The following is a 144,179-nucleotide window of genomic DNA, read 5'->3' on the forward strand; positions in this document are numbered from 1 at the left end:
TTATTCAACATTATACAACTTACTTTCTACATCCCTGGGTTTTGGTTAAAATGTTTATATTGTAATTCTTAAAAACACAGTAAAAGAGGTGAACCCCAACAAGCACTGTTTGTCAATTCCACAGAACAAGGATGCAAGGGTGGCCTATGTTAATTTTTTTTTTTTTTCAACAAGTCGGCCGTCTCCCACCGAGGCAGGGTGACCCAAAAAAGAAAGAAAATCCCCAAAAAGAAAATACTTTCATCATCATTCAACACTTTCACCACACTCGCACACTATGTTAAATATAGTATTAAAATACTGGAGTGGTTAGTTAGCAATACAGCGACAACAAGTATGGTAAAGAGATACAGTAGGCAGAGCTAGTCTTTACTCTGATGTTTAGCTCAGTGTTGAGCTTTATCATTATGCTAATATAGCTTCAAGACTTTATAAAGCTCAATAATGAGCTATACATTATCAGAGTAAAGAGTTACTCCAAATGCTGTCTTTCTTGATCATGCAATGAAAAAATAATGATTTTCCTAAAACCTGGTAGCTCCCAAAACACACAAGTTCTGTCTATCATAATACAGTAGGAAACTGTACAGTGTGTAACATTAAGCTGCAAAGAAAATGATAATGAAGCACTCACTAGAAGTAGGTGAGCATCCTTCATTAACTTGACTTGAACTGTGTCAAGTGAAAAGTGGCATTTGCTGCAGCTTAGTTGACGAATCCTGCTTCCCTCCCTTATGCACAAACATAATGCTGTATAACATCCAATTTTATGTCCAAAATGTTGTTTTCTGTTAGCCTTTGAACAAGGCTTTTTAAAGTTAATCAGGAATGTGATGGAATGACAGCTGTGATAATATATTCGCAGAAATTTTCTAGTAAATGACTGCCATGGTCACCATAGAACTTGTGTGCATGAAGAAGGGGTTGGCTGACAAAAGATAGTTTTCTTGCCAATTTCAGTTACACCTGACACTTGCTGCTGTATGTACCTAACATCTTCCATTACTTTAAGGAAAATAGAATAGTACACATCTTATGGTGTTGAAATTTGTGGACTGCTCTGATTGCCAGGGCATCTGTATATCAAACTGCTGTACCATCTTCCTTATCTAACTAGTAAAACTCATTTATATTGCATACTTTTAGTAAATAGGTTCCTTCTTTAATTATGTCCAGTGAAATGGAATGCTGCATGTTTTCATTTTGTATAAAAATATCATAACTCATGGAAGGTCATGACACTGCAAGCACTGGCTGTGCTATACCAGACCATTCTGTGTAAACTAACTCTCCCAACATGTAGGAAAACAATCCAGTCTTATCTACAGTGAATAATCATATTATTTAGCAAACTTCTCCATTACCTTCCAGCAAAAGAAAATGCTGCATTTGTTCATTTAATGAATAAATATTGTAGATGGGCAAGAGAAATCTTATCATTGCCTTGCAATGCGTTTCTTGTAAAAATTATCTAAATATCCATTAATTATGAGAAGAAACCAAAGTGAGGGGTGGGATTAAATTATGGGGAATTCAATACAAAATGGGAAGTGACACAGTTACTTTTTGCTGATGATACTGTGCTTATGGGAGATTCTAAAGAAAAATTGCAAAGGTTAGTGTACGAATCTGGGAGTGAGTAAAGGTAGAAAGTTGAAAGTGAACATAGAAAAGAGTAAGGTGATGAGGGTATCAAATGATTTAGATAAAGAAAAATTGTATATCAAATTGGGGAGGAGGAGTATGGAAGAAGTGAATGTTTTCAGATATTTGGGAGTTGACGTGTCAGCGGATGGATTCATGAAGGATGAGGTTAATCATAGAATTGATGAAGGAAAAAAGGTGAGTGGTGCATTGAGGTATATGTGGAGGCAAAAAATGTTATCTATGGAGGCAAAGAAAGGAATGTATGAAAGTATAGTAGTACCAACACTCTTATATGGGTGTGAAGCTTGGGTTGTATATGCTGCAGCGAGGAGGCGGTTGGAGGCAGTGGAGATGTCCTGTCTAAGGGCAATGTTTGGTGTAAATATTATGCAGAAAATTCGGAGTGTGGAAATTAGGAGAAGGTGTGGAGTTAATAAAAGTGTATTAGTCAGAGGGCTGAAGAGGATTTGTTGAGGTGGTTTGGTCATTTAGAGAAAATGGATCAAAGTAGAATGACATGGAGAGCGTATAAATCTGTAGGGGAAGGAAGGCGGGGTAGGGGTCGTCCTTGAAAAGGTTGGAGGGAGGGGGTAAAGGTGGTGTTGTGGGTGAGGGGTTTGGACTTTCAGCGTGCGTGAGCGTGTTAGATAGGAGTGAATGGAGACTAATGGTATTTGGGACCTGACGATCTGTTAGAATGTGAGCAGGGTAATATTTAGCGAAGGGATTCAGGGAAACCGGTTATTTTATATAACCGGACTTGAGTCCTGGAAATGGGAAGTACAATGCCTGCACTCTAAAGGAGGGGTTTGTGATATTGGCAGTTTGGAGGGATATATTGTGTATTTTTATATGTATATACGTACAGTACTTCTAAACTGTTGTATTCTGGGCACCTCTGCAAAAACAGTGATTATGTGTGAGTGAGGTGAAAGTGTTGAATGATGATGAAAGTATTTTCTTTTTGGGTCACCCTGCCTCGGTGGGAGATGGCCGACTTGTTAAAAAAAAAAAAAATTCTGTAAACTGAATTCTTATTGTTATTAAGAATCTTACCTTGAACAATTACATCAGAATCAAGGTAAATAAATCTCCCATCCAAATCTGGGAAGATTGACTGAAGATATATTTTGGCAAAGTGTGGCTTTCCTTTAGGCATCTGAGGATCATGTGGACGTATGGTGTAGTTGACCCTGTGCAACTTTGTCTGTAGCACCCATTTCCTTTAATGAAGTAGGAGTTTTGTAATTAGAATGGTAATAGGTTTCTTTAAATAAAATATAGTATGTCATAGAAAAAGAGAGAGAGAGACTACTTCAAGAGAACTCATCCCTGGAATAGCATGCAATATAGGTAGTGTGGCATACACACTTGTAACTAAAAAATTAAACCATGTGCTGTACAAGTGTACATGTATACCATAATAACTAATATAATTTACATGCATGAAAATGAAAAGGTACTGTAACATTTCTAGAGGTTACAGAAAAGAACTAAAACTGTAGAAAAAAAAAGGTAAAATTTATGTTAATAATAATTCTTCAACTAACCTGAAATCTGGGATGACAATCTTTGGCAATGTTATATAAAAACGGACAGATGATTTTGTGTTTGACACAACACTGTTCATGGCTGAAGTAACTCCAATAAGTGTATCAGCATTTCCAGAGATCACAATTTTCACAGTTTTACCTGAAATCAAATGAGGGCTGGTTTAAAAATACTGCTCGGAATGCAAGTATAATACAGTACACCCTTGTATTACACGGTAGTTATGTTCCTGAAAATGCTGTTAAATAAATCTGTGTTATATAAACTTTAGAGCTTATGGGAAAAATAGGGTTATGTTCCTGGGACCCCCCAAAAGCCAAACAACCTTTTTCAGACATCCAGATCTTACAAAAATAAAAATGATAATGTTTTTGTTGCTTAAGATTGAAAATGCAACAGAAATAATGTTATTTACCTTAAATTGTGGTCGCTGGTGTGTGTTAGTGATTGTGAAGAGAGTGGAGATGCATGGTGTGGCCCTACTGGGCCGAGGTGGATGGTTGTTGGTTGTCGGCAGAAGTGGATGGTTGAGGTTCTGATACTGAAGTCAATGGTTGTATTGGAGTGTGCATAAATTCTGTAATGGATCTCTGGCTTCTTTTACCTTGCAGTACATTATACATTATTCCAGAAGCTTGGTACTGCCAAGTTGGAATCAAAGTCCAGTGATACAACTAGTTTTTTTCGTCATTTTTCTTGTGTAGTTACACTTGAATGACTTAACTCCCTGATCCAGTGGTTGTATTAAAGATGTATTTGGAGGTAAAACACAACTTTTACATGTGAGGTCACATCCCACAATGCTTTGGGATGAGTATGGGTATTATCAAGAATGAAGAGAGCCTTGAATGCAAGGTTCTTGCTGTACAGGTAAAACTTGACTTCAGGAATAAAGTGATGCTTAAACCAGTCAATAAATATTTCCTCTGACATCCATGCTGACTGTTCTGACCAAATTACTGGTAAGGTGTCTTTATCTACACTTTTCAAAGCATGAGGATTCTTAGAGTGGTAAATAACCATGGGCTTACACTTGAAATCACCTATGTATTACTGTAAAGGAGCAAGGTGAAGCAATCCTTTGCTGCCTTGAAGCCCGGTGCAGCCCTGTGGAGACAGTGGTCTCACCCACAGCCAGGCAGTGGCCTGAGCTAGGGAAATATCCCATGGGTGACACTCCAAATTTTTTCCCCTCCTGCAAACTGAACTGTGTTAAAGTTAATTTTACAAAGTGTTGTATAAATTTATGCAGCAATTTTTCAACAGTGTAATAATCAAAAGTGTGCAAAATAAATCAGTGTAATACGAGGGTCTACTTCTGTATTACAAATTTTAACATAATTTTATTAAAAAACTATGAATCAGATTACAGAATAAAAGCAGTGCCTAAACTCTGAAGGTGAGGTAGGGATGTTGCAACTTCTAGAAAAACAGAAATTGAATGAATTATGGTGAATGTGTTTTCTTCTTTGGGTCACCCTGCCTTGGAGGGAGACAGCCACTGAGATGAAATAAAAAAACATTAATTTTTTTTAATTTATTGCTTAACCCTTTCACTGTTGGAAGCTCCAAAATTAAAAGTGCTCACAATGTCGGCATTTAAAAAAAAAAAAAAGTTGAATTATTTCCATTTCTTTTTCTTAGGTACCTTTATAACATGATGCTGACAACAGCTGGCTAACTTCTAGGTACGTATCTATTTACTGCTAGGTAAGAGAGGCAGCATGTGTTAGGAGACTTGCCCATATATTCACCTCCTAGCAGTGAGGGGAATCTCATGGAAAGGCAAATCAGATATTTTTTTTCTTTTGGTCCCCTTCTCTAAATGTAATACAGTACATAAAAATCCTAACACTAACCTGAGTTTTGTGTGCTGCTAACATTGCTAGTAACTGATGACAATGTATTAACTTTGGACTGATTTCCACTGTTCATCTTGGCTGCTTCAATGAGTTCACCAAGCAACACCTTCAGAAAAAAGACCATACTGTATTTTATTTTCAGTAAAATGTATTTGCAAGTAAAATGCTCTATAAACCCAAAACTACTGTATTCAAGCAAATCTTCCATTTTATTTGAAGAACAGTATCATATTTTTTGAAAGATAGATATTTTTTTGTGGCATACATATACTCTAATTAAGCACACAGTGTTCAACATGTGAAATAATACTGTACAGTACTGAGCACTCCTCAAGCACCTACATGACTTTTGGCTGCCCTAGCCAAAGGAACATTGTCTGCTAGACTGGTATGTGCAGACCTCCGCTGAGTATCAGTAATGTCTCCAGGCTGCCATTTTAGGGAAGACATAACATACACAAGCAGTACGGTCCAACCAACCCCAGTCACCACCACACCTGAAATGTTTTAGATAATCATTAACAAACCTGAGTATATGTAATTCATGTTTCCTTTTATTTTCCATTATTTGTATGTATGTATGTAGGATATATATATATATATATATATATATATATATATATATATATATATATATATATATATATATATATATATATATATACATTGGACCCTCTTTTTCATAATTAATCCATTCCAGAGTGTGACTAATGGCAAAATTTACGATCTGCGAAACTATTTTCCCCATAAGAAATAATGTAAATCCAATTAATCCGTTCCAGACACCCAAAAGCATTAAAACAAAATAATTTTTTTACATGAATGATAGATGTACATACACAGAAAACAATGAGACATGAAGAATAAAACAATAATAACATGACACTTACCTTTATTGAAGATTCTTCTTAGTTTATGGAAGATGGAAGGAGGGAAGAGGATGGAGAAATTACTGTTTGGAAGGGGAATCCCCTTCCATAAAGACTTTAGGTACCAAGTCCTTTTCCGGGGTTACTTCCCTTCTTTGTTTTTTAATGCCACTAGGACCAGCTTGGGAGTCACTGCACACCTGAGGCACTAAATATCTGTCTAGAGAGCTCTGTTTCTGGCATCTCTTTAAAATTTCCCTAAAATGGGACAAGACATTGTCATTGTACATGTTGCTGACACGGCTTGCAACAGCTTTGTTGGGTGATGTTCCTCCACAAATCTTTCCATCCTACTCCACATTGCACAAATCTCCATTACTACCTGACTTTACCACCATCATTACCACCCTCTACCACCATCACTACCACCCTCTACCACCATCACTACTACCCTCTACCACCATCACAACCACTACCACCCTCTACCATCATCACAACCACTACCACCATCACAACCACTTCCAACCTCTACCATCATCACTACCACTACCACCCTCTACCACCATCACTACCACCCTCTACCACCAGCACAACCACTACCACTATCACTACCACCACCACTTTTGTATATTTCTACAATCTTTTTCTTTAATTTCATTGTGTTTGTCACCGTCTTTACCTAAGCACTGGCACTAGCTTTCTTTGGGCCCGTGGTGGCTTATTTAGCAGATGTAAGCACTAAAACGAATGGAATATTACAAAATATATCTTATGAATGCGTGGGATCGTGCTAACTCATTGATAAACAATGGCACACTGACTGTGGCTGCGTCGGGGCTGCTCGAACGCATCTGGGACAAATGACTATTTGTGAGTCAAACGACGATTCACGAGTCAATATTTTGACAAAAAACATTACGATTTGCAAAAATTGCAACTTCCGGTGCTTACGAAAAACGAGGGTCCACTGTATATATACATGTATATATAGATATACAGTGGACCCCTGAGTTTCGGCAGCCTCGACTTTCGCGAAATTCGACCTTCGTTGAGTTTTTTTTGGAAAAATTTGGCCTCAAGTTTCGTGAAAAAACTCGTGTTTCGGCGACTGTCCGGTACCCGTCTGCCCGTCACTGCGCACACAAAGATAGTCTCCCATGCCATTCACGCTCAGTGTGCCATTGTTTACCAACACGTGACCATCACCCCGCAGGTTCATACAATACATTTCATAATAATCCATTGTTTTTTGTGTTTGCAACTGCTAAATAAGTCATCATGGACCCAAGGAAAGCTAGTGCAAGCCCTTTGGTAAATAAAGTGAGTGACAGGGATGTGGAAGAGTTGGTGGAGGACCACAGGGAAGAGCTAACCACTGACGAACTGCAAGAGCTTCAACTGGAACAGCATCAGACCACAGCCGAGGAACTTGCTTCAGAGGAGGAGGAAGAGGGAGTGGATGAAGTGCCTTTTACAGTGATTAAGGACATGTGTGGAATGTGAAATGAGTTGCAAAGTTTTGTTGAAAAGTATCACCCTGACCAAGCTGAAACAAGCCATATCTGCAACATGTACAATGACAATATTGTGTCCCACTTCAGGGAAATCTTAAAGAAACGCCAGAAAAAGACCTCTCTGGACAGATATTTTGTGCGCCAGGGGTCCAGTGACTTTCAAGTTGTTCCCAGAGGCATTAAAATAAGAAGGGAAGTAACCCCAGATAAGGACTTGCTACCTAAAGTCCTAATGGAAGGAGATTCTCCCTCCAAACAATAGTGTACACCTTCCTCCTATCACCTCCTCCTATCTTCCATCCACCCAGAAGTCTTCAGTAAAGGTAAGTGTAATGTTATTATTATTTATTTTAAATGCATGTACTTGATTTCTGATTGTTTTCATTATGTAAATCTTTATTTAATTTGAAAAAAATATTTTATTTTAATATTTTTGGGTGTCTGGAACGGATTAATTTTATTTCCATTATTTCTTATGGGGAAAACAGTTTCAAGTTTCGTGAATTTCGACCTTCGGCGGGATCTCTGGAACAGATTAATCATGAAACTCGGGGGTCCATTGTATATATATATACACAGTATATACATACGTATGCGTATATATATGTATATACCCCACGTCAGCTAACTACATGAAAACCGCCTATTCTCTTGTATCATACACACACAAAAAACAACCTAGACCTCCCCTCGATATCTGCGATTCCCCACAATTCGCACTTACGCTCAGCCAATTGACTATAAACATAGAAATACGTAGTATAACTATTACCTAATGAATCTTAACTAGTCATAAGTTTGCCTGTGACACTCCAATATAGGAGCTTCAATAGAAACAATGTGTTGTACCAAAACAAAACCATTCACATTGCTAAATTTACAAACTGTTATGCAGTTACTTAGTCTTAATACTAATATGTTCCATAATTTGTACCAATATAGAGTTTTGAATTAATCTTAGTCTGCCTGAAATGCCTAGTCATGCTAGGTATGATAGTGGTCCTCTCTGTAATTAGTACTACAGTATTTTATAATATGTAAACCACACAATATCCTATAATATGTAAACCCTGCATTGTAATCTTTATAGAGAATAAACTTGATTTCATATATACAGTGTGTGTGTGTGTGTGTGTATATATATACATATATATATATATATATATATATATATATATATATATATATATATATATATATATATACACACACATATATATATATATATATACACACACATATATATATATATATACACACACACACATATATATATATATACACACATATATATATATATATATATATATATATATATATATATATATATACAGTGGACCCCCGGTTAACGATATTTTTTCATTCCAGAAGTATGTTCAGGTCCCAGTACTGACCAAATTTGTTCCCATAAGGAATATTGTGAAGTAGATTATTCCATTTCAGACCCCCAAACATACACGTACAAATGCACTTACATAAACACACTTACATAATTGGTCACATTGGGAGGTGATCGTTAAGCGGGGGTCCACTGTATATATATATATATATATATCTCAAAACATATATATCATATATATATATATCATATATATATTTATATATATATATATATATATATATATATATATATATATATATATATATATATATATATATATATATATATATATATATCAAAACATCTAGCATTGGCTGGATGCCAAGGTATTGGTCCAGTGTGGTACGGTGGTTAGAGCACTGCGTACCTTGTCCCAAGGTTGGCAGGTTCGAGTCTCTCTTGACCAGAGATTAGTGTTTGTGAATATTTCGCCTGTTCTGCGAATTCTAAACATTGTAAAAATCTCTCGTCGGTCGATGCATGCAGTGGACGAGATGAAATAGCTGATGCCACCTGCCTAAATGCTGGCTACCTTGGATCAAAATGTCTAACGTTGGCTGGACGCCAAGGTTTTAGTCCAGTGTGGTACGGTGGTTAGAGCACTGCATACCTTGTCCCAAGGTTCATAGGTTTGCGTCTCCTTTGACCAGAGATTGGTATTTGTGAATATTTCGCCTGTTCTGCGAATACTAAACATACATACATATATGTCATTCAAAATACAGTGGTAACTATTGACAAAATAAAATAATGTCCAGTATTACATAGGTTCACCGGAAGTGTAATTCATGCACTAAACAAAAGTACCATTTATAGAAGGAGGGGAAAGGAAGAGGAAAGAGGGGAAGAATAAATGAAGAAAAGGTTCTGTCATTTAGGGTTTGGAATAAGATAAGATTGTTTTCGAATTTTTAACCCTGTAGGGTTAGCCATTCAGGATAACCCAAGAAAGGCAGTGCATCCTTGAGGGACTGTCTGTCTTATTTCCACTGGGGTCCTCAATCTTGTCCCCCAGGATGTGACCCATACCATCACCTACTTGCTAGGTGAACAGGACAACATGTGTAAGGAAACGTGTCGAATGTTTCCAACCTCTGCTGGGAATCAAGCCCAGACCTTCAGCGTGTGAAGGGAGAGTTTTGCCAGTTGGGCCATGGGGCCCCGTAAAATAATAAAACAGGGATCCAATTGTTCTTAAGAATGAATACTAAATAATTTGACATATAAATGTACATATTCATATTTTGTCATTCTGATGACAATTACGTGTATTATGGTATGTCCTGCTGATACTGGAATACTAGGCCTTAAACCTTTAAATTGGTGCCCAGTGGCCCGGTGACAAAAGCTCTCGCTTCACATGGTGAGGGTCCAGGTTCGATTCCTGGCAAAGGGGTGGAAACATTGGATGTGTTTCCTTACACTGGTTGTCTATGCTCACCCATCAGTAAAATGGGTTCCTAGGCATTAGTTGACTGGTGTGGGTCGCATCCTGGGACAAAACTGACCTAATTTTCCCGAAATGCTCAGGATAACAAGAGGCTTTCTATATAGTAGTATGTCACTGATGTCAGCTAGGCCTGTATATCTTGTACATGTACTGGTAGTAAATAGATATATTATAATGTATAATACAGTACTGTACCGACATGTAAGCAATTGGGTATGATGTGCATATATGTATGCATAATTAATAAAGGTTGAAATGAAGTACTACATAATAAAATTTATATCATTAAAGTTTTATAAACTCAACCAACAGGCTCAGAGGTCAAATCCTGTGCAAGACATGAGGGCCGAGTCTTCTAACACCTGATGTACATTACCTAGCACTAGATACCCAGGAGTTAGTAGACTGCCATAGCTGTCATTCTAGGCAAAGAGCTAAAGATTCTAATGGAAGCTACACTGCTTGGCTATCTTAGGGCATCTTGGGTTACTAACCCTCCAGTTATTACTAATCCGAAAAAAAAACCTAGATTGTATTGTTTCTCTATAAATTGATGTAGGATAACTTAAGGTTCAGATCACTTTTTAATTTGCTGTGTCATTTCAATGTCTTCCCTGGCGGCAGCAACATAATATTTTGGAGTTATTATGCACTGTCATGGTTGACATCTTCCAATATGTGCTCAAATGACAGTGACTTTGAATTAGCCATCATAAGATCACCGGGTAAGGTTCTGCCGAGGCTTCATTCATATTTTTCGTCTTCTTTTCCTTTTCTTCTCTTCTTTTACTTCTTCTACTTTATCTTCAGGATACGTGCAGATGCATAATTTCAAATTTTTATAATGATTTTATATAGTAAATTACACAGAATTGAACCTAGGATATATTCTAATATATTTTGAGCTTCTTTCTACACAATCTTCCTCTCACAGACAAAACTTAAAGGAAATCTACTCACAGACTTTCAGCTTCGTGTGCGCCATAGTTTGTAGCGTTAATTATTAATAATTACTGGTAGCAGTAACACTTGATGGCACTGAGGCGGCCACATGTAACTCGTTCGAGTGTGCGGCTGACCCTGACCTCGCCTTCCTCTTGACCATCTACTATAAGCCTTGGCTACCATATAGAGAAAAAGTCAGTTTACAATCTGAATACAATCCTTTCTCTAATCGATGAGTTGGCTCGTAGCTTGGTTAGTAGCGTCCTCAGCTCACACGCTGAAGTCCGGGATCAATCCCAGGCACGGGTGACATGTTTCCTTACATTTGCTGTCTCTGTTCACCTAGCACTAAGTAGGCACCTGGGTGTTAGTCATCTTACACTTGCTGCCCATGTTTACCTAGCAGTAAGAAGGTACCTGGATGTTAGGCAAGACACATATGCAACAGTTAGGTATCTATTTTGTAACGTTTCGCCTACACAGTAGGCTTCTTCAGTCGAGTACAGAAAAATTAGACACATGTGCAACTCTTGGGTATCTTTATTGAGGAAACGTTTCGCCACACAGTGGCTTCATCAGTCCATACGTAGGAGAAACTTGAAGAACAGGAGGAGAATGAGGTAATCAGTCCCTCAACCTTGAGTCGATGTGTTCAGTCCATCAATCTTGAGTGATGAACTGACGACTGATGAAGCCACTGTGTGGCGAAACGTTTCCTCAATAAAGATACCCAAGAGTTGCACATGTGTCTAATTTATCAACATGTCGGTTCTCTGAACCATTCATCTACAGATCTGTAATAATTGTACATATTATGTACTTGTAGAAATAAAAATTATTAATATATTAAGGACACGTGTTAACAATGTTATTACCGCTAGGAAAAGCTACTTCCCTTTGCCATGCAAAATTTACATACACACACACACACACACACACACACATATATATATATATATATATATATAAATATATATATATATATATATATATATATATATATATATATATATATATATATATATATATATATATTTATATATATATATATATATATATATATATATATATATATATATATATATATATATATAAATATATACATATATATATATATATATATATATATATATATATATATATATATATATATATATATATATATATATATATATATATATATATAAATATATATAGATATATATATATATATATATATATATATATATATATATATATATATATATATATATATATATATATATATATATATATATATATATATATATATATATATATATATATATATATATATATATATATATATATATATATATATGCCAAGCTTTTATTGGTAATGGTTAAGGGCTAAAATTAGTGTAAGAGCAATTGGTCGAAGCCAACGCCATTGAAAATCGAACAGTTATTTGATGTAAACAACAGTCAGTGACGGTGTGTCGAGGGTCAGTCTTTTTATTTTTTAGGTTCGTAAAGGACACTGACAGCTTACACGGAATCGAGCCCAGCCTCCCGATGTGCGGAGAAGAGATATTGCCCAAAGCTGGGCCATGAAAGAAAAGGGAACACAAATCCCTTTGTAAATGAAAACAGAAGCTAGAAGTTCCCAAATAGTACAGGTGGACCATTTCTTGCAAAGCTCCAGTAAAGCGGAATTCCCACACCCTCACCCAAGTTTAATAACCGGCTTCCCATCAAAACCGTTAAAGAATTATCCACAAAGTGGAAAAATGGAGCTGGTTAAAATTAAGCCGATGACAGGTACCAATAACTTATTACAGTTGTGACCGGGTGTGGAAGTGTGAATTGCTCATTACACTATAATTTGTTCATGATTGTAGCCATGTATAAACGTAAGTAACCATTCTTACAGAATTCATTACCTTTGTAACTTGTGAACTCATTACCTTTGTACCTAGTTCAGCTATCAAAACTTTGGGGGTAAGATAAGATAAGATAAGATTTCGTTCGGATTTTTAACCCCGGAGGATTAGCCACCCAGGATAACCCAAGAAAGTCAGTGCGTCATCGAGGACTGTCTAACTTATTTCCATTGGGGTCCTTAATCTTGTCCCCCAGGATGCGACCCACACCAGTCGACTAACACCCAGGTACCTATTTGCTGCTAGGTGAACAGGACAACAGGTGTAAGGAAACGTGTCGAATGTTTCCACCCGCCGGGAATCGAACCCGGGCCCTCCGTGTGTGAAGCGGGAGCTTTAGCCACCAGGCCACCGGGCCCATTACGTACCTATGTAATCTGTAAATACCTTTGTAACTTGTCATGATTGTGACCAGACCTACCTGGAGTTCATTACCTTTGTAAATTGTGAGTTCATTACCTCTGTAACTTGCTCAGCTATCAAAACTTGGAGTCCAGTCCCTGGACCAATTATGTACCTCTGTAATCTTTTGACTACCGCCCACAGGATGGGTATGGGGTGCATAATAAACATATTAAACTAACTAACTGACAGGTACCCCTCCTGTAACTTGCCCAGAGGGGAAAGTAAGATGAAGACGAACGTTCAAGAGGGGACGGAGTCACGAGGAAAATTTGTTAAAGCTGCTCAGGCGAGAGCTAGACGTCCACACTCGTATATTTGGGCCTAGCTTCATGCACAAGCATGCTACAGTCAGGTGTCAGCTTATTTAGAGTAAGAGAGTCAATTACAATTAAATCGTGTACGGCCGTAGTTTGCTCAAGTATGACAAACAGCTCAGTCTGTAAGGTGGAAGCCCAGTCATTATTATTATTATTATTATTATTATTATTATTATTATTATTATTATTATTATTATTATTATTATTATTATTATTATTATTATTATTATTATATTAAAGTACCATCAGACTGGATTATGATAGCAACACTCTGCCCTCCCACTGTCAAAGGATGAAGATTAAGATTTTATTTCTTTGCATTGTTACAATGTGTATTTAAAATTTCGAGTTGTTAAGTACAAAGAAAGCCATTATTATGCCGGGGCATTTCAGGCAGGTAAAGGTAAATTAAGGAAGCCATCAGCGTATATAGTGTGTGTGATAGTATTCTTTGTCCGAAGGATTGTGTGGAAAATTGCATTTACTTGGATGTATAATTATATACATAACAGTAAATGAACAATGATAACTATTATTTATGAGTTAGACAAGTAGGAATTTGGGACACTTAGGTCGCAAAAATGTCCCCCTTCGATACATAACACTGTAATATCCACAAGTTGCTCTGGACCTATTAATTAAATGAAATATACATACACCAGGAATACTGGTAAATATATAAATTTGTGGACTGTATATTAAAAATAATAAATGGTTATATATATATATATATATATATATATATATATATATATATATATATATATATATATATATATATATATATATACACAATTACATAACAGAAGGAAAATATATCTTAATATCACTCACCAATTTGACAGGAGATTAATGTGTATCATACTCAGAAAACCTCACTCTAACTAAATCTATGAAAATAACGCTGGCCAGAATTACACACAAATCTAGAGAGCTTATCTGAGGTTCCTGGAGCTGTCTTGTCCAGTCGTCTGAAATCTCAAGTTATGCAGGAATGCACATCCATCAATTTCACCTCCTATTTGAGAGGTGTCAACACAATTTTAACCTCTAGAGCACGAAAAATTCTTCCCATTACACCAACGTTTGTACAAAATTCAAAACCAAGATGGTGAGTCCTGTCTGCGCAGGCGCAGGTCCAGTTTCCCGTTTTCCATAATATAATTCTTTTAAATACAGTATGGCCATCTATTTACATATAACTACTGTATTTCTGGAAAATATATACAGTATTTTCCACAGATTGTGTATTACCTGGAGTTTACCTGGAGAGAGTTCTGGGGGTCAATGCCCCCGTGGCCCAGTCTGTGACCAGGCCTCCTGGTGAATCAGAGCCTGATCAACCAGGCTGTTACTGCTGGCTGCACGCAAACCAACGTACGAGCCACAGCCCGGCTGGTCAGGAACCGACTTTAGGTGCTTGTCCAGTGTCAGCTTGAAGACTGCCAGGGGTCTGTTGGTAATCCCCCTTATGTATGCTGGGAGGCAGTTGAACAGTCTCGGGGACCCTGACACTTATTGTATGGTCTCTTAACGTGCTAGTGACACCCCTGCTTTTCATTGGGGGGATGTTGCATCATCTGCCAAGTCTTTTGCTTTCGTAGTGAGTGATTTTTGTGTGCAAGTTCGGTACTAGTCCCTCTAGGATTTTCCAGGTGTATATAATCATGTATCTCTCCCGCCTGCGTTCCAGGGAATACAGGTTCAGGAACCTCAAGCACTCCCAGTAATTGAGGTGTTTTATCTCCGTTATGCGCGCTGTGAAGGTTCTCTGTACATTTTCTAGGTCAGCAATTTCACCTGCCTTGAAAGGTGCTGTTAGTGTGCAGCAATATTCCAGCCTAGATAGAACAAGTGACCTGAAGAGTGTCATCATGGGCTTGGCATCCCTAGTTTTGAAGGTTCTCATTATCCATCCTGTCATTTTTCTAGCAGATGCGATTGATACAATGTTATGGTCTTTGATGGTGAAAAGCTCTGTTCCACAAGGCACAGTACTAGCTCCCATCTTGTTCCTCATCCTCATATCCGACATAGACAAGGATGTCAGCCACAGCACCGTGTCTTCCTTTGCAGATGACACCCGAATCTGCATGACAGTGTCTTCCATTGCAGACACTGCAAGGCTCCAGGCGGACATCATCCAAATCTTTCAGTGGGCTGCAGAAAACAATATGAAGTTCAACGATGAGAAATTTCAATTACTCAGATATGGTAAACATGAGGAAATTAAATCTTCATCAGAGTACAAAACAAATTCTGGCCACAAAATAGAGCGAAACACCAACGTCAAAGACCTGGGAGTGATTATGTCGGAGGATCTCACCTTCAAGGACCATAACATTGTATCAATCGCATCTGCTAGAAAAATGACAGGATGGATAATGAGAACCTTCAAAACTAGGGAGGCCAAGCCCATGATGACACTCTTCAGGTCACTTGTTCTATCTAGGCTGGAATATTGCTGCACTCTAACAGCACCTTTCAAGGCAGGTGAAATTGCCGACCTAGAAAATGTACAGAGAACTTTCACGGCGCGCATAACGGAGATAAAACACCTCAATTACTGGGAGCGCTTGAGGTTTCTAAACCTGTATTCCCTGGAACGCAGGAGGGAGAGATACATGATTATATACACCTGGAAAATCCTAGAGGGACTAGTACCGAACTTGCACACGAAAATCACTCACTACGAAAGCAAAAGACTTGGCAGACGATGCACCATCCCCCCAATGAAAAGCAGGGGTGTCACTAGCACGTTAAGAGACCATACAATGGGTGTCAGGGGCCCGAGACTGTTCAACTGCCTCCCAGCACACATAAGGGGGATTACCAACAGACCCCTGGCAGTCTTCAAGCTGGCACTGGACAAGCACCTAAAGTCAGTTCCTGATCAGCCGGGCTGTGGCTCGTACGTTGGTTTGCGTGCAGCCAGCAGCAACAGCCTGGTAGATCAGGCGCTGATCCACCAGGAGGCCTGGTCACAGACCGGGCCGCGGGGGCGTTGACCCCCGAAACTCTCTCCAGGTAAACTCCAGGTAAACATGATTACTCCCAGGTCTTTGACGTTGGTGTTTCGCTCTATTTTGTGGCCAGAAATTGTTTTGTACTCTGATGAAGATTTAATTTCCTCGTGTTTACCATATCTGAGTAATTGAAATTTCTCATCATTGAACTTCATATAGTTTTCTGCAGCCCACTGAAAGATTTGGTTGATGTCTGCTTGGAGCCTTGCAGTGTCTGCAATGGAAGACACTGTCATGCAGATTCGGGTGTCATCTGCAAAGGAAGACACGGTGCTGTGGCTGACATCCTTGTCTATGTCAGATATGAGGATGAGGAACAAGATGGGAGCGAGTTTACCTGGAGTTTACCTGGAGAGAGTTCCAGGGGTCAACGCCCCCGCGGCCCGGTCTGTGACCAGGCCTCCTGGTGGATCAGAGCCTGATCAACCAGGTTGTTGCTGTTGGCTGCACGCAAACCAACGTACGAGCCACAGCCCGGCTGATCCGGAACTGACTTTAGGTGCTTGTCCAGTGCCAGCTTGAAGACTGCCAGGGGTCTGTTGGTAATCCCCCTTATGTGTGCTGGGAGGCAGTTGAACAGTCTCGGGCCCCTGACACTTATTGTATGGTCTCTTAACGTGCTAGTGACACCCCTGCTTTTCATTGGGGGGATGGTGCATCGTCTGCCAAGTCTTTTGCTTTCGTAGTTTACCTGGAGTTTACCTGGAGAGAGTTTCGGGGGTCAACGCCCCCGCGGCCCGGTCTGTGACCAGGCCTCCTGGTGGATCAGCGCCTGATCAACCAGGCTGTTGCTGCTGGCTGCACGCAAACCAACGTACGAGCCACAGCCCGGCTGATCAGGAACTGACTTTAGGTGCTTGTCCAGTGCCAGCTTGAAGACTGCCAGGGGTCTGTTGGTAATCCCCCTTATGTGTGCTGGGAGGCAGTTGAACAGTCTCGGGCCCCTGACACTTATTGTATGGTCTCTTAACGTGCTAGTGACACCCCTGCTTTTCATTGGGGGGATGGTGCATCGTCTGCCAAGTCTTTTGCTTTCGTAGTGAGTGATTTTCGTGTGCAAGTTAGGTACTAGTCCCTCTAGGATTTTCCAGGTGTATATAATCATGTATCTCTCCCTCCTGCGTTCCAGGGAATACAGGTTTAGGAACCTCAAGCGCTCCCAATAATTGAGGTGTTTTATCTCCATTATGCGCGCCGTGAAAGTTCTCTGTACATTTTCTAGGTCGGCAATTTCACCTGCCTTGAAAGGTGCTGTTAGAGTGCAGCAATATTCCAGCCTAGATAGAACAAGTGACCTGAAGAGTGTCATCATGGGCTTGGCCTCCCTAGTTTTGAAGGTTCTCATTATCCATCCTGTCATTTTTCTAGCAGATGCGATTGATACAATGTTATGGTCCTTGAAGGTGAGATCCTCCGACATGATCACTCCCAGGTCTTTGACGTTGGTGTTTCGCTCTATTTTGTGGCCAGAATTTGTTTTGTACTCTGATGAAGATTTAATTTCCTCATGTTTACAATATCTGAGTAATTGAAATTTCTCATCCTTGAACTTCATATTGTTTTCTGCAGCCCACTGAAAGATTTGGTTGATGTCCGCCTGGAGCTTTGCAGTGTCTGCAATGGAAGACACTGTCATGCAGATTCGGGTGTCATCTGCAAAGGAAGACACGGTGCTGTGGCTGACATCCTTGTCTATGTCGGATATGAGGATGAGGAACAAGATGGGAGCGAGTACTGTGCCTTGTGGAACAGAGCTTTTCACCGTAGCTGCCTCGGACTTTACTCTGTTGACGACTACTCTCTGTGTTCTGTTAGTGAGGAAATTATAGATCCATCGACCGATTTTTCCTGTTATTCCTTTAGCACGCATTTTGTGCGCTATTACGCCATGGTCACACTTGTCGAAGGCTTTTGCAAAGTCTGTATATATTACATCTGCATTCTTTTTGTCTTCTAGTGCATTTAGGACCTTGTCGTAGTGATCCAATAGTTGAGACAGACAGGAGCGACCTGTTCTAAACCCATGTTGCCCTGGGTTGTGTAACTGATGGGTTTCTAGATGGGTGGTGATCTTGCTTCTTAGGACCCTTTCAAAGATTTTTATGATATGGGATGTTAGTGCTATTGGTCTGTAGTTCTTTGCTGTTGCTTTACTGCCCCCTTTGTGGAGTGGGGCTATGTCTGTTGTTTGTAGTAACTGTGGGACGACCCCCGTGTCCATGCTCCCTCTCCATAGGATGGAAAAGGCTCGTGATAGGGGCTTCTTGCAGTTCTTGATGAACACAGAGTTCCATGAGTCTGGCCCTGGGGCAGAGTGCATGGGCATGTCATTTATCGCCTGTTCGAAGTCATTTGGAGTCAGGATAACATCGGATAGGCTTGTGTTAATCAAATTTTGTGGCTCTCTCATAAAAAATTCATTTTGATCTTCGACTCTCAGTCTGGTTAGCGGCTTGCTAAAAACTGAGTCATATTGGGACTTGAGTAGCTCACTCATTTCCTTGCTGTCATCTGTGTAGGACCCATCTTGTTTAAGTAGGGGCCCAATACTGGACGTTGTTCTCGATTTTGATTTGGCATAGGAGAAGAAATACTTTGGGTTTCTTTCGATTTCATTTATGGCTTTTAGTTTTTCCCGCGATTCCTGACTCCTAAAGGATTCTTTTAGCTTAAGTTCGATGCTTGCTATTTCTCTGACCAGTGTCTCCCTACGCATTTCAGATATATTGACCTCTTTTAGCCACTCTGTTATTCTTTTCCGTCGCCTGTAAAGGGAGCGCCTGTCTCTTTCTGTTTTACATCTACTCCTCCTTTTTCTTAGAGGAATAAGCCTTGTGCATACATCGAGTGCCACCGAGTTAATCTGTTCTAGGCATAAGTTGGGGTCTGTGTTGCTTAGTATATCTTCCTAGCTTATATCGGTTAAGACTTGGTTTACTTGGTCCCACTTTATGTTTTTGTTATTGAAGTTGAATTTGGTGAATGCTCCCTCGTGATTAATCTCATTATGTCAGTCTGGGGCTCCGCACATACATGTCTGAACCTCAATTATGTTGTGATCTGAGTATATTGTTTTTGATATGGTGACATTTCTTATCAGATCATCATTATTAGTGAAGATGAGGTCTAGTGTATTCTCCAGTCTAGTAGGCTCTATTATTTGCTGGTTTAAATTGAATTTTGTGCAGAGATTTAAAAGCTCGAGTGAGTGTTAGTTTTCATCAGAGCTGCCTCCTGGTGTTATTACTGCAACAATATTATTTGCTATATTCCTCCATTTTAAGTGCCTTAAGTTGAAATCCCTCAGGAGCAAGATGTTGGGTGCAGGAGCTGGAAGATTTTCCAGACAGTGGTCAATTTTTAACAGCTGTTCCTGGAATTGCTGGGATGTTGCACCCGGAGGCTTGTAGACTACCACAATGACTAGGTTTAGGTTCTCGACCTTTACTGCTAAAACTTCCACTACATCATTTGAGGCATTAAGCAGTTCTGTGCAAACAAGTGACTCTGCAATGTACAGGCCAACCCCCCCCCCCCTTTTGCCTGTTCACTCTGTCACATCTGTATAGGTTGTAACCTGGGATCCATATTTCGTTGTCCAAGTGATCCTTTATGTGGGTCTCAGTGAAAGCCGCGAACATTACATTTGCCTCTGCAAGCAGTCCATGGATGAAAGGTATTTTGTTGTTTGTTGCTGGCTTTAGACCCTGTATATTTGCAAAGAAGAATGTCATCGGACTGGTGGTATTGTTGGTACTGGGGGGGGGGATTTTTTTTCCGGCATTAGTATCTGTATCTGTTGGTTTGGAGTGGAGGCCATCGACTGTGGTTCCACTCCAGGAATGACTGGATTTGGTGTACGATTTCTGCCATTTCCTGCCAGTTTTTTTTCCTTCCTGGCACTAAAAAACCTCTCCCTTTTTAGTGGCTGTGGCTACCCAGGTTTTCCCATGGCCTGGATGTTTTGTATCTTTTTGTCCCCTTTAGATGGTGTGCTGGCAGTTTAAGTTACAGCACAGTCTTTCCTGTACTGAAGAGGTACACATTTCAGGGTGAAAAAGCTTACAGGAAGGGAGTTTGCATTTTCCTGTTGTCATATGGGCACGGCATTTTCTAGGGTGGTCATAGTTGCAGGTCCCATCTGTTTTTCCAGATTTCCCATGCCTGCAGATACCAAGTGCATAGTATGTGCACAGGCTTGGTTTCCGTTTGCCTTGGGTTTCTGTGACTGTATTCCCTGTTGGTGCATGTTGACCTGTCTTATTCCTATCCTCCCTAGCACCAACAATGGAGCTCCCACCAGTTGTTTTTGGCAATATATCCTCACTATTGCTAGTGGAGTCCTCTTGTTTGCTATTTCTTGTGGTATTTTTAGTTTACAGTATAATTAGTTTTTTGGGATAATAGGTGAGCATAGTGATACCAGAAGCTGTTAACTGCCAGGATGGCGGGAAATGCTGTTGTTTCCTACCATGATATGATTCATGTGGTCCAAACATTTTAATGTATATGTCTGCTATTCGAATCCATTGTGATTCACTTGTCCCATGAATTATATGTTTTAATAATTATATAAAAAAAATTTGATCACGTAGCATTTTCAGTGTTTATCATGACAGTATTCATGTCACGTGTTCTATCAGTAATACTAAGTATACCTAATTCTTTCCTCATATTAAGTATTTTGATGGTTATAGGATAGCCAAGAAAAAGAGTGTTTTATTTTATTTTTCTAAGTCTTCCAGTTGTCCTGCTGTGTTGCAGGACTATTGATATGTGTCCTGTAAATATCTAGGTATTATTGTTCTTTGTATATTAACATCTGTGAATGAAATTAAACAGCAATGTAAAGACAAACTTAAAGCTTTCAGAACTGTTCTAGGGTGCAGTCCTATGATGGGAATGTTAGACCTGCCAGAGAAGTGGTAGGGACAGAATCCATACATAGTTTTAAGAATAGGTATGACAGAGTTCACGCTGTCATGTAGGGGGGTAATGATTAGGGGAATATGGGGGGTAAGAGGAGGGAGTCAGTAGGCAGGGGACAGGCAGGCGAAGTGGTAGGAGAGATGATTAGCAGAGGTTGGTAGGTAATGTGAGGTCACTGGTGACTACAACTTCACCTCTCATTACTCTACCCACCACTCCACACTACTCACCCTCTCACTACTTTAACTAAACATAAATAAATGGAGAAAATAACGGGGACAGTGAATATTACTACTCTACTCAAACACAGTTTATTATTAAGTCCTTGTACAATAATATATTTGGGAACAGGAGAACATTATTGTGGTTTAGATAAATGGGATGGTATGTATAAGCAGTGAGACAGGGAGTACAATCAACTTGACCAAAATGAATGTAACTTACAATATAGTTCAGAGGGCAGTTCATCACAGGAACTAAGCCACAGGTCCCAAGACCTACACTGTACGAGTACTGCACCAAGCCAGTACTCTGCCCAATGCCTCCAACAGTCTCCTCCAGAGACTTCAGCAGCCTTCTCCCGAGCCCTGCACCCCAGCAGCAGCTCCGTTCGAAGTCTCTGCTCAGGAGCTCTGCACCCCAGCAGCAGCTCTGCTCGAATCTCCTCTGCTCAGCTGTTCCTTGGGCTTATATCGTGGTCCAAGCACCCTCCACAACCACGTGTACGACCTGACGCCTAGGTCTGATGCTGTCAAGAACAAAAGACCTCAGACGTGGGCGTGGCTACAGACGTTTGCCAAGGCAAGGTGTGACCATATAATTGGTTAAATTAGGTCTCCCCAGAGACCTCACAAGCCCAGCTGAACTACATCACAACGCAGCCAAGAGAAAGTGAACCCAAAAGCGGCTATCAGAGAGAAGGGGCCCAGGAACTGAGAATCGATCCCTACAACCATAATTAGGCGAGTGCAATTAGTTGAACACACACACACACACACACACACACACACTAGTAGCGACCAGCGAAGAGGCGGGACCAGGAGCTGTGAATCGACCCCTGCAACTATAATTAGGTGAGTACAATTACGTGTGAGTACAAATAAGGCTCAAGGGTCAGGGAGAGAGTGGACCTAGTAGTGACCAGTAAAGAGGAGGGGCCAAGAGCTATGAATCGACCCCCCCTCAAGGAAGGTTCCTTGATGTTGGTGAGGGGCTCTTGATTTAGGGAATTGGATCTGTGCTCCAGTTCCCCGCATTTAAGCCTGAATGCCTTCCACACTCCCCCCCAGGCGCTGATTATAATAATAATATGAATCGACCCCTTCAACCACAATTAGGTGAGTAAAATTACATGAATACACACACACACACATATCCAAAGGTGTAAGGAGGCAAAAACTAGGTGCACTAGAGAATGGAAAAGGTACAGAAGACAAAGGACCCGGGAAAATAAAGAGATCAGCCGAAGAGCCAGAAACGAATATGCACAGATAAGAAGGGAGGCTCAGCCACAATATGAAAATGACATAGCATCGAAAGTCAAGTCCGACCAGAAGCTGTTGTATAGCCACATCAGGAGGAAAACAAGTCAAGGACCAGGTAATCAGGCTGAGGAAGGATGGTGGGGAGTTCACAAGAAATGACCAAGAGGTATGTGAGGAGCTCAACATGAGATATAAAGAAGTATTTACAGTGGAAACAGGTAGGACTCCAGGAATTCAGAACAGGGGGGTACACCAACAAGTGCTGGATGAGGTACACATAACCGAGGAAGAGGTGAAGAAGCTGCTATGTGAACTTGATACCTCAAAGGTGGTGGGACCAGACAACATCTCTCCGTGGGTCCTTAGAGAGGGAGCAGAGATGCTGTGTGTGCCACTAACAAAGATCTTCAACACATCCACTGAAACTGGACAACTACCTGAGGTATGGAAGATGGCAAATGTAGTCCCAATTTTTAAAAAAAGAGACAGACACGAGGCATTAAACTACAGACCTGTCTCACTAATATGTATAGTATGCAAAGCCGTGGAGAAGATCATCAGGAGGAGAGTGGTGGAGCACCTGGAAAGAAAAAAAGTGTATAATCGACAACCAGCATGGTTTCAGGGAAGGAAAATCCTGTGTTACAAACCTACTGGAGTTTTATGACAAGATGACAGAAGTAAAACAAAAGGGTGGATAGACTACACTTTCTTGGACTGCAAGAAGGCCTTCGACACAGTTCCTCACAAGAGGTTAATGCAAAAGCTAGAGGATCAGGCACACATAACAGGAAAGGCACTGCAATGGATCAGAGAATATCTGACAGGGAGGCAACAACGAGTCAAGGTACGTGACGAGGTGTCAGAGTGGGCGCCTGTGACAAGTGGGGTTCCACAGGGGTCAGTCCTAGGAACTGTGCTGTTTTTGGTATATGTAAATGACATAACGGAAGGGATAGACTCAGAAGTGTCCTTGTTTACAGATGATGCGAAGTTAATGAGGAGAATTAAATCGGTCGAGGATCAGGCAGAACTACAAAGAGACCTGGACAAGCTACAAGCCTGGTCCAGCAGCTGGCTCCTTGAATTTAACCCTGCCAAATGCAGTCATGAAGATCGGGGAAGGGCAAAGAAGACTGCGGACAGAGGATAGTCTAGGTGGCCAAAGACTGCAAACTTCACTCAAGAAAAGAGATCTTGGGGTGAGTATAATACCGAGCACATCGAAGGTGCACTTCAGATAACTGCTGCAGCATGTGGGCGTCTGGCAAACCTAAGAATAACGTTCCGATATTTCAGTAAGGAATCGTTCAAGACGATGTACACCATATACGTCAGGCCCATGTTGGAGTATGAAGCACCAGTTTGGAATCCACACCTGGTCAAGAACGTCAAGAAATTAAAGAAAGTGCAAAGATTTGCACCGAGACTAGTCCCAGAGCTAAGGGGACTGTCCTACGAAGAAAGGTTAAGGGAAATCGGCCTGACGACACTGGAGGGTTAGGGGAGACAAGAAAACAACATACAAAATACTGCGCGGAATGGACAAAGTGGACAGAGATAGGATGTTCCAGAGAGGGGACACAGAAACCAGGGGTCACACTTGGAAATTGAAGACCCAGATGAGTCAAAGGGATGTTAGGAAGTATTTCTTCAGTCATAGAGTAGTCAGGAAGTGGAATAGCCTAGCAAGTGAGGTAGTGGAGGCAGGAACCATACATAGCTTTAAGATGAGCTATGATAAAGGAGAGGACCTAGTAGCACTCAGTGAAGAAGTGGGGCCAGGAGCTGAGTCTCGACCACTGCAACCACAATTAGGTGAGTACACACACACACAGGGCCAAGAGCTGTGAGTCGACCCCTTGAGCCAAATATAGGGGAGTACACACACACACAAACGTTCTCGCTACACAAATTCACCCAACACCCAACTCTGTGTTTGTACATTTTCAATATATCGCTTAACAGATGGGATAAGCCAAAATTCTACCGTAACTTTTTTTTATCATTCTTCATTTTGAGGTTAATATAATCAACTAAATCCAAGTTGTTGTAAAAAGAACTTCTTTGTTAAGTTGGCATAAAATGATTTTTCACATTTTCTCGGTGAGTGAGTACGGGAGGGTGGTGTTATGTATAGCAGCTCAGAGTAGCGCCCTGCTAGTGGTTGTAGTGAGTATGGTCCTCGGCCTGTTACAAGATGGCTTCGACGAGCATGTCATCAATCTGCTGGTAAATTAAACACTACTGGAAGACAAGCCTTCCCGCAGCACTTGGGTCTTCAACATCATGTTCAACAACTCTAGGCTGGGTATGCGCGTGTGTCTGGGAGTGCTTGCCTTGATACACTTCGTCGCCTACTTTTTCTTTCGGAATTTTGGGAATTATTTTCGTCGATCGAGGGTTTATTGGTAAATTTGTATGATGCGGGCAATGATGTTTGCGGACCTCTTGCTAATTTTATTACTCTCAGTTCTTTGGGTCAATTTTTCACAGTGGTCCGCAGACGAACTAATCCCCTCAGTGCATAAATAATGGATTGTCAAGTCGGACCTCTACTTATTTTCTTAGGATATCAACAGTGTTATAAATGATATCCAGTACAAGTTAAACTGCTGTGGCCACAGCAGTGGCTATCGCGACTGGAAACAACCCAATGAGACGAAACAGAACATCCCTTATTCATGTTGCAGTACCAGTGCACTCATCCCTTGTCCCGTCAACACAGTCACAGAGTTCGAAAAGTTGACGTATACAGCATGGGACGTGACGGTGGTGCCTGGCTTGATAGACCAGGCTCTGGGCATGAATGTCTCTTGTGTAACTGCTGTCGTCCAACACATCACTTAGATACACCATAAATATTTCAGAGAGCTTATATTGATTTTGCTCTAGTTTTACTTTATCGGGAATCTGGCCTTGTCCAGCGTGCACAATTCGACGAAAACCAGAGATCCTTTGGCTGTGACCCCCGCTAAAGCATTCTTCTTCAACTGGTCTTCTAAACGCCTGTATATACCAAAGGCTTAGCAGCACCACTTAAGAGTGCCTACCTTCAAGCCCTTCTTCTGAGGCTCTAGTATCATTAATAACCTCAATGGTGGTAGATAAGACACATAGGCAACATTTAGGCAACTTTATTTCAGAACGTTTCGCCTACACAGTAGGTTTCTTCAGTCGAGTACAGAAAGTAGGCGGGAGCAGTAGAGATGTGAAGACGATGTAATCAGTCCATCACCCTTGAAGTCGTAGATTTGAGGTTATCAGTCCCTCAGCCTGGAGAAGTTCTGCTCCAAAGTCTGGAACTAACTGAAGATCAAGCGACAGTGTGAGAATTAAATACTGTCGGAAGGAGAGGTGCAGAGTAGTAGTAGTGAGAATGTAGCCACTGAGAGGTCATGTCCCTCTCAGATCAAACAGTTCTCACTTGAAAAAGTTGTCCAAGGTGTTTTCTCTTCTGTACCAAGATGCCATTGTGTTGCAGTGTCTGACAGAGTGATTATCAAATGGTATACAATACCGACAGGTTGGTAGATAAGACACATAGGCAACATTTAGGCAACTTTATTTCGAAACGTTTCGCCTACACAGTAGGCTTGTTCAGTCGAGTACAGAAAGTAGGTGGGAGCAGTAGAGATGTGAAGACGATGTGAAGAGATGTGAAGGAGCTCCCTTTACAGGCGACGGAAAAGAATAACAGAGCGGCTAAAAGAGGTCAATATATCTGATCCCCAAGCACAAATAGCATAGGTGAGGTATGGATAAATAAGTGAGTGGTATAGTGTGAGAAGGGCATTTTGCGGCACGTAGTATCGTATCTTGGAGAGGATCCCAACCGTTTTGGATACTTTTTTGGTTATATGCTGGATATGGGTGCTGAAATTCAGGTTGTTGCCTAGGAATTTGCCCCCATTATTTCTGGTAATTAGAGTGTTGTCAATCTTTATGTTAATTTGTGCATCTCCTGCTCTGCTACCAAACATAATATAGGGGAGGGGAAGGGCGTGTGTAGTAAACAGTGACCCTCTCATAACGCCTTGCCCCTGCCCGTCTCCCCCGCCTCACCCACCCAACTCCCAGCGCCACCCCATCTATAGAGGGTACTTCTCCCCTAACCCACGATGTCAGCGATGACACTGCAGGGAGTGCCGGGCTCACAGGAACTTCCACTACAGGGACAGCATCGTGGAGTTCGACTGCGAGGCAGCTGTCAGGTGTGCCACAGGCAGTGTGTACTCAGTTCCTCAAGCTTCAACATCCGTGCACACGAGGGCCTGGGATCTTCAGTCAACTTGGCGTCCAGCAGGACGTTGCCATGTCCCTTGGACAGCTCTCCATCGGGCTGCTAACGGAGCCACTGGCTTCTTGGACCTCTTGGGGAGGGTCGATGGTGCTCGTGCAAGTAGCAGATCCCAGGGCAACTTGCTGCTGTTTGCAATGGCTGTCTGCCGAGGAGAGACAGGCACCTAGCAACATCTGTTGTTGGGGCAATGGATGAATTCCCTGCTATGTTTGTTAACTGCTCATTACTCTGTAATTTGTCTATGATTGTAATCATGTGATAACGTGTTGATCATTCATTACCTTTGAAACTTGTCATGATCTTGACCAGCTCTACCTGGAGCTCATTACCTTTGTAAATTCTCATGATTAATGTGTTTATGATTCATTACCTTTGCAATTATTCATGAGTGTGACCAGCTCTACCTGGAGCTCATTACCTTTGTAACTTGGTCATGATTATGACCAGATCTAGTTCATTACCTTTGTAACTTGCTCAGCTATCAAAACTTTGGAGTCCAGTCCCTGGACCAATTATGTACCTCTGTAATCTTTTGACTACCGCCCACAGGATGGGTATGGGGTGCATAATAAACATATTAAACTGAAACTGAAACTCAGTGTTAAGCGTAAGTTTATTGGCTGTCATCCAAGTCGATATTTTAATCAGCTCCTCATTCACAATGGTGTTGAGGGTGGCAAGATTAGGGTGAGAGATGACATAAGTCGTGTCATCAGCAAAGAGAATGGGTTTCAGGTGTTGGGATACGTTTGGAAGGTCATTGATGTATGTGAGGAAGAGCAGGGGACCAAGGACACTTCCCTGCGGAACTCCAGTATCAAGTGGCCGTGTTGCTGATGCTGTGTCTTTAATGGTGACGTACTGATACCTATTAGTAATGTAAGATTTGAAATAAGCAAGCGCATGGCCTCTTATACCATAATGGTCAAGTTTGTGGAGTAGGATGTCGTGGTCTACTGTGTCAAAAGCTTTTCTTAGGTCAATAAAAATTCCTAGTGGATATTCCTTATTTTCCAATGCTGTGTAAAGCAGATCTAGCATTTTTATGATTGCATCATTGGTGCTTTTATTTTTCCTGAATCCAAATTGGCAGGGGTTGAGTATGTTTTGAGCCGTTATAAATGAATACAGTCTCCTGTGCACGAGTTTCTCAAAGATTTTGGATAGCAATGGTAAGTTAGATATTGGCCTATAGTTGTTTAAGTCTGTAGGGTCACCACCTTTATGTACTGGTGTAACCCTTGCCATCTTGAGTAGTTTCGGGAAGGTGCTAGTCTCTAGTGACTTGTTAAAAAGTAATGAAATAGCATGCGAAAGGACATGGGCCGCTCGCTTGTACAGTAGTGGTGGGACATGAGACAGATTCCCCGAGTTATTTTTAAGTGACTTTATAATCTCAGTGACTTCCGTGGGCTCAGTTGGTGCAAGATAGAAGGAATTAGGGAAATTCCCATCTAGGTAGTCCCCGGCATGGGCATTGGTATGTGGGATTTTACTGGCGAGATTAGATCCTATGGTTGAGAAAAAGTCGTTTATCTTGTTAGCTGTGTCAGTGGGATGTAGTGGTGTTTCATTAGGTTTAGTTAGGACAATATTCTTGGTTTTTCTCAGTTTGTCGGTCCCTAGAATCTGAGAGAGTGTTTTCCAGGTCTTTTTTTATATCTCCTCTAGTGTCTGTGAATCTGCTGGAGTAGTATAGTTGTTTGGCTTTCTTTATTACTTTGGTGAGAGCTGATGAATAGTGTTTAAGAATATCTTTGTGTATTAAGCCCTGTCTATATTGCTTTTCATATTGGTGTTTCTTGTCAATGGATTTCAGAATGGTGCTGGTTAGCCATGGGCAACCAAGCCGTTTGTTTGTGATCTGTTTTGTTTTTATAGGACAATGTTTGTTGTATAGTCTAAGTAATTTGTTAAGAAAAATGTCTGTCCAGTCATCAATAACATTGGCCTTGGAGAATTCTGTAGGCCAATCAACAGTCTCTAGGTCAGCTGTGAACTTCCTTACTGAGGCCTCGTCATGGAGTCTAAATGAGACTTTGTTGTATTCAAGTGGTGGTTTACTAATGTTTGTCAGGAGGAAGGTAGGGTAGTGGTCTGTAGTGCTATCTGTGATTATCCCTGATTTAAGGGGGGCTAGTATATTTACCTGGAGTTTACCTGGAGAGAGTTTCGGGGGTCAACGCCCCCGCGGCCCGGTCTGTGACCAGGCCTCCTGGTGGATCAGCGCCTGATCAACCAGGCTGTTGCTGCTGGCTGCACGCAAACCAACGTACGAGCCACAGCCCGGCTGATCAGGAACTGACTTTAGGTGCTTGTCCAGTGCCAGCTTGAAGACTGCCAGGGGTCTGTTGGTAATCCCACTTATGTGTGCTGGGAGGCAGTTGAACAGTCTCGGGCCCCTGACACTTATTGTATGGTCTCTTAACGTGCTAGTGACACCCCTGCTTTTCATTGGGGGGATGGTGCATCGTCTGCCAAGTCTTTTGCTTTCGTAATGAGTGATTTTCGTGTGCAAGTTCGGTACTAGTCCCTCTAGGATTTTCCAGGTGTATATAATCATGTATCTCTCCCTCCTGCGTTCCAGGGAATACAGGTTTAGAAACCTCAAGCGCTCCCAGTAATTGAGGTGTTTTATCTCCGTTATGCGCGCCGTGAAAGTTCTCTGTACATTTTCTAGGTCGGCAATTTCACCTGCCTTGAAAGGTGCTGTTAGAGTGCAGCAATATTCCAGCCTAGATAGAACAAGTGACCTGAAGAGTGTCATCATGGGCTTGGCCTCCCTAGTTTTGAAGGTTCTCATTATCCATCCTGTCATTTTTCTAGCAGATGCGATTGATACAATGTTATGGTCCTTGAAGGTGAGATCCTCCGACATAATCACTCCCAGGTCTTTGACGTTGGTGTTTCGCTCTATTTCGTGGCCAGAATTTGTTTTGTACTCTGATGAAGATTTAATTTCCTCATGTTTACCATATCTGAGTAATTGAAATTTCTCATCGTTGAACTTCATATTGTTTTCTGCAGCCCACTGAAAGATTTGGTTGATGTCCGCCTGGAGCCTTGCAGTGTCTGCAATGGAAGACACTGTCATGCAGATTCGGGTGTCATCTGCAAAGGAAGACACGGTGCATATGTGGTCCATATGTGGTCTATTATGGTTGCACTTGTCTCAGTGAGCCTGGTTGGTTTAGTTATTGTTGGTATGAGAAGTGTGTTGTTCATATTGTTGATGAAATCAGTTACAGGTTGATCATCTAGTAAGCCAAGGTTGATGTTGAAGTCTCCAGCTAAGAGAAGGTGGTGCTTATTCAGTGAAGAGGCGGGGCCAGGAGCTGAGTCTCGACCCCTGCAACCATAATTAGGTGAGTACAATTAGGTGAGTACACAGTGTGTGTGTGTGTGTGTGTGTAATAGTGAAGCTAAAGATTTTATAAGAAATATTAACCAAATGGCTTAATAACCCAGGATAGTGACCAGGAAGGCTAGTAACCTAGGGTAGTAAAAAAGGTCAAGAGGGTTAGTAACTCAGGAAGGTGAGAAAGACCAGGAGGTTGGTAACCCAGGAGAGTGAGAAAGACCAGGAGGTTTGTAACCTAGAAGAGTGAGAAAGACCACGAGGTTTGTAACCCAGGAGAATGAGAAAGACCAGGAGGTTGGTAACCCAGGAGAGTGAGAAAGACCAGGAGGTTTGTAACCCAGAAGAGTGAGAAAGACCAAGAGGTTTGTAACCCAGAAGAGTGAGAAAGACCAAGAGGTTTGTAACCCAGGAGAGTGAGAAAGACCAAAAGGTTTGTAACCCAGGAGAGTGAGAAAGACGAGGAGGTTTGTAACCCAGGAGAGTGAGAAAGACCAAGAGGTTTGTAACCCAGGAGAGTGAGAAAGACCAAGAGGTTTGTAACCCAGGAGAGTGAGAAAGACGAGGAGGTTTGTAACCCAGGAGAGTGAGAAAGATCAGGAGGTTTGTAACCCAGGAGAGTGAGAAAGACCAGGAGGTTTGAAACCCAGGAGAGTGAGAAAGACCAGGAGGTTTGTAACCCAGGAGAGTGAGAAAGACCAGGAGGTTTGTAACCCAGGAGAGTGAGAAAGACCAGGAGGTTTGTAACCCAGGAGAGTGAGAAAGACCAGGAGGTTTGTAACCCAGGAGAGTGAGAAAGACCAGGAGGTTTGTAACCCAGGAGAGTGAGAAACACACTTATGTATGTAGTAAAACTATTATTACGACATTTCGTTCAGGATTGAACTTTATGAAATACTATACAAAAACATTGATACAGATACAGATACTAATGCCGGAAAAAAAATATCCCCCCCCCAGTACCAACAATACCACCAGTCCGATGACATTCTTCTTTGCAAATATACAGGGTCTAAAGCCAGCAACAAACAACAAAATACCTTTCATCCGTGGACTGCTTGCAGAGGCAAAGGCAATGTTCGCGGCTTTCACTGAGACCCAGATAAAGGATCACTTGGACAACGAAATATGGATCCCAGGTTACAACCTATACAGATGTGACAGAGTGAACAGGCAAAAAAAAAGGGGGGGGGGGGATTGGCCTGTACATTGCAGAGTCACTTGTTTGCACAGAACTGCTTAATGCCTCAAATGATGTAGTGGAAGTTTTAGCAGTAAAGGTCGAGAACCAAAACCTAGTCATTGTGGTAGTCTACAAGCCTCCGGATGCAACATCCCAGCAATTCCAGGAACAGCTGTTAAAAATTGACCACTGTCTGGAAAATCTTCCAGCTCCTGCACCCAACATCTTGCTCCTGGGGGATTTCAACTTAAGGCACTTAAAATGGAGGAATATAGCAAATAATATTGTTGCAGTAATAACACCAGGAGGCAGCTCTGATGAAAACTCACACTCACACGAGCTTTTAAATCTCTGCACAAAATTCAATTTAAACCAGCAAATAATAGAGCCTACTAGACTGGAGAATACACTAGACCTCATCTTCACTAACAATGATGATCTGATAAGAAATGTCACCACATAAAAAACAATATACTCAGATCACAACATAATTGAGGTTCAGACATGTATGCGTGGAGCCCCAGACCGACATAATGAGACTAGTCACGAGGGAGCATTCACCAAATTCAACTTCAATAACAAAAACATAAAGTGGGACCAAGTAAACCAAGTCTTAACCGATATAAGCTGGGAAGATATACTAAGCAACACAGACCCCAACTTATGCCTAGAACAGATTAACTTGGTGGCACTCGATGTATGCACAAGGCTTATTCCTCTAAGAAAAAGGAGAAGATGTAAAATAGAAAGAGACAGGCGCTCCCTTTGCAGGCGACGGAAAAGAATAACAGAGCGGCTAAAAGAGGTCAATATATCTGAAATGCGTAGGGAGATACTGGTCAGAGAAATAGCAAGCATTGAACTTAAGCTAAAGGAATCTTATAGGAGTCAGGAATCGCGGGAAGAACTAAAAACCATAAATGAAATCGAAAGAAACCCAAAGTATTTCTTCTCCTATGCCAAATCAGAGTCGAGAACAACGTCCAGTATTGGGTCCCTACTTAAACAAGATGGGTCCTACACAGATGACAGCAAGGAAATGAGTGAGCTACTCAAGTCCCAATATGACTCAGTTTTTAGCAAGCCGCTAACCAGACTGAGAGTCGAAGATGAAAATGAATTTTTTATGAGAGAGCCACAAAATTTGTTTAACGCAAGCCTATCAGATGTTATCCTGACGCCAAATGACTTCGAACAGGCGATAAATGACATGCCCATGCACTCTGCTCCAGGGCCAGACTCATGGAACTCTGTGTTCATCAAGAACTGCAAGAAGCCCCTATCACGAGCCTTTTTCATCCTATGGAGAGGGAGCATGGACACGTGGGTCGTCCCACAGTTACTAAAAACAACAGACATAGCCCCACTCCACAAAGGGGGCAGTACAGCAACAGCAAAGAACTACGGACCAATAGCACTAACATCCCATATCATAAAAATCTTTGAAAGGGTCCTAAGAAGCAAGATCACCACCCATCTAGAAACCCATCAGTTACACAACCCAGGGCAACATGGGTTTAGAACAGGTCGCTCCTGTCTGTCTCAACTATTGGATCACTACAACAAAGTCCTAAATGCACTAGAAGACAAAAAGAATGCAGATGTAATATATACAGACTTTGCAAAAGCCTTCGACAAGTGTGACCATGGCGTAATAGCGCACAAAATGCGTGCTAAAGGAATAACAGGAAAAGTCGGTCGATGGATCTATAATTTCCTCACTAACAGAACACAGAGAGTAGTCGTCAACAGAGTAAAGTCCGAGGCAGCTACGGTGAAAAGCTCTGTTCCACAAGGCACAGTACTCGCTCCCATCTTGTTCCTCATCCTCATATCCGACATAGACAAGGATGTCAGCCACAGCACCGTGTCTTCCTTTGCAGATGACACCCGAATCTGCATGACAGTGTCTTCCATTGCAGACACTGCAAGGCTCCAGGCGGACATCAACCAAATCTTTCAGTGGGCTGCAGAAAACAATATGAAGTTCAACGATGAGAAATTTCAATTACTCAGATATGGTAAACACGAGTAAATTAAATCTTCATCAGAGTACAAAACAAATTCTGGCCACAAAATAGAGCGAAACACCAACGTCAAAGACCTGGGAGTGATCATGTCGGAGGATCTCGCCTTCAAGGACCATAACATTGTATCAATCGCATCTGCTAGAAAAATGACAGGATGGATAATGAGAACCTTCAAAACGAGGGATGCCAAGCCCATGATGACACTCTTCAGGTCACTTGTTCTATCTAGGCTGGAATATTGCTGCACACTAACAGCACCTTTCAAGGCAGGTGAAATTGCTGACCTAGAAAGTGTACAGAGAACCTTCACGGCGCGCATAACGGAGATAAAACACCTCAATTACTGGGAGCGCTTGAGGTTCCTAAACCTGTATTCCCTGGAACGCAGGCGGCAGAGATACATGATTATATACACCTGGAAAATCCTAGAGGGACTAGTACCGAACTTGCACACGAAAATCAATCACTACGAAAGCAAAAGACTTGGCAGACGATGCAACATCCCCCCAATGAAAAGCAGGGGTGTCACTAGCACGTTAAGAGACCATACAATAAGTGTCAGGGGCCCGAGACTGTTCAACTGCCTCCCAGCATACATAAGGGGGATTACCAACAGACCCCTGGCAGTCTTCAAGCTGGCACTGGACAAGCACCTAAAATCGGTTCCTGACCAGCCGGGCTGTGGCTCGTACGTTGGTTTGTGTGCAGCCAGCAGCAACAGCCTGGTTGATCAGGCTCTGATCCACCAGGAGGCCTGGTCACAGACCGGGCCGCGGGGGCGTTGACCCCCGGAACTCTCTCCAGGTAACTCCAGGTATACAGTACCGACAAGTTGATGCCGTGGTGAATAACATACATTTGCAACACTTGGTTATCTTCATTTCCCAAGTGTCTTCTTCACTATATCTCCCTGATACACCCCGTCGACTAACTACACGAATACCACCTGGTGGTTCACACTTACACTCACTCACCCATTTACACAAATAACCCGCACATAAAAGACAGAAGCTTACGACGACGTTTCGGTCCGACTTGGACCATTGACAAAGTCACACTAACAGAGGAGGAGCAGGACGGCTATATATAGGCAGGAAGAGGTGGAGGTAGTAGTAGTGGTAGTAGTAGTAGTAGTAGTAGTACAAGAATTGTATATAATACCGACAGGATGAAATGACACATGCACAACACCCGGGCATCCCCACCATTTGTGTATCGTTCCAGTCACGGTATTGTGCCTTTTTGTTATTCACTCACCCATTTGACCATAAACAGAAATATTAATCTCAATCTTAAAATAATGAATCCTGTGATACTCCAATACTGAAACTATGTACTGTGCGAAAACAAAAACATTCACATTGCTAAACTCACAAACTAGTATTTAGTCACTTAGCCATAATACCAACTTACCTCATAATTTGTAATATTTTAAAATTTAGAATTAAACTAAGTCTGCCCGAAATGCCTAGCCATGCTAGGTGTTCTAGTGGTATACTCTGTAATCATTATTTTACTACATGTAAACCACACAATAACCAAATTCTGTAAACTCAGCATTGTAATCCTTATAGAGAATAAACTTTGAATTGAATTGAATATACAAAAACACAGAATCTGACTTCGGAGAGGTCAGGCACTCGTGCAGAGACCGAACTCAGGTCCCTCAGATGCAAGAAGACGCCATTCACCCCAGTGTATGTTCACAGAGTTGTTTTTCCGGGGTTAGGGACGAAACATAGCTCCTGTGTTTGCTGTCATGTTTCCTGGTTGGTTGGTACATTGGTGTAAGACTGATACTCTAATTATGCATGGCTTAGAGCTGCAATTCAACCTGTAACAGTAACATCGAGAATCCTTTAATGTCTAAACCAGAAATTAAAATAATCTATAAGCGATTATACGCGTAAGGTATATACATCTCTTTTTTTCTTTATTCAGTCACACGGTATAAAACTCTCTCAATGTATTTTTCTGTGTGTATCATACACTCACACCTGGGCAAGCACGTCAAGAAATTAGAGAAAGTACAAAGGTTTGCAACAAGGCCAGTTTCGGAGCTCAGGGGAATGTCCTACGAAAAAAAGTTTAGGGAAATCAGACTGACGACACTGGAGGACAGGAGGGTCAGGGGAGACATGATAACGACATACATAATACTGCGTGGAATAGATGAGGTGGACAGAGACAGGATGTTCCAGAGAGGGGACACAGAAACAAGAGGTCACAACTGGAAGCTGAAGACTCAGACGAGTCAGGAATGTTAGGAAGTATTTCTTCAGTCATAGAGTCGTCAGGAAGTGGAAGCGCTTAGCGAGAGATGTAGTGGAGGCAGGAACCATACATAGCTTTAAGACGAGGTATGACAAAGCTCAGGAAGCAGAGAGAGAGAGAGAGAGAGAGAGAGAGAGAGAGAGAGAGAGAGAGGAGAGAGAGGAGAGAGAGGAGAGAGAGAGAGAGAGAGAGAGAGAGAGAGAGAGAGAGAGAGAGAGAGAGAGAGAGAGAGAGAGAGAGAGAGAGAGAGAGAGAGAGAGAGAGAGAGAGAGAGGACCTAGTAGCGATCAGTGAAAAGGCGGGGCCAGGAGCTGAGTATCGACCCCTGCAACCACAATTAGGCGAGTACAATTAGGTGAGTACTCAGTGTATACACATGGGGAGAGTGTCGCTGGAGGTCGTCTGCTGCCCAGTAGCGCTTCAAGGTCATCGAGGTTACATGTACGGAATACAATCAAAACTTACCTCTAAATTCATACGATAAAACGCTACTCACGGTTACACTTTTAAGTAATAATTTAAAAAATAGTCGGTAAAAAGTCCAAGATTTAGCAATAGCCATTTGTAAAGGGTATTTTTTATATTTTTGTTTCTCCATGGTAGGTGTTCTCTCTGGCAGTGTAAACAAGAGCTATGGCTACCCGCAGGAGGACCTACTCTTCTGGCTCTGATGCTTCAGATCGATTTATATCCATTAATGAGCGACCTGTAGACGATATATCCGTGGAGTTCTTCTATAAACCGCATAGCATTACGTTGCTTATATTTATTATTTCTGGATTGATCTATTTCGTTTTTACTAGGTAAGTTTCGTCATTTTCAAATATTTCATAAGAGGTCCAGCAAAATGATTATTATGTTCACGTTCCTGTAATGGTTGAATTTTTGTAACGTGAAGCATGAATAGTAAATTATATGTATTTGTATTAAATTGTAGTAAATTATGTATATATTAAAGCACATGTTTTTCGAGTCTTCATGTTTTCCTATTTATATACATTACCTTTTTTTGTAACTTATTGAGATAATACCAGTTTGTAGGAAAGATTGGGCGTAAACCTCATATCTTGGCATGTATATGTTAGGATTTTATCAATAAAACTTACCTATTTCCAACGGTGCTTAGCTTAAGCTAAATGACACATACACTCAGTTGTTAATTATACAACTTACTCATGTGGAGGATAAGATAGATATCGAGAAGAATGCTGACTTCTTAGTATTGTACATGAGGAGTTCTGATGAGGCTACAGTGCCAAGAATAAAGTGGGTTTATAATAAGAGCTGTGAACACTGAGGTGGTAGTGACTGTAGTTTAATGGCCTCATTATGCATTCATACTTATCCAAAAGATTACAAAAGCACATGATGAGTCTAGGGACCAGGTACCCCATGTAGTAGTAGTAGTAACTAAGCGTGTTATTGTGGTAATGAACTAGTAGTAACTAAGCATGTTATCGTGCTAATGAACTAGTATGTAATGAACTAAGCATGTTATTGTGATAATGAACTAGTAGTAACTAAGCATGTTATTGTGATAATGAACTAGTAGTAACTAAGCGTGTTATTGTGATAATGAACTAGTAGTAACTAAGCGTGTTATTGTGATAATGAACTAGTAGTAACTAAGCATGTTATTGTGATAATGAACTAGTAGTAACTAAGCGTGTTATTGTGATAATGAACTAGTAGTAACTAAGCATGTTACTGTGGTAATGAACTAGTAGTAACTAAGCATGTTATTGTGATAATGAACTAGTATGTAATGAACTAAGCATGTTATTGTGATAATGAACTAGTAGTAACTAAGCATGTTACTTTGGTAATGAACTAGCAGTAACTAAGCGTGTTATTGTGATAATGAACTAGTAGTAACTAAGCATGTTATTGTGATAATGAACTAGTATGTAATGAACTAAGCATGTTATTGTGATAATGAACTAGTAGTAACTAAGCATGTTATCGTGCTAATGAACTAGTATGTAATGAACTAAGCATGTTATTGTGATAATGAACTAGTAGTAACTAAGCATGTTATTGTGATAATGAACTAGTAGTAACTAAGCATGTTATCGTGCTAATGAACTAGTATGTAATGAACTAAGCATGTTATTGTGATAATGAACTAGTAGTAACTAAGCATGTTATTGTGATAATGAACTAGTAGTAACTAAGCATGTTATTGTGATAATGAACTAGTAACTAAGCATGTTATTGTGATAATGAACTAGTAGTAACTAAGCATGTTATTGTGATAATGAACTAGTAACTAAGCATGTTATTATGATAATGAACTAGTAACTAAGCATGTTATTGTAATAATGAACTAGTAGTAACTAAGCATGTTACTGTGCTAATGTAATGCTAAGGTATGTAATGAACTAAGAAAGTTATTGTGATAATGAACCAGTAGTAACTAAGCATGTTACTGTGCTAATGAACTAGTAGTAACTAAGCATGTTACTTTGGTAATGAACTAGCAGTAACTAAGCATGTTATTGTGATAATGAACTAGTAGTAACTAAGCATGTTATTGTGATAATGAACTAGTAGTAACTAAGCATGTTACTTTGGTAATGAACTAGCAGTAACTAAGCATGTTATTGTGATAATGAACTAGTAGTAACTAAGCATGTTATTGTGATAATGAACTAGTAGTAACTAAGCATGTTATTGTGATAATGAACTAGTAGTAACTAAGCATGTTACTTTGGTAATGAACTAGCAGTAACTAAGCATGTTATTGTGATAGTGAACTAGTAGTAACTAAGCATGTTATTGTGATAATGAACTAGTAGTAACTAAGCATGTTACTTTGGTAATGAACTAGCAGTAACTAAGCATGTTATTGTGATAGTGAACTAGTAGTAACTAAGCATGTTATTGTGATAATGAACTAGTAGTAACTAAGCATGTTACTGTGATAATGACCTACTTAAATAATATTTTGATCTAAGCCACAGTGAGTGGCAGTTTAGCGACATGTGTTACAGAAAAGTGTTACTAAACATAATATACTTAAACTGAAGCATATTTTTCCCAAAGACTTAATGTTATAAGTGGAGATAAATTTCAGGATTTTTTCCTGTAGACTTTTTTATTAATACTATCTTTTTAAATAGCTAAGCAGAAATAATGTACATAAAAAAAACACTCTTATCTGAACCTTTTGTTTGAGCACTGTAATTGCTTGCAGGAAAAAGGCTTTTGGAGGTATTCTTCATGGTCCTTGCCTTTTCAGAATGGTAAACTAACATGGGGGTTAAGCTTGCAGTCTCCAGCAGCATTCCCTCTCACAAGAAGCCTAAGGCGATCCTTGACAACCTTAAACCCTGGATCAGTTTTCTCTTCAGTGGATATGAAGGTTCTTTCTCATATTCTCTTCCAAACAATGTAATTTCATCATCAATGAACACCTGCTGCACTGTTACCATTTTTAAATTCTATGAAAATCTTATGAGAAGATTCTTTTAATGTTATGAATGTGGATATTATACAGTTAAAACTAAAAAAAAAAAAAACCTCACGGAACGGGGCAGGATTTGAGCCCATGGCAAGCCAGTCCTAAAACTAGCAGGCCAGTAATCTAACTACTGTACCATGCTGGTCTACTAACATTCATCCAGCTAGGTATTTGTACTGTATTTCTCTACACCAAGAGGTGAAATGAGTTCCACTGCAGGCAAAGATGGTGGTTTTTAATATTTTTGACCACTCAGTGTCCATATAGAGCTCTACTTTTAGTATGGGAAGAAAATATGGATGATGAAAAGCATGTCACATGAATAATACAAATTGATTTCTCCCCAACAAGTAAATTTTGCTTCAGCTTTTGGTGGCTAGTGAGACTAGTGAATAATTGACATCACTTCATACCACCTTCCCTCCCCCCTTTAACAACCAGTTGACATGCACTGCATGTCATATAGCCACCTTGAGTAACTTTGAGGTGAGGTTGTTGGCTTTTGACAGGTTGTCCACATGTATTGCCTCAATACATTGAGCAGTATATGATAGCATACTGTTAAACAAGGCTTCCTTGTACAGTATGTGAGATGCTTGTTTTAATAAATCCAATGATATTTATTACATATTTCTGTATTTTTTTTTCAGTGTCCAAATGTTTTTTTAAACCAAACAGTTCTTTAATTTTCTTATTCTTACTGCTTGCTCCTTCACATCGCATACTCAGTCCTAATAGATGCTGCTGCAGGATTTGCATAATTTTTATTTTTCTATCGGCCATGTATAACCTCCACACCACTTCATCCTTACCTGCATCATCAGCCTTGTTGTCATTTTCAATGTCATTCATGATAGTTTGCATAATTTTTATTTAAAAACTATTTAACTTTATACACAAAAATGCTGTTGTAAGAGATAATGTAGGATTTTAGTATCATCCTTGAGTACTGTTATATTTTATGCCGAAGTAATTTGTATATAACAGATTCACATGAAGACAGTTGGAGGCCAAGATGGAGAGCTCTCATCACTTCATCCTGTGTTGCATTGTTTCCATGTGGGTTTGTGTGTTATGCCAATCACTTTATTTCACTACTCCCATCTTGATTTATGTTTGACTCCCTTTGTAATGACTTTATATTGAGGACACATTTTAAATATAGAAATTTTGTGTGTAATGACATGATAGATTTTCTTTTAGAATTCAATGGTCTCCTAAAAAATGAGTTGTATAGTATACAATAGCAGTACACTTAAGTTACTACAGTAGTCTGTCTTTTCTTCCAGGAATGAAAATGAGAGTGTTCAGTCAAATATACAGTATGGATTGGGAGCCATGGTTTTCTTTTTCCTCATCATTAGTGTCATGGCATTTCCAAATGGTCCTTTCACTCGACCACATCCTGCTGTTTGGCGCATTGTCTTTGGTCTCTCAATATTGTACATGCTTTTGCTACTCTTCATAATCTTCCAGGTAAAGTAGTAATAAAAGAAGACTGGGGGGATGGAAAAAATTGCATTTTAGCTGAATGTACCATAACTTAAAATAAGATGAGTGAAATAAAAAATTGATTCACAGATTAGTTTTAAATACAGTACCATATTATAAGGTAGTTTATACTGTACACCATTTCACGAGTTGAAATCTATTTTTTGTTATTAACTGCCTCACATTACTGTGCTCATAATTTCTGAATATTGCTAGGAAAAATTTAATGTTCATTATTCACTACTATTTTTGTACATTGGTGTCAGTATTATATATTTAATATTTTTTGTGTAAAGTTGAATATATTGTATTAACATTGTGTGTTTAGATCATACAGAATTTTTGGATAATCTGCCTGTTCTCTGTTGATTCATGGTTAATTCGAATTCACAACTAATCTATGAACTGGAGAAGAATCTAGATAAAGTTTTGGTTCATTCTGAACAATTATCAGTAGACAGTTTAGTTTCATCTTCTATTTATTGGTTAGTTGTGAGTTGTCTAACCATGGTATACCTAGAGTATATCTGCAGAGGGTTTTGGGGGTCAACGCCCCTGCAGCCTGGCCTGTGACCAGGCCTCGTGGTGGATCAGGGCCTGATCAACCAGGCTGTTACTGCTAGCCATGCATAAACTGATGTATGAACCACAGCCTGACTGATCAGGTACTGACCTTAGGTGCCTGTATAGTGCCTTCTTGAAGACAGCCAGGGGTCTATTGGTAATACCCTTTATGAATGCTGGGAGGCAGTTGAACAGTCTTGGGGCCCCTGACACTTATTGTGTTGTCTCTTAGTGTACTCGTGGCACCCCTACTTTTTGTTGGGGGGATGTTGCATCTCCTGCCAAGGCTTTTGCTTTCGTAGGGAGTGATTTTCATGTGCAAATTTGGTACTAATCCCTCTAGGATTTTCCAAGTGTATACAGCCTCTCCTCATTTAGTGACGTACTTGTTTACTGATGACTCGGACTTATGACAGGCTCTCTGTTCAATATTCATACCTAAATAATGTATATTAGAGCTGATTTCCTCTATTCTGTTTATTGCACTATATAGTACACTACTGTATAAATATTTAAAAAATGTACTAAAAATGTTATAAATAGTGCAAAGGTGACATTAAAACAATATCATAGATGATTGACACAAATCCACTACATGTACCATTATAGTATGCTCCTCACTTAGCGATGAATTCATTTACTGATGTGGTCTTAGGAACGGAACTCCATCGTTAAGTGAGGAGAGGCTGTTTTATCATGTACTTGTGTCTTTCTTGCCTGTGTTCCAAGGGACTTCAACCGTTCCCAGTAATTTAGGTGCTTTAATGTACTTATGTGTGCCGTGAAGATTCTCTGTACGTTCTCCAGGTCAGCAATTTCACCTGCCTTAAAAGAGGCCATTAGTGTACAGCAGTATTTCGGCCTAGAGAGAACAAGCAATTTGAAGAGAATCATCATGGGCTTGGCATCTCTAGTTTTGAAGATTTCCATTATTGTGATTCATTCTTCACTTCTAGTTAATACATTACTAGGTTATTGTTTTTTTACACTAGACAATATGATCCATTTGATACAGCTTTTTCTTTCATTGCATTTGCTCATATGTAATTTCATTCATACACTACAGCCTCTCCTCACTTAGCAACATTCATTTACCGATGACTCGGATTTATGACAGGCTCTCTGACCAGTATGCATACCTGAATAATGTATATTAGAACTGATTTCCTCTATTCTGTTTATTACAGTGTACAGTACACTACTGTATAAAGATTTAAGAATATACTAAAGATGTTATAAATGGTACAAGGGTGACATTAAAGCAATATCAAAGATGATTGACATAAATCCACTACCATTATAGTATGCTCTGCGTTTAGTGATGAATTCATTTACTGATGCAGTATTAGGAATGGAACTTCATCGTTAAGTGAGGAGAGGCCATACTTTTTTAATTTAGGTACAATAAAACTTCAACTTAACAGACTCCAGTTTAAAGGATTTCAGACATAATAGACAAGATCTGTGACTGGATGTTTGGAGGCAATGGAAATAGTTCATTAACCCTTTCAGGGTCCAGAGGCCAATTTTCAAAGTGTGCACCAGTGTCCTAGAATTTTCAAAAAATAATTTTGTTATTTTTTTTCTTATGAAATAGTAGAGAATCTTTTTCTGAAGGTAGTAAAACAAAAAGTACGAAATTTGATGGAAAATTGATGAAATTATGCTCTCGTGAATTTTGATGTGTCAGCGATATTTACACATCAGCGATTTTGCCAACTTTGACTCCTATTTTAGGCCAATTACCTTATTCCAGTCAACCAAATTCTTAGCTATTTCACTAGTATTTCTTCTATTCTATTGGTTGAGCACAAGAAATCGCCAACTTGACTGTTTCAACTACAAAATAAAGTGATTGCAAATTGATAAATTGGCCAATTTAGTGCAAAGTTCAAAATATTCCAATTTCAACATAGGGTTCAGAATAAACAATACAGGCATTCCTGGCACTAAACTAACACTTCATCTGTTCATTAATTATGTTTTCAGGCTTTACAAATGAATTCCATTTTGATTTTTAATTCACATAATGAATTTTTATTCAAACCAAAAAATAGAAGATTTACTGACATGCAATATTGTAATAATTGTATAAATAATATCAGCACATTTGTGAACGTATATTAGACTTACCAGCTGGCATGCATTAGATGTGTGAGGTCATTTATTTACTCTTGAACACCAGCAAAAATTTAACATTTCCGCTACTTTGAGCTCAGTTTCACGCAATTTTCAGTACTAAAACCAATCAAAATCATCTCTATTTCTGTAAAATATCTTCCATTCTATCAAATGAGACCAAGAAATCGCAAATACAACTATAAAAAACGTTGCTGTTGTAATCGAAAATTACGGTCGCAGTTTTTTTCTCTCATTATGCACTTTGTGCTGCAGGATGTTTTATGTGGTACACACATACCACATAAATGCATTATCTCATATCTAGGCCCAAATTTACCACTCACAGCTTATCAGAGTGAGCTGAGCTCATGGCCTCTTCAAGGGGGGCTCCTTGGCGTGGTGAAGAGGCTCTTGGTCTGAGGAATTAGACCTGTTGGTCTACTTCCTCAGACCGAATCTAATTACCCCCCAATCCCCCATTCCCTATCCCATCCTCCCCATCCTCCCCTTTTTCCTTTCCTCCTCCTCCTCCCCATCCTCCCCTTTTTCCTTTCCTCCTCCTCCTCCCCATCCTCCCCTTTTTCCTTTCCTCCTCCTCCTCCCCATCCTCCCCTTTTTCCTTTCCTTTTTGGCCTTTGTTTTTTTTTTTTTTTTTACCACAGGCACGCTAGTTCCTAGGTAGGGGAAAGGGTACCGGGGCCCATCCCATTTCGTTGAGGTTCTTGGCGGTGGCGTAGTTTGCCGTGGAATCTGGATTGCCTGGGGATGTCCTGATCCCTCTCCGGTATCCCGGAGGGTGGCTTTGGGTGTCTCTCGGGCGACGGGTGTATCTCTGGAAGCCACCTTTCGGATTCTGGGGGTGGTGGCCGAAGGAGGTATGCTTTGTGGCGGATTTCCGGCCGCCCTCTCTTTTGTCCACCGAGGTAGCTCGGCAGATGTGAGGTTGCTATCCCGGATTGCCGGTTTACTGGCATGATGGGTAGGGTATGGCACGGGTTCCATGCTGCATCTGCGCTACTTGCGGTGCTGAGGTCCTCTTGGGCGCGGAGGGAGATTTCTGGCCCTTTCATTCCTCCTAGGAACTATCCCTCCGCGGTCCCCCCTTTTTTTTATTCTTTTTTTTATTTTTATTTTCTTTTCTTCTTTCTTTTTTTTCTTAAAAACAAAAAGAAAGAAGTAACCTAACCATGGCAGCCCTAGTCCATGAACCTGCTACCCCCGGGCCCCTTCTTGATACTGCACCCCATCCTGACCCCGCCTCATCTTTGGACCACTCTTCGGACATTCCTCATGCCTCTGTACCTCTTGCCGGTGCTGTTTCCTCACCCGCTTCAGGTACTGAGGCCTCGACTGACTCCTTCGATTTATCTGACCTTCTCTCTCCTCTGACTATGATTCCGGCCTCTCCCTCTATGGTGTGGCAATTTTCGAATCGCCGGCCCGTTCCACGTCGGACCAACTCTGGTCCCACGCCTAAACGACAACGACAATTACCTGCTGATGATACTTCTCCACCTTCTCGTTCTTCTCAGAAAAGATCGACACGTCCTTCACTACCTTTCCACGCTCAGTTTCAGACTGCACAATGGACTAAATTCTTCACTTTACGACCGACTTCCTCTACTGCCTATCTTTCTGACCACAGTATTGGCAAGGCACTCCTACGCCATGTTGGTAAAGATATTTCTTTTCATGCTCTTAAGAGCGGTACGCGCATCGTCACCGTACAGAATGCTACCCAGGCTCATGAGCTTTCTCGTCTTTCCCATATCGATACTGTTCCTGTAACTATTGAAAAGCATCATTCTCTCAATTCTTGTAGTGGTACCGTCATTCTGCCCCATACCATAGTTCAACAAAATTTCCAGACATGTGGCACTGACATTCTTGAACAGCTGGAACTCCAAGATCTCCCAATCCTCAAGGTAGACACTTACGTTCTTCCTGCCCGCGGGCGGAGACGATACCCTAGCAATGTGGCTCGTTTAACTTTTGACAGCCGTGAACTCCCATCCTCAGTTTATGTAGCAGGACATCGGTTACAAGTTTGAAAGGTGATCCCTACACCGCAACAGTGTAGAAATTGCTGGCGATTTGGCCATCCAGCGAAATATTGCAGATCTATCGCCGAATGCCCAGTCTGTGGTGCCGATGACCATTCTAATACGTCTTGCAATCGACCTCCCTCTTGCCTTAATTGTCATGAGGCTCACCCTTCGTACTCTCGCCGTTGTCAAGTCTACTTAAACGAGCGGGAAATCCGTTACCTCAAAGAGGCAGAAGGTCTCCCTTATGCCATGGCAGTTTCTCATCTCCGCCTCCAAGGGAGACTACCTCGTGTTTCTTATTCCCGTGTTTCAAAACGTCCCCCCACTCCTGATATCCCATCTTCTGCACCCACCTCTGTAGTTACCTCTCCCATAGTCACTCCTGTAGCTAATTCTTTTGCTGTCCTCGGCTCAGACGTCCCTACTTCAACGTCTCAAGTCTGATCTTGCTTCTTCATGTTCTCTCTCACAAGCCTCAGTAGCGACGAGATCTCGTATGACACCTCCTCCCAATCATCCCTCTACTTCTCAAAAGTCAAAAAAAGGTCCGTTAACACCTCCTACCCATCTTCCACCTCCTCATTTTCCCTTCCCTGTCTCTGTACCTGGTTCTCCCCCTCTCACTGGCTCTGTTACAAGTGTAGAGGTTCACCCTCCTCCTCGTACTGTACTTTCCTTCCCTGTTCCCTCCCAAGTTTCTTCCTCTTCTGCCACCTCCCAGGTTTCTGCCTCTTCTGTCCCCTTCCACGCTTCTCCAGTTCCCTCCACCCATCCGTCCCCTCCCCTACCTTGGTACAGTCCATTACAGTTCCAATCTTTACTCATCCTCCCCCTACCATTTCCAATATTGTCTCCCATACGACGTCTTTGAATTCTGAAACACTTGAAGCAATCTCTGAATATATTGCAGAGACCAAACCATCAATGGACACTGATCCACCCTCCGCTCCTTCTCTCTCCTCTACTCCATCTGCGCAACTCCTTTCTTCACAGCGCACCATTCCTTCGCTGCTTGAACGTTTTCCACTGCCTCCGCATGTGGACTTTTCTAACCCCTCTAGTCCGTAGGAACCCTTACCTGCGGATTTCAGGTATCTTTATCATTGCCAGTCATGGCCTATTTACAGTGGAACATACGCGGCCTCAGGGGTAATCGGGGTGAGCTTCAGATGTTACTCTCCCAGTTTTCCCCTGTTGGTGTTTGCTTACAGGAACCAAAATTACACTCTGCTGTTATCTCTCCCATATCAGGCTATAATTTATTGTATTCTTCAAATCCTTTTCCTGATGGGACCTTTAATGAAAGTGCCCTTCTTTTACGCACTGATATTCCGTACCATCAGCTATTTGTTCGTACTTCGCTGCATTACACAGCAGCCCGTATCCACTTGCATAGGTGGTATACGCTCTGTTCTTTATATCTCTCTCCTTCTCGGGCATTATCTATTCCGGATATTGCCTTTCTTGTTTTGTCATTACCACCACCGATTCTGTTACTTGGTGATTTTAATGCCCACCATTTCCTCTGGGGGGGGGGTGGGTGTCTCACTGTGATTCCCGTGGCATTCAGTTAGAGGCTTTTCTTGCCACCCACCCCCTCCATGTTTTAAATACAGGTACTCACACCCATTTTGATCCTCAGACTCACACTCTCTCTTGCATCGATCTCTCAGTCTGCTCTTCCTCCGCCGCATTAGACTTCACTTGGTCTGTTCTTCCGGACTTACATGACAGCGATCATTTCCCAATCATTCTTACTTCCCCTTCATATTCACCACCTCTTCGCATCCCACGCTGGCAATTTGATCAGGCAAATTGGAACCTTTACTCACACCTAACTGTTTTTAGAGAGGTTCCTTCTTCGTCCTCCATCGATGAGCTTTTACACCTCTTCTCGTCCTCCGTTTTAACCTCAGTTTCTCATTCTATACCCCAAACTTCGGGCAGGCATTCTCAGAAATGCGTGCCTTGGTGGTCTCCTGCTTGTGCTCGTGCAGTACGTTTGAAACGCGCTGCATGGGGCAGGTACCGGTACAATAGAACCACAGAGAGACTTCTTGAATTTAAGCAGAAGCGTGCGATCACTCGCCATGTCATCCGTGACGCTAAACGCACTTGCTGGCAAGATTATGTCTCCACCATCACCTCTGCTTCCTCTATGAGTGCAGTCTGGAAAAAAGTACGAAAACTGAGTGGTAAATATTCTCCTGACCCGGCTCCTGTTTTGCGGGTTGCCGGTGTTGATATAGCAAACCCACTAGATGTTGCCAATGAAATTGGCAATCATCTGGTCCGTATTTCTCAGGGACTCCATCTATGCCCCTCATTTCTTTCCTCAAAGTCTGCCAGAGAGTTAGCACCCTTGGACTTTTCTTCTCTCAGAGAAGAATAGTATAATGTGCCTTTTACACTTCAAGAACTGGAGGCGACACTCTCAGCTTGCTGATCATCGGCAGCTGGGCCTGACGACATTCATATTCGTATGCTACAACATTTACATCAGTCAGCCCTTGCAGTCCTATTACGCCTTTACAATCTTATTTGGTCACAAGGAGTTCCTCCACAGCTGTGGAAATCCGCCATTGTTCTCCCTTTCCGCAAACCAGGCACTACGGGACATGAAACCTCCCACTATCGTCCCATTGCTCTTGCCAGTGCAGTTTGCAAAGTGATGGAACGCCTAGTAAATAGACGTTTAGTGTGGTATTTAGAGACACACAACAGTCTCTCCACTCGTCAATATGGCTTTCGTAAGGGACGTTCTACCATAGACCCCTTACTACGCTTGGATATGTATGTTCGTAATGCCTTTGCGAATAACAACTCAGTTATTGCCATATTTTTTGACCTTGAGAAGGCATATGACACAACTTGGAGGTATAATATTTTAGCCCAAGCCCACTCCTTAGGCCTTCGAGGCAATCTACCATCCTTCCTTAAGAACTTTTTAACTGACAGGCATTTCCGTGTTCGGGTTAATAATGTGCTCTCCCCGGACTTTATCCAAGCTGAAGGTGTCCCCCAGGGATGTGTTCTGAGCACAACACTTTTTCTCCTTGCTATTAATGATTTGGCCTCTAGTCTTCCATCAGATATTTGGTCATCACTCTATGTTGATGACTTCGCTATTGCCTGTGCAGGCGCTGACTGTCACCTTATTACAGTTTCTCTCCAGCATGCAGTCGACCGTGTTTCCAATTGGGCCACCACACGTGGGTTTAAATTTTCCAGCACTAAAACCCACCAAATTACTTTCACTAGACGCTCTGTCATCTCCGATCATCCTTTGTACCTCTATGGCTCCCGTATCCCTGAACGTGATACAGTCAAGTTTCTGGGCCTCCTCTTTGATCGTAGGTTATCCTGGAAACCTCACATTACCTCTCTGAAGGCAACTTGCCACAGCCGGCTGAACCTTCTTAAAACCCTTGCTCATCTTTCATGGGGAGCTGATCGTCGAACCCTCCTTCGCCTACATTCCACCCTTATCTTATCGAAACTTGATTATGGTGACCAGATCTATTCAGCGGCATCTCCTGCTACTCTCTCTAGCCTTATCCCATTCATCACCAAGGATTACGTTTATGCCTTGGTGCTTTTCGCTCTTCCCCTGTCGAGAGCCTCTATGCAGAAGCGAACGTTCCATCCTTATCCGATCGCCGTGATGCCCATTGCCTTCGCTACTATGTACGCTCTCATGATCTCCGCAATCCTTCCATTTATAGAATGGTCACTGATATTAGTAGACATTCTTTATTTGTTCGCCGCCCCTGTTTACTCCATCCCTTCTCTCTTCGCCTTTATTCGCTCTTGTCTTCTCTTCAATTACAACCTTTCTATGTACATGTAGCATCTCACTTTTCCCTACCCCCCTGGGAAGTTCCAGCTGTTCGAGTCTGTTCTTTCTCTCTCCCTTGCTCGAAGCCCAACTGTCTATGGTCGCTTCCCGCTCTCTTTTTCTTGACCACTTTCACTCATTCTCATGCCATTGCTGTGTACACAGATGGCTCTAAGTCTTCTGACGGCGTAGGATTTGCAGCAGTGTTTCCGGACAGCGTCGTACAAGGGCATTTACTATCTTCGGCTAGTTTTTACTGCTGAATTGTATGCCATCCTTACAGCACTTATCCGTATTGCATCTATGCCTGTGTCATCATTTGTGGTTGTCTCAGACTCCCTTAGTGCTTTACAGGCTATACAGAAATTTGATACACCTCACCCCTTAGTCCTCCGTATCCAACTTTGGCTACGCCGCATCTTTACCAAGCATAAAGATATTGTTTTTTGTTGGGTCCCTGGTCATGTTGACGTACAGGGCAATGAACAGGCAGACACTGCTGCGCGGTCAGCAGTACATGACCTACCAGTTTCATGTAGAGGTATTCCATTTACGGACTATTTTGCTGCAATATCTTCCCAACTTCACACCTGTTGGCAACAACGTTGGTCTACTATGCTCGGCAACAAACTTCAATCTATTAAACCGAGTATAGGTTACTGGCCGTCTTCTTATCACCAGTGTCGAGGTTGGGAGACTACTCTCTCCCGTCTTCGCATTGGCCATACTCGTCTTACTCATGGATATCTCATGGAGAGGCGCCCTGCTCCTCTCTGTGAGAATTGCCAAGTTCCATTATCAGTCAGCCACATTCTGTTGGACTGCCCACTTTATCAACGAGCATGCAGAATTTACCTCCGTCGTCATCTTCGCTCTGCTGCTCTCTTTACCTTCCCTTCTCGCTGATGGACCCACCTTTCATCCAGACTCTCTCATTGACTTTTTGACAACAACTGACTGACTTCACAAATTCTAATACCTTCAGCCCTTTCTACTTCAATCTCTTGCTACCCTCTACCCCCGTACTATCCCCTGCCCCGCTGTTTTCTGTAACCTTCTGATCATCCCTCCTCCCTTCTGCCATCCAATACCCTCGCTTCCTTCCCTACCCTGCAGCGCTGTATAGCCCTTGTGGCTTAGCGCTTCTTTTTGATTATAATAATAATAATGAGCTCATGGCGTAGATCTACGGTTTGGACCCTTGACGTAAAGCCGTAGATCTACTGCACGGACCCTGAAAGGGTTAAATTCAGAGTTCTCTTTTACTCTTAACATCTGGTGGATGAATTAATTTTGAGTTTAATGGACAGTGTCTGTTATGTCAGAATCGTCCATTACTGTTGCGATTATGGAAAAATTATCTCATTCGGATTTAACTGATAATTATCTCTGTTAAATTGAAGGTACACTGTACAGGTCTCTTGGTTTATGCGGATATGCTTTATGCAATGTCCTATTCCTATTGATAATTCCATACATATGATATATGGCCACTTCATGCTATCACCAGGGTTTGCAAATTTTGATTATTATTATGGATAAGTGCTTAGGGCCTGATTGAGCCTAATGGCAAGGGTCTTCAACACATCTACAGCATCAGATGAGGGGTCACTTTTATATACATGTATATATTTATTAAATGTGATAAACCTTACTGTATTTGCTCACTATTTTTTACCAGGATTACAGAACAGTTCGAAGCATGTTTGAGTGGCTCTTCCCTGAGCTGAAGAACTTCACCATTGATATGGATAAGGTGAGTGTGCTATTGCTTAGTAATTTTTTTTTTTTCAACAAGTCGGCCGTCTCCCACCGAGGCAGGGTGACCCAAAAAAGAAAGAAAATCCCCAAAAAGAAAATACTTTCATCATCATTCAACACTTTCACCACACTCACACATTATCACTGTTTTTCCAGAGGTGCTCAGAATACAACAGTTTAGAAGCATATACGTATAAAGATACGCAACATATCCCTCCAAACTGCCAATATCCCAAACCCCTCCTTTAAAGTGCAGGCATTGTGCTTCCCATTTCCAGGACTCAAGTCCGACTATATGAAAATAACCGGTTTCCCTGAATCCCTTCACTAAATATTACCCTGCTCACACTCCAACAGATCGTCAGGACCCAAGTACTTAGTAATATTTTCTTAAATCTCTTTCATTGGGTTGTCTTTAATAATTTTAAGAAAGAATTAATTTAAAAGTCTTGACTAAAAATCACTCTTTGTTTTGTGAATTTTAAAAGCATGGGCTTTTTTGTGATTTCCAGACATGACATACAAATAAACTACAAAACATAACATTTTTACTTCAGCACTAGCTATAGTACCTATATGGATTTTAGGCTTTTTTTTAATAAAAGTAATATCAGGTAATAATAATAATAATAATAATAATAATAATAATAATAATAATAATAATAATACAATGGTCCATTGAGTTACAATAATAATCCATTCTAGGTGTATTGTATCTCAAAACTGTTATAGCTCATACCCCAAATATGTGCATGGCTTTATGCAAATTGGTTCCAAGATGCCAGAATGCACTCAACCTGCCCTTGGATACTTTTTGTTGTTTAAACAAACTGGAGTTTTCCAAGTGATAAACAAGCATAGGCTGCAGCTTGAAATGCCCACAGGCATTGGCACCCAACAGCAGAGTAAACCTATCTTTCATAGGCATTTATCTTACAGTGGCATAATCAATCAGAATTTTGAATGTGGCCTCTAACCCATTCTTCGGAGGGGTACATCTATTAGGGCACTCCGAAATGGCTGTTAGGGACACAAGACAGTTGTGCACCAAGTGATATTGTGCTTCAAGTGATGTGCAAAGACACAGCAATGGCATTTAAATTCAACATTTATATCATTACTTTTTTTTAAAGTATACCAAACATATATGGCAAATGTATATTGGATATATGAAATTAATGATAAAAGTAACCCATTGTATAGTAGAGAATCTGCATCAGTTGAGAGAAACCTGTAATAAAAATAGTTCTTTAATCAGCTGACTGCCTCAGCGCATGAGAATATTTACACTCAGAGAATCCCCATTCCCTGAGCAGTAAAATACTGTAGATACAGTGTTAGGTAGGAGTAGGTGCATACATTTCAAACTTGGCTTCTACATAATCATGGATAAAGAAATGTCTTTCAGTGTTCCAAAAAGTTTTTAATGGTAAATTATGTTAGCGTGTAGAGTTATAGTGTGAAAATTGTATAATGGGGTTCATTATTGATTAGGTATGTTGACATCAAATAGGAATTTGGTATTTCATTTTTTAAATATAGTAAATCAGTCCAGTTAGAGATTGAAATAGTATAAGAAAGCATTTTAAATTTTTAATCTTAAGAGCTTAATGTAGGAAGAGAAAAAGGAGCTTGTTTTCTCAGTTTCCCTGCACACAGGCTAATGTACCTACCTCCGACTTGATTAATTTCTCACGTTGATCTCTTAAGATATGTAATGTCTCAACAGTAATATGCTTAAGGAGTTTATTTAGTTCATAGTAGTTGCTTTTACATACAATTATTTTGTTGCTCCTGCTGTTACAGTGCCCACCCAGTTAAGGATTTTAAAGAGAAACTCATAGGTTCACTTATAATTCTTGTTAGTGACTAGTTTTGTGTGTTGTGAAAGTCACAATAACGTGACTGTAACATGTCAGAGAACAGATGTCATTGTGGTGTGAGTATGAGTTTTGTCTATAAAAAACTTTGACTTGTGGTCGCAGTGAAGTCAGTGCTAATCTTTGTTGTATAGAAATATGTAGACGTAGTTGAATGAATCTTAGTAGGCCTATGTAGATAGTGGTGAGAGCACGGGTCCACTAGTTTTAAAACTGGTTTGCTATGAGTTTGAATCCTTCCCATTACTTTGGGCTGTACTTTTATTTTTAATTAATATTTTACAAGTCATATCTCAGCATCATAAACTTATTTTGCATGCATTTACGTATATGATCTTTATATTGCCATTGCTCTTGTGCAAAGCATTTTCAATCACACCCACCTTTCAAACCTTTCTTCCAAACAGGGTGAATGGGGAGAGAAGTGTGATGATCTCACATTTGCACGACTGTGGGAGAGCATCGACTTTTTCTGCTTTGCACACTTTGCTGGATGGACTATGAAGACCCTGCTTGTACGACATTATGGCATCTTGTGGACTATCTCAGTCATGTGGGAGATTACAGAGGTAAGGCTGCATTTTTTTTGGTCTAGTGTATTGTTGAAAGACATAATAATGTAGCCCAAAGGAATAAGAGATAGATAATATACATGTATGTACATAGAGTACATTTAAAGATATTTATCCTCTTAACAGTTAACAGTCAATCGTTAATGTTTAGTAGGCTTACTTGCTGAATAGTATCTTTTTTCTTTTTCCTGAGCTAGTATCTCCCATTATGTCTAATACTGTACACACCTTTAGGTTAAGAATTAGTGTTAAAAGTTGCAAATGAAACTGCTTAAAACATTAAAATTCTGTATTAGTATATCTGCCAAATGAGTGTAAAATGAAAGCCTGTACTTGTTTTACATATTGGTAGGATTGCTGGTGTCTTTTTTTCTGTCTCATAAACATACAAAATTTCAGGTACATTTTGCTACTTCTACTGACACTTAGGTCACACTACGCATGCATGTACAAGCGTATATATACACACTCTGGGTTTTCTTTTATTTTCTTGCTAGTTCTCATTCTTGATTTCTTCTTATCTCTTATCTTCTTGATTTCTTCTTATCCTCCGTAAGCTATGCATGTCGTAAGAGCCGACTAAAATGCCAGGGGTAAGGGGGCTAGTAACCCCTTCTCCTGTATATGTTATTAAAGTTAAAAGGAGAAACTTTTTTTTTTTTTTTTTTTTTTTGGGCGACCCTGTTGAAAGAAGAAAGATTAGTGTGTATTTCTCATTAAATGTTGGGCCTGAAACAAGATCTAAGAACAATGTATGGAAAGTGATCAGTGAGTCATCCTGAATTTTTGTGGGAGAGGTGTGGGATTAAAATATGCAGAATCTAATACAAAATGGGAGTTGTCACAGTTGCATTTTGCTGATGACATGTGCTTTTGGGAGATTCTGAAAGGAAGTTGCAAAGGTTGGTGGATGAATTTGGGGAGTATGTAAAAGTGAGTATATGGAGAGTAAAAGAAAGGTGAAGAGAGTGGTGAGAGAGTGCAAAAGGAGAGCAGATGATAGAGTGGGAGAGGCACTGTCAAGAAATTTTAATGAAAGTAAGAAAAAATTTTGGAGTTAAACAAGTTAAGAAAGCCTAGGGAACGAATGGATTTGTCAGTTAAAAACAGAGTAGGGGAGTTATTAGATGGGGAGATGGAGATATTGGGTAATGGCGAGAATATTTTGAGGAACTTTTAAATGTCGACGAGGAAAGGGAGGCGGTAATTTCGTACACTGGCCAGGGAGGTATACCATCTTTTAGGAGTGAAGAAGAACAGGATGTGAGTTTGGGGGAGGTGCGTGAGGCATTACATCGAATGAAAGGGGGTAAAGCAGCTGGAACTGACAGGATCATGACAGAAATGTTAAAAGCAGGGGGGGATATAGTGTTGGAGTGGTTGGTATTTTTATTTAATAATTGTATGAAAGAGGGCAAGGTACCTAGGGATTGGCAGAGAGCAGGTATAGTCCCTTTATATAAAGGGAAGGGGGACAAAAGAGACTGTAAAAATTATAGAGGAATAAGTTTACCTTGTATACCAGGAAAAGTGTACGGCAGGGTTATTATTGAAAGAATTAGAGGTAAGACAGAATGTAGGAATGCGGATGAGCAAGGAGGTTTTAGAGTGGGTAGGGGATGTGTAGATCAAGTGTTTACATTGAAGCATATATGTGAACAGTATTTAGATAAAGGTAGGGAAGTTTTTATTGCATTTATGGATTTAGAAAAGGCATATGATAGTGTATAGGGGAGCAATGTGGAAGATGTTGCAAGTACAGTGGACCCCCGAGTTTCGTGATTAATCCGTTCCAGAGAGCTCGCCGAAGGTCGAAATTCACGAAACTCGAAACCATTTTCCCATAAGAAATAATGGAAATAAAATTAATCCGTTCCAGACACCCAAAAATATTAAAATAAAATATTTTTTTTCAAATTAAATAAAGATTTACATAATGAAAACAATCAGAAATCAAGTGCATGCATTTAAAAAAATAATAATAACATTACACTTACCTTTACTGAAGACTTCTGCGTGGATGGAAGACGGGAGGAGGGGATAAGAGGAAGGTGTATACTATTTTTTGGAAGGAGAATCTCCTTCCATTAGGACTTCAGGTATGAAGTCCATATCTGGGGTTACTTCCCTTGTTCTTTTAATGCCACTGGGACCAGCTTGAGAGTCACTGAACCCCTGTCGCACAAAATATCTGTCCAGAGAGGCCTGTTTCTGGCGTTTCTTTAAGATTTCCCTGAAGTGGGACTCAACACTGTCATTGTACATGTTGCCAATACGGCCTGCAACAGCTTTGTTAGGGTGAAGCTCATCCATAAATGTTTGCACTTCAGTCCACTTTCCACAAATGTCCTTAATCTTTGAAGAACCCACCTTCCTCCATCTCTCTTCCTCCTCCTCTGCAGCAGTTTCCTGAGCTGTAATCTGTTGCTGTTGCAGATGAAGCTCTTGCAGCTCTTCAGTGGTTAGCTCTTCCCTGTGGTCCTCCACCAACTCTTTCACATCCTCACCACTCACCTCCAACCCCAAGGACATCCCCAATGCCACAATAGTTTCCACAACTGGCATAGGTTCCTTAGGGTCAGCCACAAACCCTTCAAAATCCCTCTCTTGTACACAATCTGGCCCCAAATTTCTCCAAGCAGAGTTCAAAGTCCTGGAAGTCACTCCCTCCCAAGACTTACCTATAAGGTTTATGCAGTGGAGGATATTAAAGTGATCTTTCCAGAACTCTCTTAGGGTCAATTCAGTGTCTGAGGTCACTTCAAAGCACTTCTGAAACACTGCTTTGGTGTAGAGTTTTTTGAAGTTTGAAATGACCTGCTGGTCCATGGGCTGGAGGAGAGGAGTGGTATTAGGAGGCAAGAGCTTCACCATGATGAAACTAAACTCCTCCACTATTTGCTCTTCCAAGTCTGGAGGATGAGCAGGAGCATTGTCCATTACCAGGAGGCACTTGAGTGGCAATTTATTTTCCAGGAGGTATTTCTTCACACTGGGGCCAAACACTTCATTAAACCAGTCTAGGAAAATTCCCCTTGTGACCCATGCCTTACTGTTAGCCTTCCACGTCACACACAAATTACTCTTGGCGACACTGTATTTCTTGAACACTCTGGGATTTTCAGAGTGATACACCAGTAAAGGCTTCACTTTAAAATCCCCACTAGCATTACTACAAAACATGAGAGTTAGCCTGTCTTTCATAAGCTTGTGTCCTGGGAGTGCTGTTTCCTCCTGCGTGATGTAGGTCCTCTGGCATTTTCTTCACAATTAAACACTTGCTGGGGTTTGAATTCTCCAGTGTCTACGCACTCCTTAAACTCATGTACAAACTTCTCAGCTGCTTTTTTGTCAGAACTGGCAGCCTCACCATGCCTTATCACACTGTGAATGCCACTACGCTTCTTAAATCTCTCAGACCAACCTTTGCTGGCCTTAAAATCACAAGCATCACCACTTGTTGCAGGCATGTTCTTCACGAGATTGTCATGCAACTGCCTTGCCTTTTCACATATTATCGACTGCATAACACTATCTCCTGCTAACTGTTTTTCGGTAATCCACACCAACAATAACCTCTCCACTTCTTCGAGGATTTGTGATCTCCTTTTTGTCAGCATATCCACCCCTTTTGCAACAACAGCACACTTTATTTCCTTTCCTTTCTCCACGATCGAAGTGATGGTTGAATGGGGCTTGCCATACATCCTGGCAAGCTCTGTAACAACCACTCCACTCTCATATTTTTCAATGATTTCCTTCTTGATTTCGATCATGTTCCTCACTTTCTTTACCAAAGGGCTTGCACTAGCTTTCCTTGGGCTCATGGTGACTTATTTAGCAGTTGTAATCACAAAAAACAATGGATTATTACGTATGAACCCACGGGGTGATGGTCACGTGTTGGTAAACAATGGCACACTGAGCGTGAATGGCGTGGGAGATTGGCTTTGTGTGCGCGGTGATGGGCGGACGGGTACCGGACGGTCGCGGAAACACGAGTTTTTTCACGAAACTCGAGGCCAAACTTTTCCAAAAAAAAAAAAAACTCGCCAAAGGTCGAATTTCATGAAAATCGAGGCTGCTGAAACTCGAGGGTCCACTGTATGTGGAATAGGTGGTAAGTTACTAAATGCTGTGAAGAGTTTTTATGAGGATAGTGAGGCTCAGGTTAGGGTGTGTAGAAGAGAGGGAGACTACTTCCCAGTAAATGTAGGTCTTAGACAGGGATGTGTAATGTCCCCATGGTTGTTTAATATATTTATAGATGGGGTTGTAAAAGAAGTAAATGTAGGGGAAATGTTTGATTTTTGCCGATATTCAAAAGTAAACAAATGATGTCATTGTCCAATAAATGTCCAACTAGCCATTCTAATATGCAGTCATGAATGGGTTGATGTTATTTACACAATTATTACAGTATTGCAGTAGTCTGCATAATAGTAAATCTTCTATTTTTTGTTTGAATAAAAATTCAAAATAGAAAGCAAGAGTAATATCAGAGGGGCCTGGAGACATGACTGATGAACAAAGAAAATGTTATTTTAGAGCCAGGAATGTCTGCATTGTTCATTCTGGACCTTATTTTGAAATTGTCATATTTTTTAATTTTCGTGAAATTGGCCAAATTGCAAATTTCTGACTAAGTTATTGGGTAGTTGAAATTGGTAAATGGGCAGTTTCTTGTACTCAATCGATAGAAAAAACGGAGTTCTAAAGAAATAGCTATGAGTTTGGTTGACTGGAACAATGGAATTAGCCGAAAATAGGGCTCAAAGTGGGCGAAATCGCCGATTTGTAAATATCGCTGAGGTCGCTAACTTCACGAGAGCATAATTCCATCAGTTTTCCATCAAATTTCGTTTTTTTTGGTGTCATTACAATCGTGAAAAGATTGTCTATCATTTCATAAGAAAAAATAATTTTTTTTTTTTTGAAATTTTGCGACACCAGGAAACACCTCAGGATTGGGGGTTGCGGCAGTCAAGGGGTTAAGATGTGTAACAGATATTGAACAACTTTATTTGGTAGACAGTTGTGATACAGTATTTTCTCACTCATGGTTATTTTTCCACAGACTGCATTTTCACATTTGTTGCCAAACTTTATTGAATGTTGGTGGGATGCAGTCATTCTGGATGTTCTTCTGTGCAATGGTTTCGGGATATGGTGTGGAATGCAAATTTGCCACTTGATGGAGATGCGGTACTACAATTGGGAAAGCATCAAGTAAGAATATTTTTCATGCTGTTATATGATCTTCATGCTTGCAGGAGATATGGTACACTATTTTGGATTGTATTGCAAAGGCATCTCGCAAGGTTATGGATATATATTAGTCTTGTATACATGTACTGTATATACTGTATACATACTTCTAGCCAAGTGAGTGCAATGTATATACTACTTTCAAAAGTAACATCACTCAGATCTTCTGCAATATAATACTTTAGGTATTCCAGAGATCTTTGGGGTTGGATGTGAGAAATGTTGGACTCCACTGTTCTTCCTTAGTAGGACCTGACTTTGGAAACATTAAAATTACTGAACAGAAACTTGTGAACTGGCAAATGAGAAACTTGAATGGGAGCACAAAGGAGATGGAAGTAACCATCAGTTATATATTCAGTAAAATAAAAAAAGATTACACTAATAAAGCTTATGTGATGAATGTGTCACTGATGCAATAATCATTAATTTTGCTTCAGTTGTACTTATTTACCAAATATTAGTTTAGTCCCCCCCATAATTATAACAATAATAATTACCAAATATTATTTAAGTATGTAAAATATACTGTAAACCCTCAATATAACATACTGATAGGGGAGTGTCTGAGTTTCTGTTTAATCAAAATAGTGTCAATAAATAGGAAAAGAACACTTAGGTACTCTACTGTATATCTAATATAGAACTGTGCACGCAGTTTGCCATTATATTGAAATTAACATTGAAAATAAAGGAGTTTAAAATACAATTTACAGAGTAAATTTTTCCCATAAATGTATATTAAAAGTTTATTTTATTGAGGTCTGTTATGTCTAGGGTTTACTCTGTATTTATTTCTGTATAAATTCAGTATTGCCATAAAAAGTAATGCCTTTTCCTTCATGAATTTGTCTATTTCATCATATATTCTAAAATTTTAGGGGCTGTTTGGGTTTTTGTAAATGTTAGTAAATTGTTAAATAACACTTGGTTTATTTTCTAGGGACATTCAGACCACAACTGGCAAGCTGAAGCGTGCTGTGCTACAGTTTACTCCGGAGTCGTGGACAGCCATGAGATGGTTAGATCCTGCTTGCACCTATATGCGTTTTTTGGCAGTATCACAGCTTGTGGTTTTCTGGCAACTCGCAGAGCTTAATACCTTCTTTCTAAAGCACATCTTTCAAATGCCTCCAAGCCATCCACTTGTATTCATGAGGATATTCCTGCTTGGAGCCACATCTGCTCCAACAATAAGGTATCTTAGTACTATAGATATTAGATGAAATGAGCTTTACATAGCTCAGATACCTACATTTGTGTGTGTGTGTGTGTGTGTGTGTGTGTGTGTGTGTGTGTGTGTGTGTGTGTGTGTGTGTGTGTGTGTGTGTGTGTGTGTGTGTACGTGTGTGTACGTGTGTGTACGTGTACTCACCTAATTGTGGTTGCAGGGGTCGAGACTCAGCTCCTGGCCCTGCCTCTTCACTGATCGCTACTAGGTCCTCTCCTTCTCTGCTTCCTGAGCTTTGTCATACCTCTTCTTAAAACTATGTATGGTTTCTACCTCCACTACTTCACTTGCTAGGCTATTCCACTTCCTGACGACCCTATGACTGAAGAAATACTTCCTAACGTCCCTGTGACTCGTCTGAGTCTTCAGCTTCAAGTTGTGACCCCTTGTTTCTGTGTCCCCTCTCTGGAACATCCTGTCTCTGTCCACCTTGTCTATTCCCCACAGTATCTTGTATGTCATTATCATGTCTCCCCTGACCCTTCTGTCCTCCAGTGTTGTCAGTCCGATTTCCCTCAACCTTTCCTCGTACGACATTCCCCTGAGCTCTGGGACTAGCCTTGTTGCAAACCTTTGTACTTTCTCTAACTTCTTGACGTGCTTGACCAAATGTGGGTTCCAGACTGGTGCTGCATACTCCATTATGGGCCTAACATACACTGTGTAAAGTGTCTTGAACGATTCCTCATTAAGGTATCAGAACGCTATTCTCAGGTTTGCCAGGCGCCCGTATGCTGCAGCAGTTATTTGGTTGATGTGTGCCTCCGGTGACATGCTTGGTGTTATGGTCACCCCAAGGTCTTTCTCCCTGAGTGAGGTCTGTAGTCTTTGTCCACCTTATCCTATACTCTGTCTGCAGTCTTCTTTGCCCCTCCCAAATCTTCATGACTTTGCATTTGGCAGGGTTGAATTCGAGAAGCCAGTTTCTGGACCACATGTCCAGCCTGTCCAGGTCTCTTTGCAGTCCTGCCTCTGCCTCATCCTCATCTGATTTACTTCTTCTCATCAGCTTCACATCATCTGCGAATAGGGACACTTCAGAGTCTATTCCTTCCATCATGTCGTTCGCATATATCAAAAATAGCACTGGTCGTAGAACTGACCCCTCCAAACCATACCCCGGCTGGGATTGAACCCGAGGTCAGAGAGTCTCAAAACAACAGCCCGTCGCGTTAACCACTAGACCAGCTAGCCACGATAAGATTCGTCCAACCAGGTTTGCAATCGTGTCATTACGATTTCGTGAGTCAACTGACCCCTGTGGGACCCCACTCGTCACAGGCGCCCACTGTGATACCTCTTCACGTACCATAACTCGTTGTTGCCTCCCTGTCAGGTATTCCCTGATCCATTGCAGTGCCCTCCCTGTTATATGCATCTGTGTGTGTGTGTGTGTGTGTTTGTTTTCTCGTTCTTTTCTTTCAACAAACCGGCCGTATCCCACTGAGGCAGGGTGGCCCAAAAAGAAAAACAAAAGTTTCTTCTTTTACATTTAGTAATATATACAAGAGAAGGGGTTACTAGCCCCTTGCTCCCGGCATTTTGGTCGCCTCTTACAACACGCATGGCTTACAGAGGAAGAATTCTGTTCCACTTCCCCATGGAGATAAGAGGAAATAAACAAGAACAAGAACTAGAAAGAAAATAGAAGAAAACCCAGAGGGGTGTGTATATATATGCTTGTATATGTATGTGTAGTATGACCTAAGTGTAAGTAGAAGTAGCAAGACATACCTGAAATCTTGCATGTGTATGAGACAGACAGAAGACACCAGCAATCCTACCATCATGTAAAACAATTACAGGCTTTCATTTTACACTCACTTGGCAGGACGGTAGTACCTCCCTGGGTGGTTGCAGTCTACCAGCCTACTACCTAGGATATATACATGTATATATATCTTTTCTTTCAACAAACCGGCCGTATCCCACCGAGGCAGTGTGGCCCAAAAGGAAAAACGAAAGTTTCTCCTTTTACATTTAGTAATATATAGAGGAGAAAGGGTTACTAGCCCCTTGCTCCTGGCATTTTAGTCGCCTCTTACGACACGCATGGCTTACGGAGGAAGAGTTCTGTTCCACTTCCCCATGGAGAATATATATAACTTCTTTCTTTCAACACACCGGCCGTATCCCACCAAGGCGGGGTGGCCCAAAAGAAAAAACGAAAGTTTCTCCTTTTACATTTAGTAATATATACAGGAGAAGAGGTTACTAGCCCCTTGCTCCCGGCATTTTAGTCGCCTCTTACAACACGCATGGCTTACGGAGGAAGAATTCTATTCCACTTCCCCATGGAGAATATATATGTGTGTGTGTGTGTCATGCCGTATAGGCAGAATTTGCGATCTTGGCTTAAATAGCAATGCTCATCTTGCCATATACAACAAGTGAAAATTTGTGTATGCAATAGTTTCGCCAAAATCATTCTGAACCTAATGAAATAAAAAATATATTTCACTGTGTTTGTTTAGTATTAAATTATTGTAAACAAATCTAAAATATATTTAGTTGGGTTAGGCTAAAATAAATTGCGCTTGTTATAATAAGGTTAAGTAAGTTTTCTAAGATTATTTTGGTGCAAAATTATAATTTTTTACATTAACATTAATGAAAAAGATATATCTTTAAATGTATAAGAGAAAATTTTAGAAAGGACTTAATTTTAAATGAGTTCTTGCTAATTGACCAGTTTTATATATTCGGCTCAACATGTATATTTTTTTTTTTTTAACAAGTCGGCCGTCTCCCACCGAGGCAGGGTGACCCAAAAAAGAAAGAAAATCCCAAAAAAGAAAATACTTTCATCATCATTCAACGCTTTCACCTCACTCACACATAATCACTGTTTTTGCAGCGGTGCTCAGAATACAGCAGTTTAGAAGCATATATGTATAAAGATGCGCAACATATCCCTCCAAACTGCCAATATCCCAAACCCCTCTTTTAAAGTGCAGGCATTGTACTTCCCATTTTCAGGACTCAAGTCTGGCTATATAAAAATAACCGGTTTCCCTGAATCCCTTCAGGAAACAGCTCATCAGGTCCCAAATACCATTTGTGTCCATGCACTTCTATCTAACATGCTCACGCACGCTTGCTGAAAGTCCAAGCCCCTTGCTCACAATACCTATTTTACCCCCTCCCTCCAACCTTTTCGAGGACAACCCCTACCCCTCCGTCCTTCTCCTACAGATTTATACGCCCTCCAAGTCATTCTGTTTTGATCCATTCTCACTAAATGACCAAACCACCTCAACAACCCCTTTTCAGCCCTCTGACTAATACTTTTAGTAACTCTACACCTCCTCCTAGTTTCTTCACTCTGAATTTTCTGCATAATATTTACACCACATATTGCCCTTTGAAAGGACATCTCCACTGCCTCCAACCGCCTCCTCGCTGCAGCATTTACAACCAAAGCGTCACATGTCTATAAGAGTGTTGGTACCACTATACTTTCATACATTCCCTTCTTTGCCTCCTTAGATAATGTTGTTTTTTCTCCACAGATACCTCAATGCACCACTCGCCTTTTTTTCTTCATCAATTCTATGGTTAACCTCATCCTTCATAAACCCATCCAGTGACAAGGCAACTCCCAAATATCTGAAAACATTCACTTCTTCCATACTTCCTCTCTCCGATGTGATATCCAATTTTTTATCTAAATTGTTTGATACTCTCAACACCTTACTCTTATCTGTGTTCACTTTCAACTTTCTACCTTTACACACCCTCCCAGACTCGTCCACTATAGTATTTTGACATCTTTACAGTAATTCTTTCAATATTTGACCAATTTATTCAACTTTTTTAGACATTAATTTTTAATTAATGTGGTAAATGTTATTGCAGATAGAGTAATGGTAAAATGTAAATTTCCATTATCCAAATCATTTCACTTTACCTGGTTTCAGTAAAATTTCTTTCATGTTGCAGGCAGTACTACAGCTATGTAACTGACCCGAGGTGTAAGCGCGTAGGAACTCAGTGCTGGGTATATGCATTGTGTATGTGTATTGAATCTTTGATCTGCATCAAGTTTGGGGCAGATATTTTTCAGCACACTCAGATCCGCAATATCATTGCATGGGTGTTGGTTCAGGCTGCAGGATCAGTAATGTGTGTGTACTTATGTGTCACACACCATAGATGGCAACGAAAGCGGCAAATAAAAGTGGTAAGTAAAAATTTGTAATATTCTTGAGAGGGATAGGTTGAGAAAGAGGGTGAATAAATCTGGGATGAAAGGTAGAAGGGGGTAGGGGACATCCCAGGAATGGTTTGAGGGAAGGGGTAAAAGAAGTTTTGAGCATCCAGCTAGCTTGTGTGAGCGTGTTAAATAGGGGTGAATGAAGTCACATGGTTTTTAATGGACATGCTGTTGGAGTTTGAGTAAGGTAACTTTTATGAAGAGATTCAGGGAAACCAGTTAGCCAGACTTGAGTCCTGGAGGTAAGAAGGCAGTGTCTGCATTCTGAAGGAGGGGTGAGGATGTTGATGTCAAAGGGATGTTAGCACACTTCTGGAAAGACGGCGATTGAATGAATGGTGGCGAATGTGTTTTCTTTTAGTCTCCTTGCCTCTGTGGGAGATGGTCATTGAGTTAAAAAAAAAGTTCTTGACCAGTCTCTGTCAAAACTAAATCTTTAGTTCTTGATAAAGCTCTACCTAACAAATGTTAGCTCTATATACTTTCATAGAATGAACATACACAAGGTATGAATACATTTGTTTAAGAAATACCTGAGAAAAAGTATAACTTGTTTGAATATTTGCAATGATCATAACTGCAGATCAACATTTGTAAGTAATTGCTTCCAAATGGGCCAATAGCATAACACTGTAACACTGCAAGTTAAGGAAGGACCTACTGCAAATGTTACTTTTTACATTACTGTACTCGTTTTATTTCCTGTTTTATTGTCTATTTGTACCACTGACTTATGTCTCAGGCTGTTGTATGTGGATTTTTGTACAGTATTTGCTTAATGAGTGTACAGTAGTTATAAAATTGTTTTGTTTCTGCTCCAAGATATTTTGTTTGGGTTGTAATGTGTTAATACTGTGGATATTATACTGTAATTGGAATACCTGGTTAAATGAAGCAGTTGACTATAGTTGATGAAGAGTTCACAATTCATTAATAATAATAATGTCTTATAGGAGGATTCTCTGGACGAGGACACAGAGACTGACTCAAAAGTGTCTACATACATTCAGTCTCTTCCCCGCAAGACCGTGACTCTGAGTACTCCTGAGGACGAGGACAGTGATGATGAAGCTGAGGGTCCAACAAAAGTACACCGTAGGAGAAAGAATCCCCAACTGAGGCGAAGTAACCGATTAGATCACTAACTGTGCCAAGTTAAAAAAGTGAACCATACATATATATAAATTTTGTACCTTCTCCAGTAATTGGCATTTACATTTTTCTTAATGTTACCTTGAAGAATATCCCTTTAAAATGTTCACTAGCTATTTCTTTGATTATAGATGCTGTTGATGGGTTTCTATATGCACAATTTCTATCTCATGCATGCCTTTTATCTCCATGTATATATCTGAACTAATAATATAATGGGTTCTAACTGTTTGTTGCCTAAATGGTATACAAGCATAAGTGAGATATATTTCTGAAAGTACAATCAAATAGCCAATTTTTACTGTAAGTTGTGTGACCATAATTTTTTTTATACATTTATGTAGTTAAAAATATAAAAATTGTATTATAGTTCAATTTTCTAACATAAAAGCTAATCACTTTAGTCTCATTGATCTAAGAAAGACAATGTTCACCACCAGCTTCATGATGAAATCTTCCAAGGATATCAGTTGATGCTGTCCCATTTTAGGGACTTGCAGACAGAGGATCTTCTTTCCCCAAAGCATCTTCATTTAGTTTTGTACATTAAATAACATATTTGGATTAATGCAAGACATAGCATTGTCATTGTCAAAGTGATCAAATAGTTTTGTAATAATTTGGATGTGGCCTTGAGTGATGTGCCATTTAGTGGTGTAAGTGAATATATTTTACAGGAAATGTACTTTCCACGAAGGGCACAAGAGAGGACATCTTGAGACATTGATCTTTTTTTTTTTTTTTTTTAGATTTCTAGACATATTAATGTAAAGTGAGTATACTATCCAATAGAGTATACATATGTGTAGATATAGATTATTAGAAAAGTCTTCATAATGTATGTTCTCAATACAGTACCGCTGTACAATGTGTATGCTGCGTTACACAGTATAAGACTCTCCAGACACTATGGGCTTTCAGCTGTCTACTTTCAAGTATAGGACCACACATACCAAGTTCCTGCTGTTATCCTCACATTCACTGGTAAGTCTTCATCATTAAGTTACTTCAGTTTTCACACTCAAGAATGGTGACACCAGCACCAAGTAAGAGAGTTCTCATCACTCTCAAATTAAGAACATCACCACCAGTTCCTGAACTATGTTCATTATTGTTGATTCAGATTTTCTGTCAAACTGTAACAGTTGGTGTTGATATGCTTAATTTTCAGAAGAAAAAATAAAAAAATTAAATAATTTTGTCCCAAAAAAGAGGACAGGATACTTTTGGGTAGAAACAAGAATTTGTTACAAAGAAGGAAAATCCAGAGAGAAAATGAGAAAGTAAATTTTGTTTTGTAATACTGTGAAAGTAGAATATATGCACTTGTTGCACTCCATTAAGCTGAAAATGAATTATATTAAAGGGGACAAAGCGCACTGTAAATCATGTCTCAGAGCCTTACTGGTGTGTTGTAAACACAGGTACTGCCTTGTGAGTGGCTCCTCAGAATTTGGAAAATCATCTTGTATATAATTTTATCATTACTATAGTATAACAGGGTTTTCAGTACCTTCTGAATTGATCAGGTCCTGTTATTATTTTTATTTTTCTGATTACTGCTATGATAATTAACTTTTCATACTTTTCTCAAGTAGAATGATAAGGATTGTATTATTATTTTTTGTTGTAACATTACATTTAGATATTGTAGAATGTATGATGTTTTGCTTATGGCAAAAATGCATCTACTTAATAAACCATACAGATAAGATATTTGTAATCCTTTTTGTTATGCATTAATTTTTCTCTTTATTAAATAACTTTTCTTACATGTAGGTTCTTTTAATTTGATGTACTAATAAACAGGAATATAAATGTAAATAGCTAATATTATTTTTAAGTAGAGTATTGCAATTTTTTTCATCACTTTTTAATGTCTGCTGTTGTTACACAGTATAGTGCTTTAGATGAAGATTTTACTTCTGATGGAATGTACTAGATCCCTTTTAAATTCACTGTGCACTGTACAGTAATCCTTCATAAAATGACTTGAATTTGCTTAGTGAATCATTATACACTTGTGAACAATTTCACTTAGTGATGTGCTGTAGCCCAACCTGTAATTACTTACTTTAAACAAGTGAAAACAAGACCTCAATATTTCTGTACAAATTTTTATCCAAAAAATGTATGAACCTATTGCACACACCTGGAGAGTATTCTGGGAGTTAATGCCCCCTGTGACCAGGTCCATGACCAGGCCTTGCAGTGGATCAGGGCCTGATCAACCAGGCTGTTACTGCTGGCTGCACACAAACTGACATACGACCCACATCCTGGCTGGTCAGGTACTGACTTAGGTATCTGTCCAGCTCCCTCTTGAAGACAGTCAAAAGTAATGGAAAAAACAATAAAAGTACAGTGGAACCTCGAACGCCCCACCATGCGAATTTTTCAGGATACGAACCGTTGTTTGGTCAATTTTTTGCTTCTGGATATGAACGAAATTTCAGGATGCAAACTTCCCCCTCAAGGGAGGTTCCTTAACCTTTTGGGGGTTTCGGCCGTACTAGTACGGCTTACGACCCAGGGTTTTTGTCGTACTAGTACGCCTAAATTCTAGTGCCCTCAAATCTAGTGGGAGGAAGCTGGTAGGCACAGTATAAAAAAAATCCTGCAGCACACAGTGCATAATGAGAAAAAAAAACTTGGAACCTTTTTTTGGAATAAAACAGCGACTTTGCACTGTATTTTCGTATGGTATTTATTGTTGTATTCTAGTTTTCTTGGTCTCATTTTATAGAATAGAAGACATATTACAGAAATTGAGATGATTTTGACTGGTTTTACAATGAAAAGTACCTTGAAATTGAGCTCAAAGTAGCAGAAATGTTCAATTTTTACCAAAGTTCAAAAGTAAACAAATCATGCCAAGCGTCAAATACACGTCAACTGGCGAGTCTAATAGTCTTTCGCAAGTGCGCCAATATTATTTATACCATTTTTTACACTAATGCTGTAGTCTGCATAACAGTAAATCTTCTATTTTTTGTGAGAATAAAAATTCAAATTGGAAAGCAAAAGAATGTAAGAGGGGCCTTGAGACGTGACTAATGAACAGAGGAAATGTCATTTTAGTGCCAAGAATGTCTTTCTTGTTTATTCTGAACCCTATTCGGAAATTGGCATCTTTTGAAATTTGTGCGAAATTGGCAAAATTGCCAAATTCTGACCACTGTACTGGATAGTTGAAATTGGTAATGGGTGGTTTCTTGCACTCATTCGATAGAAAAAATGGAGTTCTAGCGAAATATTCATGTTTTTTGTCGACTAGTAGTGTGGAATTGGCCAAAAATGGGGCTCAAAGTGGGCAAAATCGCCGATGCGTAAACATGGTTGAGACCGCTAACTTTGCAAGAGCATAATTCCGTAGTTTTCCATCAAATTTCATACTTTTGGTGTCATTATGATCGGGAAAAGATTCTCTATCTTTTCATAAGAAAAAATATTTTTTTTTTTTAAATTTGGCCAACCCTGAGAACGAGTCTCGGAGAGGGCCTGTCGACCCTCAAAGGGTTAAATAAATAAGTAAATAAATAAAATATGCTTCTAAGCTGTTGTATTCTGAGCACCTCTGCAAAAACAGTGATTATGTGTGAGTGAGGTGAAAGTGTTGAATGATGATGAAAGTATTTTCTTTTTGGGGATTTTCTTTCTTTTTGGGTCACCCTGCTTCGGTGGGAGATGGCCGACTTGTTAAAAAAAAAAAAAAATTTCTTTGCTAAGGTTACAATCTGTGTTTACATATAATATGATTGAAGCAAAGAAAGCCACTATCATGCCAAGGCATTTCTGGCAGACTTAACCTAATACTAATAGACTTCTTAAGTCTAGACAGGTGAAAAGTGTACTAGTAGCGATTACCAGTGTTTTGCTGATGGTGGCGGCAACTACTGGCAGCCTTTTGAAGTTTCTTCTTACTGTTGTTGTTATTATTATAATTATTATTATTCTTTCTTTCAATACACCGGCAGTATCCCACCGAGGCGGGGTGGCCCAAAAGGAAAAACGAAAGTTTCTCTTTTTAAATTTAGTAATTTATACAGGAGAAGGGGTTACTAGCCCCTTGCTCCCGGCATTTTAGTCGCCTCTTACGACATGCATTAATTATAATACGTGTGTATTAATAATAATAATAATGATAATATTTATAATACGTATGCACTACTAATACTCCTACTACTACTAATAATAATAATACAATATATGTAACAGTAATAATAATACATGTAATATGTAATTTTTAGACATTTTTTGTATTTTTTTTCATATTTTTGTGCCAAATGCTTCAAAATAGAAATTGGTATCCCTCTGGGTAGCTGTAGGTACAGCTGCTATGACTAAGTGTCAAAAGGAAGAGGTGTGCCGCTCAGAGTGACCGCAGCAGACCTTGGGATGCGTAATTTTGTCTTATATTGTATAATGTTCTTACACAATGCCTCGCTCAGAGACAGTATTTGAGTACAATCAGCAAGAAGCTCAGGAAGCGATTAGAAGCTATGAAAAAAGCTAGAGAAATGAAGAAGGCAGCAGCATAGAGTGGAGCAGCTGGCTACCACTACCACCACCACCACCACTGTGGCCACAGATATCATGTCTTCACCTATATATACATCTGTCTTGACCACACCTGTGGTTACATGTGTGACAACCTCACCACTAATTGTAGATAAACACAAGCTAGGTGTGGGGCTATGGACTGGGACCTCTTCAAGGGGGGCTCCTTGGCGTGGTGAAGAGGCTCTTGGTCTGAGGAATTAGACCTGTCGGTCTACTTCCTCAGACCGAACCTAATTACCCCCCAATCCCCCGTTCCCTATCCCATCCTCCCCTTTTTCCTTTCCTCCTCCTCCTCCCCACCCCTCCCTTTTGCCCTTCCTTTTTTTTTTTTTTTTTTTTTTTTTTCCCACAGGCACGCTAGTTCCTAGGTAGGGGAAAGGGTACCGGGGTCCATCCCATTCCGTTGAGGTTCTTGGTGGTGGCGTAGTTTGCCGTGGAATCTGGATTGCCTGGGGATGTCCTGATCCCTCTCCGGTATCCCGGAGGATGGCTTTGGGTGTCTCTCGGGCGACGGGTGTATCTCTGGAAGCCACCTTTCGGATTCCGGGGGTGGTGGCCGAAGGAGGTATGCTTTGTGGCGGATTTCTGGCCGCCCTCTCTTTTGTCCACCGAGATAGCTCGGCAGATGTGAGGTTGCTATCCCGGATTGCCGGTTTACTGGCATGATGGGTAGGGTATGGCACGGGTTCCATGCTGCATCTGTGCTACTTGCGGTGCTGAGGTCCTCTTGGGCGCGGAGGGAGATTTCTGGCCCTTTCATTCCTCCTAGGAACTATCCCTCCCCGGTCCCCCCTTTTTTTATTCTTTTTTTTTTTATCTTTATTTTCTTTCTTTTTTTTTCTTAAAAACAAAAAGAAAGAAGTAACCTAACCATGGCAGCCCTAGTCCATGAACCTGCTACCCCCGGGCCCCTTCTTGATACCGCACCTCGTTCTGACCCCGCCTTGTCTTTGGGCCACTCTTCGGACACTCCTCATGCCTCTGTACCTCTTGCCGGTGCTGTTTCCTCACCCGCTTCAGGTACTGAGGCCTCGACTGACTCCTTCGATTTATCTGACCTTCGCTCTCCTCTGACTATGCTTCCGGCCTCTCCCTCTACGGTGCGGCATTTTTCGAATCGCTGGCCCGTTCCACGTCGGACCAACTCTGGTCCCACGCCTAAATGACAACGACAATTACCTGCTGATGATACTTCTCCACCTTCTCGTTCTTCTCAGAAAAGATCGACACGTCCTTCACTACCTTTCCACGCTCAGTTTCAGACTGCACAGTGGACTAAATTCTTCACTTTACGACCGACTTCCTCTACTGCCTATCTTTCTGACCACAGTATTGGCAAGGCACTCCTACGCCATGTTGGTAAAGATATTTCTTTTCATGCTCCTAAGAGCGGTACGCGCATCGTCACCGTACAGAATGCTACCCAGGCTCATGAGCTTTCTCGTCTTTCCCATATCGATACTGTTCCTGTAACTATTGAAAAGCATCATTCCCTCAATTCTTGTAGTGGTACCATCATTCTGCCCCATACCATAGTTCAACAAAATTTCCAGACATGTGGCACTGACATTCTTGAATAGCTGGAACTCCAAGATCTCCCAATCCTCAAGGTAGACACTTACGTTCTTCCTGCCCGCGGGCGGAGACGATACCCTAGCAATGTGGCTCGTTTAACTTTTGACAGCCGTGAACTCCCATCCTCAGTTTATGTAGCAGGACATCGGTTACAAGTTCGAAAGGTGATACCTACACCGCAACAGTGTAGAAATTGCTGGCGATTTGGCCATCCAGCGAAATATTGCAGATCTATCGCCGAATGCCCAGTCTGTGGTGCCGATGACCATTCTAATACGTCTTGCAATCGACCTCCCTCTTGCCTTTATTGTCATGAGGCTCACCCTTCGTACTCTCGCCGTTGTCAAGTCTACTTAAACGAGCGGGAAATCCGTTACCTCAAAGAGGCAGAAGGTCCCCCTTATGCCATGGCAGTTTCTCATCTCCGCCTCCAAGGGAGACTACCTCGTGTTTCTTATTCCCGTGTTTCAAAACGTCCCCCCACTTCTGGTATCCCATCTTCTGCACCCACCTCTGTGGTTACCTCTCCCATAGTCACTCCTGTAGCTAATTCTTTTGCTGTCCTCAGCTCAGACGTCCCTACTTCAACGTCTCAGTCTGATCTTGCTTCTTCGTGTTCTCTCTCACAAGCCTCAGTAGCGACGAGATCTCGTATGACACCTCCTCCCAATCGTCCCACTACTTCTCAAAAGTCTAAAAAAGGTCCGTTAACACCTCCTACCCATCTTCCACCTCCTCATTTTCCCTTCCCTGTCTCTGTACCTGGTTCTCCCCCTCTCACTGGGTCTGTTACAAGTGTAGAGGTTCACCCTCCTCCTCGTACTGTACCTTCCTCCCCTGTTCCCTCCCAAGTTTCTTCCTCTTCGGCCACCTCCCAGGTTTCTGCCTCTTCTGTCCCCTTCCACGCTTCTCCAGTTCCCTCCACCCTTCCGTCCCCCCCTACCTTGGTACAGTTCATTACAGTTCCAATCTTTACTCATCCTCCCCCTACCATTTCCAATATTGTCTCCCATACAACGTCTCTGAATTCTGAAACACTTGAAGCAATCTCTGAATATATTGCAGAGACCAAACCATCAATGGACACTGATCCACCCTCCGCTCCTTCTCTCTCCTCTACTCCATCTGCGCAACTCCTTTCTTCACAGCGCACCGTTCCTTCGCTGCTTGAACATTTTCCACTGCCTCCGCATGTGGACTTTTCTAACCCCTCTAGTCCGTAGGAACCCTTACCTGCGGATTTCAGGTATCTTTATCATTGCCAATCATGGCCTATTTACAGTGGAACATACGCGGCCTCAGGGGTAATCGGGGTGAGCTTCAGATGTTACTCTCCCAGTTTTCCCCTGTTGGTGTTTGCTTACAGGAACCAAAATTACACTCTGCTGTTATCTCTCCCATCTCAGGCTATAATTTATTGTATTCTTCAAATCCTTTTCCTGATGGGACCTTTAATGAAAGTGCCCTTCTTTTACGCACTGATATTCCATACCATCAGCTATTTGTTCGTACTTCGCTGCATTACACAGCAGCCCGTATCCACTTGCATAGGTGGTATACGCTCTGTTCTTTATATCTCTCTCCTTCTCGGGCATTATCTATTCCGGATATTGCCTTTCTTGTTTCGTCATTACCACCACCGATTCTGTTACTTGGTGATTTTAATGCCCACCATTTCCTCTGGGGGGGGTCTCACTGTGATTCCCGTGGCATTCAGTTAGAGGCTTTTCTTGCCACCCACCCCCTCCATGTTTTAAATACAGGTACTCACACCCATTTTGATCCTCGGACTCACACTCTCTCTTGCATCGATCTCTCAGTCTGCTCTTCCTCCGCCGCATTAGACTTCACTTGGTCTGTTCTTCCGGACTTACATGACAGCGATCATTTCCCAATCATTCTTACTTCCCCTTCATATTCACCACCTCTTCGCATCCCATGCTGGCAATTTGATCAGGCAAATTGGAACCTTTACTCACACCTAACTGTTTTTAGAGAGGTTCCTTCTTTGTCCTCCATCGATGAGCTTTTACACCTCTTCTCGTCCGTTTTAACCGCAGCTTCTCATTCTATACCCCAAACTTCGGGCAGGCATTCTCAGAAATGCGTGCCTTGGTGGTCTCCTGCTTGTGCTCGTGCAGTACGTTTGAAACGCGCTGCATGGGGCAGGTACCAGTACAATAGAACCACAGAGAGACTTCTTGAATTTAAGCAGAAGCGTGCGATCGCTCGCCATGTCATCCGTGACGCTAAACGCATTTGCTGGCAAGATTATGTCTCCACCATCACCTCTGCTTCCTCTATGAGTGCAGTCTGGAAAAAGTACGAAAACTGAGTGGTAAATATTCTCCTGACCCGGCTCCTGTTTTGCGGGTTGCCGGTGTTGATATAGCAAACCCACTAGATGTTGCCAATGAAATTGGCAATCATCTGGTCCGTATTTCTCAGGGACTCCATCTATGCCCCTCATTTCTTTCCTCAAAGTCTGCCAGAGAGTTAGCACCCTTGGACTTTTCTTCTCTCAGAGAAGAATAGTATAATGTGCCTTTTACACTTCAAGAACTGGAGGCGACACTCTCAGCTTGCCGATCATCGGCAGCTGGGCTCGACGACATTCATATTCGTATGCTACAACATTTACATCAGTCAGCCCTTGCAGTCCTATTACGCCTTTACAATCTTATTTGGTCACAAGGAGTTCTTCCACAGCTGTGGAAATCCGCCATTGTTCTCCCTTTCCGCAAACCAGGCACTACGGGACATGAAACCTCCCACTATCGTCCCATTGCTCTTACCAGTGCAGTTTGCAAAGTGCTGGAACGCCTAGTAAATAGACGTTTAGTGTGGTATTTAGAGACACACAACAGTCTCTCCACTCGTCAATATGGCTTTCGTAAGGGACATTCTACCATAGACCCCTTACTACACTTGGATACGTATGTTCGTAATGCCTTTGCGAATAACCACTCAGTTATTGCCATATTTTTTGACCTTGAGAAGGCATATGACACAACTTGGAGGTATAATATTTTAGCGCAAGCCCACTCCTTAGGCCTTCGAGGCAATCTACCATCCTTCCTTAAGAATTTTTTAACTGACAGGCATTTCCGTGTTCGGGTTAATAATGTGCTCTCCCCAGACTTTATCCAAGCTGAAGGTGTCCCCCAGGGATGTGTTCTGAGCACAACACTTTTTCTCCTTGCTATTAATGATTTGGCCTCTAGTCTTCCATCAAATATTTGGTCATCACTCTATGTTGATGACTTCGCTATTGCCTGTGCAGGTGCTGACTGTCACCTTATTACAGTTTCTCTCCAGCATGCAGTCGACCGTGTTTCCAATTGGGCCACCACACGTGGGTTTAAATTTTCCAGCACTAAAACCCACCAAATTACTTTCACTAGACGCTCTGTCATCTCCGATCATCCTTTGTACCTCTATGGCTCCCGTATCCCTGAACGTGATACAGTCAAGTTTCTGGGCCTCCTCTTTGATCGTAGGTTATCCTGGAAACCTCACATTACCTCTCTGAAGGCAACTTGCCACAGCCGGCTGAACCTCCTTAAAACCCTTGCTCATCTTTCATGGGGAGCTGATCGTCGAACCCTCCTTATCCTACATTCCACCCTTATCTTATCGAAACTTGATTATGGTGACCAGATCTATTCAGCGGCATCTCCTGCTACTCTCTCTAGCCTTAACCCCATTCATCACCAAGGATTACGTTTATGCCTTGGTGCTTTTCGCTCTTCCCCTGTCGAGAGCCTCTATGCAGAAGCGAACGTTCCATCCTTATCCGATCGCCGTGATGCCCATTGCCTTCGCTACTATGTACGCTTTCATGGTCTCTGCAATCCTTCCATTTATAGAATGGTCACTGATATTAGTAGACATTATTTGTTTGCCGCCCCTGTTTACTCCGTCCCTTCTCTCTTCGCCTTCATTCGCTCTTGTCTTCTCTTCAATTACCACCTTTATATGTACATGTAGCATTTCACTTTTCCCTACCCCCTTGGGAAGTTCCAGCTGTTCGAGTGTGCTCTCTCTCTCTCCCTTGCTCGAAAGCCCAACTGTCTACGGTCGCTTCCCGCTCTCATTTTCTTGACCACTTTCACTCTCATTCTCATGCCATTGCTGTGTACACAGATGGCTCTAAGTCTTCTGACGGCGTAGGATTCGCAGCAGTGTTTCCGGACAGCGTCATACAAGGGCATTTACTATCTTCGGCTAGTATTTTTACTGCTGAATTGTATGCCATCCTTACAGCACTTATCCGTATTGCATCTATGCCTGTGTCATCATTTGTGGTTGTCTCAGACTCCCTTAGTGCTTTACAGGCTATACAGAAATTTGATACACCTCACCCCTTAGTCCTCCGTATCCAACTTTGGCTACGCCGCATCTTTACCAAGCATAAAGATATTTTTTTTTGTTGGGTCCCTGGTCATGTTGACGTACAGGGCAATGAACAGGCAGACACTGCTGCGCGGTCAGCAGTACATGACCTACCAGTTACATGTAGAGGTATTCCATTTACGGACTATTTTGCTGCAATATCTTCCCAACGTCACACCCGTTGGCAACAACGTTGGTCTACTATGCTCGGCAACAAACTTCAATCTATTAAACCGAGTATAGGTTACTGGCCATCTTCTTATCACCAGTGTCGAGGTTGGGAGACTACTCTCTCCCGTCTTCGCATTGGCCATACTCGTCTTACTCATGGATATCTCATGGAGAGGCGCCCTGCTCCTCTCTGTGAGAATTGCCAAGTTCCATTATCAGTCAGCCACATTCTGTTGGACTGCCCACTTTATCAACGAGCACGCAGAATTTACCTCCGTCGTCGTCTTCGCTCTGCTGCTCTCTCTTTACCTTCCCTTCTCGCTGATGGACCCACCTTTCATCCAGACTCTCTCATTGACTTTTTGACAACAACTGACTTACTTCACAAATTCTGATACCTTCAGCCCTTTCTACTTCAATCTCTTGCTACCCCCTACCCCCGTACTATCTCCTGCCCCGCTGTTTTCTGTAACCTACTGATCATCCCTCCTCCCTTCTGCCATCCAATACCCTCGCTTCCTTCCCTACCCTGCAGCGCTGTATAGCCCTTGTGGCTTAGCGCTTCTTTTTTTATTATAATAATAATATGGACTGGGAAGATTCTAGAGTGAGAGAGTAAATGGTGGATGTTTTCTGCTGCTGCCGGTGTTGCCATCACTTGCCATATTATGGCCTATTTTATTCATTCTAGAGTATATATCATGTTTCTATGTTATTAATATTTTTTATCATGTCATACTAGATAAATTGTGATAGATAACTAAGCCGTAGAGTTGATATTAGCATTATTTTGTCATGCCTCCTGAGAGGCTGGAACGGATTAATTGCATTTCAGTTAATTTAAATGAGGAAAATTGACTCAGCATACGAACAAATCAGGATACAAACAAGGTCACGGAATGGATTAGATTCGTAAGCCGAGGTTCCACTGTATTTTTTTTTTTACAGATTTACCAATGTTGAAAACTGAATATAGTTATTGACTTGCTTTTACTAAGGAACTAATATATTAATATACGAAAAACGTGCAAGTTGTATACCAGCAAGTATTATAAAAATATACAAATTCCAATAGACTCCAAAATTGAGTCATGATCTAATACAGCTAACATAATGCCAGAATAAAAACAAATCTATATTTTATGTACTTTTACCCCAAATAACAAACATGGCACATTTGCATCAACTGGTCACATGTAAAAATTTAATGCATTTCATAAAACAGCAATGGAGGCATTTTCAGGATATTTTCAATAAATTAATTTCATTGCATTTTGTTCTTTATTTGATTAATCACATTCTTTAACCCTTTGACTGTTTCCGTTGTATAGTATATACGTCTTACGAGCCACCGTGTTTGACGTATATATACTAAAAAATTCTAGTGGCTTCAAATCAAGCAGGAGAAAGCTGGTAGGCCCCCATGTGAGAGAATGGGTCTGTGTGGTTAGTGTGCACCATATAAAAAGAAAAATCCTGCAGCACACAGTGCATAATGAGAAAAAAAAACTCCGACCATGTTTTTGGATTAAAATGCCAACTTTGCGGTGTATTTTCAAATAGTATTTATGGTTGTATTCTCGTTTTCTTGGTCTCATTTGATAGAATGGAAAACATACTATAGATTGAAAACATACTATAGATAATGATTGGTTTTACTATGAAAAGAACCTTGAAATGGAGCTCAATTTAGGGGAAAAGTTTGATTTTTGCTGATGTTCAAAAGTAAACAAATGATGTCATTGTCCAATAAATGTCCAACTAACCATTCTAATATGCAGTCATGAATGGGTTGACACTATTTATACAATTATTACAATATTGCAGTAGTCTGCATAACAGTAAATCTTCTATTTTTTGTTTGAATAAAAATTCAAAATAGAAAGCAATAGTAATAACAGAGGGGCCTGGAGACATGACTGATGAACAGAGAAAATGTTATTTTAGAGCCAGGAATGTCTGCATTGTTCATTCTGGACCCTATTTTGAAATTGTCATATTTTTTAATTTGCGTGAAATTGGCCAAATTGAAAATTTCTGACCATGTTATTGGGTATTTGAAATCGGTAAATGGGCAGTTTCTTGTACTCAGTCGATAGAACAAATGGAGCTCTAAAGAAATAGTTATGAGTTTGGTCAACTAGAACAATGGAATTAGCTGAAAATAGGGCTCAAAGTGGGCGAAATCGTCAATTCGTAAATATCGCCAAGGTCGCTTACTTTGCGAGAGCGTAAGTCCGCACGTTTTCCATCAAATTTCATTCTTTTGGTGTCATTACCATTGGGAAAAGATTCTCTATCATTTCATAATTTTTTTTTTTTTTTTTTTTTTTTTTTCAAAAATTTTTCGACACCAGGAAACACCTCAGGATTTGGGGTTGTGACAGTCAAGGGGTTAAAGGTTTAAGTCATTCATACCTCTGATACTTCCATAAAAATTTTATTGCAATAGGAAAAGTATATCGCCATTTTTTCCAGACTAAATTTCCAATATAGGAGTGTATGAGGACCTGGGGGCTTGCTTACTGAACAAATTGCTTAGCAGCTAATCTTTCTGGAATGCATCACAGTCACTGAGTGGAGGATTACTGTACATATTTTAATTTAAGAATGAGATACAGCACAATTTTTTATTTTGTACCAATATTTTTGTATAGGTTGTCAAGCGCTTGAAAGTATTTGTTGTACATCATGCATTTGCAGTGTTCTCATTTACTTAAATGTGCATTCATGGTCATGAAAGTGACATGTTATTTTTTATTAGCATAAACATGTGATACTGTAACAATAGAATTAACTAAATTTAACAAAATGTAGAGTTGATTTATTTTGTTTTCATATGGATTTTAAATGTGTTGCATCATTATAAGAACTAAATTAAGATTAATGATGATATTTTGTAGATATGTAATTTAAACTTGTTAAATGATGTTAAATAAGCTATAGCATTATCTTCGTACATGAAGAGCAGTTTTAAGAATAAACTTAGCTCTCATTTTATGTTACTAGTCAGTGCCAAGTGTATGTTTATTGTATACCGAGTTACTCTTCCATGGTATTAAGAGTGTACTTGGAATCAGTATTTATGATATAGATTACAGTTTAATAACTGACCAGTGTAATGTATGTGATATTTTTAATGTTCCTTAATGTAATTGAGGATTTGCTTGGGAGAAATGATTACTTTTATCAAAGAGTACTTAGCAATATATTGTATGTGAGAGTACAGGTATATTCAAACCTATAGGATTTTTGGGGTGAATAGTGAAAAAATTAAGTTGAAGTTTTATTACTTTGTTTAGATGTATGTCTGTGTTATTGTATAACAGGGAAAGTTGTACAAATTTCTGTACTCATTGATTTTGCCAAATGACTTTGAGGTTTTGCCCTTGTAAAGCTTTCATACTTTCCTAATGAGTAAAAGGTAAAATAACTTTCAGAGGATATAAATTAACCACATTGAAGAGAATATGAATTTTTTTAGTTATTATATATGTATTGCTGTGAAAGGTGATACAGTAATGGTCACTAGCTTCCATTAGTTCTGACCTGTTTCAGACACTGCATTAAAATTGATAGTGTGATTAACCTGATAAGAATGAACAATACAGTACGGATATGTTGGACAAACTTAGAATTATTATATATGTAAATACGTATTCTAGACTAAAAATTTTTTGTTTTTTTAACACCGACTGTCTCCCACCAAGGTAAGGTGACCCAGAGAAGAAGATGCTTTCAAGATCATTAATTCAATCACTGTCTTGTCAGAAGTGTGCTGATATCACAGCTCAGAAATGTATGTCGAGTAAAAATAAAAAAGCAAATTGTTCATGTTTAGAAGTCTTATCATTAACAAATTTGCAGATTGTATGCAGTTATGTAATTTATTTTGTATTGCTGCTTTAACGTATTTTCTTTATTAACCCTTTCGGGGTTGGTGCCATACTAGTACGGCTTGCATGCCAGGGTTGGTGCCTTACTAGTACACACAAATTCTAGCGCCTTCAATCTAGCGAGAGAAAGCTGGTAGGCCTACATATGAAAGAATGGGTCTATGTGGTCAGTGTGCACAGTATAAAAAAAATCCTGCAGCACACAGTGCATAACGAGGAAAAAAAAACTCCGACCGTGTTTTTGGTTTAAAACAGCGATTTTGCAGTGTATTTTCGTATGGTATTCATGGTTGTATTCTAGTTTTCCTGGTCTCATTTTATAGAATGGAAGACATATTACAGAAACTGAGATGATTTTGATTGGTTTCACAATGAAAAGTACCTTGATATTGAGCTCAAAGTAGCAGAAATGTTTGATTTTTGCCAAAGTTCAAAAGTAAACAAATCATGCCATGCGTCCAATACACGTCAACTGGTGAGTCTGATATTCTTTCACAAGTGCGCTGATATTATTTATACCATTTCTGCGCTAATGCAGTGTCTGCACAACAGTAAATCTATTTTTTTGTGAGAATAAAAATTCAAAGTGGGAAGCAAAAGAAATGTAAGAGGTGCCTGGGGACGTGACTAATGAACAGAGAAAATGTTATTTTAGTGCCAGGAATGTCTACCTTGTTTATTCTGGACCCTATTTGGAAATTGGCATCTTTTGAAATTTGTGTGAAATTGGCAAAATTGCTAATTTCTGACCACTTTATTGTATAGTTGAAATTGGTAAATGGGTGGTTTCTTGTACTCATTCGATAGAAAAAATGGAGTTCTAGTGGAATAGTTATAATTTTTGTCGACTGGTACAGTGGAATTGGCCGAAAATAGGGCTCAAAGTGGGCGAAATCGCCACTGCATAAACATTGTCGAGATCGCTAACTTCACGAGAGCATAATTCCGTAAGTTTTCCATCAAATTTCACACTTTTGGTGTCATTATGATTGGAAAAAGATTCTCTGTCATTTCATAAGTAAAAATGTTTTTTTTTTTTTTTCGAAAAATTTCCGAACCTGAGGAGAGGGCTTCTCGATCCTGAGAGTGTTAAATATGCTTGAACACTGCATGGACAGTTAAAAAGTGATCTCTGATATAATGTTATCAAAAGTAGGCTCTCAAACATTTATACAATACATTTATATTACACAAATATTACATAAAAGTATTTGGAATATAACTTTCCTATTTCACTTGATCTCTGAATTAACATGTATATGTGTACATTGTGGCTGTAGGAGGGGATGTGCAGGAGGAAATAGGAGAGATTGGTGGAATGATGAAGTAAAGGGTGTGATAAAAGAGAAAAAGGTAGCTTATGAGAGGTTTTTACAAAGCAGAAGTGTTGTAAGAAGAGCAAAGTATACTGAGAGTAAAAGAAAAGTGAAGAGAGTGGTGAGAGAGTACAAAAAGAGAACAGATGAAAGAGGGAGAGGCACTGTCAAGAAATTTTACTGAAAATAAGAAAAAAATTTGGAGTGAGATAAACAAGTTAAGGAAACCTAGGGAATGAATGGATTTGTCAGTTAAAAACAGAGTAGGGGAGTTAGTAGATGGGGAGCTGGAGGTATTGGGTAGATGGGAGGAATATTTTGAGGAACTCTTAAATGTGGATGAAGAAAGGGAGGCTGCAATTTCATTAACTGGTCAGGGAGGTATAACATCTTTTAGGAGTGAAGAAGAGCAGGATGTGAGTGTGGGGGAGGTGTGTGAGGCATTACATAGAATGAAAGGGGGTAAAGCAGCTGGAACAGACGGGATCATGACAGAAATGTTAAAAGCAGGGGAGATATTGTGTTGGAGTGGTTGGTATTTTTCTTTAATAAATGTGTGAAAGGGGGGAAGGTTCCTAGAGGCTGGCAGAGAACATTTTTTTTTTTTTCAACAAGTCGGCCGTCTCCCACCGAGGCAGGGTGACCCAAAAAAGAAAGAAAATCCCCAAAAAGAAAATACTTTCATCATCGTTCAACACTTTCACCTCACTTACACATAATTACTGTTTTTGCAGAGGTACTCAGAACACAACAGCTTAGAAGCATATACCTATAAAGATACACAACATGTCCTTCCAAACTGCCAATATCCCGAACCCCTCCTTTAGAGTACAGGCATTGTACTTCCCATTTCTAGGACTCAAGTCCGGCTATATAAAAATAACCGGTTTCCCTGAATCCCTTCACTAAATATTACCCTGCTCACACTCCAACAGATCGTCAGGTCCCAAATACCATTCGTCTCCATTCACTCCTATCTAACACGCTCACGCACGCTTGCTGGAAGTCCAGGCCCCTTGCCCACAAAACCTCTTTTACCCCCTCCCTCCAACCTTTTCGAGGACGACCCCTACTCCGCCTTCCTTCCCCTACAGATTTATACACTCTCCATGTCATTCTACTTTGATCCATTCTCTCTAAATGACCAAACCACCTCAACAACCCCTCTTCAGCCCTCTGACTAATCCCATGTATCAGAAATCTTCCCTGTGAGGATAGACTGAAAGCCCTGAATCTGCACTCTCTCGAAAGGCGTAGAATTAGGGGGGATATGATCGAGGTGTATAAATGGAAAACAGGAATAAATAAAGGGGATGTAAATAGTGTGCTGAAAATTTCCAGCCAAGACAGGACTCGCAGCAATGGTTTCAAGTTGGAAAAATTCAGATTCAGGAAGGATATAGGAAAGCACTGGTTTGGTGATAGAGTTGTGGATGAGTGGAACAAACTCCCAAGTACAGTTATTGAAGCTAAAACATTGTGTAGTTTTAAAAATAGGTTAGATAAATACATGAGTGGGTGTGGGTGGGTGTGAGTTGGACCTGACTAGCTTGTGCTGCTGGGTCTGGTACAGTGCTCCATCCTTGAGTGGGGATGACCGGACTGGGTGGGTCATTGGGATAATCCGGGGGGTGGGTCATTGGTCTAATCCGGGGGGGGGGAGGACATGGACCTGCTCCACCTGGATCAGTAGGCCTGTTGCAGTGTTCCTTCTTTCTTATGTTCTTATGTTTTATTAACTCCACACCTTCTCCTAATTTCCACACACCGAATTTTCTGCATAATATTTACACCACACGTTGCCCATAGACAGGACATCTCCACTGCCTCCAACCGCCTCCTTGCTGCTGCATTCACAACCCAAGCTTCACACCCATATAAGAGTGTTGGTACTACTATACTTTCATACATTCCCTTCTTTGCCTCCATAGATAACGTTTTTTGTCTCCAAATATACCTCAACGCACCACTCACCTTTTTTCCCTCATCAATTCTGTGATTAACCTCATCCTTCATAAATCCATCCGCCGACACGTCAACTCCCAAGTATCTGAAAACATTCACTTCTTCCATACTCCTCCCCAATTTGATATCCTATTTTTCTTTATCTAAATCATTTGATACCCTCATCACCTTACTCTTTTCTATGTTCACTTTCAACTTTCTACCTTTACACACACACCTAAACTCATCCACTAACCTTTGCAATTTTTCTTTAGAATCTCCCATGAGCACAGTATCATCAGCAAAAAGCAACTGTGTCAATTCCCATTTTGTATTTGATTTCCCATAATTTAATCCCACCCCTCTCCCAAACACCCTAGCATTTACTTCTTTTACAACCCCATCTATAAATATATTAAACAACCATGGTGACATTACACATCCCTGTCTAAGACCTACTTTTACTGGGAAGTAGTCTCCCTCTCTTCTGCATACCCTAACCTGAGCCTCACTATCCTCATAAAAACTCTTTACAGCATTTAGTAACTTACCACCTCTTCCATATACTTGCAACATCTGCCACATTGCTCCCCTATCCACTCTATCATATGCCTTTTCTAAATCCTTAAATGCAATAAAAACTTCCCTACCTTTATCTAAATACTGTTCACATATATGCCTCAATGTAAACACTTGATCTACACATCTCCTACCCACTCTGAAACCTCCTTGCTCATCCACAATCCTACGTTCTGTCTTATCTCTAATTCTTTCAATTATAACCCTACCATACACTTTTCCTGGTATACTCAGTAAACTTATTCCTTTATAATTTTTGCAATCTCTTTTGTCCCCCTTTCCTTTATATAAAGGGACTATACATGCTCTCTGCCAATCCCTAGGTACCTTCCCCTCTTTCATACATTTATTAAACAAAAGTACCAACCACTTCAACACTATATCCTCCCCTGCTTTTAACATTTCTGCCATGATCCCATCAGTTCCAGCTGCTTTACCCCCATTCATTCTACGTAGTGCCTCGTGCACCTCCCCCACATTCACATCGTGTTCTTCACTCCTAAAAGATGGTATACCTCCCTGGCCAGTGCATGAAATTTCCACTTCCCTTTCTTTGTCAACATTTAAAAGTTCCTCAAAATATTCTCGCCATCTACCCAAAACCTCCATCTCCCCATCTACTAACTCCCCTACTCTGTTTTTAACTGACAAATCCATTCGTTCTCTAGGCTTTCTTAACTTGTTTAACTCACTCCAAAATTTTTTCTTATTTTTATTAAAATTTCTTGACAGTGCTTCTCCCACTCTATCATCTGCTCTCCTTTTGCACTCTCTCACCACTCTCTTCACCTTTCTTTTACTCTCCATATACTCTACTCTTCTTATAACACTTCTGCTTTGTAAAAACCTCTCATAAGCTAACTTTTTTTCTTTTATCACACCCTTTACTTCATTCCACCAATCACTCCTCATTCCTCCTGCACCCACTCTCCTATAACCACACAGAGAACATGTATAGTTCCTATATATAAAGGGAAGGGGGACAAAAGAGATTGTAAAAATTATAGAGGAATAAGTTTACCGAGTATACCAGGTAAAGTGTATGGTAGGGTTATCATTAAAAGAATTAGAGGTAAGACAGAGTAGGATTGCAGATGAGCAAGGAGGCTCAAGAGTGGGTAGGGGATATGTAGATCAAGTGTTTACAGTGAAGCATATATGTGAACAGTATTTTTATAAAGGTAGGGAAGTTTTCATTGCATTTATGGATTTAGAAAAGGACTATGATAAAGTGGATAGGGGAGCAATGTGGCAGATGTTGCAAGTGTATGGAATAGGTAGTAAGTTAATAAATGCTGTGGGAGGGAGGGAGATTACTTCCTGGTAAAAGTAAGTCTTAGACAGGGTTGTGTAATGTCACCATGGTCGTTTAATGATAAATTAAACACGTGTGCAACACCTAGGTATCTTTAATGAGGAATTTTTTTGCCACACAGTGGCTTCATCAGTCCATACAAAGGAGAATGGTGAAGAACAGGAAGAGTTGGAGGTAATCAATCCCTCAGCCTTGAGTCAATATGGTCAGTCCATCAATTTTGGAAAGAATACAGCATATGTGCGAAGAAGTAGCTTATATACTGTAGGGAGGAGAGGTGCAGCAGTTGTAGGTGGTATCACACATTTGTCCAGTGTGGAAGTAGGTCATGCTCAAGGGTTAGGCAAGTGATGAATTCCCTGTATTAAAATCCCAAGATATTGCTGTGTCAAACAGGAATGTAGAGGAATGGTTTAGAGAACTGACAAGTTGATAAATTAGACACGTGTGCAGCACAAGTTTTGCATATGTGTGAAGAAGTAACTTATATACCAACAAGTTGATAAATTAGACACATGTGCAATGCAAGTGTTGCACATGTGTCTAATTTATCAACTTGTTGGTTCTCTGAACCATTCATTTGCATTCCTGTCTGATACAGCAACATCTTGGGATCTTAATATAGGGAATTCTTCACTTGCCTAACAATTGGGTATGACCTACTTCCACATTGGACAAATGTGATACCACCTACGACTGCTGCACCTCTCCTGCCTACAGTATATAAACTACTTCGCACATATGCTTTATTCGTTCCAAGATTGATGGACTGACCACATCGACTCAAGAATGAGGGACTGATTACTTCAAACTCCTCCTGTTCTTCACCGTTTTCCTTTGTATGGACTGATAAAGTCACTGTGTGGTTAGCCGGACTTGAGTCCTGGAAATGGGAAGTACAATGCCTGCACTTTAAAGGAAGGTTTTGGGATATTGGCAGTTTGGAGGGATATGTTGTGTATCTTTATACGTATATGCTTCTAAACTGTTGTATTTTGAGCACCTCTGCAAAAACAGTGATTATGTATGAGTGAGGTGAAAGTGTTGAAAGATGATGAAAGTATTTTCTTTTTTGGGATTTTCTTTCTTTTTGGGTCACCCTACCTCGGTGGGAGATGGCCGACTTATTGAAAAAAAAAATGATTTATTATAACATTCATTTTTCTCTTATTCTTATTTCTATCACAATATACTGTATATTAATTCTTTAAAAGGTTTATGGAACTAGTTTTCTTAACTCTTTCACTGTCGAGACCCCTGCTCACTAACTTGCTTTCAGTGTCAAAGAATTTAAGAAAAAAATTGTTTTTCTTATAAAATGATATAGAATCTTTTCCCGATGGTAATGAAACCAAAAGTACAAAATTTGATGGAAAACTCACGGAATTACGCTCTTACAAAGTTAACGGTCTCGGCGATATTTATCCATTGGCAATTTCGCCCACTTTGAACCCAATTTTCAGCCATTTCTATTGTTCCAGTCCACGAAACTCATAGCTATTTCTCTAGAACTCCTTTTGTTCTATCGATTGAGTACAAGAAACTGCCCTTTACTGATTTCAACTACCCAATAATGTGATCAGAAATTGGTAATTTGGCCAATTTTGTACACAATTCAAAGAAGGTCAATTTCAAAATAAGGTCCAGAATTAACAATGCAAACATTCCTAGCACTAAAATAACATTTTCTCTGTTCATTAGTCATGTCTACAGGCCTCTCTTATATTACATTTGCTTTCCATTTTGAATTTATTCACACAAAAAATAGAAGATTTACTGTTATGCAGACTACTGCATTAGTGTTATTGTAAAAATGGTACAAATAATATCAGGACATTTGTGAAAGCATATTAGACCCACCAGTTGACATGTATTGGACACATGATGTGATTTGTTTACTCTTGAACATAGGCAAAAATTGAACATTTCTGCTAGTTTGAGCTCAATTTCAAGCTACTTTTATTCTGTAAACCATTCAAAATCATATCTATTTCTGTAATATATCTTCCATTCTATCAAGTGAGACCAAGAAAATGAGAATACAACCATAAATACCATACAAAAATACACCACAAAATAGCTGTTTTAAATAAAAAAAAAGTTATTTTTTTCTCATTATGCACTGCGTGTTGCAGGATTTTTTTTATACTGCGCACACTGACCACTCAGACCCATTCTCTCATATGTAGGCCTAACAGCTTTCTCCTGCAAGATTGGAAGCTGCTAGAATTTTGGCATAGCATTATGGGACTGATACTGGCTTGCAAGCTGTAATATTATGGGATTCACAGTGAAAAGGTTAATTCAGAATTCTGTTTAATTCTAGTAAGTATTCTGCTGGGTTCCTTTTTCTTCCCTATCAAGCTTTAAAATTGACTTTCGAGTATTTTTCTCTGTTTGTTTAATGTTGGTGGAAATGTGTAAGTGGGTCAGAGGTAGGTCAGTATTGCCTTGCTACCTAAATAATAATAAATATTATGTAATAAGTCATGGTCAGTATCCATACCTTTACTTCCCATTAAAGTAAAACATAGTATTTATTTTTTTTTCCTTAAATAAGGCATGATTATATGCATTGGCATGTAGGCAACATAGTGTGACATACAGGTGTCCCATGTTTTATGCAGTAGGTTGTGTTCAAGGCCAGTGGCAGCTGTATTAAGCTCACTCAGGCCATCAGCACTTAATTACACATACAGTCGGTCTTCACCTGTGATGTTAATGTGTTTCTTAAAATTGTAAGTTAGTTGTTTGAAGCTTGGAACCTTTCTTTCTTTCAACACACCAGCCGCATCCCACCGAGGCGGAGTGGCCCAAAAGGAAAAACGAAAGTTTCTCCTTTTACATTTAGTAATACAGTGGACCCCCGGTTAACGATATTTTTTCATTCCAGAAGTATGTTTAGGTGCCAGTACTGACCGAATTTGTTCCCATAAGGAATATTGTGAAGTAGATTAGTCCATTTCAGACCCCCAAACATGCACGTACAAACGCACTTACATAAATCCACTTACATAATTGGTCGCATTGGGAGGTGATCGTTAAGCGGGGGTCCACTGTATATACAGGAGAAGGGGTTACTAGCCCCTTGCTCCCGGCATTTTAGTCGCCTCTTACGACACGCATGGCTTACGGAGGAAGAATTCTGTTCCACTTCCCCATGGAGAAGCTTGGAACCTACTTTTACCATAAACCCCATGTTATTATCAGAGATGTGTTCCTGAGTCATAATATTCAGTATCTAATTTCATATACTGTATAATTTAAATAAGAATATTTGCCATACACTCTGTATTCAGTTCTGTTCCTTTTCACTTGAAATAGTATTTTTTTTTTTTAACATTCTGGTCCTCTCCCACTGAAGCAGAGTGACCCCCCTCCCCCCCAAAAAAAAACACTTTCACCATCATTTGCATTATCACTGTCTCGCCAGAGGCATGGTATGTTAATTAATGTATACATGTTAATCAAACAGCAGAGCTACAGTACAGATGTGTAGGATAAGGCAACAGCTAGACTTTCTCACACACACATTTTCACTCTCCTATTCGCTCCTGTAGGTTGGTAGACAGCAACCACCCAGGGAAGTACTACCGTCCTGCCAGATGACTGTGAAACAAAAACCTGTAACTGTTTTGCATGATGGTAGGATTGCTGGTTTCTTTTTCTGTCTCATAAACACGCTAAGATAACAGGGATATCTTGCTACTCCTACTTACACTTTGGTCACACTTCACAGACACGCACATGCATATATATATATACATACATCTAGGTTTTTCTCCTTTTTCTAAATAGCTCTTGTTCTTTTTTATTTCTTCTATTGTCCATGGGGAAGTGGAAAAGAATCTTTCCTCCGTAAGCCATGCGTGTCGTATGAGGCGACTAAAATGCCGGGAGCAATGGGCTAGTAACCCCTTCTCCTGTATACAATTACTAAAAAAGAGAAGAAGAAAAACTTTATAAAACTGGGTTGCTTAAATGTGCGTGGATGTAGTGCGGATGACAAGAAACAGATGATTGCTGATGTTATGAATGAAAAGAAGTTGGATGTCCTGGCCCTAAGCGAAACAAAGCTGAAGGGGGTAGGAGAGTTTCAGTGGGGGGAAATAAATGGGATTAAATCTGGAGTATCTGAGAGAGTTAGAGCAAAGGAAGGGGTAGCAGTAATGTTAAATGATCAGTTATGGAAGGAGAAAAGAGAATATGAATGTGTAAATTCAAGAATTATGTGGATTAAAGTAAAGGTTGGATGCGAGAAGTGGGTCATAATAAGCGTGTATGCACCTGGAGAAGAGAGGAATGCAGAGGAGAGAGAGAGATTTTGGGAGATGTTAAGTGAATGTATAGGAGCCTTTGAACCAAGTGAGAGAGTAATTGTGGTAGGGGACTTGAATGCTAAAGTAGGAGAAACTTTTAGAGAGGGTGTGGTAGGTAAGTTTGGGGTGCCAGGTGTAAATGATAATGGGAGCCCTTTGATTGAACTTTGTATAGAAAGGGGTTTAGTTATAGGTAATACATATTTTAAGAAAAAGAGGATAAATAAGTATACACGATATGATGTAGGGCGAAATGACAGTAGTTTGTTGGATTATGTATTGGTAGATAAAAGACTGTTGAGTAGACTTCAGGATGTACATGTTTATAGAGGGGCCACAGATATATCAGATCACTTTCTAGTTGTAGCTACACTGAGAGTAAAAGGTAGATGGGATACAAGGAGAATAGAAGCATCAGGGAAGAGAGAGGTGAAGGTTTATAAACTAAAAGAGGAGGCAGTTAGGGTAAGATATAAACAGCTATTGGAGGATAGATGGGCTAATGAGAGCATAGGCAATGGGGTCGAAGAGGTATGGGGTAGGTTTAAAAATGTAGTGTTAGAGTGTTCAGCAGAAGTTTGTGGTTACAGGAAAGTGGGTGCAGGAGGGAAGAGGAGCGATTGGTGGAATGATGATGTAAAGAGAGTAGTAAGGGAGAAAAAGTTAGCATATGAGAAGTTTTTACAAAGTAGAAGTGATGCAAGGAGGGAAGAGTATATGGAGAAAAAGAGAGAAGTTAAGAGAGTGGTGAAGCAATGTAAAAAGAGAGCAAATGAGAGAGTGGGTGAGATGTTATCAACAAATTTTGTTGAAAATAAGAAAAAGTTTTGGAGTGAGATTAACAAGTTAAGAAAGCCTAGAGAACAAATGGATTTGTCAGTTAAAAATAGGAGAGGAGAGTTATTAAATGGAGAGGTAGAGGTATTGGGAAGATGGAAGGAATATTTTGAGGAATTGTTAAATGTTGATGAAGATAGGGAAGCTGTGATTTCGTGTATAGGGCAAGGAGGAATAACATCTTGTAGGAGTGAGGAAGAGCCAGTTGTGAGTGTGGGGGAAGTTCGTGAGGCAGTAGGTAAAATGAAAGGGGGTAAGGCAGCCGGGATTGATGGGATAAAGATAGAAATGTTAAAAGCAGGTGGGGATATAGTTTTGGAGTGGTTGGTGCAATTATTTAATAAATGTATGGAAGAGGGTAAGGTACCTAGGGATTGGCAGAGAGCATGCATAGTTCCTTTGTATAAAGGCAAAGGGGATAAAAGAGAGTGCAAAAATTATAGGGGGATAAGTCTGTTGAGTGTACCTGGTAAAGTGTATGGTAGAGTTATAATTGAAAGAATTAAGAGTAAGACGGAGAATAGGATAGCAGATGAACAAGGAGGCTTTAGGAAAGGTAGGGGGTGTGTGGACCAGGTGTTTACAGTGAAACATATAAGTGAACAGTATTTAGATAAGGCTAAAGAGGTCTTTGTGGCATTTATGGATTTGGAAAAGGCGTATGACAGGGTGGATAGGGGGGCAATGTGGCAGATGTTGCAAGTGTATGGTGTAGGAGGTAGGTTACTGAAAGCAGTGAAGAGTTTTTACGAGGATAGTGAGGCTCAAGTTAGAGTATGTAGGAAAGAGGGAAATTTTTTCCCAGTAAAAGTAGGCCTTAGACAAGGATGTGTGATGTCACCGTGGTTGTTTAATATATTTATAGATGGGGTTGTAAGAGAAGTAAATGCGAGGGTCTTGGCAAGAGGCGTGGAGTTAAAAGATAAAGAATCACACACAAAGTGGGAGTTGTCACAGCTGCTCTTTGCCGATGACACTGTGCTCTTGGGAGATTCTGAAGAGAAGTTGCAGAGATTGGTGGATGAATTTGGTAGGGTGTGCAAAAGAAGAAAATTAAAGGTGAATACAGGAAAGAGTAAGGTTATGAGGATAACAAAAAGATTAGGTGATGAAAGATTGAATATCAGATTGGAGGGAGAGAGTATGGAGGAGGTGAACGTATTCAGATATTTGGGAGTGGACGTGTCAGCGGATGGGTCTATGAAAGATGAGGTGAATCATAGAATTGATGAGGGAAAAAGAGTGAGTGGTGCACTTAGGAGTCTGTGGAGACAAAGAACTTTGTCCTTGGAGGCAAAGAGGGGAATGTATGAGAGTATAGTTTTACCAACGCTCTTATATGGGTGTGAAGCGTGGGTGATGAATGTTGCAGCGAGGAGAAGGCTGGAGGCAGTGGAGATGTCATGTCTGAGGGCAATGTGTGGTGTGAATATAATGCAGAGAATTCGTAGTTTGGAAGTTAGGAGGAGGTGCGGGATTACCAAAACTGTTGTCCAGAGGGCTGAGGAAGGGTTGTTGAGGTGGTTCGGACATGTAGAGAGAATGGAGCGAAACAGAATGACTTCAAGAGTGTATCAGTCTGTAGTGGAAGGAAGGCGGGGTAGGGGTCGGCCTAGGAAGGGTTGGAGGGAGGGGGTAAAGGAGGTTTTGTGTGCGAGGGGCTTGGACTTTCAGCAGGCATGCGTGAGCGTGTTTGATAGGAGTGAATGGAGACAAATGGTTTTTAATACTTGACGTGCTGTTGGAGTGTGAGCAAAGTAACATTTATGAAGGGATTCAGGGAAACCGGCAGGCCGGACTTGAGTCCTGGAGATGGGAAGTACAGTGCCTGCACTCTGAAGGAGGGGTGTTAATGTTGCAGTTTAAAAACTGTAGTGTAAAGCACCCTTCTGGCAAGACAGTGATGGAGTGAATGATGGTGAAAGTTTTTCTTTTTCGGGCCGCCCTGCCTTGGTGGGAATCGGCCGGTGTGATAATAATAAAAAAAAAAATTTTCCAGAAATACAGTAGTTATATGTAAATAGATGGCCATACTGTATTTAATAATATTTATGTCATAGAAAACGGGAAGCCTGCATCTGCGCAGAAGGACAGTCGCCATTTTGTTTGAATTGAATAACACGTTGTAAATAATGGGAAGAATTTTTCGTGCTCTAGAGGTTAAAATTGGGCTGACACCTCTCAAATAGGAGGCGAAATTGTTGGATGTGCATTCCTGCATAATTTGAGAATCAGGCGACAGGACAGGACAACTCCAGGAACCTCAGATAAGCTGTCTAAATTATGTTTAATTTCTGGCCAGTAAATTCTTCATAAATGTAGGCAAAAGGGGGATTCCTGTACATGACACATTAATCTCCAGTCAAATTGGTGAGTGTTATGATTAAGATATATTCTCCTTCTGTTGTATAAATGTGTATATATGTGTATCTATAATCATTTATTATTTTTAATATACAGTCCACAAATTTATATATTTACCAGTATTCCTGGTGATACAAATCATTTGTAATTAATAGGTCCAGAGCAACTTGTGGATATGACAGTGGTAGGTATCGAAGGGGGACATTTTTTGCGACCTAGGTGTCCCAAATTCCTACATGTCTAACTGATAAATAATAATTATCTTTTCATTTACTGTTATGTATATAATGATACATTCAGCTAAATGTAATTTTCCACAACTCCCATTGTCTTGCATCATACCTAACACAATGCTTTGCATATGCTCATGACTTCTTCACTGCTGTGGTAGTGTGAGGAATAGGGTGACACATGTATAGGGATGAACAGCAGCTGATTGCTGCCACCTCTTAATCATTCTCCTAATCATACCCACCCTTACTCACATCATATCTGACCCAAGACTTCATATGCTCACCATTTATGTCAATGTTATGATTAAGGAATTATGTTCCTGGGTATATAGTATGGAAAATTAGTGGTGAGTATAATTGTGTGAGGAAGGGTATGGCATGAGCTTCGGGCAGGAGCTAGCGGCGGCTACCACAGCCCAAGAGATCAGTGTAATTATTTAATCTACAATTCTTGCCCAATCATTATAAATAAAAAAGTGAACTCTTTACACTTGTATAGAAAGGAATTTTTACAAAATAAGAGTGCATTTGGTAAAAGAATTAATAGAATTTTATATATAATTCAGCCTTTAGAAAACTGTTCATATTTAATCTTATATTTGTTGAATGATCTATACCTAACAGGTGTGAACCCTCTTTGCAAGTATAAAATGAACATACATAAAGTATGAATGAATTGAGCAAAAAACTGAAAAAATTATTTAATTTAAAAAATTCTATTTAAATATTTGCAATGACTAATTATTGGTTCCAACATGCCAGGAGTGTAAGTGCTGAATATCACAAGTTTGGGACCTGCTGCAAGAAGAATCTTCAATATGAAAGTTAAGAGACATCTGCAACATCTGGTTATCTTTATTCAAGATGTTTTGCCATCCAGTGGCTTTGTCAATAAAGATTCTAGGATATAATTAGAAGACAGTAGAACTATATACAAAAGATGAGGTCATCAGTCCCTCAGCCTTGGAGTTGATGTGGAGAGTTAATGTGGAGAACACCGCACCACGGTGCTCTCCACATCAACTCCAAGGCTGAGGGACTGATGACCTCATCTTTTGTATATAGTTCTACTGTCTTCTAATTATGTCCTAGAATCTGTATTGACAAAGCCACTGGTTGGCAAAATGTCTACAATAAAGATAACCAGATGTTGCACGTGTCTCTTAACTTTCATCTTGTCAGTATTGTTTACCTTTCTTGCACAATCTTCAATATGTTTTCCACACCACAGATCACATACAATGAATGTGTATCTCATGTACAGAGTTATCAATTAAAATGGTACATTGCATAATAATGAATTTGCGCAGAGTGAACCTGCCTAAAATAAGAGAAACCTGTAAGTATTTGCATGCATACTCCAGCCAGGGGTTGAAATTAAATACCACTTGACATCACTAATTTATTTCAGCCTAGCTTCTTGGCTCTTTTGTGCCAGATTTACATGTAGCCAAATTTTTTGGGTCCTTGATATCACAACAAAGAATGTTTGTTAAGATAATACAGTATTCTAATAGTAACAAGGTTAAGATGCATTTTGCAGCACAGAATACTGAGGTTGTTATATATGTAATAATATTTTAGATTGCAATAATCCTCATGGAGTGGTGCTATATACAGTGTATATTTTGCTTTTGTAAAGTAACTACCATAAATAACATGCAAATGAAATGTGTAAATTGGTCAAGATTCATACCACACCCTGCCAGGAGCTGTGTAGCAGTGTCGTATATTCTTTTTATGCATTCTAACTTGCTTCAAGGACTCTTTTAAAGTGAAACACACAAAATGATATTTTAAATTGTGTACAGTGTAAATATTTAAGTACCTGTGAAAAATACATACCAAGTAAAATTTTATGCATATTGCATTATATACAGTACTTTGGTGCTATGTGAGACTGCGTCACATTTGCATGACGAAGTTTTGAGCAGTGTACCTCAACATTGCACAGATGTGTGGCATTCAGGAACTAAACTTAATTTTCTCATAATAGTACAGTAATTTAAAGAAAAGGCATCAGTAAGACAGTTAACAAAGCACCAAAGAATGGAGGAGGTTGACAAAATAAAGGGGACTTATTGTACCTGACTGCTAGTTGGCAATGAGATATTTAAAATAACCAAAGAAGGGCTAAAGAACCTGGAGATGGGAGGTACAGTGCCTGCACTCTGAAGGAGGGGTGTTAATGTTGCAGTTTAAAAACTGTAGTGTAAAGCACCCTTCTGGCAAGACAGTGATGGAGTGAATGATGGTGAAAGTTTTTCTTTTTCGGGCCACCCTGCCTTGGTGGGAATCGGCCAGTGTGATGATAAAAATAAAAATGACCTCGTCCTTGACCAGGCCTCACGGTGGATCAGGGCCTGATCGACCAGGCTGTTACTGCTGGCCACACGTAAGCCAATGTATGAACCACAGCAGCCTGGCTGGTCAGGTACTGACTTTAGGTGTCTGTCCAGCTCTTCTTTGAAGACAGCCAAATATGACCAGATGAGATATTACAATGTACAGTATTCTAAAATATCTGCAGAAACAAGTCACTCATCATGGAAATAAATGACCCTAATGGGTTTAATGTTTTTATGAATATTGTTTTAATAATCTAAGAAGCTTGAGATGAGTTATGGCAAAGGAATGCAAACAATGAAAATGCCATCAATACAAGTAAACAGATAAAGATTTCTTAACACTGTCAAAAAAAAAATAAGACCAATAATGTAAGCCGAGGAAATAGTTAAGCAGTTAAAGGAAATTTTTTATTGATAAATAAACCAGTAGACTGGCAGATTAGGATCCACCAGGATGTATAAGCTACAACCAGTGCAAACTCAACTTCTTCATGACAAACTAAACAAAGATGAGATGACTCAAGCATAGCCCTGTTGCTGTAACCAAATATGTGATCAATCAACTAATTTTCTTTGCATGTATTGGCTGTTTATTTACAAAACATTCAAAATATTGGAATTAAGAACTAGTCTCAGTAAAGCACATACATGGCTATCACAGCAAATTTTATAATTCCAAATCAGCTAGGACAATACTATAATAATTGATAGGAAATTAATTATGTATAGTTAGCTATCTTGACATACAATGCAGTACATACATTGCTGTTATATGGCTTTGAGATACAGTATATGATACGGTACAGTAACAGCATATCATGCTGTACAGTATTAAGTAAAAGGGTGGCATAATCAAAACTGATAACTTTTGGAGTCATGATGACTGATGTTAGTGGGGTGGGTTTTTTTTTTTGGCGAGTGCCATACTCCCTCTTGGTGTGCCAGTGTATGTGATCAAAATTAAGGTAAAATAAAGCTACTGTCACAGTTGCTAAATTAAAACACTGTAATGTGCATTCCTCAGACAAATATTTTAATGAAAAATCCCATAATAATTACTAATATGTATTCATATGTCACCTTAAGTTCTGTAATATGATTTTTTTCAAGCTGACTGATTGTGTACATACACTGGCAGGTAGGGAAGCACCTTAAAATATTTTCTAATGTTAGTATAAAGGAACTTTGTTTACAAATAAGAAGGAACAAGTGTATAATAATAAAAATAATAGTAATAATAATAATAATAATAATAATAAATAATGATAATATAATTAATTTTTATTTTCCATGAAGATACATTAGTATTACCGAGATTAGTTTACACTAGTTATTTCTTACATAGAAAGATCCATAGATTTTCAAAGCATTTTGGGTAATATTAGTGGATCATAAAGCCCCTGGTTATGCAGAGCATTTTGGACACACTAAAACTAGAACGTAAAACTACTGGACACTGAGTAACTAAACTTAGATTATTTGAATGTTAAGTTTAAAATAATTAAGTTTTCTAAAAACATATTATTGTGATGATTATTTTAAATAAAACATATTAAAAAACCACTGTTAATATGAAGGAATAGTCCTGAAAATTTTTTTTATAAAATTTTTTGTGAGGTAGGAGAATAGGGAAGACAAGAAGTGCATGAGTTTGATTGCTGATTGGAATCCATACAGGCAGGTTACATTAGATATGTTTGACATTTACTGTATACATTTATTTGGTTTATGTAAATATGATGGTTGCAAAGGTGTCAGTATTGCCATTACTTGGTTGATTTGTAATGACAACTGCTACACTGGGACAGACTAAGTAAGTCTAGTGTGATGTATTCAGTGATGTTGAGAGAGCTGGTCATTTGTCCCCAGATGGCACTGTTTTTTAACTTGCTGGTTACCATCTTGCCAAACTGTGGGAAAGATAGGAAGGAATATGGAGATTATTAAGAACTAAGACAAAAATTTATATGTGGTAATTACATTGTTTAGAAGAGGTTCTGCAAAGGCACTATGCTGTATAATAGACAATGTCATGTTAGGTACTGTATAATGTATATACTGTACATAATTATGTAAAGTCACATAGTATTATTATGACTTTTGGTTAGTGATACATTGTTTAAACTTGTTTTACACTGGAGAATTTTAGATAAGATTTATGAAGTACAAACATTTATAAATGTGTGCTTTAATAAGCCAAAAATAGATTTTAAGGTACAGGCATACTTCGTTAATACGGTGCTCGCTTTAGAGTGCTTCGCTATTACAGCACTTTTCATTTATATTATTTCCAGTGCTTGCCTTGTTTTTAAGATAGTTTTTTGCAATTCTCACTTTTTTTATTTATCTATTATTTTTACTTTTGCATGCTTTTTTAGGCATAGTGCTATCGTGCACATAAATCATAGTGTAAACCTGTTTTTAGGTTTTTATATGCACTGGCAAGTGAAAAAAAAGACTGTAATTCTCTTTATGGTGGCAGTCTGAATCCCAACCCACCATATTAGTGAGCTATGCCTGTACTGTATATTATAATTCAGTTGATTATCAAATTCACTAATTTAAACCTGAGTATTGGACTGATGCTTACCTGGCAGGCATTTCTTCAACTATGAATGAAGTGAATTTAAGTCTTCAGGGTGTCATCACCAGTGTCCAGCACAAAAGACAAGGTCAAAGCAGTGATAAAAACTGATATTCTGGTCAGGCTGTTTAAGTGCGAATTTCCTTCAGAGTTTTACGTTGATATAAGAATTCACTGGTACAATAGAAACTGTCTTGGATAAGGGAGTGAAAGTCCTCATAACTGAACACTTCAAGCAACTGAGGCAGCAGCAGGGACCTGTCTCACACCTGGATATGCAATCCACCTGTAATTTCTTCCCTTCTCACACACCTGTCATTTCACAAACAGGAGCAACTAATGGAGTTATCATCTGAAGGAAGGACTGTAAGTACAATTCAAATGAAAAATACTTGTGGATTTCTGGGCATGAGTTAAAGTACAGTATCTGGACTTATTCAAGTAAAGCTGGTGGTGTTTCTGCACTAACAACAATAAAGACAAAGCATTGCCAGCGACTGGATGCTGATAAATATCTAAGAGTAAAACTGTTCTCAATTGCTTCATGTTAAGCTGACCTTCATCTTGAAATGCAGGTACATCCATCACATTGATAGGTAAACAGCAATAATACAGTATTATCTTTTAATGACATAATTCTTTTATTTTGAATTATCATTAAGATTCATAAGATGTCATAATGCTGAATATTTTAAATATGCTGTATTATGAAGGTAATGGATATGCATTATGATGTGTGCAGTTGTAAACACATTAAATAAAATATTTATTTCTGATGAGCCATACAACAATTAGTTTTACACTACAATTAGTAATTATATTTTTTCATTTTGATATAATACAAGTATAATTTAATGCAATTGCAGGCTAAGAAGAAAACCATTTATTTTGCAATGCATTTTGGGCAAACTACTCATATAGCATACTCTTTTCTTTCAACACACCGGCCGCATCCCACCGAGGCGGGGTGGCCCAAAAGGAGGTAAGAGGAAATAAACAAGAACAAGAACTAGAAAGAAAATAGAAGAAAACCCAAATGGGTGTGTATATATGTGTTTGTACATGTATGTGTAGTGTGACCTAAGTGTAAGTAGAAGTAGCAAATAAATAACAAAAAGGCACAATACCGTGACTGGAACGATACACAAATAACCCGCACATAAAAGAGAGAAGCTTACGACGACGTTTCGGTCCAACTTGGACCATTGACAAAGTCAATGGTCCAAGTCGGACCGAAACGTCGTCGTAAGCTTCTCTCTTTTATGTGCGGGTTATTTGTGTATAGAAGTAGCAAGATGTACCTGAAATCTTGCATGTTTATGAGACAGAAAAAGGGACACCAGCAATCCTACCATCATGTAAAACAATTACAGGCTTCCGTTTTACACTCACTTGGCAGGACGGTAGTACCTCCCTGGGCGGTTGCTGTCTACCAACCTACTACCTAGGATATAGCATACATACTACTAAAATCTAGACCTGGCACTTGCAAGAACCACAAGACATTGAAAATAACAAATTGGATAATTACAAAAAAAAAAAAAAAGGACCAAATTTACATCAGTTCACTTATCTGTATTTTATGGAGTGGTTGAATTAAAGTGGTGAAATCAAAACCAGAGAATATACCAACAGTTAATGAATGTAACATTTTTGTGAGATTTAAGAGGTGTTTTTTAACAATATTAGCAAAAATGTTGGCAGATGGGGAACTTTTGCCCTTTTTAGGCAGTGAGTTCCATAATTTTAGTCTTTATGTTTTTGACCAGATTGAGTTGTACATGTGGAATATCAAAGAAATGCTAGTTCCTTGTATTGTGTCCATGTGTTGCAGGTCTCCTGATAGAATTTAAGCTCTGGGTTAATGTTAGTACTGAGTGTCCCTAAGACATAGTGTGCACAGTAGAGAGTGTGAATATTTTGTATGTTAATCAAATTTAAGCTTTTGAATAAGCAGGTGTGTGTTGCTTGGAATCTGAATGAGTGCCAAAGGTGCTGGGGGATATGTTGACTTAGTTGTGGCCTCAAAAGTTTGGAACCACTGCCATAAATGTTCACAAAAGCAAACATTTTACTGATTACTGTACCATGTAAAAAAAACAAGAACGTCTTCTGATGTGGTTTACTGTAAAACTGTATGTCTTGCACTTTAAACAGGGCAGAGGATGGCAAATGTTTGTAATGCTTCTGTTGTCTTGTAATGCACTCAGCTCACACCCAAGAGGTCATAGGGTAGAATCACAGTATGAGGCAGGATGTGTGGCCAAGTTCCCTAACACCTACTGCCTGGGGGAGGACCTAAAAAAAATAGGACCCCAGTAGAAATAAGCCACAGTAATTAGTTTTATTATATTTTCCCTGGGTTACTAACCTTCAGGGTTAATAATCAGAATAAAGTCATCGTTTCTTCATCTGGATAACCAGCTGCACACTTTAAGGGTGTCACCAAAGTTCATAGTAGAGCTAAATGTGCACACACATACACACACACATCGGTAGGAAACAGAAAAAGGTACCGAATTACGTTTTGTAAAAGCTTACTTAGTAAATTTATTTCAGGCATCTAAGAAGGATAAAACTAGCCTCTAAATAATGAGCCTCGATATAATGGACCTTAATATAACAAGCCTTGATATAATGAGCCTTGATATAATGGACCTTGATATAACAAGCTTTGAAAATAATAGGCAAAATCCACTGAATAAATTGTACTTTTAACTTTGTTATTATTAATGTTTATTGTAATATACTAGCTGCAAATGATGTATACAGTACTCTACAGTGTTATGTATACAAGTAGAGTACTTAAGTGTTCTTTTTTAACTTGACTCTGATATAGCAAACACTTGGACAGTCTTTTAATTTCATACTGTCTTATAGTGTGATTAACAGGGGCAGTGCCAGAATTTCTATACTTGGGTGGTTGGGGTGGCTCTCTGGTTGGAAGGGGGAGGTGCAAAGAGGCTAGTTTTGAAGCAGCCTTTTTATTACTATTTTTATTTGGGGGCTGAAGAAATTTTAGGAGGCTGAAGTGCCCCAAAGCCCTTGCCTTTGCTTTGGGACACTTGGATTCTGTAATGCAGTTGAATGATGTATCCAGTCATGGGGACTGGGAGCCCTCTGTTCCAAAACTCTGTTGAAAAGAGAAAACTTATGAAAAAAGCATGGAACTATACTTCCTTTAAGCCTTTCAGGGTCCGTCCCATAGATCTACGGCTTTATGGTGAGTGTCCAAACCGTAGATCTACGCCATGAGCTCAGCTCACTCTGATAAACTGTGAGTGGTACATTTGGGCCTAGATATGAGAGAATACATCTATGTGGTATGTGTGCACCACATAAAACAGATCCTGCAGCACACTGTGTATAATGAGAGAAAAAACTGAAATCATGATTTTTCGATTAAAACAGCGACTTTGCAGTATTTTTTCGTATGTTTTTTATAGTTGTATTTGCGATTTCTTGGTCTCGTTTGATAGAATGGAAGACATATTACAGAAATAGAGATGATTTTGATTGGTTTTAGCACTGGAAATGGCTTGAAACTGAGCTCAAAGTAGCGGAAATGTTAAATTTTTGCCGATATTCAAGAGTAAACAAACGACCTCACACATCTAATACACGTCAGCTGGTGGGTCTAATATACATTCACAAATATGGTGATGATATTTATACAATTATTACAGTATTGCATAACAGTAAATCTTCTATTTTTTGGTGTGAATAAAAATTCATTATGTGAATAAAAAATCAAAATGGAATTTATTTGTAAAGCCTCAAAATGTAACTAATGAACAGAGGAAATGTTAGTTTAGTTCCAGGAATACCTACATTGTTTATTCTGGAGCCTATTTTGAAATTGGAATATTTTGAACTTTGTGTTAAATTGGCCAAATTAACAATTTCCGATCACTTTATTTTGTAGTTGAAACAGTTGATTTGGCGATTTCTTGTGCTCAATCGATAGAATAGAAGTAATACTAGTGAAATAGCTAAGAATTTGGTTGATTGGAATAATGTAATTGGCCTAAAATGGGAGTCAAAGTCGGCAAAATCGCCGACTCGTAAATATCGCTGACACATCAAAATTCGCGAGAGCATAATTTCGTCAATTTTCCACCAAATTTCGTACTTTTTGTTTTATTACCTTCACAAAAAGATTCTCTACGATTTCATAAGAAAAAATAACAAATTTTTTTTTTGAAAATTCTTGGACACTGGTGCGTGACTTCAGATTTTGGCCTTGGACCCTGAAAGGGTTAAAGTACATATTATATATCTTTTAATCATTTTAATTCGGATATTAACCCTTTCAGGGTCCAAGGCCCAAATCTGGAGTCACGCACCAGTGTCCAAGAATTTTCAAAAAAAAAAATTTGTTATTTTTTCTTATGAAATCGTAGAGAATCTTTTTGTGAAGGTAATAAAACAAAAAGTACGAAATTTGGTGGAAAATTGACGAAATTATGCTCTCGCGAATTTTGATGTGTCAGCGATATTTACGAATCGGCGATTTTGCCAACTTTGACTCCCATTTTAGGCCAATTACATTATTCCAATCAACCAAATTCTTAGCTATTTCACTAGTATTACTTCTATTCTATCGATTGAGCACAAGAAATCGCCAAGTCAACTGTTTCAACTACAAAATAAAGTGATCGGAAATTGTTAATTTGGCCAATTTAACACAAAGTTCAAAATATTCCAATTTCAAAATAGGGTCCAGAATAAACAATGTAGGCATTCCTGGCACTAAACTAACATTTCCTCTGTTCATTAGTCGTGTTTTGAGGCTTTACAAATAAATTCCATTTTGATTTTTTATTCACATAATGAATTTTTATTCACACCAAAAAATAGAACATTTACTGCTATGCAATACTGTAATAATTGTATAAATATCATCACCATATTTGTGAATGTATATTAGACCCACCAGCTGACGTGTATTAGACGTGTGAGGTCGTTTGTTTACTCTTGAATATCGGCAAAAATTTAACATTTCCGCTACTTTGAGCTCAGTTTCAAGCCATTTCCAGTGCTAAAACCAATCAAAATCATCTCTATTTCTGTAATATGTCTTCCATTCTATCAAATGAGACCAAGAAATCGCAAATACAACTATAAAAAACATACGAAAAAACACTGCAAAGTTGCTGTTTTAATCAAAAAATCATGATTTCAGTTTTTTTCTCTCATTATACACAGTGTGCTGCAGGATCTGTTTTATGTGGTGCACACATACCACATAGATGTATTCTCTCATATATAGGCCCAAATGTACCACTCACAGTTTATCAGAGTGAGCTGAGCTCATGGCGTAGATCTACGGTTTGGACACTCACCATAAAGCCGTAGATCTACGGGACGGACCCTGAAAGGGTTAAGAGGATGTAATACACCAGGGTGTGGTCCTTGTCGTTATGTGAGAAATATCACTAGAATCACGTTTGACTGCAACTCCCTTTCATTAGTGATTTAACTGATGTTACAGTAGTCAGTAATTTCTCAGATGTAATTCACTTCAAAGCAACGTCAACACCACTGGCAGTTTAGCTGTCCAACTAGGTACTGCTGATTGCAGCTCTATGGCTTACAGTGGTCTTTTCTGTCAGTGCTCTTAGGCATGCTGCATCAGTTATACTGAAGTTATATTTCCATCTGCTCTAATATTTAAATAGGAATGCATGGTTTTATATCTACTAGAGAGAGAGAGAGAATATGAGAGAGAGAGAGAGAGAGAATATGAGAGAGAATATGAGAGAGAATATGAGAGAGAGAGAGAGAGAATATGAGAGAGAGAGAGAATATGAGAGAGAGAGAGAATATGAGAGAGAGAATATGAGAGAGAGAATATGAGAGAGAATATGATAGAGAGAATATGAGAGAGAGAGAATATGAGAGAGAGAGAGAGAATATGAAAGAGAGAGAATATGAGAGAGAGAGAACACGAGAGAGAGAATATGAGAGAGAATATGAGAGAGAGAGAATATGAGAGAGAGAGAATATGAGGGAGAGAGAATATGAGAGAGAGAGAGAATATGAGAGAGAGAGAGAATATGAGAGAGAATATGAGAGAGAATGAGAGAGAGAGAGATAGAGAGAATATGAGAGAGAGAGAATATGAGAGAGAGAGAGAGAATATGAGAGAGAGAGAGAATATGAGAGAGAGAGAGAGAGAATATGAGAGAGAGAGAATATGAGAGAGAGAGAGAGAGAGAATATGAGAGAGAGAGAGAGAATATGAGAGAGAGAGAGAGAATATGAGAGAGAGAGAGAGAGAGAGAGAGAGAGAGAGAGAGAGAGAGAATATGATACAGCTAGGTGTTTACACTTCCAGTAGGAAGACCACTTTCCACCTATTCTGAGAGCATTTAGCCTATCTTGCATTTATTTAGTTGTGGTATGGTGGATTTACTGAAGGGTACATCTACACCAAGATACTGTTTCTGTAAAATTTAGTGTAGCTGATGAATTTACCTTTCAAATGAATGGATTCAAACATGTCATTTTTCTTTATAGTATCTTAGTCTAAGATGTGGATGTGATGAGTCCTAATCAGTTATATATCATTTGAAATTGCATTTTATCTTTTCCTTTTCAGACTTGACTAGGAGGGGTAGATCTGCTCAACCTATAACAAATTGTTCTCATTCCTTTTGTTTAAGTTCTTGTTTTTTGTTCCTTGCATTTGTTAGTGCAATTTGGAAAGTGAAGTGAACCTTGGTTTCTGCAATCATGATATGCTTTACCAATCCTAGCTGTAGGTGTTAAATTGCATAGTTGTGGGTCATTATAGTACACATGACAGGATTTCTTAACATTTAAAGAGAAACATTTGTGTCCTCTCTTTATTCCCTTGATCTGTGAGCAAGTTCTCAATAGTAGCGACTACATTATCATTAAATTTGTGTGCATCAGTGGGCTTGTAACTCTTTTACCAGTGATCCATATACTGTAATTAATAGTTATTTCTTTGATCTGCATTGATCAAGATTAACAGTTGAGTCTTGGAAAGTGATCAGATAAAAAGATTTTCAAGTGTTATTGAGTCATGTATATGATGGATTTAGTCTTAGGCACAGATCTAATGTATGGGCTCCATATTGTCCATTATTCTGGCACTCATATTCATTGAGGAATTGAACTAGTATAGTTCTGTTGGTGTTTGTTATTGAGCCCCCAATGTTCTATGTCCAGTATTAAAGTCTCCAATAATAATAATAGTAGCTTCTCTTATTAATGTGATCAAGTAAAGCATTAGGTTGAAACTGATTAGTTGGAGCATAAATATAATGTTATTTGAGAGGTTACCTGCTTTTACATTAACACCATAATATTGAGTGATTTAGTGAGGCAAGTTCTTTTTAACAGTTAGGCAATTTGCATATATCAGCAACTTTGAGGAAGATTCTCCATCTAGTAGTCTGCATTCTTGCAAACAAATTATATCAATACATGTATTTTGGTTGCACTAATGTGATGTAAGCCAGGCAACTGCTTCGTGATTGAAACAATTTTCACTGAAATAAAAAATTGTAGTACCTTGTTCATCGTAATCATTCCTTACAAGCCTTTGCCTGTTAAATGCAAGAGTAGTGTGCAAATACTTAAGAGTAAATAACATAGTCTGCACATTCTTTCTTTCATAACAGTTTTCCTTAATTGCCTTCTGGCATTGTCAGCACAGCCCTAAGAAATGTTTGCAAACAAAGCATTCTAATTTTTGTGCTACTAATTGTTTTTGTGTCAGTGGAGAATTTTTCACTCCTGCTCTTGTCCATATGTTCAGAGTCAACATTCTTACCACCTAGCTTTATGTAATTTCTCACCAACTGCTTGCAATGATAATTCTTTTATGATTGATCAGCAAGCAGGTTTAAAGGAAAATGCAAATGGCTTTTGGTCATCCAGGATTTGTTGCTGTTAGCTATAGGAAACAGTACTCTTACAACTGCACATTGATCAGACAAGACTTACATATGGCTGTCTTGTGGAGTGCCACGAGGTGCCACTCCATGGAAATAGTCAGCCTTTGCTAACTCTTCAATATCTTTTGATAGATTGTCTCATTCTTCATAGAGCAAACAGACTTCCATATTCGACCTCTCCTTCAGTGCCTACACATACTTACTATATTCTCCTCACTGAAAGTCCCAACTTTTAATGCAGATTCATGCAGACCCCTCACACTAAGGGTCTGTGGTTTAATCCCTGGCATGGGTGGAAACATTAGGCATGTCTCCTGACACCTTTTGCCGAGTTCACCTAGCAGTAAGTAGGTATGTACGTGGGTGTTAGTCAACTGTTGTGGGATGCATACCAGGTGGTGGTAGTGTACCTTAGAAAAGGCAGGGCTTTGAAATGAGCTGAGGTAGGATAATAGCTCTTAGCTTGTAAAATTGAATTGTCTAAAAAGGTCTGCCTTTTAACCTCTAATGTTAGCAAGTCTCCCATGTACCACTGAATGACCAACACACGCTTGCTCTGCATTTATATTATAATTACTGCAGGTATTATTGCTACAGTATTATAAAATACAGTGAATGGTTATAACAGGCTATTATTACTACAATTACAGTATTAATATATATTATATCAAAGTATGCAACTAGAAATTTCTTGCATATAAAGTCTTCTTTTTCTGAAGTATATATGTCCTCTAACTTAGAATTCCAAGGAATTGGAACTACACTCTGATTCCTTGGATCAAACCCAAGTATAGTACTACGGATTTTTCAGGCGCTGTGTGACCCTTAGGGGTTTAGAACGTCTCCACGACTATTATAATAATATAGTAGTAATAATTTGGCTTTAGCAGTCTAAGTTAAGATAAGATAAGATAAGATAAGATTTCGTTCGGATTTTTAACCCCGGAGGGTTAGCCACCCAGGATAACCCAAGAAAGTCAATGCGTCATCGAGGACTGTCTAACTTATTTCCATTGGGGTCCTTAATCTTGTCCCCCAGGATGCGACCCACACCAGTCGACTAACACCCAGGTACCTATTTGCTGCTAGGTGAACAGGACAATAGGTGTAAGGAAACGTGTCGGAATTTCCACCCGCCGGGAATCGAACCCGGGCCCTCCGTGTGTGAAGCGGGAGCTTTAGCCACCAGACCACCGGGCCACAGTTAGATATTACTTATTGGAGAGTTGCTAAATTTGTGCATGTTAAAGGAAATTTTTATTTTTAAAATGACATTGTAATGACATTAAAATTTATGTATAGGTGACTATTTCAATAATGTACTGTACTGTTTTTTTTTTTTTTTTAAATCATGTAGTTTTTGCAAAATACAGTGCTGAACAGGTAGGCCCCACTTTTTAGTGCTTGACTTTATGCCTTTTTGCTAATTTATCTGTTTTCATTTATACCCATTCTTTATTTATTCAGACTTCCTACAATAAATACATTCACCACTCATTGTAAGCTAAGGATAAAAATATTTTAAACTGAGTAATGTGTGTACTGTATATGCATTTTTTAGGATTAACTCTATTGCTCTCTTAATATATGATAGTGTAAATATGTTATCAGGCTTGTATATGCATTTAAAAGTGAAAAAAAGGCTGTTTCACTTTACAGTGATTTTCACTCAACAGCAGTAGCCCGGAACCTAACTACAGTGGACCCCCGGTTAACGAACTTTTTTCATTCCAGTAGTATGTTCAGGTGCCAGTACTGACCGAATTTTTTCCCATAAGGAATATTGTGAAGTAGATTAGTCCATTTCAGACCCCCAAACATACACGTACAAACGCACTTACATAAATACACTTACATAATTGGTCGCATTTGGAGGTGATCGTTAAGCGGGGGTCCACTGTATATATATACGGCCTGCCTGTATATGTATTGCTATGAAAAAAATTACCACAGTGAGAATAGGAAATAAAACCTGAGAGCTTTCATATGCTTACACATGTACATTTTCAGAGGAATAGGAAGAAGAGACAAGAGAAGCATATTTTATAGGTTAAACCCTGAGGTTTAACATAAAAAGTTTAACATATAAAATGTGCTTCTCTTGCCTCTTCTTCCTCTAGATATGTGTCAGCACATGAAAGTGCTCAGATTTTATTTCCTATTTTCACTGTGGTAATTTTTTTTCACATTTGTAATTACACATTTTATTGTGATTTCTTCCATATATGGCTATAAAAGGAAATTAAGATTGAAATGTTTTAGTACATTGTGGACTTATAGCTGTAGTCCTGAGGGTTTTTAATCATTAGAATTTAGCTCTAAAAATTTTATTAGGAAACCTCTCTCATATATGTACTAAATCAGGTTCCAGAGTATCTAGATTCTATAAATTTCTGAAGAATGTAAACTGAAATTTTTTGAATACTGTAAATTGAAAATTTCTGAATAATGTAAATTGAAAATTTCTTTTTTGGAGAAAAATAAAAATTTAAATGTGGAATTTTTGCTCTTATTTGGACTTTCCACTATTCCAAATTCAAAATTTTAAAGAATAAATTTTTACTCAGAAAAAAATCTATGTTCACAGAATTTATAACTTAAAATTTGGTATCTTACTTAAACAAACTGTTTTCTGAATTTTGTGTAAAATTCAGGAAATGTTCTTTCCCCAAAATTCCAGTGTTATTGCTTATATTTAAATTCTAAATTTTACTGAAATTCAAAAATTTGTGCATTTCTAAAATCATTCCCAATTCAAGACTCAGGTTATCAAATATGGAAATATTTCGAATACCTTATGAGAATTCTGATGTAGTAGGGAGAAACTATTCTAATAGTGATGATAAAATACAGTAGATTTCATTGATATTTGTACTGTATTGGAGATTTGTAGAGAAAAGATACAGTATAAATTGAACATAATTTCAGAACTGCCTTATGAAGCACTCAGTAATTACATACTGTATAAAAAAATGTTAACTGAGTGATGAAGACAATCGCTGTATAACTACAGCTAGTTAGTTAGGCATAAAATACCACTGTAGTTACTCCTAACAAGTTAAAAGCAGTCTTTTGCTAATTGTTGGATCATATTAAAACAAAAAGTACAGTACCTGTAGTAATACAGTTTAAATGTGTTAAGAATGTTCATCTTTTATTTTCTTTTAAGGTATTTAAGTTGTGATAATGATCACAAATTTCGTGTAGAATACCATATAATAAATATTGGCTTTCTGAATTAAACTGTCTTAAAATATCTCTGTGTATGTAAATGTCAGTTATAGAAAATAATACTTTCTTGATGGATGTTAATATAACAGATAGCACATTAAATCAGTAAAGTAAATGTTTGTATCCTTTATTGCCTGTAATACAACAGATACTTTTTATTGAATATAATTTAAATATACAGTGGACCCCCGCCTTATGATCAGCTCCCAACTCGAACAATTATGTAAGTGTATTTTTGTAAGTGCTTTTGTACGTGTATTTTTGGGGTCTGAAACGGACTAATCTAATTTACAATATTCCTTATGGGAACAAATTCGTTCGGTAATGGCACCCGAAGAGACTTCTGGAATGAATTAATATCGTAAGTCAGGGGTCCACTGTATTCAGTCATACACCCAGTGGGTGGAAAAATGTTGGGAAACATCTGGAGTGGGAAGTGGATGGTTGAATGTGATTATAACTGAGAGGTCTGATAATTGAGTGTCTGATATGTAAACAGTTTCTTCATTTCCAGTTCAAGAATGCTTGATATTCTCCAGGGAGGTTCCTTGATGTTGGTGGAGCAGTGCTTCAATTTCTTGGATCAAACATGAATTCCTTACATCCCCCAGGTGCTGTATGACCCCTGTGGGTTTAGCGCTCCCTCCATGAATGTAATGACGAATGTGTTTCAATGCTTTGCTACATCTCGTGTATTATTTAAAGTTCTGTAAATTCTGTATTACAAAGGCATGCACTAACTTTGACTATTCCTTGGCACTTGTTTTTCCCTCCCCTTGACACTTGTTTTCCTCTTCCCTTGGCACTTGCTTTTTCCTCCCCATGGCACATGCTTTCCATTCCCTTTGGCACTTGCTTTTGACCATTTAGTTCTGTATGACTCATTTGGGTTTAGTGTTTTATTGTGATTAATACTAATTGCAAAGGTGCAAATTATGTATGAAGTATGGGAGTAGGATATACCACATAGGTCTTGTCTGCTTTCATGTCCCTTAAAAGGAAGTACAGGGGGAGAAGGGATCTTGATCCAAGTAATTAGAGCTGTCCTTCTCTTATCTGGATTGAACCTAATTACTGTTTCTCATTCCCCAGGCACTGTGTGACTGAATATAATAAAATTACAGCTGAACCTTTCAAATTGGGTGCCTTGTTACTGGTAAAGGGCTCTTGGTCCAAGGAGTTATAGTTATCCATGCCATCCTTGCTGCATGACCCTTGTGGGTTTAGCACTTAGTTTTGATTGTAATAATCTCCTACCATGGATGCTGTATGACCATTTCTGGTTTAAAAGCACTTCCCCATGAAAATAATAATTCCCAATGAACATATTATAAAAGTTTGCAAATTGTGGGAAACTATTGTGTTACAGTTTTCAGACTGCCACTGTATAACCCATATAGGTTTGGAGCATATATAATAATGATTTGCAGAGGAGTCCAAGGCAAGTCAAGCTAGGGGACTAATGTCTTTGTTGTTGAACGATAGTGCTGCTTGAGGGGATCAAACCACGGAGCTGAGTGCGCAACCATCGAGCTATGGGACACTTTGCTTAATACTGGTGAAGGGCTCTTGATCCGAGGAATTAATATTTTTCCCCATCCTTTCTCAGGTACTGTCTGACCCCCCCTACATGTAGGGTTAGCATTTCCTCGTGAATATACCAATAATACTCTAGCAACTGCTGCTGTATGACCTTGTGGGTTACCGCTGAGTTTTGATTGTACTAATACTCTAGCAACTGCTACGTTCGCATTTAATTTCTGTGAGGAGTTTAGTACTTCCTAAGAGCATAATTGAGTGAGCTCTTCATAGTCCCTCCATCGACAATTTCCTTCATGTAATAATGATGTGAGTGAAGTCACTATGACACCATGAAGTGGACTAAATGGGGCTTCCCGTGTCAGTGGAACCATGGCTCTGTATGTTTGATCAAGTCTCTCTTTCCAGGATTTGACCTGGGTCCTCTGGTTGTTTACTGATCGTGCTACCACTACATTATGGATGTGTAATTTTGAGATTTATGCAATAGATCATGTTTGACTTCAATATACCTGGTGTGAACAAGTGGTTACATTGGCTCAAACTCGGGTTAATATTCACAAAACTGTGAAACTTCAGCTGTATGGTTTAGCACTTCCTCATGGTAATAAGAATAAAAATATATGTTTATGTGGGATATATGGTCAGAGAAGCTGTATGACCCTTGTGAGCTTAGTGCTTAGTTGTGATGATGATCTGCCTGGAGGGTACTCCGGGGATCAATGCCCCCATGGCCCGGTCCATGACCAGGTCTCTTGATGGATCAGGGCCTGATCAATGATGCTGTTACTGCTGGCCGCATGTGGTCCAATGTACGAACCGGTTGATCCAGCACTGACTTTAGGTATCTGTCCAGCTCCCTCTTGAAGACAACCAGGGGTCTGCTGGTAATTCCCCATATAGCTGGTGGTGGGCTGTTGAACAGTCTTGGGCCCCAGACATTTATTGTGTTTTCTCTTAGTGTACTGATGGTGCCCCTACTTTTCACTGGGGATATGTTGCATCACCTGCCAAGTCTTTTGCTTTTGTAGGGGGTGATTTCTGTGTGCAGATTAGGGACTAGTCCCTCCAGGATCTTCCAGGTGTAGATTATTATGTATCTCTCTTGCCTGCTGTTACAAAAAAATGCAATATCTAATAATGATAGAGATCTCCAGTGAATACTAGAAAGGACTGCCCTAGCATCCAGCCTGTTACTTGGTTTTTGTAACAAGTAGTCAGTATCCTGGTCCAATTATCCATTAGAATTTAGTAAGATTCCATAAAGTCATTATATTAGACCTTAGTGCAATTACAAGTGAGAGTCTTGTTCTATTTTAAATTTGTATTTTTATATTACTAGTTTATACCTAGTTGTACTTTAGTTCATTCCAGCACAACACATAGACAACATCAACTTCATTATGTGTAGTAGTGACTATACTCTATATGACCAAAATACTCTAGCTATATACTTATCCAAGCTTCCCACCACTACAGATATCAGTACTAGAACTCAACACATAACTCAGGATATAAATAACCATAATTTAAACCTAGAAGATGATTGATCACGTTGACCTTGATCTAAACCTCCATAATCTGACACCCAATCAAAACCTATTGGAAAGTAACTGCCTTTATTACACAGCATCACAAGCCAGCACTATCCTAAACAATGCTAAAAGCCTATCAGTACTTAACTACAACATCAGGTCCTTAAGCAAACACTATGATGACCTCCTGGCACTCCTTGAATCACTAAAGACACCCTTCTCCTGCATTATTCTTACTGAGACCTGGCTAAAACAGGACACAATAGATATCTACCCTCTACCAGGATACACAGCAATTCACAACTGCAGACCAAACCAAGTTGGGGGTGGTATTGCAATCTATTACTCTAACCAATTATCTTGTATTAGCAGCACTTGCTTTAGTGATGAATATGGGGAATACATTTTTGCTAATTTTACTGTAAAAAACCTTAAAACACCTATAACAATCGGTGCCATTTACCGGATACCTCACACAAACATCCCAAATTTCAGTGAGAAATTAAAGTCACTAATAATAAACAGACAAATGAATAAGCACCACCTTCTCTTAGCTGGAGACTTCAACATCAACCTTGGCTTACTAGATGATCAGCCTGTAACTGATTTCATCAACAATATGAACAACACACTTCTCATACCAACAATAACTAAACCAACCAGGCTCACTGAGACAAGTGCAACCATAATAGACCACATATGGACCAATATACTAGCCCCCCTTAAATCAGGGATAATCACAGATAGCACTACAGACCACTACCCTACCTTCCTCCTGACAAACATTAATAAACCACCACTTGAATACAACAAAGTCCCATTTAGACTCCATGACGAGGCCTCAATAAGGAAGTTCACAACTGACCTAGAGATTGTTGACTGGCCTACAGAATTCTCCAAGGTCAATGGTATTGATGACTGGACAGGCATTTTTCTTAACAAATTACTTAGACTATACAACAAACATTGTCCTATAAAAAACGAAACAGATCACAAACAAACGGCTTGGTTGCCCATGGCTAACCAGCACCATTCTGAAATCCATTGACAAGAAACACCAATATGAAAAGCAATATAGACAGGGTTTAATACACAAAGATATTCTTAAACACTATTCATCAGTTCTCACCAAAGTAATAAAGAAAGCCAAACAACTATACTACTCCAGTAGATTCACAGACACTAGAGGAGATATAAAAAAGACCTGGAAAACACTCTCTCAGATTCTAGGGACCCACAAACTGAAAAAAACCAAGAATATTGTCCTAACTAAACCTAATGAAACACCACTACATCCCACTGACACAGCTAACAAGATAAACGACTTCTTCTCAACCATAGGATCTAATCTCGCCAATAAAATCCCACATACTAATGCCCATGCCGGGGACTACCTAGATGGGAATTTCCCAAATTCCTTCTATCTTGCACCAACTGAGCCCTCGGAAGTCACCGAGATTATAAAGTCACTTAAAAACAACTCAGGGAATCTGTCTAATGTCCCACCATTACTGTACAAGCGAGCGGCCCATATCCTTTCGCATGCTATTTCATTACTTTTTAACAAGTCACTAGAAACTAGCACCTTCCCGAAACTACTCAAGATGGCAAGGGTTACACCAATACATAAAGGTGGTGACCCTACAGACTTAAACAACTATAGGCCAATATCAAACTTACCATTGCTATCCAAAATCTTTGAGAAACTCGTGCACAGGAGACTATATTCATTTATAACAGCACAAAACATACTCAACCCCTGCCAATTTGGATTTAGGAAAAATAAAAGCACTAATGATGCAATCATAAAAATGCTAGATCTGCTTTACACAGCATTGGAAAATAAGGAATAGCCACTAGGAATTTTTATTGACCTAAGAAAAGCTTTTGACACAGTAGACCACGACATCCTACTCCACAAACTTGACCATTACGGTATAAGAGGCCATGCGCTTGCTTATTTCAAATCTTACCTTACTAATAGGTATCAGTATGTTACCATTAAAGACACAGCATCAACAACACGGCCACTTGATACTGGAGTTCCGCAGGGAAGTGTCCTTGGTCCCCTGCTCTTCCTCATATACATCAATGATCTTCCAAACGTATCCCAACACCTGAAACCCATTCTCTTTGCTGACGACAAGACTTATGTCATCTCTCACCCTAATCTTGCCACCCTCAACACCATTGTTAACGAGGAGCTGATCAAAATATCGACTTGGATGACAGCCAATAAACTTACGCTTAACACTGACAAAACCTACTATATTATGTTTGGTAGCAGAGCAGGAGATGCACAAATTAACATTAAGATCGACAACACTCTAATTACCAGACATAATGAGGGCAAATTCCTAGGCCTATACCTTGACAACAACCTGAATTTCAGCACCCATATCCAACACATAACCAAAAAAGTATCCAAAACAGTTGGGATCCTCTCCAAGATACGATACTACGTGCCGCAAAATGCCCTTCTCACACTATACCACTCATTTATCCATACCTCACCTATGCTATTTGTGCTTGGGGATCAACTGCAGCAACACACCTAAAGCCAATAATAACCCAACAAAAAGCTGCAGTAAGAATAATCACTAAATCCCAACCCTGGCAACACACCCCCCCACTCTTCATAGATCTAAACTTACTCCCTGTTCAGTACATCCACACTTACTACTGTGCAATCTACATCTACAGGACCTTAAACTCCAATATCAACCTTGACCTAAAATGCTTTCTTGATAGTTGTGACAGAACCCACAGGCATAACACCAGACACAAACATCTCTACGACATTCCCCATGTCCGACTAAACCTTTACAAAAATTCAATGTATGTCAAAGGCCCTAAAATCTGGGACACCCTACCTGAGAACTCTAGAACTGCAGACACATTCATCACCTTCAAAACTACCATTAGAAAACATCTTATCTCCCTGATAAACCCCGTCAACTAACTACACGAATACCACCTGGTGGTTCACACTTACACTCACTCACCCATTTGACCATAAACAGAAATATTAATCTCAATCTTAAAATAATGAATCCTATGATACTCCAATACTGAAACTATGTACTGTGCCAAAACAAAAGCATTCACATTGCTAAACTCACAAACTAGTATTTAGTCACTTAGCCATAATACCAACTTACCTCATAATTTGTAATATTTTAAAATAAAGAATTAAACTAAGTCTGCCCGAAATGCCTAGCCATGCTAGGCATTCTAGTGGTACAACTCTGTAATCATTATTTAACTACATGTAAACCACACAACAACCAAATTCTGTAAATTCAACATTGTAATTTTTATAGAGAATAAACTTTGAATTGAATAGTGCTTCAGGATTACAACTGGTAGGCTACTAACTAAAGAAATTAAAATTTAATAAGTTTATTAATAACAATAAAGTTGTCTAGGCGTATAATATCAAAGTAAAGTAGTCAATTGAATATAATATCGGATACAAGTTCGTACACTTCTCTCATGTACAGTAGTATAGTGCTGAAGGCACATATCACATCTTTGTGGCTTTTAAGTACCGTCTGGTACATTGTTAGCATTTAATAACATAATACTAATATATACAAGCTTGTGTGTATGTTTGTAAGTGTTCTAAGTAGTTCGCTATGTCTCAAGACTCGACTAGACTTAACCAGTGACTGACTAAAAGTCCTCACATAAACTAACTTCTTGACCAACCTGGCAATCAGAACAGCTTGCTTGAGCAATAAAATGACTGATAAGCCGAGCAGCAATATAACAAGCAACAGCGACACAATCAGGAACAAGGAGATAATATAACGACACTAAATAGGGACCATCTGTAGATCCTCCACAAAAGTCACAAAACTCCCATACTACTGAATCTAAGTTCAGCATTAGAAAATCCCCGACTCTGACAGTATACAGATACTAGTACAAATTAGGTCAGAAGCTACAGCTCAGGACCTGAGATTCTCAGAGTGTCTATGTAACACACAACCTCAGTACAACGTCGAAAATCACTAAGTCTAGACTATGTTCTGTGAACAGAGTTACACAGAACCAACGACAAGAAAGCGACAGAGACGATCTTCCAACAAGGGCCAGCAAGGGAGAGCTGGAGAGGGACGTCTTTTTGGAAGCAACGTCAACCAGAAAAGAGAGCTTGTGAAGGCAAGACAATCTCTCACCCAGGTGAGGTTTGATCACCCCACCCTGATCACGTGACTCTTCGTGGACTGCTGCTGCCCAGCAACGCAGAGAAGCAGGCAGCAAAACAAGTGGAGCGGTAGTTAGACAAGGCTGTCGGCTACTTAACACTCACGAACTATGAGCACTGAATAATATATAAATGTTACATCCTACCTAATAATATAACCAAGTCAAATAATATAAAGCAATATATTTATGATTTAGCTAATATCGTAAATATAAGCAATATAAAATTATATGGACAGGTAATATACATTATATACACTGTGACCCATTCAGGGGTCACAACACTTGCACTCCAATGAGCACAAGTCGAGTGCTTCCAGGCATTCCCAGTAGTTAAGGTGTTTAATGCGGTAAAGGTTTTCTGTACATTCTCTAGATCTGCAGTTTCACCTGCCATGAATGGAGATATTAATGTACAGTAATGTTCCAGCCTAGAGAGAACGAGTGATTTAAAAAGGATCATTGGCTTGGCATCTCTTGTGTTGAATGTTCTTATTATCTATCCTATCAGTTTCCTCGCAGATGTGATAGTGGCATTGTTGTGATCCTTGAAGGCGAGATCTTCAGATGTTACCACACCCAGGCCCTTCACATTACTTTTCCACTCTACTGTGTGATTAGAGTTTGTAGTAAACTACTCAGTTCTAACTATTATTTCCTCCAGTTTTCCATAACGGAGTCGAATCGAATCGAATCGAGGACGACGAGAGCTGTCGTAAGATGGGAAGGAAGAAGGATATGGAAGGATGGAAATAACTGGAAAAGGATGGGAAGGAGGGGAAGAGGAGGAATCAAGGCAAGTGGCCCAACCACTTTGGGACATGTGGTACAAAAGTACTGGAGACGTACATAGAGAGGCTTGACTGATGTCATTGCTTGGCTCACTAGGAGAGGATGGCGAAGGCAGCGGTAGGAGCTGGGAGTGTCAGAAGGCAGCAAGCAGGATGAGTTGGTTATGGTCTTAAATCGTTTATCAGTGCGGTAAATTGTTTTCGAGAGAGTTGTATCACACTTATGGGAGAGCTGTAGTAGTATTCGTTGGTTTGGAGTTGGTGGAGTATCTGGTTGTAGGTAGGGAATGGTCTTTCTTCGCTTTGGTACGATACAGTGTTGTCTTGGAGATGTTGGATGAGTTCTAGGCGAGTCATGCTTGCAGGGTACAGCCTCGTGGTGTAGAATATGAGTCCTTTGTGTTTAACCCATGGTGTTCCAGGTAATCGACGTGAGCTAAGTAGAGAAGGCGGTGGTGGAGTAGAGGAAGGTGGTGTTGCTTCGTTTTCAACTTCAGTAGACGAATTAGAAGATGTTTCTGGTGGTAAGGCTTCTGACTGGTTGGATTCAGTGAGAGGTGGTGGCGGTGGAGGGTGGCCCGGTGGCCTGGTGGCTAAAGCTCCCGCTTCACACACGGAGGGCCCGGGTTCGATTCCCGGCGGGGTGAAAACATTTCGACACGTTTCCTTACACCTGTTGTCCTGTTCACCTAGCAGCAAATAGGTACCTGGGTGTTAGTCGACTGGTGTGGGTCGCATCCTGGGGGACAAGATTAAGGACCCCAATGGAAATAAGTTAGACAGTCCTCGATGACGCACTGACTTTCTTGGGTTATCCTGGGTGGCTAACCCTCCGGGGTTAAAAATCCAAACGAAATCTTATCTTATCTTATCTTATCTCATTGGTCGTTGTTGGATTGACGTCACTAGTTGGTGGTGTTGATGGAACTTCTGCAGAAGAGTTGGCGATTAAGTTTCTGGTGAATTTGAGAATTTCTTCAGAAGGTGGAGATGCTGGAAATGTAAATGAAGGCATGTTATTTAATGCAAATAACTCGTTGATGGTAGAGTTAAATGATCCAGGTACAGCCATGTTTTGCATATGAGCGTATAGTAGACAGTAGTGAATCTTCGTTACGTCACATGTTGGAGGAGTGATGGTAGTGGTGGTGGTGGAGGTGGGCTGAGTAGATGCTTGAAGTGATTTTGTAGTGTCTGCTTGTATTTTTGCAATTGCTGCATACGTTGGAGTGTTGCTAGTAGGTTTTTTCTTTGCTGCATCTTGTGTTTTCTTCATAATATCCTTTCTTGTAGGACATTTTGCTGCCAGTGTATGGTGATCATTACTCTTGCAGTTTAAGCACGCTGGTTGTGTTGGAGCAGCAGCGGTGCAGGAACTGAAGATGTGTCCCTCACTACCACATGTAGTGCAGAACTTCTTGTCTTTTACTGGACATGCATTGGTGGTGTGATGGTATGAATAACAGTTCCAGCAATGTTGGATGTAGTGATATCTCTCTGCTTCAATGTAGGTAGGGCTGATGTAGTAGTACTAGACAGCAAGACCTTCGTTCAGTGCAGTGGCACCCATGTTCAAGTCGGTGAAGGTGACCTTGATCATGGACGTTGCATTTGGGATTTTTGTAATGCTGTCAAAAGTAGCCCAAGTATTTTGCGTCTCGATGGATGACTTGAGTTCAGCAGGTGTTTGAGACGTCAGAATCTTGTCCAGTTTTTTTTAGGAATACTGATTTCCTTGCCCTGAGGGCAGGAGATGACGTAACAGTAAACCCTTGAGTAGTAAGAGTAGTGATGGCTTCTGTAGTGAGTAGCTTCTCTGCTTCAGCATCATCGTGACACACAACAATGAATGCTTCTTTCAGTGACAATATGGTGTTGAATTTTACTTTCAGTGCTCCCTGAACAACAGTTGCAAGAGCAATCTTCGTTGAATCATCAACGGTACCATTTCTTGGTTTGATCTTTACACGATTTGCGTAGCTCATCGTGTAAGTCAAGGCGCGCTGGTAAAGGTTCCCCTCCCCAACGGGGATCGTAGGGAGACAGAGTAAGTAAGGAGAGCTGCTATGACCTGCCTGGGCGAGAGTCAAGAGCAGAATCTATTTGTCTATTTTCATTTGTCCCATAACGGAGTAGATAATAATAATAATGATAATAATAATAATAATCGTCAGGGAGAGGATCAGACCACATGGTGGTCTGGTGGAGGGTGGAGAGGAAGGGGGTAGGATGAGGGGGAAGGGAGAAAATGGAAAGGGGGGGGGGGTAGGTCAACTGATACCCAGTTCGCCACTTCTAATTTGTGATGGTGTTGCTGTAAACAGCAGAAGTTGATATTTCAAGTGACAAGTCTACCCTCATCCGTGTGTTGATCTGTTATTCTCGGTGACATGTAGCATGTGACCTGACATGTTGGTTTCTCTCCAAAACCTTTATATTATTGATCAGTAGCTGTACCGAAGGTTGTTGGAAGCTTTGTCCGTGGCCATGTTTGTGTGTTTGTGTACCCACCTATATGTGGTTACAGAGGTCGATTCACAGCTCCTGGCTGTGTTTATTTGTTTGTTTATGTGTATGTACTCACCTAATTGTACTCACCTAATTGTGGTTGCAGGGGTTATTACAACCCAGGAATCCAAAGGCCCATTATCCTGGGTGTAAAGGGAGCAAAATAAACACAGCAGAAAAGCTTTTGACTTATATTATCCTTCACCAAGTAAGAACAGAAGTATGTACACTATGTACAACAATAGGTATCAGTGCACTCCACGGTAAGCAAGGCAGAATAGAAGCCACTAGAGAGCAGACCGTGCTTCAACCAGCTCTAGAATGGGAATGACAAGGGCAGACAGGCGGGTGGTACCCACAACACCTCTGCGATTGCCAAAACCATCTTCTCATTGGCTTGAACCTGGGTACTGATCGAACGACGGGGCCCCATCATCAACCCTTAGTACCTGGTTCTCTGGTTGGGGGAGATAGCCTTTCAATGAGGGTGTGTACATGCGCCGAATAAGGGTTACATACTCTTTGCATGCCAAAAGGGTCGAGACTCAGCTCCTGGCCCCGCTTCTTCACTGATTGCTACTAGGTCCTCTCTCTGCTTCCTGAGCTTTGTCATATCTTGTCTTAAAGCTATGTATGGTTCCTGCCTCCACTACATCACTCGCTAGTCTATTCCACTTCCTGACGACTCCATGACTGCAGAAATACTTCCTAACATCCCTGTGACTCGTCTTAGTCTTCAGCTTCCAATTGTGACCCCATGTTTCTGTGTCCCCTCTCTGGAACATCCTGCCTCCATCCACCTTATTTATTCTATGCAGTATTTTGTATGTCATTATCATGTCTCCCCTGACCCTCCTGTCCTCCAGTGTCGTCAGTCTGATTTCCCTCAACCTTTCATTGTAGGACATTCCCCTGAGCTCCGGAACTAGCCTTGTTGCAAACCTTTGTACTTTCTCTAACTTCTTGATGTGCTTGACCAGGTGTGGGGTTCGAAACTGGTGCTGCATACTCCAGTATGGCCTGATGTACACAGTGCAAAGTGTCTTGAACGATTCCTTACTAAGGTATCAGAACGCTATTCTCAGGTGTGCCAGGCGCCCATATGCTGCAGCAGTTATCTAGTTGATGTGTGGCTCCGGAGACGTGCTCGGTGTTATGGTCACCCCAAGAACTTTCTCCTTGAGTGAGGTTTGCAGTCTTTGTCCACCTAGCCTATACTCTGTCTGCAGTCTTCTTTGCCCTTCCCCAGTCTTCATGACTTTGCATTTGGCATGGTTGAATTCAAGGAGGCAGTTGCTGGACCACGTTTCCAGTCTGTCCAGGTCTCTTTGTAATTCTGCCTGATTCTCATCTGATTTAATTCTTCTAATTAACTTCATATCATCTGAGAACAGGAACACTTCAGAGTCTATCCCTTCCATCATGTCATTCACATATATCAAAAACAGCCCTGGTCCTAGGACTGACCCCTGTGGGACCCCGCTCGTCACAGGCACCCACTGTGATACCTCTTCACATACAATGACTCATTGCTGCCTCCCTGTCAGGTATTCTCTTATCCATTGCAGTGCCCTTCCTGTTATATGTGCCTGATCCTCCAGCTTCTGCACTAATCTCTTGTGAGGAACTGTGTCGAAGTCCTTCCTGCAGTCCAGGAAAATGCAATCAACCCACCCCTCTCTCTCGTGTCTTAATTCTGTTACCTTGTCATAAAACTCCAGAAGGTTTGTGACACAGGATTTGCATTCCATGAATCCATGCTGGTTGTCGTTTATAGTCTTGTTCCATTCCAGGTGCTCTATCACTCTCCTCATGATAATCTCCATGACTTCGCATACTATTCACGTCAGAGACACTGGTTTGTAGTTTAGTGCCTCGTTTCTCTCTCCTTTCTTAAAAATGGAGACTACATTTTCCGTCTTCCATACCTCAGGTAGTTGCCCAGTTTCAAGGGATGTATTGAAGATTGTGGTTAGTGGCACACACAGCGTCTCTGCTCCTTCTCTAAGGATCCCCAGGGAGATGTCCAGTCTCATCGCCTTTGAGGTATCTACGTCACTTAGCTTCTGCACCTCCTCCTTCGTTGTTTGTATGTCATCCAACGCTTGTTGGTATATTCCCTGTTGATGTTTCGCTATGTGTTGTTTTCCCAGAGGCCTTCCTGTCTCTACTGTAAATACTTCCTTAAATCTCCTGTTGAGCTCCTCACATACCTTGTGATCGTTTCTTGTGAGTTCCCCCACCTTCTGTCCTCGGCCTGATCACCTGGTCTTTGACTGTTGTCTTCCTCCTGATGTGGCTATACAGCAATTTCGAGTCAGATTTGACTTTCGATGCTATGTTATTTTCATGCTGTTACTGGGCCTCCCTCCTAATCTGTGCATACTCGTTCCTGGCTCTTTGACTAATCTTATTTTCCTGTGTTCTTTGCCTTCTGTACTTTTTCCATTCTCTAGTGCACTTAGTTTTTGCCTCCTTACACCGTGTGTGTGTGTGTGTGTGTGTGTGTGTGTGTGTGTGTGTGTGTGTGTGTGTGTGTGTGTGTGTGTGTGTGTGTGTGTGTGTGTGCGTGTGTGTGTGCGTGTGTGTGTGTGTGTACTCACCTATTTGTACTCACCTATTTGTGGTTGCAGGGGTCGAGTCACAGCTCCTTGCCCCGCCTCTTCACTGATTGCTACTAGGTCCTCTCTCTCCCTGCTCCATGAGCTTTATCATACCTCGCCTTAAAACTATGTATGGTTCCCGCCTCCACTACTTCACTTTCTAGGCTATTCCATGGCTTGACCACTCTATGACTGAAGAAATACTTCCTAACATCCCTTTGATTCATCCGAGTCTTCAACTTCCAATTGTGACCTCTTGTGTCTGTGTCCCATCTCTGGAACATCCCGTCTTTGTCCACCTCGTCTATTTCGCACAGTATTTTATATGTCGTTATCATGTCTCCCCTGACCCTCCTTGCCTCCAGTGTCGTCAGGCCGATTTCCCTCAATCTTTCTTTGTAGGACAATCCCCGTAGCTCTGGGACTAGTCTTGTTGCAAACCTTTGCACTTTCTCTAATTTCTTGACATGCTTGACTAGGTGTGGATTCCAGACTGGTGCTGCATACTCCAGTATGGGCCTAACATACACAGTGTACAGTGTCTTGAACGATTCCTTATTAAGGTATCGGAACGCTATTCTCAGGTTTGCCAGGCGCCCGTATGCTGCAGCAGTTATTTGGTTAATGTGTGCCTCCGGTGATGTGCTCGGTGTTATGGTCACCCCAAGATCTTTCTCCCTGAGTGAGGTCTGTAGTCTTTGTCCACCTAGCCTATACTCTGTCTGCGGTCTTCTTTGCCCCTCCCCAATCTTACGTGTGCGTGTGTGTGTGTGTCAGCGTGCCTCGTTGTGCTGCGGGTTTTCTCGTGTTTTTACGGTCGCTCTTACGTGCTAGAACTTTAATTTGTGTCTTCAATCCGATACGATACATCCCTCTAGCGCCTGGAACCAATCTTGGGCGGAAAACATTATATACTGAGTCAAAAAAGGAGAATTAGTGTGCACTACCTAGCAGAGTTTACTACCAGAGGGGAATCATAGGCCTGGGTGCCGTGTGAAAAAATAATAATAATTGAACTTTTCTTGTCAGAGGAAAGAAAGTCTCCCTGATAGCATTGTGTATACATAGTGTTATAGTGTATACTACAGTGGCTCCCTAGTATATAGATGATAAAGGCTAAAGTATCATTTGAAAACAGGTGAATTTGTAAATGAAGTGATAAGCCTATAGAGGCAGGTGCCGGAAGTCGCCAGAAACTTACCACAGATCAGCTGTTTTTAATAATCTTCCTGGCCTGCTAGTGTACTCGCATATAATCTAGTGATACCAGTGAATAGCAGAATACAGTGCTGTAGTAGCAACCAACCAGTATTATAATGGTACTTAGTAGAGTGGAGTGACTTTCATTAGTTTCTTTTTCTTGAAATACCAGACGTTACTGTGAATTTCACATAACCTGTAGTTACCAGCGGTCGCAATATACACAACGAGAAGCAATTATTACTAAAGAAAAAGCGTCCCTCCTCCAAAATTTCCACCAGTCAACTATAGTGATAATATAGCATTTATTGTGGTGGAGGCCAAAAAGAAAAACTAGAAAAGCTAGATACAGCGATTGATAAACAAGGGTTGAGGCTCGACCGTTCGTCACTGTAGGAGTTGCCAGCAGTCACCGGTTTCTTCAACACGCAAGTTATACTTTTGTATCAATCAAATAACATATTACTCGGGTAGAATTTTCCAGTAGATCCTTCATGTGTTAGCCCAAATCATCGACCAGTATGTTTTAAATAAATGACCCACTGATCAGATCAGACTGGCTCCGAACCCTCGACTGGACCGAACCCTCGATTGGTCGAACCCTTGGCCGGTTTCAAACGGATTTGTTGGACAATAAAGCAGACTGTAAACGGATGGGGTTGTAGGCGCTCTTATAAACACAAACAATAAATATAAAACAAACTCCAGGAGCGTACTCCGGTAAGCTGTCCTGATATGAAAGTACAGTTAGAAATAGAAATACAGATAGCTAGAGCTTTACTTAAAGAGGTTATTAATAGAGTATTCAAGAGGTTGCTAGTAGAATTACAGTAAATCAACCATTCAAATCATTATGAAGCTGTGTGTAGTCTGCAATAAATCAAACAAACGGGCTTCCACATGGATAAATTGTCATTTTTGTGGAAATTGGTGTCACGCCCCTTGTGCGGATATCCAAGAACTAGCTACAAGCAGTATTAAAACAGGGAAGTGTTTTTGGGTATGCCCAAAGGAGATAAATCTGTGGACTAAAATCACAAGGGTATTAAAAGAGGATAACATCAAAGCTGCTTTCATAGACAACCTGGAAGCTTTCTACAACAGATGGGAACATAAAAAGTCTGGGCTGAATGGTACTGCCCTTGATACTGGCCATGTAGTCAGAAACTGTAAGGCTGGAGGTGATGTCCTGGTAGTCAGTAAATGTGGGGCTGATAGTGCTGTCCTGGGAGACAGTAATGGTGAAGCTGGAGGTGCTGTCCTGGGAGACAGTAATGGTGAAGCTGGAGGTGCTGTCCTAGGAGACAGTAATGGTGAAGCTGGAGGTGCTGTCCTGGGAGACAGAAATGGTGAAGCTGGAGGTGCTGTCCTGGGAGACAGTAATGGTGAAGCTGGAGATGCTGTCCTGGGAGACAGTAATGGTGAAGTTGGAGATGCTGTCCTGGGAGACAGTAATGGTGAAGCTGGAGGTGCTGTCCTGGGAGACAGTAATGGTGAAGCTGGAGATTTTGTCCAGGTAGTCGGGAAGTATACGCAGGAAGGAATGCATATAAATGACCTCATAGAGGACAGGAGCCGTAGTGGGGAAACAAGTGTAGTCAAAGATAAGATAAAACCAATATTGCAAACAAGAAATACAACAGGAAATAGCAAACAAGAGGACTCCACTAGCAATAGTGAGGATATATTACCAAAAACAACTGGTGGGAGCTCCATTGTTGGTGCTAGGGAAGATAGGAATAAGACAGGTAAACATGCACCAACAGGGAATACAGTCACAGAAACCCAAGGCAAACGGAAACCAAGCCTGTGCACATACTATGCACTTGGTATCTGCAGACATGGGAAATCTGGAAAAACAGATGGGACCTGCAACTATGACCACCCTAGAAAATGCCGTGCCCATATGACAACAGGAAAATGCAAACTCCCTTCCTGTAAGCTTTTTCACCCTGAAATGTGTACCTCTTCAGTACAGGAAAGACTGTGCTATAACTTAAATTGCCAGGCACACCATCTAAAGGGGACAAAAAGATACAAAACATCCAGGCCATGGGAAAACCTGGGTAGCCACAGCCACTCAAGAGGGAGAGGTTTTTTAGTGCCAGGAAGGAAAAAAAAAACTGGCAGGAAATGGCAGAAATTGAACAGCAAATCCAGTCATTCCTGGAGTGGAACCACAGTCGATGGCCTCCACTCCAAACCAACAGATACAGATACTAATGCCGGAAAAAAATCCCCCCCCCAGTACCAACAATACCACCAGTCCGATGACATTCTTCTTTGCAAACATACAGGGTCTAAAGCCAGCAACAAACAACAAAATACCTTTCATCCGTGGACTGCTTGCAGAGGCAAAGGCAATGTTCGCGGCTTTCACTGAGACCCACATAAAGGATCACTTAGACAACAAAATATGGATCCCAGGTTACAACCTATACAGATGTGACAGAGTGAACAGGCAAAAAGGGGGGAAGGGGTTGGCCTGTACATTGCAGAGTCACTTGTTTGCACAGAACTTCTTAATGCCTCAAATGATGTAGTGGAAGTTTTAGCAGTAAAGGTCGAGAACCAAAACCTAGTCATTGTGGTAGTCTACAAGCCTCTGGATGCAACATCCCAGCAATTCCAGGAACAGCTGTTAAAAATTGACCACTGTCTGGAAAATCTTCTAGCTCCTGCACCCAACATCTTGCTCCTGGGGGATTTCAACTTAAGGCACCTAAAATGGAGGAATATAGCAAATAATATTGTTGCAGTAATAACACCAGGAGGCAGCTCTGATGAAAACTCACACTCACACGAGCTTTTAAATCTCTGCACAAAATTAAATTTAAACCAGCAAATAATAGAGCCTACTAGAATGGAGAATACACTAGACCTCATCTTCACTAACAATGATGATCTGATAAGAAATGTCACCATATCAAAAACAATATACTCAGATCACAACATAATTGAGGTTCAGACATGTATGCGCAGAGCCCCAGACCGACAAAATGAGATTAGTCACGAGGGAGCATTCACCAAATTCAACTTCAATAACAAAAACATAAAGTGGGACCAAGTAAACCAAGTCCTAACCGATATAAGCTGGGAAGATATACTAAGCAACACAGACCCCAACTTATGCCTAGAACAGATTAACTTGGTGGCACTCGATGTATGCACAAGACTTATTCCTCTAAGAAAAAGAAGGAGTAGATGTAAAATAGAAAGAGACAGGCGCTCTCTTTACAGGCGACGGAAAAGAATAACAGAGCGGCTAAAAGAGGTCAATCTATCTGAAATGCGTAGGGAGACAATGGTCAGAGAAATAGCAAACATCGAACTTAAGCTAAAGGAATCTTATAGGAGTCAGGAATCGCGGGAAGAACTAAAAGCCATAAATGAAATCGAAAGAAACCCAAAGTATTTCTTTTCCTATGCCAAATCAAAGTCGAGAACAACATCCAGTATTGGGCCCCTACTTAAACAAGATGGGTTCTACACAGATGACAGCAAGGAAATGAGTGAGCTACTCAAGTCCCAATATGACTCAGTTTTTAGCAAGCCACTAACCAGACTGAGAGTCGAAGATCAAAATGAATTTTTTATGAGAGAGCCACAGAATTTGGTTAACACAAGCCTATCTGATGTTATCCTGACGCCAAATGACTTCGAACAGGCGATAAATGACATGCCCATGCACTCTGCCCCAGGGCCAGACTCATGGAACTCCGTGTTCATCAAGAACTGCGAGAAGCCCCTATCACGAGCCTTTACCATCCTATGGAGAGGGAGCATGGACACGGGGGTCGTCCCACAGTTACTAAAAACAACAGACATAGCCCCACTCCACAAAGGGGGCAGTAAAGCAACAGCAAAGAACTACAGACCGATAGCACTAACATCCCATATCATAAAAATCTTTGAAAGAGTCCTAAGAAGCAAGATCACCACCCATCTAGAAACCCATCAGTTACACAACCCAGGGCAACATGGGTTTAGAACAGGTCGCTCCTGTCTGTCTCAACTATTGGATCACTACGACAAGGTCCTAGATGCACAAGAAGACAAAAAGAATGCAGATGTAATATATACAGACTTTGCAAAAGCCTTCGACAAGTGTGACCATGGCGTAATAGTGCACAAAATGCGTGCTAAAGGAATAACAGGAAAAGTCGGTCGATGGATCTATAATTTCCTCACTAACAGAACACAGAGAGTAGTAGTCAACAGAGTAAAGTCCGAGGCAGGCACGGTGAAAAGCTCTGTTCCACAAGGCACAGTACTCGCTCCCATCTTGTTCCTCATCCTCATATCTGACATAGACAAGGATGTCAGCCACAGCACCGTGTCTTCCTTTGCAGATGACACCCGAATCTGCATGACAGTGTCTTCCATTGCAGACACTGCAAGGCTCCAGGCGGACATCAACCAAATCTTTCAGTGGGCTGCAGAAAACAATATGAAGTTCAACGATGAGAAATTTCAATTACTCAGATATGGTAAACACGAGGAAATTAAATCTTCATCAGAGTACAAAACAAATTCTGGCCACAAAATAGAGCGAAACACCAACGTCAAAGACCTGGGAGTGATCATGTCGGAGGATCTCACCTTCAAGGACCATAACATTGTATCGATCGCATCTGCTAGAAAAATGACAGGATTGATAATGAGAACCTTCAAAACGAGGGATGCCAAGCCCATGATGACACTCTTCAGGTCACTTGTTCTATCTAGGCTGGAATATTGCTGCACACTAACAGCACCTTTCAAGGCAGGTGAAATTGCTGACCTAGAAAATGTACAGAGAACCTTCACGGCGCGCATAACGGAGATAAAACACCTCAATTACTGGGAGCGCTTGAGGTTCCTGAACCTGTATTTCCTGGAACGCAGGCGGGAGAGATACATGATTATATACACCTGGAAAATCCTAGAGGGACTAGTACCGAACTTGCACACGAAAATCACTCACTACGAAAGCAAAAGACTTGGCAGACGATGCACTAGCACGTTAAGAGACCATACAATAAGTGTCAGGGGCCCGAGACTGTTAAACTGCCTCCCAGCATACATAAGGGGGATTACCAACAGACCCCTGGCAGTCTTCAAGCTGGCACTGGACAAGCACCTAAAGTCGGTTCCTGATCAGCCGGGCTGTGGCTCGTACGTTGGTTTGCGTGCAGCCAGCAGTAACAGCCTGGTTGATCAGGCTCTGATCCACCAGGAGGCCTGGTCACAGACCGGGCCGCGGGGGCGTCGACCCCCGGAACTCTCTCCAGGTAAACTCCAGGTAATCTTCATGACTTTGCATTTGGCTGGATGGAATTCGAGAAGCCAGTTACTGGACCACATGTCCAGCCTGTCCAGGTCTCTTTGCAGTCCTGCCTCATCCTCATCCGATTTAATTCTTCTCATCAACTTCACATCATCTGCGAATAGGGACACTTCAGAGTCTATTCCTTCCATCATGTCGTTCACATATATCAAAAATATCACTGGTCTTAGAACTGACCCCTGTGGGACCCCGCTTGTCACAGGCGCCCACTGTGATACCTCTTCACCTACCATGACTCGTTGCTGTCTCCCTGTCAGGTATTCCCTGATCCATTGCAGTGCCCTCCCCGTTACATGCGCCTGATCCTCCAGCTTCTGCACTAATCTCTTGTGGGGAACTGTGTCAAAGGCCTTCCTGCAGTCTAGGAAAACGCAATCTACCCACCCCTCTCTCTCGTGTCTTACTTCTGTTACCTTGTCATAAAACTCCAGGAGGTTTGTGATACAACATTTGCCTTCCATGAACCCATGCTGGTTTTCATTTATAATCTTGTTCCTTTCCAGGTGTTCGACCACTCTCCTCCTGATAATCTTCTCCATGACTTTGCACACAATACATGTCAGAGACACAGGTCTGTAGTTTAGCGCCTCGTTTCTGTTTCCTTTCTTAAATATGGGGACTACATTAGCTCTCTTCCATTTCTCAAGTAGTTGCCCAGTTTCAAGGGATGTGTTGAAGATTGTGGTTAGAGGCACGCACAGCATCTCTGCTCCTTTTCTAAGGACCCATGGGGAGATGTTGTCCGGTCCCATCGCCTTTGAGGTGTCAAGGTCTCTTAGGAGCTTCTTCACCTCCTCCTCAGTTGTTCGTATGTCATCCAACACTTGTTGGTATATTCCCTCTTGATGTTCCTTTCTGTGCTGTCTTCCCACAGCCCTTCCTGTCTCTACTGTAAAAACTTCCTTAAATCTCCTGTTCAGCTCCTCACATACCTCCTGATCATTTCTTGTGAGTACTTCACCTCCTGTCCTTAATCTGATCACCTGGTCTTTGACTGTTGTCTTCCTCCTGATGTGGCTATACAACAGTTTCGGGTCAGTCTTGATTCTCGATGCTATGTCATTTTCATACTGTCGCTGGGCCTCCCTCCTTACCTGTGCATACTCATTCCTGGCTCTGCGACTGATCTCCCTATTTTCGTGTGTTCTCTGCCTTCTGTACTTTTTCCATTCTCTATTGCACTTTGTTTTTGCCTCCTTACACCGTCGGGTAAACCAGGGGCTCGTTCTGGTCTTCCCGTTGTTACTGTTGCCCTTGGGAATAAACCTTTCCACTGCCTCCTTGCATTTTGTTGTTACATATTCCATCGTTTCATTTACTGGCTTTCCTGCCAGTTCTCTGTCCCACTGGACCTCCCGCAAGAAGTTCTTCAACCATATGTAGTCCCCTCTTTTATAGTCAGGCTTTTCCCATTCAACTCCTGTTATTCTCTCCACTTGCAGCTCTACTATGCATTCAAAGCATAGAACCACGTGGTCGCTAGCTCCTAGGGGACTCTCATACTTGATGTCCTCAATGTCTGAGCTGCCCAGGGTGAACACAAGGTCCAATCTTGCTGGTTCATCCTCCCCTCTCACTCTGGTAGTGTCCTTAACATGTTGGTGCATGAGGTTTTCCAACACCACGTCCAACATCTTGGCTCTCCATGTTTCGGGACCCCCATGTGGCTCCAGGTTTTCCCAGTCAATCTCCCTGTGGTTGAAATCCCCCATAACCAGCAACTTTGCTCTGCTGGAGTGAGCTCTTCTTGCCACCTCAGCAAGTGTGTACACCATTGCTCTGTTGCTCTCTTCATATTCCTCTCTTGGCCTCCTGCAGTTCTGTGGTGGATTATACATCACTGCAATGACCACTTTGTGTTCCCCAGACTGAAGTGTACCTACTACGTAGTCTCTTTCTCCCGTCTCATCTATGCCTTCCTTTTTCTCGAATTTCCATCTGTTTTTTACGAGCAGAGCAACCCCACCTCCTCCCCTGCCCCTTCTATCTTTCCTCATGATCTGGTATCCTGGTGGGAAGATTGCATCTGTTATTGTCTCCGTGAGTTTTGTTTCTGTAACTGCTATGATGTCTGGGGACTTCTCATTGATTCTTTCTTGCCATTCCTCATGTTTATAAGTTAATCCATCTGCATTTGTGTACCAAACCTTCAACTTCTGTTCTAATACTGTAACTGTGGTGCGGGGGGTGGAAACAGAGGGATCGGTGTGTGATGGTTGGTTTGGATTGTTCAGTTGCCTTGGGGGTGTCGTGGCTGGAGTCCTTCTGCAGGTGTTTCTGGGGGGTGTGCTTGTCCTTCCATTTGATCCTGGGTTGTTCTTCTCTCCTTTTTCATTTCCTCCCATTTCTCCTTTCGTTTTTGAACTCTCTCTTTCATCGTCTTCCTTTCGTCCTGTGTTCTGTCTCGATCGAGGTACACACTCCGGAACTCCTGCTTGCCTCTCAGCCATGCTTTCTCCTGCAGGATCATGGTTCGGGTTGATTCTGCCTTGAAAATTACTTTGAGAGGCCAATTCCTTTTCTTTGCGAACCACCCAATTCTCCGAAAATTTGCCACCTGGGTCATGTCCCCCTCGCCTATCACCTTCATGATATCTTCAATTGCTTTTTTCTCCTCCTGCTTTCTTTCATCATAAGTTTCCCCTTTAGCTTCGTCTAGCCCATAGACAAACACGGATCTCTCCCTTTCCACCTCCCACTGTGACTCCCATTGCATCCTCTGATGTGTTTTAGTTCCTTCCCGTGGAGTGTTCCTTCCTTCAGTCCCTTCCCTAGTTATGGCCCCTATGTTTCTTGGTTTGTCCTTCCTGCTCACCTGTTCCTGGCCCCCACAGGTATCTGGTAAGGTCCTTGCACATGTCCTAGTTCCTTCAATGTCTTCCAACCTCTCATTCTGTCCTAGTGTGCTCCCTGTCTTTGTTTTGGCCCCATGTGGGTTTGACAGGACCTCTGCATACAGTTTAGTTTCCATGCTTCCTTCAGACCTGTTGTCTGTGTTTGATGTAGCCATTACCGATGCTACTTCTGTAATATCTTTGTCTCTGTGCTGTTTCAGATGTCTCAGCTCCTCTTCTAATCTCTCTATCTTGATTTCTGCTACTGTGGCCTGTTGCTTCCACCTTCTGCATTCTGCTGCTAACCTCTCTTCCGTCTTCCTTTCCAGCTCATCTAGTCTCCTTCCCCAGTCTTCCTCCCTTTTTTGAGCTCTACCTCTCATTCCTCCCTCCCAGATTCGTCCTTGGAGCCCCTTGTCCTCATCCTGGTTCTAGGTTCCCCTGTTGCTCCACAGAAAGGGGGACGGGTGGTTAGGGGGAGGGGAATAGATGGTTAGGAGGAGAGGGGATGGATGGTTGTGGGGGAGGGGGAGGATGGTTATTGGAGGGGTAGAGATAGTTGGGGAGGAGGGGTAGGTGGCTAAGGTGAGGTGGTTAGGGAAGGGGGAGAGGTGGTTAGGGGAGGGGGGGTACGTGTTTGTGTCAAGTGTTTGTGTCAAGTGGTGGAGGGTGTGTGTGGGTGTGGGTGTGTGTGTGTGTGTGTGTGTATGTGCATGTGTGTGTGTGTGTGTGTGTGTGTGTGTGTGTGTGTGTGTGTGTGTGTGTGTGTGTGTGTGTGGTGTGTGTGTGTGTGGTGTGTGTGTGTGTGTGGTGTGTGTGTGTGTGTGTGGTGTGTGTGTGTGGTGTGTGTGTGTGTGGTGTGTGTGTGGTGTGTGTGTGGTGTGTGTGTGTGTGGGGTGTGTATGTGGTGTGTGTGTGTGTGTGTGGTGTGTGTGTGTGTGGTGTGTGTGTGTGGTGTGTGTGTGTGTGTGTGGTGTGTGTGTGTGGTGTGTGTGTGTGGTGTGTGTGTGTGGTGTGTGTGTGTGGTGTGTGTGTGTGTGTATGTGTGTGTGTGTTTGTGTGTGTTTGTTTGTATGTGTGTATGTGTTTATGTATGTGTGTGTGTGTGTATGTGTGTGTGTGTGTGTGTGTGTGTGTGTGTGTGTGTGTGTGTGTGTGTGTGTGTGTGTGTGTGTGTGCGTGTGTGTGTGTGTGTACTCACCTATTTGTACTCACCTATTTGTGGTTGCAGGGGTCGAGTCATAGCTCCTGGCCCCGCCTCTTCACTGATTGCTACTAGGTCCTCTCTCTCCCTGCTCCATGAGCTTTATCATACCTCGCCTTAAAACTATGTATGGTTCCCGCCTCCACTACTTCACTTTCTAGGCTATTCCACGGCTTGACTACTCTATGACTGAAGAAATACTTCCTAACATCCCTTTGATTCATCTGAGTCTTCAACTTCCAATTGTGACCTCTTGTGTCTGTGTCCCATCTCTGGAACATCCCGTCTTTGTCCACCTCGTCTATTCCGCGCAGTATTTTATATGTCGTTATCATGTCTCCCCTGACCCTCCTGGCCTCCAGTGTCGTCAGGCCGATTTCCCTCAACCTTTCTTCGTAGGACAATCCCCGTAGCTCTGGGACTAGTCTTGTTGCAAACCTTTGCACTTTCTCTAATTTCTTGACGTGCTTGACTAGGTGTGGATTCCAAACTGGTGCTGCATACTCCAGTATGGGCCTGACGTAAATGGTATACAGAGTCTTGAACGACTCCTTACTGAGGTATCGGAACGCTATCCGTAGGTTTGCCAGGCGCCCGTATGCTGCAGCAGTTATCTGATTGATGTGCGCCTCAGGAGATATGCTCGGTGTTATACTCACCCCCAGATCTTTTTCCTTGAGTGAGGTTTGCAGACTTTGGCCATCTAAACTATATTGTGTCTGCGGTCTTCTTTGCCCTTCCCCAATCTTCATGACTTTGCATTTGGCGGGGTTAAACTCAAGGAGCCAGTTGCTGGACCAGGCTTGTAGCCTGTCCAGGTCTCTTTGTAGTCCTGCCTGATCCTCATCCGATTTGATTCTTCTCATTAACTTCACATCGTCCGCAAACAAGGACACTTCTGAGTCTATCCCTTCCGTTATGTCATTCACATATACCAAGAACAGCACAGGTCCTAGGACTGACCCCTGTGGAACCCCGCTTGTCACAGGCGCCCACTTTGACACCTCATCACGTACCATGACTCGTTGTTGCCTCCCTGTAAGGTATTCTCTTATCCATTGCAGTGCCTTTCCTGTTATGTGTGCCTGATCCTCTAGCTTTTGCAGTAACCTCTTGTGAGGAACTGTGTCGAAGGCCTTCTTGCAGTCCAAAAAAATGCAGTCGATCCACCCCTCTCTCTCTTGTCTTACTTCTGTCACCTTGTCATAAAACTCTAATAGGTTTGTGACACAGGATTTTCCCTCCCTGAAACCATGCTGGTTGTCAATTATACACTTGTTTCTTTCCAGGTGCTCCACCACTCTCCTCCTGATGATCTTCTCCATGACCTTGCATACTATACACGTTAATGATACAGGTCTGTAGTTTAGTGCCTCATGTCTATCTCCCTTTTTAAAAATTGGGACTACATTTGCCATCTTCCATACCTCAGGGAGTTGCCCAGTTTCAAATGATGTGTTGAAGATCTTCGTTAATGGTACACACAATGTCTCTGCTCCCTCTTTAAGGACCCACAGAGAGATGTTGTCTGGTCCCACCGCCTTTGAGGTGTCAAGTTCGCATAGCAGCTTCTTCACCTCCTCCTTGGTTATATGTACCTCATCCAGCACTTGCTGGTGCACCCCCCTGCTCTGATTTCCTGGAGTCCTACTGGTTTCCACTGTAAATACTTCTTTAAATCTTGTGTTGAGCTCCTGACATACCTCCCGGTCGTTTCTTGTGAATTCCCCATCACCCTTCCTCAGTCTGATTACCTGGTCCTTGACTGTTGTTTTCCTCCTGATGTGGCTGTACAACAGCTTCGGGTCAGTCTTGACTTTCGATGCTATGTCATTTTCGTATTGCCGCTGAGCCTCCCTTCTTATCTGTGCATATTCGTTTCTGGCTCTTCGGCTAATCTCTTTATTTTCCTGAGTTCTCTGTCTTCTGTACCTTTTCCATTCTCTAGTACACCTAGTTTTTGCCTCCCTACACCTTTGGGTGAACCAAGGACTCATTCTGTTCTTCCCATTATTTCTGTTTCCCTTGGGAACAAACCTCTCCTCTGCCTCCTTGCATTTTGTTGCCATATAGTCCATCATTTCTTGTACTGGTTTTCCTGTCAGTTCCCTCTCCCACTGAATGTCTTGAAAGAAGTTCCTCAAGCCTGAGTAGTTCCCCCTTTTGTAGTTTGGTTTTTCCCACCCTATTCCTGCTGCTCTCTCCACTTGGAGCTCAACTATGTAGTCGAAGCACAGAACCACATGATCACTAGCTCCCAGGGGCCTTTCATACATGATATCCTCGATGTCAGAACTACTCAAGGTGAATACAAGGTCCAGTCTTGCTGGTTCATCCTCTCCTCTCTCTCTGGTAGTGTCTCTAACATGTTGATGCATGAGGTTTTCCAGTACCACATCCATCATCTTGGCTCTCCATGTTTCGGGACCCCCATGGGGCTCCAGGTTTTCCCAGTCAATCTCCTTGTGATTGAAATCACCCATAATTAGTAACTTTGCTCCCCCCATGTGTGCTCTCCTGGCCACCTCGGCTAGTGTGTCGACCATTGCTCTGTTGCTCTCATCGTATTCTTCTCTTGGCCTCCTGCAGTTCTGTGGTGGGTTGTACATTACTGCAATTATCACCTTATGTCCCTCAGACTGGATTGTTCCTACTAAGTAGTCCCTTTCGCCCGTGCCATCCATTCCTTCCATTTTCTCAAACCCCCACTGGTTTTTAATGAGCAGTGCAACTCCTCCTCCCCCTCTCCTCCCTCTGTCTTTCCTGAGGATTTGATATCCGGATGGAAAGATTGAATCTGTTATTATTCTGGTGAGTTTTGTTTCTGTGAGTGCTATTATGTCTGGGGATGTCTCCTTGATTCTTTCGTGCCACTCCTCATACTTATTTGTTATTCCATCTGCATTTGTATACCACACCTTCAACTTCTTTTCTAAGATTGTGGTCTGGGAGGTGTATTGGGGTTGGGGAAGTGGGAGATCTGATAAGGAACTATGGGTGGTTGCTGTGGGGGTGGAGTTTGTAATGCAGTGGGTGGGGGCATTGGATGTGGCATGGGTGTTTTGGTTTAGAGTGTTTGGTTGCACTGGGGTTGACCTGGTTGAGAGGCTTCTATAGGAAGTTGTGAGGGAGGCTGTATTTGATCTTCCTGTGTCTGTGATCTCCTGTCTGTCTTCTTCATCCCCTCTCTTTCCTCCTTTCGCCTTTGTACCATCTCTCTCTGTTTCTTCCTTTCTGCTTGTGTTCTGTCGCGGTCGAGATACACCTTCCTGTATGCTGGCATGTCCCTTAATCGTGCTTTCTCCTGCAGGATCCTGTTCCGAGTCGATTCTGCCTTGAAGGTCACTTTCACTGGCCGGGTTCTTTTTTTTACAAACCCCCCTATTCTCCGAAAATTTTCCAGCTGGGTCATGTCGTCTTCTCCTATTGCTTTCATGATGCTTTCAATTGCTTTTTTTTCCCCTTGTTTTCTTGCTTCATATGTTTCCCCTTCAACTTCCTGGAGCCCATACACAAAGACTGACCTCACCCTTTCATGCTCCCACTGCATATCCCTGTGTATCCCCTCATTCAATTTGATTTCCTCCATTGCAGCTTTCCTTTCTTCAGTTTCACTAGCTAATGTACTTGGGCTCAGTGGCCTGTCATTTTCCCTTCTCGGCTTTCCCTGGGCTCTGCTGTGGTCTGTTAGGGCCTCCACATATAGCTTAGCTCTTTCATTTACTACAGTCTCGACTGATTGAGCTTCTACATGCAGTTTTGCTCCTTCTTTCCCTACAGTCCCCTTATTTGTGACTGAGGTAGCAGTCTCTGTTGTCAATCCCAAAATGTTCTTTAGTTCTTTAGGCTGTTTCAGATTTTTCAGTTCCTCTTCTAAACTCTGTATCCTGGCCTCTGCTGCTTTGACTTGCACCTCCCACTTCCTGCTTTCCATGTCTATCCTCTCTTCCATTCTCATGCTAAGTTCTTCTAGTTTCTTTTCCCATTCATGTTCCCTTTTTGTGAGCTCTGCTGCCCAATCTTCCTTTGCAGTTTCCTCCTCCTGTCCCTTGGTTTTTCTTGTTGCTCTCTGGCAACCCATTTTTGTTTTATCCTGATTGCCTCAGAGTGGGAAACCTATGTAATTCTGTATGTTAGGTTAGTATTGTGTATGTCAGAGTGTGGGGGGGAGGTAGAGGAGGAACTGTGGCTATGTGGGAGAGTAGTGGGGAGGGAGAGTGGGAAGGAGGGTGAAGCAAGTGGGTGAGTGGGAGAGGGAGAGGGGGAAGGAGGGAGAGGTGGGGAGGGGGAGGGTGAAAGAGGGGAGGGGAGGGATCAGGTGAAGGAGTGAGATGTCGGTGGGGGAGGGGGGGGAGTGTGTGTGTGTGAGTCTGGCAATGTGTGTGTGTGTGTGTGTGTGTGTGTGTGTGTGTGTTGGATATGTGTGTTTTATGTGTGTGAGTGTTTTGTGTGTGTGTGAGTGATGTGTGTGTGTGTGTGTTTGTGTGTGTGTGTGTGTGTGTGTGTGTGTGAGTGTTATGTGTGTTTTGTGTTGTGTGTGTGTGTGTGTGTGTGTGTGTGTGTGTGTGTTGTGTGTGTGTGTGTGTGTGTGTGTGTGTGTGTGTGTGTGTGTGTGTGGGTGTGTGTGTGTGGGTGTGGGTGTGTGTGTGTGTGTGTGTGTGGTTTGTGTGTTGTGTGTGTTGTGTGTGTGGGTGTGTGTGTGTGTGTGTGTGTGTGTGTGTGTGTGTGTGTGTGTGTGTGTGTGTGTGTGTGTTTCTTGCTAGTGGTGTGAGTTTGTGTTATAGTGAATTTGTTTGTTTTCTACTGCCGTTGTGTCTTACTGTTGCTTTTGTAGGGTGTTTGTTTGTATGAAGGTCTGCTTTGCACGGTCTTGTTTAGTGTGAAAGTGCACGAATCTGTTTTTTTAGGACAATGGTTAGTGTGTTTGGAGACTTTTTTTAACATTATTAATTTGTACCATTGTTGCGCGTGTTGTGAGCTTTATCCAACGCCTGCTAAGTGCTCAACACACATCAGGTGAACGAGAACGGAAGCGTGTTAATTTATGTTCATCTCCTGGTCTCTTACACTCACTTTAGCTGCTGTGTGACAAGTGATGCTTCTGTTTACGCCAGACTCTCTCATTATTACGCTGCTTGAAGGAGGTTTTCTCTTATATCAGAAGCTTTTGGTGTTAATGTATGTGAAAATTTGTCTGGACTGCCTCCAAGTGAGTCGCCTACCCTGGCAAGCTCTGTTGACACCGAGCTCTGAGGTGGGTACCTCAGCCTCACAAGTGGCTTATAGGACAGATTTTCATAAATGATTGATGTTGCAAGAAACTCGCCTGCATGCACGTATAAAGGACTAACTTACTTGGTGTTGCAGCAAATATCCTGATCTTCAACCTTCCTAAGCTTAGCCCCTTTGGACTTCCCCTCAGAAACCACGTGCAACCAGGAGCTTTAATTCCTGCAATATTCAACCGTTATTAGTGACCTGCCTGCACCTCAGAAATTCCTATATCCAAGGGGGTGTGTATCCCCTAGTACAACTATGCAGACACGGACGCTAGCTTCTAGGTAGACAAGAGACACTGGTACATACTGGGCATGCACTGCCAGCTGCATACAGGCCTACAGTTTAACTCACTCACAATTTTTCCCCAGACACTGGCCAGAAATCCTAAGAGAAAGTGGAGGTTTTGTCTTACTGTATGGACCTGACGGAGGAGGTCATCTATGGTACATCGAGGTGCCTCTACCAGATTTCCCCAGGTCTCAAATGTGAAGACACGTGGGGGGCGCCGTCTGCTAATCACGGCACGTGTTGTCCAGTTGGTGTCTGTCTAGAGAAGGACGCTATTGTGTCTTTGAGACCCTGGCCTCGTAGTTCAAACTAGGTCTGCCAGTTCTCCCTAGCTAACTTAACCTAGTGTTTGCCTACATTATCGGCCTATTACTACCTATGTTAAGGTCTTAGGTCTACATTATTATTATCTACAGTTGCCTCAATAATCCTAATATTAGTGTACTAACAGTAAACTACCTACTTCTTCCCTGAAGGGTGAATCTATAAATTAATGCGTACCTACCATCCACGCCAACTCGGGAGAGAACGCTTTTGTTTGGGTGGGTTTAAGGACCACCCAGCTCAGCCGTTCCATTATGGCCTTGCTGGGATCCCTTTGTACGCTGTATCTGTCCTGTGGAACTTTAGGGACCAAATAAATTTCCACAATGTGTCAGGTTGTATTATGGTAGGATGTATTATGGTAGGGTGTATTATAGTAGGGTGTATTATGGTAGGGTGTATTATGGTAGGGTGTATTATGGTAGGGTGTATTATGGTAGGGTGTATTATGGTAGAGTATATTATGGTAGGGTGTATTATGGTAGGGTGTATTATGGTAGGGTGTATTATGGTAGGGTGTATTATGGTAGGGTGTATTATGGTAGAGTGTATTATGGTAGGGTGTATTATGATAGGGTGTATTATGGTAGGGTGTATTATGGTAGAGTGTATTATGGTAGGGTGTATTATGGTAGGGTGTATTATGGTAGGGTGTATTATGGTAGGGTGTATTATGGTAGGGTGTATTATGGTAGGGTGTATTATGGTAGGGTGTATTATGGTAGGGTGTATTATGGTAGGGTGTATTATGGTAGGGTGTATTATGGTAGAGTGTATTATGGTAGGGTGTATTATGGTAGGGTGTATTATGGTAGGGTGTATTATGGTAGGGTGTATTATGGTAGGGTGTATTATGGTAGAGTGTATTATGGTAGGGTGTATTATGGTAGAGTGTATTATGATAGGGTGTATTATGGTAGGGTGTATTATGGTAGGGTGTATTATGGTAGGGTGTATTATGGGAGGGTGTATAAAGGTAGAGTGTATTATGATAGGGTGTATTATGGTAGGGTGTATTATGGTAGGGTGTATTATGGTAGGGTGTATTATGGTAGGGTGTATTATGGTAGGGTGTATTATGGTAGGGTGTATTATGGTAGAGTGTATTATGATAGGGTGTATTATGGTAGGGTGTATTATTCATCAGCAAGCATCCTCTTGGTCTTCATCAGCAGGCGTCCTCTTGGTATTCATCAGCAGGCGCCCTCTTGGTCTTCATCAGCAGGCGTCCTCTTGGTCTTCATCAGCAGGCGCCCTCTTGGTCTTCATCAGCAGGCGCCCTCTTGGTCTTCATCAGCAGGCGTCCTCTTGGTCTTCATCAGCAGGCGCCCTCTTGGTCTTCATCAGCAGGCGTCCTCTTGGTCTTCATCAGCAGGCGCCCTCTTGGTCTTCATCAGCAGGCGTCCTCTCGGGTCTTCGGACGGTTGTTGCCGCAGTGGACTGGTGGTGATAGGTGACTTGGGCTGAGGTTAACTTCAGACTGTGCTACCATCTTCAAAACACATATAGGCTCCCATTGGGCTGTTTTTTTTAATCAGCGGTGGGGAAGAAGAAGGGAGGAGTGTGATAGGAAAGAAAGAAATGAGAGAAGCTACAGTTAGAAGAGAGTGGAGGCGAGCATACCCATGTATACCCATGAGTCGGTGGATCTTGACGCAGTCCAGTGTCGACACTCTGGGAGGACCGGCTCTTGCCTATCACTTGTCCCCTATAGCGCTTAATTATGATTATGATTATAATAATAATATCACTTGTCCCATGTCCTGTCTCTCATGTCCTGTATATCATTTCTTCTGTTCCATGTCCACTGTCCCGTGTCCTGTGTCTCATGTCTCATGTTCCATGTCACTGTGGTGATGGCGTCACTGAGAGTGTGTTAATATGCTTGTTTGATGTTGTTCGTGTGCTGGCGTCTCTCTCCCTCTTTCTCTCTCTCTCTTTCTCTATCACACACACACACACACACACACACACACACACACACACAGAGAAGGGACTCCAGAAAGACGGAGAGGTGGGGTACACCATCAAGTGTTGGACACAATACATACAACCGAAGAAGTGAAGAAGCTGCTGAGTGAGCTAGATACCTCAAATGCAATGGGGCTGGATAACATCTCTCCATGGGTCCTGAGAGAGGGAGCAGAGACGCTATGTGTACCACTAACAATAATCTTCAACACATCTATCGAAACGGGGCGACTACCTGAGGTATGGAAGACAGCAAATGTAGTCCCAATTTTTTAAAAAGGAGACAGACACGAAGCATTAAACTACAGACCTGTGTCACCGACATGTACAGTATGCAAAGTCATGGAGAAGATCATCAGGAGAAGAGTGGTGGAACACCTAGAAAGGAATGATCTCATCAACGACAACCAGCACGACTTCAGGGACGGGAAATCCTGTGTCACAAACCTACTGGAGTTCTATGGCAGGGTGACAGCAGTAAGACAAGAGAGAGAGGGGTGGGTAGATTGAGATTTCTTGGACTGTAAGAAGACGTTTGACAGTTCCACACAAGAGACTAGTGCAAACGCTGGAAGATCAGGCAGGGATAACAGGGAAGGCACTGCAATGGATCAGGGAATAACTGTCGGGAAGACAACAGTGAGTCATGGATAACAAGTGAAATGTGGGGCACCATACAGTGAGAGTGAAAAAGTTAATAAGCACAAGTAGAAAGGAAAAATAAAATATATAACAAGGGAAGGTGGCAGTAGGCCTGCTGAAGCAGTGACATCACAACAGTTGTCTGACATTATACATATAAAGTGTAACACTGAATCTGAAGTGTATTCTATTATAAGTGAAGTGTATTCTATCATAAGTGAAATCACTTGAGGGACGCGGGATGTATGAGCATATATGGTTAGAAACATCACGGGTGAAGAATTTTCAAAATAGTGATAGAAGGCGTATGTACGACGACTACGTCATCAGCATCTGGCAACTTGTCATCGCATCACTGCCAGCTTAAGTATCACTCACCTGTTGGGGTTGTTGTGGGGTTCTGAATCCTGGTCTTGCATCACTGTCAGATACTGGTCACTCACTCCTGCAAGCTATTACCAGAATTAGAGCAGAAATAGCATAGATAAGGTGAAGATAGTGTTGACTAGCGAGGGGTGACGTCAGACACTCCTAGAAGCTGAGACAAGCTAAATTTTACAACCTAGTTACTTTCTGTGTTTTATAAGTAGATGTGATAAGTGCTAGAATCACTAATGGTAGTTTTAGAAATACTGGTATTACTACTGATATTTATTAGCAGTATGAATACTTAGAAGTGGGGGCACACATACACACGCACACACACACACAGGATTTCATACCTTCCTGTTGACTGACCTGAAATCCCTCCCTCTCTTTCTCTCTCTCTTTCTCTCTCAATACTTATCTCTCTACCTCTCTTTACCCATCTCTCTCTACCTATCTCTCAGTACCTGTTTCTCTCTCTACCTCTACCTATCTCTCTCCCTCTCTACCTATCTCTCTCACTACCTCTATCTATACCTCTCTCCTATACCTCTCTCTCCACCTATCCTCTCTACCTATACCTCTCTCTACCTATCTCTCTACCTACCACCTCTCTCTACCTATCTCTCTCTACCTATATCTCTCACTACCTATCTCTCTCACTACCTATCTCTCCCTTTGCCTATCTCTCTCTCTTCCCTCTTCCAACTCTCCGTTCTCCCATCTCTCCCCTATAACATATCTTCCCTCTAACACCTCCCCCCTCTAACGTCTCTACCCCTCTAACATCTCTCCCCCTATCCTCTCTCTCCTCTCTCTCTCTTCTATCTCCCCCTCTCTCCCCCTTCTCCCCTGTCTTTCCCCCTGTCTCTTCCCTCTCTTTGCCCCCCTCTCTCTCCCATCTCCTCTCTCTCTCTCTCTCTCTCTCTCTCTCTCTCTCTCTCTCTCTTTCTCTCTCTCTCCTCCTCTCTCCTCCCTTTTCCCTTCTCACTCTCTCCCTCTCTCCTACCTTTCCCTTCTCTCTCTCTCTCTTTCTCTTTCTCTCTCTCTCTCTCTCTCTCTCTCTCTCTCACTCTCTCTCTCTCTCTCTCTCTCTCTCTCTCTCTCTCTCTCTCTCTCTCTCTCTCTCTTTTCTCTTTCAGCAAAAAAAAAAAATAATGGTGGGGACTCGAAGGAACCAGGAATCAGATGAGAATGGTTCTGGTAGGGAGGAATGGATGGAGAGGCAGTGGAAAAGGTTGGAACAAGAGTAGGGGAGAAAATTAGGAGAGCTTTCTGAGAAACTGGAGACAGAGCTGTCTGTGAAATTAGAAAAGAGGTTGGAGAAGGAGAAGAAGAATTGGGAGGCACAAGTTGAAACTGCATTAGCCAAAATAAGGGTCCTAGAAGATGAGGTAAACAGGCTGAAGCAAGTTATAAGGGCATTGCCAAGAGAAGACACAGCATATGAAGCAGAGAGGCCAAATAGAAAGGATGAGATATGAATTATGCGAAGGACATATCAACCTGCCAAGAAGGGCCAAGGAGTGAAAGGGGAGAACAGGTGGGTGCAGATGGAGAGGGGGATAGGTCAAATGTGGAGGCACAACCATGCTACCAAGAGCCAATGGTTAAAAAAGGCAGAAAATGACCATGTACAGACAGGAACAAGAGTTACAGAGGGAGAGGCAATAGGAGGAGGAAAGGGCAAAATCAGTGTTTATCCATGAGCTTTTAGGAGAGAGAGGAAAGGACACACACTGAAAGACGATAGGCAGAAAGAAAGGAGATTGAGAACATCATCACGGAAATAGGTGAAGAAGACATGGACGAGATTGTAAATTTTCAGAGAATAGGGGGGTACTTGAAGGGGAGAAACCGACCAATCAAGCTAATTCTCAGGACAGAAACAGTATGGAACAGGATCCTCCAAGAGAAA

At 40.8% G+C, this 144,179-nt stretch overlaps 2 protein-coding genes across 5 annotated transcripts in view; one reads left to right on the forward strand and one right to left on the reverse strand.

Annotated features, from left to right (window-relative positions):
• The window catches only part of LOC128687974 (glycosyltransferase 8 domain-containing protein 1), a 20,987-nt gene extending 9,599 nt beyond the window's left edge, over positions 1–11,388 (reverse strand). The window contains exons 1-5 of the mRNA XM_053775618.2: positions 11,235–11,388; positions 5,403–5,557; positions 5,058–5,166; positions 3,198–3,339; positions 2,704–2,870 (exon numbers count right to left, since the gene is read on the reverse strand). Coding sequence (XP_053631593.1) covers positions 2,704–2,870; positions 3,198–3,339; positions 5,058–5,166; positions 5,403–5,557; positions 11,235–11,259 — 598 coding nt within the window. The 5' untranslated portion in view covers positions 11,260–11,388. The remainder of the gene's footprint in view (positions 1–2,703; positions 2,871–3,197; positions 3,340–5,057; positions 5,167–5,402; positions 5,558–11,234) is intronic.
• A 25,336-nt stretch (positions 11,389–36,724) lies between these two features.
• Positions 36,725–109,750, forward strand: LOC128687975 (phosphatidylserine synthase). 4 transcript variants are annotated; one of them, XM_070083673.1, is made up of 10 exons: positions 36,728–37,232; positions 41,182–41,368; positions 51,636–51,710; positions 54,003–54,164; positions 59,245–59,396; positions 60,379–60,633; positions 64,609–64,849; positions 65,836–66,007; positions 66,890–67,018; positions 105,078–109,750. In XM_070083673.1, exons 1-9 carry the CDS (start codon positions 37,063–37,065, stop codon positions 66,973–66,975), a joined length of 1,500 nt encoding a protein of 499 aa, XP_069939774.1. In that variant the 5' UTR covers positions 36,728–37,062; the 3' UTR covers positions 66,976–67,018; positions 105,078–109,750. The 4 variants fall into 4 exon arrangements, with proteins under 4 accessions (XP_053631597.1, XP_069939774.1, XP_053631595.1 ...); XM_070083674.1 differs by lacking the exon at positions 105,078–109,750 and adding an exon at positions 40,880–40,951 and having other exon boundaries at positions 37,102–37,232; positions 66,890–67,750; XM_053775622.2 differs by lacking the exon at positions 105,078–109,750 and having other exon boundaries at positions 36,725–37,232; positions 60,379–60,456; positions 66,890–67,750.
• The last annotated feature ends 34,429 nt before the right edge of the window (positions 109,751–144,179 follow it).

This window comes from Cherax quadricarinatus, chromosome 10, assembly GCF_038502225.1.
Source record: "Cherax quadricarinatus isolate ZL_2023a chromosome 10, ASM3850222v1, whole genome shotgun sequence".
Classification (NCBI taxonomy): Eukaryota; Metazoa; Arthropoda; class Malacostraca; order Decapoda; family Parastacidae; genus Cherax; species Cherax quadricarinatus.

Coding starts and splice junctions, on each gene's coding strand:
- LOC128687975 (XM_070083673.1), top strand. CDS start 37,063: ATGGCTACCCGCAGGAGGACCTACTCTTCTGGCTCTGATGCTTCAGAT. Junction 60,634..64,608: donor ACATCTGCTCCAACAATAAG/GTATCTTAGTAC, acceptor TTCATGTTGCAG/GCAGTACTACAGCTATGTAA. Junction 64,850..65,835: donor GAAAGCGGCAAATAAAAGTG/GTAAGTAAAAAT, acceptor AATGTCTTATAG/GAGGATTCTCTGGACGAGGA.